The 144,179-nt window shown below is 41.6% G+C and overlaps 1 protein-coding gene across 1 annotated transcript; it reads left to right on the top strand.

The window, feature by feature from the left end:
• The first annotated feature begins 76,409 nt into the window (after nucleotides 1-76,409).
• Nucleotides 76,410-143,888, top strand: ret (ret proto-oncogene receptor tyrosine kinase). Its single transcript, XM_034029764.3, has 20 exons — nucleotides 76,410-76,728; nucleotides 108,708-108,926; nucleotides 109,325-109,600; nucleotides 110,463-110,719; nucleotides 111,118-111,307; nucleotides 112,743-112,942; nucleotides 115,028-115,331; nucleotides 115,834-115,965; nucleotides 118,048-118,158; nucleotides 118,815-118,931; nucleotides 120,037-120,293; nucleotides 120,814-120,961; nucleotides 122,155-122,262; nucleotides 123,369-123,583; nucleotides 124,686-124,808; nucleotides 125,399-125,469; nucleotides 133,886-134,023; nucleotides 134,456-134,555; nucleotides 136,894-137,041; nucleotides 140,610-143,888. Exons 1-20 carry the CDS (start codon nucleotides 76,671-76,673, stop codon nucleotides 140,765-140,767), a joined length of 3,330 nt encoding a protein of 1,109 aa, XP_033885655.1. The 5' UTR covers nucleotides 76,410-76,670; the 3' UTR covers nucleotides 140,768-143,888.
• Nucleotides 143,889-144,179: the final 291 nt, after the last annotated feature.

Here is a 144,179-nt window from a genome sequence, read left to right as displayed (position 1 = left end):
GTGTACTCGAGTAAAATAAACTGAGCGAATGGAAACCCCAAAAAGCATTTTACACAAGACATTTTTCTCGTGTAAATGTCTCTAGTTAAAAAAACTTGCATGGAAACCCTTCTCAGCAGTGTGGTAATAGATGGTATATTTACTGTAAACATGGGTACCAAATGGACTATTGCAAATGTGTTGCTGCTGTTAAGGTAATATACAGGTGTTGGACACAACTCTATAAATTGTTTGAGAGGCAGTGAGATATTTATGGGTTCTGTGACCAAAGCACCTCCATCATACCCTTACAAACTGTGTCATTATTTAATGGTTTCTTAGATGTGCTTAAGATTAGGCAACATAAGTTATAAACGTTAGTATTTATTATAAATACTTAAAAAGGTCTGCTGGGGGATTCAACATTCTCCTGTGGTCTTTCCACCCCACAACCCTACCCCCCCCCCCACCCCCCCCCACACACACACACACACACACACACACACACACACACACACACACACACACACACACACACTCCCTGTCCGCCGCCCTGCATGCATTTTTAAAGAACCTTAAGAAAGGCTGGTATTTTATAAATAAACAGTTTTAATCACTGTTTATCAACTGGTTGACCTTATTCATAATTCAAAAATAGATGTGAGCTGTTATCCAACAATGAGTTGCAATGGAATGTATGTCCAGGAGAGACAGGGTTATCATGGTATATATTCACAGCAATATTGCCGTTTACAATGCTTCTCCCATGGTACTGTGCATTTACTGTCCTTTGTCATAGTTAACCATGCTTTCACCATGCCATCACCATGCTTTGTTACACATGGTGTACAGCAGTGCTTTATATTTGATTTTGAAGTGAAATTTGAAGCATGTTGAATTGGGAGTTTTGCAGTATAATGGTGAGCAGAGTCAGTGCAGCGCATGCAGGGACAAGGCTTATAATAATTGCTAACTGTAACAATGTTTTCATCCCCAATTACCTCCATTAAAGAGAGTGTGGATTGTGTTTGTGGTGCCTGGTCCAGTCTGTCCTGGAGCTAGAATTTCTCCCCTGCTCAGCGAGGTGTGAGCTTGTGAAGCACCACTGGTCTACTCCACGGACCTGTCACTGAGGCTTTGCACTGCTACATCCTGCACAGCTTAGCAAGAGAGACAGAGCAATGACCATGGAGAGGGCTGGGTCTTTGGAGAGCATGATTGTTTGCACAATACAACCCAGTTTGCTATTGAGAAAGCTCTAAGGATTGGCTTTCTGGTTCATTTGGGAGGTAGTTATTGTGCCAGTGAGATATTGCTCAGATGTTGAGAAACTGTTTCACCATGTCCCCTTGTACAGAACCTCACTCAGTAACATTAACCCTTTGCGGATAATCAAAAAGACGTAAAAAACAGGTCTCTAGTCGTTTTTTCTCCCGGGAAAAAGCCGAGAAAACCATTAAATGGCCGAGTGAGACAGATAGGAGCCGAGAGAAGCCGAAAAAAAGGGGGCGGATCTGAGCAATACACTTAGCCCCAGCACCACAGAGATAACACGGACATAAACAAACAAAAAATCTGCTTCTGCATCCAGCGTACAAAGAATATCACAGACATTTGCAGAGCTTTTTGAGATGTTATAGTAATAAAATAATGACTTGGATCGCATTATTGAGGAGTTTGGTTATAAAACAAGTGATCAGGAGATGATTTATCAGTATGCACAACTATGAAGAGGTATGTGAAAAATACAGAGAACAAGGGGTGGGGTGGGGCTGGAGATGCAGTACTGAGTGTCCTGTTGATATGCAGTGCCTTTTAAACCTGTTTTACTGTGAAAAAAAAATACTTTTAAACAGCGCGTCTGAAATAAACTGTGCGTGTGAAAATAAATTGGACCTGACGCACCTGAGACGGGCTGAATAAATGGACCGCAAAGGGTCAATACAGCATAAATACAGAACCACAGATTTTGCAGTATGTTCCTTAAACATACATATGTGTGAGATATGGTTTGCCATTTGCTATAAGATTCTTTGAAATCAATAAAAAAGGAGTTGACAAAGTTACCCTAACCAGGACCAGAGGACACAGATGGAAATACAGACTTAGGACAGAGGGTAGGAGACACTTCTTTATACAGAGTGGCAAGGTTATGGAATGGGTTATCTAGCCATGTTGTTGATGCCGAATCATCAGGATCCTTTAAGACCAGACTTGACAAAGTTTTGAGATCATTCAGCACTAGGAACCGGATGAACACTGATGAGCCGAATAGCCTCTTCTTGTTCATACATTATTTAAATGTTCTTATGTAAAAAGCTTTGCAATTGGTGTTTTCAAAGAAATAACTAAATCAACCGACATATTCCCTAGATTACATATTCAGTGCCAATAATGTTTTGGAGTAACTAGCTTTGAGAATCCAGCGTTAGAGTTTTCATTGCTAGTTTGTGCCATTACTTATCCAAATAAATAATCATGACACGTTAAAATGCATGCACAATGTTTCCTCTTGTTGGTTCAGCAACCAGGGCCTCTTTGATGACTGGTGTTGGTAAAACTGCACTGAACAGGAACTATTGACAAATTACATTTTGTGGGAGCATGGAGCACAGCATCATTCTGTATAGATATACTGTAGGTGGACTCCAATTTAATTTAGGTGAAACAGACTTTAGATATATAGATACCCGACCTCAGCTTTACTTTGCTTGAATGCCTGTTAAATTCACATCATGCTGTGACAGGATGGCCACGATAAGGAGACAACGTACACAGTTGCATTGAGTTCTAAATAACAGAAGGTTTATTATTTTTATACAAAACAAAACAAAGTTTTGAGGGCGAAATCAAAACAAAACAGAAAATCCAGGACTTGCTTCTCCGTGCCTTTTAAAAAGTCATTTTCAATCCAACAAGGTCTCGCTATTCACCTGATCTCTGGATCTCGCCCCTCCTCTCATCTCCCGTTCCAAGCACCAACCCCCGTGTACAACAACCTCATCCCTCTTGAACCTGTGGCCCTGCCCCTGGAGTCATGGAAATACCAATCACTAATTTACAGGTGTTTATAATTCCCCTCTGTCCCGAGTGACCGTGCCCCATGCACATAGATTGTTGCCCTTCATCAGGGTGGTATTGCCCACACTAGAGGCTTCAAGTGATCCTGGTGAAGGGTACTTTAGGCTGGGCTGACATCCTCTGCTGTAGGGAGGTGGAATTGCAAGCCAGAATCCCTTTATCTCATCACATACCCCATCCCTTAGAGTGGAGCCGAAGGAACACTCGGACAAATCTAACCCCTCCCCCCATTTTCCCCACCCCCTGGGAATCTGCATTCTGATGGAACTTACCTGCTCTGAGCCTTACCTGGAAGGCGAAGGGTTGTAACTAGGGGTAAAATTCTGCCGGTACTCATCAGTACTCCGTACCCAGACTTATTTTGATACCGGTACCGGGACACATTTAATCTGCTTTTCATCCAATGCAGATGCATTCCATCCACCACACAGTCCACCAGCGCAACATTTCTCAAATGCACTTTCATTAAGCACAGTTCATGCTGCTTGCCTTCTGCTTCCTCATACTGCTTCTTTTCTGTTAGCTGCTATTGGCCACCATTAACGTCAGTATAATCACTGCATGTTGATTGGACGAGCCTTCATTCTGATCAGATTTTATTTTGGCATGAATCGCAGATCTCCATCCATTTCGCTTTGTGTCAGTGCTCATTTGTTGATCAACGAGAGAAGACTTTAGCAGTGCAACGTGAAAACAGCGGTATGGTGTAATTATTATTATGAAGTAATATTTATTTAGTGTGGTGGAGAAACTATCTGAAATATTTAAAAACAAACATTGCTGCACATGAATTTGAAGGCAAATATCCACGTCAGTGTTTGCCATAAATTACATAGTTGATAAATATTTGAAATAATTATCATAACGCATTTTGCCTTGCACCGATTTACCACATTGCCAGAATTTGCGCAAAATGTTCTAAAATGGCAAGTGATGTGTGGGACAGTAGGGATTAACAGTAACATAAAAAACAGGATCAAAGTGCAGCTTCAGATTTGGTAAGCGAGTCAGAATCGGGAAACAGATGTAGGTGTGCTTCACGCTTTTCAAACACTGGCCCAACTTGCAAGGTACATGTTAACCATAGTGATCAACGTTTTGTTTTGTTGTGATCCTAGTATATTCTGTTATGAGGATTGTAATAAACGAAAACCAAAACGATTAGGTGTTTTTTCTTTGTACAATGCCCACTTTTCTAAAACATTTCAAAGAGTTTATATAACTTAATTGTGAGTATACACTTGCGTGCACATCTAAAAAAGGGCAGAAGTAAACCACAGTAATGATATTACTTTATGAAAATGTGTCTTTTGCCACTTTGTTTCTTGTGTAGAAACTACAATATCAGGGATAAAATATACTGTTTCTGCCTGAAAAAAACTTTTTCTGGAATAGATCATGGTAATCTACACAGAAACACAACAGAGACGCACATAGAACATATTACTGTAAAATAAGTAATATGTACAAAATAAAAGAAACAGGGATATATGTTCTAATCCAAGGCTATTATTGTAGCATGGCCAGGTCCTGTTCTAGGTGAGTATCCTGTGTCTGTAAAGTATGGGGGTGATTTCAGAGAATACTATGGAGATTAAAATGGCCAAGTAAAAACATAACAATATAGAAAGTTTACAAACAAGAGGCGGCCATTTGGCCCATCTTGCTCGTTTGGTTGTTAGTAGCTTATTGTTCCCAGAATCTCACCAAGCAGCTTCTCGAAGGATCCCAGGGTGTCAGCTTCCCACAATTCTCTGTGTAAAAAAGTGCCTCCTATTTTCTGTTCTGAATGCTCCTTTGTCTAATCTCCATTTGTGACCCCTGGTCCTTGTTTCTTTTTTTCAGGTCGAAAAAGTCCCTTGGGTCGACATTGTCAATACATTTTAGAATTCTTTTAGAATTTTTAAACATTACTTTCCTTGATTTAAATTCAACACTTTTCACTATATATCCGAGCATTTTGTTGGCCTTTTTTTATAGCTTCCCCACATTGTCTAGATGAAGACATTTCTGAGTCAACATAAACTCCTAGGTCTTTTTCATAGATTCCTTCTTCAATTTCAGTATCTCCCTGTGGCAAAGTGCCCGCCCCTGTGTGTATTTTGCGTGTTATGTGTTGTATGTATGGTGCGTATGTTAATGTTGGTGTATAGATTGGTACACGGTATATAAACGGGTCTGTGTTTCACGTGTATTTAAAGTGTAGATTTGTATTTAGGCACGAGGAGAGCACAAATCACTTCACGTGCTGGTTAAATGTAATATGTGAGCACGGGGTTGCACAGAATTAATTCACGTGCTGGGATTCAAGTGAATAATTAATTAGTAATTGAATCCCAGCACAACAGTATAAATAGGCACATTTTTAGTCACTCGGGGTTAGGTGTTCGGAAGAGGAGAAAAGGAGAGAGAGAGAGAGAGAGAGAGAAGAGTTAAAGATCGTAAAAGTAAAGATAAGTGTGTGTACTCACCGTGTTTGTTTGTCTCCGTGCACCGTTTGTGTTTAGTGCGTTTTGTTTGTCTTTTTACTTTGGCGTATAGTGCCATGTCCTGTTTTGTGTACCGTTTAAAACCTTTTATTTGTTAATAAACGCTGAGTGCAGCCATTGCACTCAGCTCATCACAACCACTGTCTGTGTTTGAATTCCTTTCTGGTCTGACGCAACCCACTCTGGCCGTCTTTGTGACACTCCCATATGATATTTATAATGCACATTTGTATTAGCTGTGTGCAGTACCTTACATAAGATTTGAACCATGATAGGATAAGGCCAGACAGCCCTACTGTGCTTTCAGGACGATTCAGTAGGATGGAATGGTCTACAGTATCAAAGGCAGCACTTAGATCTAGAAGAATTAAAACTGAGGGAAAGCCTGTGTCAGAGCTTATCAGCAGATCATTCACAACTCATCACACATGCAAACAAAATAAACAGGATTTAGCAAGCCGCAAAACTGTGTAATAAAGTTAAAACTGACAACCAGTCTGCTGCCGAGTAACATTTAATTTTGGCTATCTTCCTGAAATGGTAAAAAGATACTTCCCTAATCTCATGTATGTATATATATTTTACAGGAATTCATATATATATATATATATATATATATATATATATATATATATATATATATATATATATATATATATAGTGATGGAGTGGACTCTCCTATCAAGAATATGGAGGCTTTAGGACCCTGGGGGTTAGGAAAGGACACTCCATCTTAGTAAAACTGAAGTAACCAGGAAGCCATCTTGGTAAAGGCCTCATATCTTGGATAATTTATTGGATAATGAACAACAATTGAGAAAATGCTAATCAGCTGTGACTGATTAAGTTCATTAATAAAAAAGACCACAGTCAGAATGTTCTGGTGGTTGGGGGTTGGAGACAGAGTGTGTGGGTGTGGGTGTGGGTGTGGGTGTGGGTGTGGGTGTGGGTGTGGGTGTGGGTGGACTGGGAACAAAGGAAAAAAGGAAAAAAAGGTATGGTAGCAAAGTTACACTTGTGTATAAGTGTTTGTGACTGGTAAGCGGCTTAGCCGTCCAGTCTGGTAGTGAGGGATTGTGGCTAGTTTAGCACTTCAAACTGGAGTTTTGTTTTTGTTTTGTTTATTTTGTTTGTGTGAAAATAAATATACAGGCACTGCCCTGTTTAAAAACTACCATTGCTTGGGAAGTGCTGTTCTTTTACTAAAAGACAAGTGAGGACGGTCCTGCATGTGGCAAACATACCCAGCGTTGTCACTATATATACACATATAATTTTTACTAGTATTCTGACCATCGCACAGTTCAGACCACACTCCGCCAGCCCCTTTCATAAAATGAGATCTTCCTCTCTTTGGTCAAGCCATGAAGGAATATGTTAGGCATTCACCTGCAGAAATCAGACAAACATATGCTATCAATAGTACGTACTGATCTCCACATTTAGCAAAGTTTAACAAAAACAAAATGTTGGTTGACAACAAGACATAAATGATAACACGGTCCTGTTTACAGTTTTTAAAAAAATATTCCGAAATGAAAATGATTTTGTAAAGACATGAATGCATTTTATACATTTCTTCCTACCAAAAATGACTTATCTGGAATGTCACTTGTGCTGAGTTAGAAAACATACTGCACTGTATCACCAGATTTATATAACACCATTTTAAAATTCAAACACAGAATTAATTATCCCCCATATTGCTTATTAGTTTATTAAAATGATATGCTATTGCACTTCTAGACATTGTGTGCATGTGTTTTTTGTCTATATTATTTATTTGATTTGTATATTATTTGTATATTAATATCTGTATTATATTAGTTATATTACAGCATATTATACATATCACCAGATTTTTATATAGTGCCATTTTAAAATTCAAACACAGAATTAATTATCCCCATATTGTTTATTAGTTTATTAAAATGATATGATATTGCAATTAATACAGCACTTGCCAATATCAAGCATGTCAGAGTTGTAATTGATAGGAAAACATTTTAAACTCTGGCAAGTGTGTTCCACAAAGAAAGCTATGTTGTCACTATGTTGCCTGGGTGCAAAAAGATGAGCAATGGTTTCAATGTAATGATACACAATGCACACAATGCATCAGACTGCCTAAAAACCTGCAGGATTCTTACATGATCTTTCTAGAGAGAGTGGACAACACCATACACCATGAAGAATTACTGCCCACTGTTCAAATTTGTCCCCACCTCTCCAGCCTCAGGGGCAGGGATTAACATTTTTCACATTTGATTTGGCCTCAGTAAATCTGGCTTTTAAAAAAAAAAAAAAAATCACATACTTGGTGCGTGTCTTTCTTCTGACCTATTTAGTGTCTCAAGTTCTGTTTTCATCACTACATTATGTGGCAGATGTGGTTGTTTAATTTTCCAGAATGCCTTCTGCAAAACAATGGCAAAAACTTTGTTAGAGTAACGTTAAGGTTTGGTTGCAAAAGTCCAAAAGGTTTGGAAATTGCAAGTTAAGGTAGCCACGCATCCTTAACTCTGCACCCTTATGTGTATGTTTCCAGTCACACTTGACATCACATTTGACATCATCAATGACATCACTGAGCACATGACAAACTCTCCTGAAGACTGGCCATGCGGACATAACACTGGGAAATCATAGTCCTTGTGATTGGTAACATGTTCAGTAACTGCATTAGCATTCCCACAGTGTTTGCTGTCAAGCTAATTATTTCACCAGTGTTCTAAGTAAATAAACTCAGAATACAGTAGTGCTATAGAATGAATTAGGAAGCTTCCATGTATTACTGGAACTAATGTTAAACAAGTCATATTTCTCCAAACCCTATCAGCAATATTCATACAAACAGTATTTTCTGTCAACTGAAATTGTCTTTCTTGTATTAACTGCACTGCTTCACGTGGCAAAAGGAGTCATTTTCTGCAGTGTGTGTATGTTTGCACTGTGATTAACCATTCTTCTTTCAAACTGCACAGTTGACTATGAATGCTTGCTAACATACTGTTATGCTGGAAGCCAATTATGACATTAAATGGCCAGTCTTCAGGGAGAATTTGTCATTAGGCTTCCAAAAATCAAAAACACTCACCCATACAACCACAAAAGCCAGAAGAACTTCCAAATAATTTTTTTTTATTATTATTATTTCTAACGTAAAACACATAGCTATGCACTTTGATGCTCTAGTGTAAATAACATGGAATGTATAGAATTAAAAAAGAAATATCTCAATTAGACGTCATAAAACAAAAACACAGAAATGCCAAATATACAACACCATTTGAAACACTGTACTGTACAGTCATGCTCGTTTAGTGCAAATACTGCAGTCAGGACCCAGCGTATTGTTATCTGTACTTATTATAATTAAAAAATAAATAAAAAATACTCAGGCTAGACAGAGATGCAGAATCACAGTCAAAGTAGATTTTATAGATTCACTTAAATTTAGTAAATAATATAGCAAACAAGGCTACTCTATGGTTTCATTCACAAGTTGTAAAAATAAAACAAATGGATGCAGACTTTATTTAAGAGATCACCAGCAACAGATCACCTGACAGCATTTTGAATAAACTTCATGAACACAACAAACAGCATGATTACCAAAAACATTAAAAAAAAAAAAAAAAAGAGCGTAACATACTGAAACTTACCTGGCTGCACAAATATGAACTCAAACCCTATTAAAAAAAAAAAAGTTACTGCTAACAAACCCTTCACAAAACAGGGTAAGAACAGCTGCATGTCAGTAGAATATTTAAATTAAATCTGGTGCAGTATGAAGTTGCTATTTACACCACAACTGGAAGTAGACTACAGGGTCCACTTGGATTAAACTGAAAGAACCTGAACAGACCACGGATGCTTTCTGAGGAAACCACGTTACTCATGGAATACTGAGGTAAACGCTTAGCAACACAAACTAGTTCTTCATAAAATTGGAATAAAACGATTTGTTTTCTATTTTTTAACAGATCCATATTCTAATAGCGCTCCTTCGGGTTCAAATGCTTAAATAAGTTTAACATTTGCACTCAATTTTAATATTTATACTATAGGCTACATTTAAGAACATAAGAACATAAGAACATAAGAAAGTTTACAAACGAGAGGAGGCCATTCAGCCCATCTTGCTCGTTTGGTTGTTAGTAGCTTATTGATCCCAGAATCTCATCAAGCAGCTTCTTGAAGGATCCCAGGGTGTCAGCTTCAACAACATTACTGGGGAGTTGGTTCCAGACCCTCACAATTCTCTGTGTAAAAAAAGTGCCTCCTATTTTCTATTCTGAATGCCCCTTTAACTTATCTCCATTTGTGACCCCTGGTTCTTGTTTCTTTTTTCAGGTCATCTGATGTGACACATAGGCATAATAGGGGTGAGTTGAGGTTGCGTCCCATTTCCTGACTTTCCTGACTGCAACCTTAAAATTATTTTAACAAAGTTTTTGTTACTATATATATATATATATATATAGTTGTTATAGTTATGATTTATTTCCCTTTATATATATATATATATATATATATATATATATATATATATATATATATATATATATATATATATATTTGTTTCTGTTATTAGTAGTAGTAGTAGTATTATGACAGACAGACAGACAGAAGCAAGGAAAACAAATGCTACCTAGTTTTCTTTTGTTTTTGTGTTATTTAATTTAATAAATATCGCAGTTTTGCCACGCAATCCAACTTCTTCCTGGTATGACCTCAACGCTACAGCCAACCTGTCTCAATTACCTATGTTTTATTACACTTTGATATGCTCTTACTATGGTACACTTTTTTAAGTAGAACAACAGTGTGAAGATGCCCCTTGATTGCCATTAAAGATCACCTGTTGTAATAGTGAATGGTTGATATGGCAATGTGTGCTGGGCATGGTTTGGCTGTGGTGCCACATACTGTACCAGGCATGGCCTGGCAGTGGTTACCCATAGAAATCAAATGCAGGTATCTGGGTAAGGGGTAATGGATACCCAATTGACTCAAAAGGGCCTGCATTGAGCTCATCACCAGTTATCTTGGACTATCCAATCAATGAAACACTCAAGGCTGATCAGAGACACCCGTCGATTCCTCTTTCCTTTTTCTTTGTTGTTGTTCCTTGTATTCTTCTTTATTGCATCGGATTGACCTCCTCGCTTCTCTGCACTTCTCAACCCGCAGGGAACTGTCTCAGCCATCCTGACCAAGTGCAAGAGAGACAAAGGATTTATACCTGTCAATAAAAACCTCTGGTAAGTGCTCTGTCTTCCTTTAATCCAACTGCTCTTCACATAGGAAACTTTCAAAGGGGCACAAATCACTGGCTGCTAAAACATGCGTTTTACCTCCATGTAAGGGTGGATAATACAGTAAATAATGACTCAGGCTGTCAGGAGGGTGATACAGAGATCCATTATAAATACGGACCTGGTATACAGCTCAGAATTGGCAGCTGTAAAACAATCTGAACTTATAAAGGCTGACTACAATCTATCATGGAAATGCACAGTGCAGCAAAATGAATTGACAGTAAATCAGAGGGCAGTAGCTTCAAAGTGTTGAGGATTGGGCCCTATAAACCATAGTATGCAGAAGCTGTTACATATGTAACGGGCAGCTGGAATTTGAACCAGGAACCAGGAACCTCCTCGTTACAAGCCCTTTTCTTTAACCACTGGACCACACAGCAACCAACATCTTTACAATTTGCAACTTTTTTTGTAGTAAATTAATACAAATTAAATTACTACTCATACAATGTAATTTCCAATAGTTGCTGATGGATTTTCGTCTGGCGTTTATGATGAAAACATGTGTCAGTGATTTGTTTGTTTAGGTTTGTGTGATGGATCATATGTATTAGTGGAGCTGTCTAATAGAATCATGTTGCTGCTGATATAATTAAATAACATTATTGCACTGTGGATGACAGCTGGGCTTCATTCATACTGCTGTTCTGTAATAAATACAGTGTGGAGTAGTGGTTAGGGCTCTGGACTCTTGACCGGAGGGTCGTGGGTTCAATCCCTGATGCGGACACTGCTGCTGTACCCTTGAGCAAGGTACTTTACCTAGATTGCTTCAGTAAAAACCCAACTGTATAAATGTGTAATTGTATGTAAAATTAATGCGATATCTTGTAACAATTGTAAGTCGCCCTGGATAAGGGCGTCAGCTAAGAAATAAATAATAATAAAATACATCTCTGTCCTATGACTGCAGGTCGGAGTAGAGCAGGGTTATGTGTTTTAAGGTATTATTAAGAGTCACTGCTTTTGGGATCATTAAAAATAGATGCCTCGTGTTATTGCAAAAGACGATGTTGATTTAATATATAACACATTCAGGGACCTCGTGCATAGCCACTTGCTGGTCCCCAAAACTCATCTATAAACACTGCTGTTAACAGGCATGCTTTGTGCTTTGGCAGTGATTCCGCAATCTTTCTTTTAGCTTCCCCGTTTCCAGCAGCAGCACTGAGTGGCTCATAAATGTGCTCCTGTAATTCTCAGCCTTTCAAAATAAATGACCCCAAATGAAATGTAAGTAATTAATTTAGGCAGCCATGGACTGGACTGTCGTTATTAATTATGACCCTCTCCAATCAGATGTGATTTCAATTCAAATGCATTTCCATTAAATTAAATTGCATTCACAGTGTTTTATTCTAAATGGTCAACCCAGTAACATTACAGAATTTAAAAATAAACTGCTTGGAAATATACCAGGATTACATGTAGAAATACGCAGGGATTACATTTAGAAATACGCAGGGATTACTTTAGAAATATGCAGGGATTACTTTAGAAATACGCAGGGATTACTTTAGAAATACGCAGGGATTACTTTAGAAATACGCAGGGATTGCATTTAGAAATACGCAGGGATTGCATTTAGAAATACGCAGGGATTGCATTTAGAAATACGCAGGGATAGCATTTAGAAATACGCAGGGATTACTTTAGAAATACGCAGGGATTGCATTTAGAAATACGCAGGGATTACTTTAGAAATACGCAGGGATTACTTTAGAAATACACGGGGATTGCATTTAGAAATACGCAGGGATTACATTTAGAAATACGCAGGAATTACATTTAGAAATACGCAGGGATTACTTTAGAAATACGCAGGGATTGCATTTAGAAATACACAGGGATTACTTTAGAAATAGACAGGGATTACATTTAGAAATACGCAGGAATTACATTTAGAAATACACAGAGATTACTTTAGAAATACGCAGGGATTACTTTAGAAATACACGGGGATTGCATTTAGAAATACGCAGGGATTACTTTAGAAATACACAGGGATTACTTTAGAAATACACAGGGATTGCATTCAGAAATACGCAGGAATTACATTTAGAAATATGCAGGGATTGCATTTAGAAATACGCAAGGATTACTTTAGAAATACGCAGGGATTGCATTTAGAAATACGCAGGGATTACTTTAGAAATACACAGGGATTGCATTTAGAAATACGTAGGGATTACTTTAGAAATACGCAGGGATTGCATTTAGAAATACGTAGGGATTACTTTAGAAATACGCAGGGATTGCATTTAGAAATACGCAGGGATTACTTTAGAAATACGCAGGGATTGCATTTAGAAATACACAGGGATTACTTTAGAAATATGCAGGGATTGCATTTAGAAATACGCAGGAATTACATTTAGAAATACGCAGGGATTACATTTAGAAATACACAGGAATTACATTTAGAAATACGCAGGGATTACATTTAGAAATACGCAGGAATTACATTTAGAAATACGCAGGGATTACTTTAGAAATACGCAGGGATTGCATTTAGAAATACACAGGGATTACTTTAGAAATAGACAGGGATTACATTTAGAAATACGCAGGAATTACATTTAGAAATACACAGAGATTACTTTAGAAATACGCAGGGATTACTTTAGAAATACACAGGGATTGCATTTAGAAATATGCAGGGATTACTATAGAAATACGCAGGGATTACTTTAGAAATACACAGGGATTGCATTTAGAAATACACAGGGATTACTTTAGAAATAGACAGGGATTACATTTAGAAATACGCAGGAATTACATTTAGAAATACACAGGGATTACTATAGAAATACGCAGGGATTGCATTTACAAATATATAGGGATTACATTTATTTTGGAATATACCAGGATTATATCTAGAAATACACAGGGATTGCATTTAGAAATAGCAGGAATTACATTTAGAAATACACACGAATTACATTTAGAAATATGCAGGGATTAATTTAGAAATACGCAGGGATTGCATTTAGAAATACACAGGGATTACTTTAGAAATAGACAGGGATTACATTTAGAAATACGCAGGAATTACATTTAGAAATACACAGGGATTACTTTAGAAATACGCAGGGATTACTTTAGAAATACACAGGGATTGCATTCAGAAATACGCAGGAATTACATTTAGAAATACGCAGGGATTGCATTTAGAAATACGCAGGAATTACATTTAGAAATACGCAGGGATTGCATTTAGAAATACGCAGGAATTACATTTAGAAATACGCAGGGATTACTTTAGAAATACGCAGGGATTGCATTCAGAAATACGCAGGAATTACATTTAGAAATACACAGAGATTACTTTAGAAATACGCAGGGATTACTTTAGAAATACACAGGGATTGCATTTAGAAATACGCAGGGATTACTTTAGAAATACGCAGGGATTACTTTAGAAATACACAGAGATTACATTTAGAAATACACAGGGATTACATTTAGAAATATATAATGATTCTTGGTTGTAAATCTCCCTACCGACCTGTGAGGGTGCTAAGCAGCGAGAACTGAGTTCCCTGGACGGGCTGGTCTTACAGTTCTTTCCCAGGGTTGAAGGGAAGTCGGCCAGCCTGGAAGGGGACAGGACACCATTGCAATAATGCATTTACCCAGAAGGGAAACAACGTGGCAGCCGCAGATTGGAGAGGTGGTTGCACTCGTTTACCAAGTGGTCATGTGTGACAGCATAAAATGGGATGGAGAATTGTAATCTGTTCCTTCGCATTGGTTTGTGTAAATAAACTGAGAAGGACTGACCCTGTTGCACGTAAAAAGTACGGTGAGTGTTTTGTTTGTTTGTCTTGTGATTGTCTTGTCTTGTCTTGTGCATTACTAGATGACTAACACAGATCCAGAGCTGTCGCCAAGGGTCAGCACTAAACCGGACAGCACTTCACCATTGTCACAAATATAAACTATCACCCACCACAAGCACTACTGCACGCACCCAGGACTGGTGACCGTGTCTGTATTATTGTGGGGCGGATATCGTTTATTATTTGGGACTACAATCCCCGTGTTATTTACCTCTTGCAGTACACATTGATGTGTATTGCCGAGTGATTATTGTTTGGTCGCCAGACCTAGAAAATGAAATAAAAACATTTCCAAACCGGATTACAATGATCTCTGTCTGCTTCTTTCACACACTGCATCACTCCTGCACCTGTTTCCACTCAACCACTTTGCCACACATGGCATTACATTTATTTATATCATGTGACGTTTCCCCTCTCCAGCTGTGAGTTCCGTCATACATTTTCAAATGAAAATGAGGGAAACCTCAGGACCAATGAGCATAAACGCATGGAATCACCTACCAGGTGAAGTAGTAGGGTCTAAAACACTGGGAACATTTAAAGAAAGACTAGATTCTGTTTCCCCTAGTAGGGGAGAATGGTGTGCTAACAAAGGACGAGCCTTGATGGGCTGAATAGCATTTTGTTGTTACTAAAGCTTTCTTATGTTCTTATGAATATAAGACTAGGTTTGTATCTCCTACATCCAGGTAATCCAGATATGCTTTCCTAGTTACCTATAGTCTAACTTCTCTGATGACTGGGCAGAGGAACACTGCTATTTTGCTGATTGTTATTTGAATTGGGCCCATAGTGGATTTATATGACACCTGTTTATTTCTAATCCAAACTTCCAGCCATGATGCCAACATACAGTGTGCACTATTTATTAAACTCAACAATTAAAATCATGGTCTAGGTTTGCAGGATTAATGAGCTCCCTGCAGAGAGTGCTGCTTTCGTTCTGTGTTGAGTTATAGACTTCCTGCAGGAACTTTACCAAAACAAGACTCATGAAGATTTATGAAGTAGACAAACTCTTCCTGTAATGCCTTCATCAGTAGATTTAAATTTATGACCAAACCTTAGTTTCATATAAGTTTCCCTTAGTGCTGTTAACGTGTTTCTGAAGTTATGAGTGATTACACTGTGGTTTGCCCAGAGATCTCTCCTCTCCCTTCCCTGTGTTTCAATGCAAATCCAGGAGGAACGAGGGTGGAGCTACTGTAATGAGGTCAAAACTATAAAAAACTGAGTCACGCAGACACATGTTGGGCTAATTCCCTCATCAGTGTTGTGATATTGTATAGTATCTGTTTCTTGTTATTTTGTTGTGTTGAGGGGGGGTGGGGATGGCCTCTGGACTATGTGTGTGCATGTCTGTGTGTGTGTGTGGGGAGCCTGAGCATCCATCGCCCAAGAGGGGAGAGCCCGAGTGTTTATTGCCTAAGAGGGGGGAGCCCGAACAGCCATCACCCAAGAGGGGGGAGCCGAGTGTTTACCACCTAAGAGGAGGGAGCCTGAGCATCCATCACCCAAGAGGGGGAGAGCACTAGCGTCCAGCGACCGAGAGAGAGCCGCACCAGTCTCCAGCGACCAATGGAGAGCCGCACCTGTCTCCAGTGCTGCTGTTGCCTCCTGAGGGACCGCTCCTGCCGTCGCTTCCTGAGGGTCCGCACCTGCCATCACCTCCTGAGGGACCGCTCCTGTCCGATTCCACACTGCGTCTTCGCCCAGGAGTGCCTGTTCACCATCGCCTGGGAATGACTGTTCACCATCGCCTGGGAATGCCTGTTCACCATTGCCCGGGAATGCCTGTTCGTCTTCGCCCAGGAATGCCTGTTCGCCATCGCCCGGGAATGCCTGTTCGCCATCGCCCAGGAATGCCTGTTTGCCATCGCCCGGGAATGCCTGTTCACCATCGCCCGGGAATGCCTGTTCACCATCGCCCGGGAATGCCTGTTCACCATTGCCTGGGAATGCTTGTTCGCTATCGCCTGGGAATGCCTTTTCGCCATCGCCTGGGAATGCCTGTTCGCCATCGCCTGGGAATGCCTGTTCGCCATCGCCTGGGAATGCCTGTTCGCCATCGCCTGGGAATGCCTGTTCGCCATCGCCCGGGAATGCCTGTTTGCCATCGCCCGGGAATGCCTGTTCGCCATCGCCTGGGAATGCCTGTTCGCCATCGCCCGGGAATGCCTGTTTGCCATCGCCTGGGAATGCCTGTTTGCCATCGCCTGGGAATGCCTGTTCGCCATCGCCCGGGAATGCCTGTTTGCCATCGCCCGGGAATGCCTGTTCGCCATCGCCTGGGAATGCCTGTTCGCCATCGCCCGGGAATGCCTGTTTGCCATCGCCCGGGAATGCCTGTTTGCCATCGCCCGGGAATGCCTGTTCGCCATCGCCCGGGAATGCCTGTTCGCCATCGCCCGGGAATGCCTGTTCGCCATCGCCCGGGAATGCCTGTTCGTCTTCGCCCGGGAATGCCTGTTTGCCATCGCCCGGGAATGCCTGTTTGCCATCGCCCGGGAATGCCTGTTTGCCATCGCCCGGGAATGCCTGTTTGCCATCGCCCGGGAATGCCTGTTCGTCTTCGCCCGGGAATGCCTGTTTGCCATCGCCCGGGAATGCCTGTTCGCCATCGCCCGGGAATGCCTGTTCGCCATCGCCCGGGAATGCCTGTTCGTCTTCGCCCGGGAATGCCTGTTCGCCATCGCCCGGGAATGCCTGTTTGCCATCGCCCGGGAATGCCTGTTTGCCATCGCCCGGGAATGCCTGTTTGCCATCGCCCGGGAATGCCTGTTCGCCATCGCCCGGGAATGCCTGTTCACCATCGCCCGGGAATGCCTGTTCGTCTTCGCCCGGGAATGCCTGTTCACCATTGCCCGGGAATGCCTGTTCGCCATCGCCTGGGAATGCCTGTTCGCCATCGCCTGGGAATGCCTGTTCACCATCGCCCGGGAATGCCTGTTCGTCTTCGCCCGGGAATGCCTGTTTGCCATCGCCCGGGAATGCCTGTTTGCCATCGCCCGGGAATGCCTGTTCGCCATCGCCCGGGAATGCCTGTTTGCCATCGCCCGGGAATGCCTGTTCGTCTTCGCCTGGGAATGCCTGTTCGTCATCGCCTGGGGGTCATTTGCTGCTGACCCCCGAGGATTTGTTGTCATGTTTCTATCGATTTTAATTCAGTTTTATTCATTTTTATAGTGCTTTTCTTACCACAGTATCTCAAAGTGCTTCACATGTCAGTTAAAAGGGAAAGAAGTCTGGAGTATTAAGAAATAGTAAAAATTACAAAATAACAATACATAATTATAATAATAACAATATCAATAAATAATAACAATTAAACAATAAATTAAAAACTGTTGAAGAAAACGGGAAATTAATAACAAGATAAAACATACAATTACACAAATAAGCAAGTAAAATAGATGCAAACAATTGTATTTAAGTCTGGTTAAAAAGGCTAAACTATAAAAATCTTGACTTTAAAATACTGACTGAAGTAGCATCTCTAATAGAGGTAATCCGGTGCCAAGCAGCCATTTAGTGCTTTATATGTCAATAACAAGAATTTTAAAATCAATTCTAAAATGCACTGGAAGCTCAAGTCGTTGCTAAGAACCTAACCGCAACACTTCTGTCTTATCTGAGTTCAATTGCAAGACATTTTGAGGCAGCCAACGCATCCTAGATGCTCTAATAATGCTGAAATAGCAGTGGTGTCAGCATAACAGTGAAAATGTACAATGTTTGCATGACTGATCTCACCCAGAGTGGTAGCACATACAAAGACAATAACATGGGATCAGGAATCGAGCCCTGGGGGACATCACAAGTAATATTGGATAACCCTGAATAATTTCATCGGCATCACAACGTATTCAAATCCTTTAGTGTATCAACGATTCCATGACACAGCCAATCAGTCGAGGGGCACATTCATATAAGAACCATCCCAGGAATTGGCTCTCTAATGTTATTCATTTTGTTTTAAAAATTGTTCACACTTAGTGGGAGAGGCTTCAGTATAAGGAAGTGCAAAAGATGATGACTTGTTAATCTATCAATGGATGAAAAAAGCACTAGATTTATTTTCATTAACAGCAATAAGATTCGAGAAATAGCCACATCTGACTGTCATTAGAGGTTCCTTGTACTTTAATAGATGTTGTTTCCAAATATCATAGTGAATATGCAATGTATTTGCCCCGGGGGTCTAGTGTTACATTTCAAAGTGTGGGGTCGCCACAATTTCCCATAAAAAAAGTACATTATTGTTTGGTTATGTTATTTTAATATAATCATTTTATTCATTTTAACTATTGAAACTCAAGTTAGTTCAGCGTGCACAGTAAATCCAAGATGGGCTCCCGGTTCAATAATGAGCAGATTTTTGCACATTAAAAGGCTTTTTTAATGGTTAGAATTTATTTTTTTTAAGTTTTTGTTTCAGATATCTTTATGTTATGTTAAAAATGATAATAATATGTTTTATATGTATCGGTCAATTTGACCGCTCCTGGTCGGAGTAGGTATGACAGAATTTTATCTAATTTTTGCAGCTACGTGATTCTTTTTGTCAGGGTAATTAGTACATATATTTAGGAAAAGTCAGGAAAGCACAGCTCCGTATCTTAAACACACTAACCACAATTTAAATTTAGATTCCAAAAATGGTCAAAATGACTGCCTTGGTCGTTCTAGTTTTAAATAAAAAAATACGTTTGAGCACACTATTATAAGAGATGTAATCTTGCTCAAGCTGAGGAGTCCTGGCTGTGCAAACTGTGTGAGAGAGACACCACTCACACAATGCAGTTAGTTATAATAAATCACATAATAATGTTTCTTCTATACATAAAAAGCTTTTAATCAAAAATGACTTTTTTAAAATGTAGACTCAAGTGGAGTGACTCAATTCCTTCTCTGACGTCTTGAAATGGTTTAAGAAGATATGAACATAATAAGTTTACAAACGAGAGCAGGCCATTCAGCCCATCTTGCTTGTTTGGTTGTTAGTTTATTGATCCCAGAATCTCATCAAGTAGCTTCTTGAAGGATCCCAGGGTGTCAGCTTCAACAACATTACTGGGGAGTTGGTTCCAGACCCTCACAATTCTCTGTGTAAAAAAAGTGCCTCCTATTTTCTATTCTGAATGCCCCTTTAACTTATCTCCATTTGTGACCCCTGGTTCTTTTTTTTTTTTCAGGTCAAAAAAGTCCCCTGGGTCGACATTGTCTATACCTTTTAGGATTTTGAATGCTTGAATCAGATCATCGCGTAGTCTTCTTTGTTCAAGACTGAATAGATTCAATTCTTTTAGCCTGTCTGCATACGACATGCCTTTTAAACCTGGGATAATTCTGGTTGCTCTTCTTTGCACTCTTTCTAGAGCAGCAATATTCTTTTTGTAACGAGGTGACCAGAACTGAACACAGTATTCTAGGTGAGGTCTTACTAATGCATTGTAAAGTTTTAACATTACTTCCCTTGATTTAAATTCAACACTTCTTACAATATATCCGAGCATCTTGTTGACCTTTTTTATAGCTTCCCCACATTGTCTAGATGAAGACATTTCTGAGTCAACATAAACTCCTAGGTCTTTTTCATAGTTCCCTTCTTCAATTTCACTATCTCCCATATGATATTTATAATGCACATTTTTATTGCCTGCATGCAATACTTTACACTTTTCTCTATTAAATGTCATTTGCCATTTGTCTGCCCAGTTCTGAATGCTGTCTAGATCATTTTGAATGACCTTTGCTGCTGCAACAGTGTTTTCCACTCCTCCTATTTTAGTTTGCTTACTATACCAAAATCTAAATCATTAATGTAGATTAGGAATAGCAGAGGACCTAATACTGATCCCTGTGGTACACTACTGGTTACCTCGCTCCATTTTGAGGTTTCTCTTCTAATAAGTACTTTCTGTTTTCTACATGTTAACCACTCCCTAATCCATGTGCATGCATTTGCTTGAATCCCTACTGCATTCAGTTTGAGAATTAATCTTTTATGCAGGACTTTGTCAAAAGCTTTCTGGAAATCTAAATAAACCATGTCATATGCTTTGCAATTATCCATTGTCGAAAAAATCAAGCAGGTTAGTTAGACACGATCTCCCTTTCCTAAAACCATGCTGACTATCTCCCAGGTTACTGTTACCATATAGGCAATTTTTCCATTTTGGATCTCATTATAGTTTCCATAAGTTTACATATAATAGAAGTCAGGCTTATTGGTCTGTAGTTACCTGGTTCGGTTTTGTCTCCCTTTTTGTGGATCGGTATTATGTTTGCTATTTTCCAGTCTGTCGGTACAACCCCTGTGTCAAGAGACTGTTGCATGATCTTGGTTAGCGCTTTGTAAATAACTTCTTTCATTTCTTTGAGTACTATTGGGAGGATCTCATCCGGCCCAGGGGATTTGTTTATTTTAAGAGCTCCTAGTCCCTTTAACACTTCTGCCTCTGTTATGCAAAAGTTATTTAAAACTGGATAGGAACAGGTTGACATGTGGGGCATGTTGTCCGTGTTCTCCTTTGTAAAAACCTGTGAAAAGTAAACATTTAATATATTTGCTATTTTTTTTTCTTCATCTATGATTTTGCCATTTGTGTCTCTTAGACATTTAACCTCCTCTTTGAATGTTCTCTTGCTGTTACAATATTGGAAAAACATTTTGGAATTGGTTTTAGCCCCCTTAGCAATGTTCATTTCTCTCTTGGCCTTTCTAACTTCCTTTTTGACTTGTGTTTGCAGTTCCAAGTACTCTTTCTGTGTACTTTGTTTTTGGTCCCTTTTAAACGCTCTGTAAAGTGCCTTTTTTCGCTGAATATTTTTAATTGATCTATTAAACCATTTTGGCCATTTTGTTTTAGATTTAGATTTGTCTACTTTTCAGATGTTTTGGGAGGCTGTGTGGTCCAGTGGTTAAAGAAATCAGCTTGTAACCAGGAGGTCCCCAGTTCAAATCCCACCTCAGCCACTGACTCATTGTATGACCCTGAGCAAGTCACTTAACCTCCTTGTGCTCCATCTTTCGGGTGAGACATAGTTGTAAGTAACTCTGCAGCTGATGCACTGTTCACACACCCTAGTCTCTGTAAGTCACCTTGGATAAAGGTGTCTGCTAAATAAACAAATAATAATAATAATAATATAATTGTTTTGCGCCTCTAGTACTACGTTTTTGAAAAATCCTTTTTCTGTGGATGTTTTCTCTATTTTACTCCAATCTACTTCTGTTAGTCTCTGTTTCATACCTTCATAGTTATTTTTCTAAAATTGTAAACCTTAGCTTTAGTCATTAGTTTTGGGGTTTTAAAAAACACTTCAAATGAGACCATGTTGTGGTCTGAGTTTGCCAATGGCTCTCTGACCTCTGTTTTAGTTATTCTGTCTTCGTTTGCTCCAGAATCAAACAGCCCCAATTGCGTATGGATGCTGCGTTTCTTGGCTATAGAGATGGTAATGCTACTGAAGCCACTTAAATTAAAGTCGAATGGAAATGACATATACTGTATGTTTTTAAAATGATCAAATGATAACAATGGTAAATACTACACCCCTGATTAGCTCTCCATCTACATTCCGATTTGCAACATTCCCTTTTCATTTTGTATAGGGCACTGTTAACCCATGGTGCAGTTTGCTTAGAAGAGACTGTTTTAACTGGGGCCACAATATAATAATAATAATATCTTTATTTTTAAATAGCGCCTTTCATAGTGGACCACCATCACAAAGCGCTTTACAGAGGTAGGCTGTGAACTGTGCATTATCCTGAACAGAGTGCTAACTAAACTTTTCTTGAACGGTCCTCACTCACATGCTAGACAACTATGCTGTTTACCAGCAACCAAACACATGCACATACAGTACACTAACATAGGCACAAACAACACCTTTCTTTGAGACTCACACAGGTCTCTGGACATGCAGCTTCAAGGCCTGGCACACAGCCCTGACTGCAGGGTTTCCAACCCTTTTATGCAGGGGCCTCATTAATTCAGTTGGAGTCAGGTGTTCCTCTCTGGCTCCTCCCCCTCTTCTGCCACTATATATATATATATATATATATATATATATATATATATATATATATATATATATACTGTATATACTGTATATGTATATAAACAAGTAGCTTTTAGTTAAGGGGAATGAAAGCCATAAATAAAGAACAATGGGTAATTGGGAAATTTCAGCATTACATGAGACAGTCAAATTGTGTGATACTCACCTAAAGGGTTCTACATTCACAGCATTTTAAAAATCAAAGCACAGTATCTGCAGACATGGTTCGTCCTGTTTGGGGCTCATCAGTGCAGCGCAACTGTACTTTGACTTCTGAAAAGCTCAGGAGAGTAAGTAAAAACAAGTAGCTTTCGAGTTAAGGGGAATTAAAATATATTATAGTAGTTGCTCTTTCAAATACGAATACTGGTATAATGCATTTTAAAAATGATAACTGAAATGGTTCTGCATGGGTTTAAAAGTGTGACAAGGTTCTACAGCACAGTGGATCTCCCTTTTTCATTTGCTACTGTCTTTACTAACTTTATTAGAAACGCAATCTGATTAGATTCCAATCACCAACAAGATCAAACCGGAACTCAATGTGAGCAGGAAAGTGCATTGTTGCTGTTCATTGCCTCTTTGTACATCCTGTAGCTCCTAGCAGCATCAGTCGGAGTTCCTTCATATTACACATCGGGACACACAACAGAATCATGAGGGCACAGAGAAGGTTCACCCCGCTGCTGTTACTTTACTTGTGTCCCCATTAGAGCATTTGGTGCTGCGGGACAATTGGAATTGAGTTCTTACGGAGAAAAAAGCTCTAAACTATGGAAACAGCGGGGAGCGATTATGTGCTTTGTTTTTAGACTAGAAAAGGGTTGCTTATTATTATTATTATTATTATTGCATTACAATTCCCACATAGTTCATAAATATGTGTGTCACAAAGACGGCCGGAGTGGGTGGTGTCAGACCAGAAGCAGGAAGTAAATAAACAGAGAGATGTGGTTTGTTTAAGCTGAGCGCGTGATCGCGCTCAGCATTTAATAATTAACAGCACAGAAAATAAAAGGTTGGAACACAACAAAAACACAGGACACGGCACTACACGCCAAAATAAAAAGACAAACAAAACGGACTAGACAGTAAACAGGCAGACAGACAAACGAAACACGGTGAGTGAGACAGTTCTTTCCTTATTATTATTATTATTATTATTATTATTATTATTATTATTATTATTCTTATTACCTCCTTCTCCACACTCGTTCTCCACTCACCGAACACCTAACACTGAGTGACAGAAACGTGCATCTATATATACTGTTGTGCTGGGATTCAATTACTAATTAATTACTCACTTGAATCCCAGCACGTGAATTCATTACGTGAAACCCCGTGTTCACATATTATATTTTAAATGCACGTGCGTGATGTGCAATCCCGTGCCTAAATACAAATATACAATTTAAACACACGTGAAACACAGACCCGTTTATATCCCGTGTACCAATCTATACACCAACATTAACATACGCACGCATATATACAACACAGAACACACAAATGCACACAGGGGCGGGGCACTTTGCCACAATGTGTCATGTTCGAATAAACACTTGCATCTCCCATGTCATTAACTGTATCAGCAAAGATGCTCTCAGTTTGGTTACGTAACTGACGAATATAGAATTGACTCTGTTGACCACTTTAACCTTGTCTGTTCCTGGCAATGTCTGCTACCTTTCAGGTCCGTGTCTTACGTCACCTGTATGGGTTGTTTCTCCTGAATCTGGCCCATGGTGGCCCTGCTCCTTATTGACAGAGTTATGGCAGGTGACTCTGTCCCATGGTGGCCCTGCTCCTTATTGACAGAGTTATGGCAGGTGACTCTGTCCCATGGTCACTGCTCCTTATTGACAGAGTTATAGCAGGTGAATCTGTCCCATGGTTTCTGCACTTACTGACAGTGTTATGGCAGGTGAATCTGTCCCATGGTTTCTGCACTTACTGACAGTGTTATGGCAGGTGAATCTGTTCCATGGTTTCTGCACTTATTGACAGAGTTATGGCAGGTGAATCTGTCCCATGGTCACTGCACTTATTGACAGAGTTATGGCAGGTGACTCTGTCCCATGGTCACTGCTCCTTATTAACAGTGTTATAGCAGGTGAATCTGTCCCATGGTTACTGCACTTATTGACAGTGTTGTAGCAGGTGAATCTGTCCCATGGTTACTGCACTTATTGACAGTGTTATGGCAGGTGAATCTGACCCATGGTTACTGCACTTATTGACAGTGTTATGGCAGGTGAATCTGACCCATGGTTACTGCACTTATTGACAGTGTTATGGCAGGTGAATCTGTCCCATGGTCACTGCTCCTTATTGACAGTGTTATGGCAGGTGAATCTGTCCCATGGTTACTGCACTTATTGACAGTGTTATGGCAGGTGAATCTGACCCATGGTTACTGCACTTATTGACAGTGTTATGGCAGGTGACTCTGTCCCATGGTCACTGCTCCTTATTAACAGTGTTATGGCAGGTGAATCTGTCCCATGGTTACTGCACTTATTGACAGTGTTATGGCAGGTGAATCTGACCCATGGTTACTGCACTTATTGACAGTGTTATGGCAGGTGAATCTGACCCATGGTTACTGCACTTATTGACAGTGTTATGGCAGGTGAATCTGTCCCATGGTCACTGCTCCTTATTGACAGTGTTATGGCTGAACTTCAATAATAAGTGTTGCTCTTGTCTTCCAAATTTTAGCCCCTTGGTGTTAATATTTGAAATGACTCTGGCGTGTGTGCCGGCTGCTTTTAAAACGACGGCAGTCACTCCAGTGCCTAAAAAAGCTAACATGGCTTTGGATCATTTTAATAAGTATCGTCCCATCTCAAATCCATCCTGTCTTGCTAAAATATTAGAGCAAGCTGTCACTTTGCAATTAAATTGCCATCTAACTGCAAATAAACTCTATGAACCTTTGCAATCTGGTTTACGACAACTACACAGTAATGAAACTGCCCTTGTTAAAGTTACAAACGATCTTCTTATGGCAGCTGGCTCAGGTGCGTTATCAGTTTTAATTCTTTTGGATCTTAGTGCTGCATTAGACACTGTAAATCATGCTATCCTACTTGATAGGTGTTTGGCATTTCTGGCATTGCACTAAAATGGTTTTAGTCTTATCTTACTGGGCGTCAACACTTTGTCTGTCTTGGCGGTTTTAGTTCTGAGGTTGGGCTGGTAACATTTGGTGTCCCACAAGGCTCAATTTTGGGCCCTCTACTATTTAGTATTTACATGTTTCCCCTTGGTCACATACTAAGATTACATGGCCTGAATGATCATTTTTATGCAGATGACACCCACATTTATGTGCGTACTAAATCTGATTTTGCTCTTGCTGCCTTTGTGCTTGCTGATTGCATTTAAGAACATAAGAACATAAGAACATAAGAAAGTTTACAAACGAGAGGAGGCCATTCAGCCCATCTTGCTCGTTTGGTTGTTAGTAGCTTATTGATCCCAGAATCTCATCAAGCAGCTTCTTGAAGGATCCCAGGGTGTCAGCTTCAACAACATTACTGGGGAGTTGGTCCCAGACCCTCACAATTCTCTGTGTAAAAAAGTGCCTCCTATTTTCTGTTCTGAATGCCCCTTTATCTAGTCTCCATTTATGACCCCTGGTCCTTTTTTCTTTTTTCAAGTCAAAGAAGTCCCCCGGGTTGACATTGTCTATACCTTTTAGGATTTTGAATGTTTGAATCAGATCGCCGCGTAAAAAGGACGCCCAACGTGGGGTTTCTGATATTAAGAATTGGATGTCACAAAATGCTCTGCATCTTAACTGTGACAAGACGGAGGTTCTGTTGCTAGGTACTGCCCACTAGTTACCTAAAACCAATGCTGTAAACTTGTCAGTTGATGTTACTATGCTTGAGTTTAGATCCAAAATGAGAAATTTGGGAGTTATTTTTGATCCTGTATTAACTTTTTAACCTCATGTGCAGAATACTGTTAAGGCATAATTTTCCCGCCTTAGAAACCTCACTAGTGTGCGACCTATGCTTTCTGCTTCTGTAGCTGAAAAGCTGGTTCATGCATTTGTTTTTTTAAGGATTGATTATTGTAATGCTCTGCTTGCAGGCTTCTCCAAAAGCACACTGTCCAAATTACAACATGTTCAGAACTCAGCAGCTCGTATCCTGACAAGGTCAGGTGCAAGGGATCATATTATGCCTGTTCTAGAGTCCCTACACTGGTTGCCTGTGAGGGTTCATGTTGATTTTAAAATTTTTCCTCTTACTTTTAAAGCTTTACATGGTTTGACTCCACAGTATTCAACTGATCTCTTATCAGTCTACACCCCTTCACGCAACCTTCGTTCAATGTGTTCCCTCTGTTCACTTACGTTCTATGGGCGACAGGGCTCTTAATGCTTTTAAATCTAGCTTAAAGACCTACTTTTATAGAAAGGCATTTTTATGACTGTTTTTATTTTCTGTTTTGTTTGTTTGTAAAGCGCTTTGAGATCCATCGACAATGGATAATTGCAAAGCATATGACATGGTTTATTCAGATTTCCAGAAAGCTTTTGACAAAGTCCCGCTGTGGAAGGGTGGTGGGTAATTCACTGACACACAGGACACAGAGAAGTAATTCGGGAACACCGCACAGGTGCCCAGTTTTATTATGGGAGCGTAGTTTCTTTTCAGCCCGCAGAGGGCGCTGTTGTCTGTGGTCTGCCGTACCAACTATGGTAACGACAGAGCCACAACTATACCAGGGGCGGTACAGAATACAGGTGTTCAACACAACAATAATCAAAAGGCGAAAGGAACAGGGAAAATAAAACACAGTAAACAAAACTACAAATAAAAGGTGCTGCGCTCTGCAGCTTCACCCCAACCGTCGCTACCTGCACGGCCCGGGTCTCCGTCCTACACTAGCGGCTCCCTCAGCCTGCTATACACTGTTTATCGGGGCTGCCCAAGGTTTTTCCCCGCTACAGCTAATTCTTTTCTTTTCTTTTCTTTTCTTGTTGGGATTTCCGTCCCCGCAGCTTTTACTCACGCGCTTCCGCACGCCTTTTACGTCTCAGAGGGCAGACCTGAGGGAACAGCAGAATGTTAACTTATAGGGCCAGCAATTCCCCCAAGACCCGCCTCTCAGCCACTCAGAGAGAAGGAAAGCCCGCACACCCTCTCTCCCACCTCTCCGTGTCACTGCCATGACCGACAGGCGGATATTGATGGGCTGCTGCCCTCTTCCTGCAGCACTATGAACACATCAGAAGAGTCAGCACAGGTTGCCCCCTGTTACACCCGTATAAAAGATTAATTCTCAAACTGAACGCAGTAGGGATTCAAGGAAATGCATGCACATGGATTAGTGAGTGGTTAACATGTAGAAAACAGAAAGTACTGATTAGAGGAGAAACCTCAAAATGGAGCGAGGTAACCAGTGCTGTACCACAGGGATCAGTATTAGGTCCTCTGCTATTCCTAATCTACATTAATGATTTAGATTCTGGTATAGTAAGCAAACTTGTTAAATTTGCAGACAACACAAAAATAGGAGGAGTGGCAAACACTGCTGCAGCAGCAACGGTCATTCAAAATGATCTAGACTGCATTCAGAACTGGGCAGACACATGGCAAATGACATTTAATAGAGAAAAGTGTAAAGTATTGCACGCAGGCAATAAAAATGTGCATTATAAATATCATATGGGAGATACTGAAATTGAAGAAGGAATCTATGAAAAAGACCTAGGAGTTTATGTTGACTCAGAAATGTCTTCATCTAGACAATGTGGGGAAGCTATAAAAAAGGCCAACAAGATGCTCAGATATATTGTGAAAAGTGTTGAATTTAAATCAAGAGAAGTAATGTTAAAACTTTACAATGCATTAGTAAGACCTCATCTAGAATATTGTTTCAGTTCTGGTCACCTCGTTACAAAAAGGATATTGCTGCTCTAGATAGAGTGCAAAGAAGAGCGACTAGAATTATCCTGGGTTTAAAAGGCATGTCGTATGCAGACAGGCTAAAAGAATTGAATCTATTCAGTCTTGAACAAAGAAGACTACATGGTGATCTGATTCAAGCATTCAAAATCCTAAAAGGTATAGACAATGTCGACCCAGGGGACTTTTTCGACCTGAAAAAAGAAACTAGGACCAGGGGTCACAAATGGATATTAGATAAAGGGGCATTCAGAACAAAAAATAGAAGGCACTTTTTTACACAGAGAATTGTGAGGGTCTGGAACCAACTCCCCAGTAATGTTGTTGAAGCTGACACCCTGGGATCCTTCAAGAAGCTGCTTGATGAGATTCTGGGATCAATAAGCTACTAACAACCAAACGAGCAAGATGGGCCGAATGGCCTCCTCTCGTTTGTAAACTTTCTTATGTTAGGTGGTTTAGCTTGTTGGGATCGCTTGTTGTCTAACAGGAATATAAAACTGTTCATGTTTAAGAAATAAACTAGCCAGAATTAGAAGTGAAGGTCTCTTGTACAGTGTGTGCTCCGAAGCTGTTCCGGTGCAGAAGCTCAGACTGCCAGTCAGAGGTGTCAGCTACCTCTGCGCTCTCCCCTTTGTTGTCCCCCAGCAAGCCTGCAACTGCAACGGAGCTCCACCTGTGAGCCTAGCCGCCTCAGCACAGTGGGATAATATTGGAAGGTCAAACAGATCAGTCTTCCAGCTTGTCAAAGACAAAACGACATCCAGATGCAAGCAGCTGGTTTCCCCAGAGGAGCGATTAACTCAAAGTTTTACTGTTTGAAAAATCAATACCTTCTGTAAGCTTGGTGGTCTGTAGCTTCACCAAGAAGGAAGGAAAGAAACGCTCTAGCAGTACACTATATCACAGCTGAAAATCCTATAACATGCATACATCTCTCGGCATTGGCAGGCTGCACTGGGGGTGGTTTTAAATGCAACTTACTCCAGGGTGTATGCCAGTAAAGTATTTATTCCTAACAAAATCATTTACAAATGGTGACCTATGTAAGTGCATTTTCAGAGCTTTTCTAAAAGCTCACCCTTCCCGTCTCACAATTACTACTAACATTTCAAAACCATTTCTACACTACTGTGGGCTTTAAATAGGTTCTAACCAGGGATGAAATTAAATGCTCCTATCTCTTACCTTTTTCTGGTTGTCCTGCACCTTATTGACAGTGTTGTGGCAGGTGAATCTGTACCATGATCACTGCACCTTATTGACAGTGTTATGGCAGGTGAATCTGTCCCATGGTCACTTGTTGCAAAGTTGTTTGTAGTGCACAGGTGCAGTGGTAATGCGGTGCTCAGGAATGATAGACACAAGAGAGTTCACGCTGAAAAAGCAGCTCTTTATTTGCTGACAAATAATAATACCTGGCTCAGGCACAGGGTTTAGTCCTGAAATAATAAGACCCTAAACAAGACACACACAAACACAACATGGTCACAGGTCCAGAGTGAGGGACTTTAGTGAAAGTGGTGATTTACAGGTTTATTCGTGCGCAATGGTGAAGTGTAGTCCGGATTTAATCGCTGGCTGTTTAGCTACAGCTCCCAGAGGTTAGCCTTCTATAATGACAAGCACAGACAGTTAGCAACAAAAAAACACTTAACACTCACGGTAATTAATTACTTCCATTTCCCAAACGAGTCCTTTCAGTAACCACATCAAAGGAACAGATTACATCGTCACATCCCCTATTATACCTTAAGTCACGCCCCCTGCAATAGCTAGTTCAATCACGTCTCCTCCAATCCATGACTGACACATCACGTACCGCATTAGGGCGGTGACTTCAGGCATTGTGACTCTGCCCCCTTCCTGGATGTTGGCTTCCGACTGACCCTGGAATAAACTGCCAAACCATCCAGTACGAGGCACACTGTTCCTCTTATACAGCGCCCTCACTGGCCGGGAGGGAGATTGTTGACTAGGATTAATTTGCTTTGTCACATCATTGCACTTATTGACTGTGTTATGGCAGGTGAATCTGTCCCATGGTCACTGCTCCTTATTGACAGTGTTAATAACACTCAATTGTTAATAAGTTAAGAATTACTACTAAGATTTCAAAACCATTTCTACACTACTGTGGGCTTTAAATAGGTTATAATCAAGGCTGAAATTATCTTTTCTTATCTCTGACCTCTTGGTTATTTGCTTGTATTTTATACTCCAATTTGGATTTGCTACAGATTAAATATTTCCACTGCTTCCTGGTACCCAACCACTTCCTCTGTTGTAGTTCAAACTATGCTGTTTTTGAAAATATCACTGTGCATATCCTGAATAAACTTTATAAAACACTGTAACAGGGGAGGGCTGTAATGGTGAATGGTGGTGTGGATGCATGTTCGCTGCATGACTGACAGGACACAGACACTAGAAGGTTGGGACGGACACACCCGCAGGCGTGCAGGTTTATTTACATACATGAAGGAGTTACTTGGACTGTTTTACGGTTGCTTGTGGGTGGGAGCTAGAGAGCGAGAGAGAATTTTGAATTTTAAAATCCCTTTATTGAAGCACCAAAACAGAAAAAAACATTTGACACCAATACATTCTACACCATAAAACAGCAGCAACAGTGACTAAAACACAGACAGCTGCAACAGGGATAGATTCACATGATCTTTTTAAAAATGTAAAATTAAATTGCCATCTTCATCCACCCCACACACTCCCTCCTCAATGCACTACCTCATCTTAAAATGGTCCATATCTTGAACCCATACTGTAATAAAAGACATCAACTTTTATTCTGGTTGCAACCAGGACTCAAAAACACACAAAGCATCATCTATACAAGTGCAGGACATTCTGTTATTGCGGGATTTCAAATTGGCTAGCTTTGCTTGACCTAGAAGAAAGCTGACCAGGGCACACCGATAGCAGTGTTTGTAAGACTACTTCATACTAAAAATCAACAGCTCCAGTAAAAAGCACCCCGAGGTTCATCAGCAGGCCTTCTAAAAAAATACAAAAGAGTCGTGGGCAGTCTATGAAGAGGTGGAACACTGTTTCCGCTGCGGGGTAGAAGAAGGGGCACTGCTCCCCCACACCTGGGTCAACCTGGGTCAGTCTGGCTTCGCCAGTGGTTCGTGGAAACGATGCCATGCAGGACGCACCACTGCAAGTCGCTTAGGCAGGGGCAGCTTGTACAGCACCCTCCAGGATAGCAACACAGACTCACCCAACTCTAGGTGAGCCCTACACTTTGTGTCAGTCAGGTCTCTTCACATGGAGTAATGACGTGCTTTGGCAACTGAGCTGTACAGCTCTCTACAGAGTGGAATTGCAGGTCTGACTCTGTCCAGTGATAACAGCATCCCGGACTGCTCACCCCCCCCCCCCCCCCTCCTCCTCTGGCACCAAGGGGAAAAATCGTCTCATGCTCTGGGGCCTGTCTCTCCGAAAGGCACCGTGTCACAAACTCCGACACAGCAGGGCTCAGGGAAGCTTTGCTCTCTCCCAGAACCCTCTCCAAGAATCGTACTGAGCGCAGGCCCAGTGCTGTAGTCAGCTCAGCCCTGCTCTTCCATCGCCGCTCAGTCCATCTATCAGGGTAGTGAAAAACACTGTAAAAACATTTAAAAATGTCATTATAAAACAGACTCTTTAAAAACAAAATTAGTGCAAAGGCTTTCTTCTGGCCTTAAAACCTTTACTAGCCATCAGGCGTTTCTGATAAAAACTTTCCAACCTTATGTTATTTACTTTGCTGGGGGTCATTAAAAACAGGTGGCTGTCTAGCACATTCTACAACAAGGACTATCTATATAGGCAGAATGGACTGCACTTAAATAAAAAGGGAACCAATCTACTCGGAGAAACGATCCTCGAGGAGATTCCGAAGCATTTAAACTAGAAAGGAAGGGGAGAGAAATCAACAAAAAAACATAAGGGAAACTACATCAAAACAAGGGTAACAACTCAGGTAAGACAGCCATTAAATGTATTTATCTAAATGCTAGAAGTCTCATAAACTAAATGTTAGAACTTGAAGCTACTGCACTAACAAGTAACTACGATGTGATAGGCGTTACAGAAACTTATCCGATGGAGACAAATATAATACTAGTTGTATAGGAAAGACAGGCAGGACAGAAGAGGCGGAGGGGTAGCGCTATACATTAAAAATAGTCCTGAAGCCCAGGTGTTAAATCTGGAAGAAAAAAAATCAATGCAGAATCAATATGGGTCAGAATAATGTACAAAAATTCAAAGGGCATAATAATAGTAGAAATGACAAATGACTGCTTCCTAACGCAATTTGTCAATGCACTGACGAGAGAGGAGGCATGCCTTGATTTAGTCTTTTCAAATAATTAAGACAGAATAACTAAAACAGAGGTCAGAGAGCCATTGGCATTGGTCTTATTTGAAATATTTTTTAAAACCCCAAAAGTAATGACTAAAGCTAAGGTTTACAATTTTAGAAAAGCAAACTATGAAGGTATGAAACAGAGACTAACAGAAGTAGATTGGAGTAAAATAGAGAAAACATCCACAGAAAAAGGATGGCTGTTTTTTAAAAATGTGGTATTAGAGGCACAAAACAAATACAGACGTGCTCAAATTTGTTGGTAGCCTTACAGCTCATTGAAATAATGCTTAATTCCTCCTGAAAAGTGATGAAATTAAAAGCTATTTTATCATGTATACTTGCATACCTTTGGTATGTCATAGAATAAAGCAAAGAAGCTGTGAAAAGAGATGAATTATTGCTTATTCTACAAAGATATTCTAAAATGGCCTGGACACATTTGTTGGTACCCCTTAGAAAAGATAATAAATAATTGGATTATAGTAATATTTCAAACTAATTAGTTTCTTTAATTAGTAACACACATGTCTCCAATCTTGTAATCAGTCATTCAGCCTATTTAAATGGAGAAAAGTAGTCACTGTGCTGTTTGGTATCATTGTGTGCACCACACTGAACATGGACCAGAGAAAGCAAAGGAGAGAGTTGTCTGAGGAGATCAGAAAGAAAATAATAGACAAGCATGGTAAAGGTAAAGGCTACAAGACCATCTCCAAGCAGCTTGATGTTCCTGTGACAACAGTTGCAAATATTATTAAGAAGTGTAGGCAACCTCCCTGGGCGCGGCCGCAAGAGGAAAATCGACCCCAGATTGAACAGAAGGATAGTGCGAATGGTAGAAAAAGAACCAAGGGTAACTGCCAAAGAGATACAAGCTGAACTCCAAGGTGAAGGTACGTCAGTTTCTGATCGCATCATCCGTCACTTTTTGAGCGAAAGTGGGCTCCATGGAAGAAGACCCAGGAGGACTCCACTTTTGACAGAAAAACATAAAAAAGCCAGACTGGAATTTGCTAAAATGCATATTGACAAGCCACAATCCTTCTGGGAGAATGTCCTTTGGACAGATGAGTCAAAACTGGAGCTTTTTGGCAAGTCACATCAGCTCTATGTTCACAGATGAAAAAATGAAGCTTTCAAAGAAAAGAACACCATACCTACAGTGAAACATGGAGGAGGCTCGGTTATGTTTTGGGGCTGCTTTGCTGCGCCTGGCACAGGGTGCCTTGAATCTGTGCAGGGCACAATGAAATCTCAAGACTATCAAGGCATTCTGGAGCGAAACGTACTGCCCAGTGTCAGAAAGCTCTGTCTCAGTCGCAGGTCATGGGTCCTCCAACAGGATAATGACCCAAAACACACAGCTAAAAGCACCCAAGAATGGATAAGAACAAAACATTGGACTATTCTGAAGTGGCCTTCTATGAGTCCTGATCTGAATCCTATCAAACATCTATGGAAAGAGCTGAAACTTGCAGTCTGGAGAAGGCACCCATCAAACCTGAGACAGCTGGAGCAGTTTGCTCAGGAAGAGTGGGCCAAACTACCTGTTAACAGGTGCAGAAGTCTCATTGAGAGCTACAGAAAACGTTTGATTGCAGTGATTGCCTCTAAAGGTTGTGCAAAAAAATATTAGGTTAGCGGTCCCATCATTTTTGTCCATGCCATTTTCATTTGTTTTATTATTTACAATATTATGTTGAATAAAAAATCAAAAGCAAAGTCTGATATCTATTAAATATGGAATAAACAATGGTGGATGCCAATTACTTTTGTCAGTTTTAAGTTATTTCAGAGAAAATTGTGCATTCTTTGTTTTTTGTGGAGGGGTACCAACAAATTTGAGCATGTCTGTACATCCCAAAAGTAAACAAATCAAAATCTAAAACAAAATGGCCAAAATGGTTTAATAGATCAATTTAAAAAAGGCACTTTACAGAGCATTCAAAAGGGACCAAGAATAAAAGTACAATGAAAGAGTACTTGGAACTGCAAACACAAGTAAAAAAGGAAGTTAGAAAGGTTAGAGAGATAGAAATGAACATTGCCAAGGGGGCTAAAACCAATTCCAAAAAGTTTTTCCCATATAATAACAGCAAAAGAACATTCAAGGAGGAAGTAAAATGCTTAAGAGATACAAATGGCAAAATCATAGATGAAGAGAAATAATAGGAAATATATGAAATAATTACTTTTCATTAGTTTTTACAAAGGAGGATACAGACAACATGCCCCACATGTCGACCTGTTCCTATCCAGTTTTAAATAACTTTAGCATAACACAGGCAGAAGTGTTAAAGGAACTATGAGCTCTTAAAATAAACAAATCCCCTGGAAATGAAGTGAAATAAGTTATTTCCAAACTACTAACTAAGATTATGCAACAGTCTCTTGACACAGGGGTTGTACCGACAGACTGGAAAATTGCAAATGTAATACAAAATGATCCACAAAAAAGGAGACAAAACCGAACCAGGTAACTACAGACCAATAATACTGACTTCTATTATATGTAAACTTATGGAAATTATAATAAGATCCAAAATGGAAAAATTACCTATATGGTAACAGTATCCTGGGAGATAGTCAGCATAGTTTAAAAGGGAGATTGTGTCGAACAAACCTGCTTGATTTTTTTGAGGATGCAACATCGACAATGGATAATTTTGACAAAATCCTGCATGAATTTTAATTCTCAAACTGAACACAATAGGGATTCAAGGAAAGACATGCACATGGATTAGGGAGTGGTTGACATGTAGAAACCAGTGGTGTACCTCGGGTAAAATTACACATTTCTCAGAGTGTAATAGTGTCACAATTATTGGCACCCTTGTTTTCAGTACTTTGTGCACCCGATTGGAAAACACATTGGGAGGGATCTTAGACCATTCCTCCATACAGAATCTTTCCAGATCCTTGATATTATTTGTTTTATTTTAGCAGTCGCCTTTATCCAAGGCGACTTACAGAGACTAGGGTGTGTGAACTATGCATCAGCTGCAGAGTCACTTACAATTACGTCTCACCCGATAGACGGAGCACAAGGAGGTTAAGTGACATGCTCAGGGTTACACAATGAGTCAGTGGCTGAGGTGGGATTTGAACCAGGGACCTCCTAGTTACAAGCCCTTTTCTTTAACCACTGGACCACACAGCCTCCCTCCTTTGGTCTCCACTTATGGACTGCCCTCTTCAATTGAAACCACAGGTTTTCAGTGGGGTTCAAGTCCAGAGACTGAGATGGCCATTGCAAAATGTTGATTTTGTGGTCAATTAACCATTTCTTTGTGGATTTTGATGTGTGCTTGTGGTCATTGTCTTGCTGGAAGATCCACTTGCGGCCAAGTTTCAGCCTCCTGGCAGAGGCAACCAGGTTTTGGCTAAAATGTCCTGGTACTGGGTAGAGTTCATGATGCCGTTGACCATAACAAGGGCCCCAGGACCAGTGGAAGCAAAGCAGTCCCATAAAATCAAAGATCCACCACCATATTTTACAGTAGGTATCAGGTTCTTTACTGCACACGCATCCTTCTTTCGACACCAAACCCAACGCTGGTGTGAGTGGCCAAAGAGCTCTATTTTCGTTTCATCTGATCATAGCAACCGGTTCCAATCAAAGTGCCAATGCCGTTTTGCAAATTCCAGGCGCTTATGTTTGTTGGTTGCTCTCAATAATAGCTTTTTTCTGGCAACCCTTCCAAATAGCCTATTGGCATGGAGGTGGCGTCTAATTGTAGATTTGGAGACTTGGTGACCCCAAGATGCAACCAAGTTCTGTAATTCACCAACTGTAGCCCTTGGATTTCCCTTTGCCTCCTGAACCATCTGCCTCACTGCGCGTGGGGGCAAGATACACTTGCGTCCTCTGCTAGGCAAGTTTACCACTGTTCCAGTGGTTTTGAACTTCTTAATTATTGCCCTAATAGTGGTAAGTGGTATATTTAGTTTTTTAGCTATTGTTTTGTACCCATTGCCTGATTTATGAAGGTCAACAAACATTTGTCTCTTTTCATTTGTGAGTTCTTTGCCTTTCCCCATGGTGATGGATGACAAATGGATTTCATATGCGTGTTACCTCATTTTTATACCCCAGTGAAACAGGAAGCCATGGAAGGCCACAATACAGTTCCTTAAGACTGAGAGCTTAGGAGATAAAGACAGAGATTTAGAAAGAGTGAGAGCAAATGCTACCGGAGATAAATTTAAAAGGTACTCCTTATTTAAATCAGTTTTGTTTGGCCAACCTGCCTTTTTCTTTGTGTTTTGTGTGAAATCTTTTGTTTAAATATTTACTTTTTGCTTATTTAGCGTCAATGTAAAGGGAACTAAAACGACCTTACCAGTCTTCTGAATGTTTAACCAGCTGAATAGTCTTCAGTTCTCCAACACTAAAAATGATATCCAGAATCCCAGAAACTGAGCCATGGTAGCTTTATAATGCACAGCTCTATAGTTGTGCATACAAAACAATAAAACACATCTTATAACTGGGGGCCCAGTAATTCTGTTTAACAATAAACAGTGGTGAAAAATAGTTAGTGCAGGTCAAACTTAACGATAGCATGTTAATTGTATTCCAGATAGGATTGTATAATTTGTAATCCACACGCATGCTTTCTTCTCCAGCTCCCTCCTGTTGATTTTTTTCCTCTTCTGTCGAATCTCTTCTTTTTTTCCCGCAGCCATTTTAAATAAAAGAAGATAAAGACATTTCTCCTCATTGGTTAGAACAGCCCAATGAAATTAAGTCATGCCTTCTGGGTACAGTAGTTCTTTACCAACACTGCTATCAGGATAAAACTACATTTCAACTTAAATGAAAGAAAAACTTACTGGCATAAGTCAGTACTGTATCTGACTGCTACACATGCCCAGCACTTTTAACCAGCTCTGTTCCACTCCAGCACCCAAGGCAGGGAGGGAGGGGCCCTTTCCAGCCAGCTCCCTGCCAGGAACGCCCCACTCTTGGCCCAGTTCACCCGCACTGAGGAAGCTCTTTCAAAGCACTGCATGCAGGACTCCAGCACCATCACATCTCTATCAGAGGTCACAAAAATGTTATGGTCTTTGGCGTATGCTGAGAGACGGATGGGCTGGGTGGAGGGGAGGGCAGGCACGGCCAAGCCAGCAAGACGCTCCCTCAGTTGGTGTAGCAGCGGTTCGATGGATAGAGAGGAGAGCCAAGTCTGATCCCTCTCTGCACTGGAAAAGGCTAGCTTAGACTGCTATTAATGTTAACAAAGCTAAACATATTAATTAAAAAAAAAATGATGTAAGAGATAAAAACAGGATTGAAACCAAGTGCCTCCAGGGTGCGGAATAAAAGGCCATGGTCCACCCTGTCGAAAGCCTTCTCCTGGTCAAGCAACACCAGCCCAAAATCTAGGTTAAAAAAATTAGAAACATTAAAAAGGTCTCTGATTAAAAACAAATTATTAAATATAAAGTGCCCAGGCACACAGTACATCTGGTCTCTGTGCACCACAGCGCTCAAGCATTCTATAAGACAGTGGGCCAGAGCTTTGGAGAGGATTTTATAATCGCAGCACAACAGCGACACAGGGCGCCACTTCTTCAGCTTACAGAGGTCTCCTTTTTTGGGTAACAAAGTCAGTACTGCCCTGTGGCAGCTCAGGGGTAGCTCTCCCTCCGCCACACACTCCTTCACCACCTGGTGCAGATCACTTCCCAGACATTTCCAAAAGTGTTTATAAAACTTGTCTGGCAGTCCGTCCAGCCCAGGTGCTGTGCTGTTGGAGAGCTGTGTGACGGCGGTCGTGAGCTCCCCAAATGAGATAGGCATATCCAGGCTGCAGCGCTCCCACTCACTCAGGCTAGGGAGACCCTCCAATAGTTGCTCTGTCTCCTCCTGGTCGCAGTTCTCAACCCGATACAGCTTGGAGTAAAAGTCACCATGGCCCTACAAAGCTCCGCAGGGCTGGAGACCTCTCTTCCCCCGGGCAGCCTCAGTAACAGGATCTGCTTCTATTCAGATACCTTCTTCTCCAAGCCGAAGAGGAAGGCTGTGGAGATGTCCATGTCTCTTAGTTCAATGAATTTTGCTCTCACCAGCGACCCCTTGACCTTCTCCTACAGCAGGCTGCTCAGGTGCTGCTTCCTCTCTTTCAGTTCCCTCTGTGCTCTGGAGGCCCAGCGCTCTCTCAATCTCTAAAATTTCAAGCTCTAACTGGCTGACCGCTGCATTCATTTGTCTAGTGATGTTCTGGGTGTATTGCTGGCAGAAAATCTTAATTTGAGTTTTCCCCACGTCCCACCACTGCCTCAAACTGGAGAAACATCCCTTCTCTCTTCTCCAGTTGTCCCAGAACAGTATAAAAAAATCTGTGAACTGAGTGTCTTGTAATAGTTTAATATCAAAGTGCCAGTAAGATTTAGTGTGCTGTGCAGTGGGTAAGCAGAATATTGTGGTGATGAAGTGATGATCAGACAGGGATGTGGGGTGAATACTGCTGTTAATGATTCTATTGAGGTGGTGTTTCTGAGTATATACACGGTCCAGCCGTGCTCCATATATTTGACCATTACTTATTTTAATCCAAGTGTACTGTTTAGAAGTGTTGTGTAAGTTCCTCCAGACGTCAACTAGATTGAATTTTGTCAGCACGCCAGCCAGCTCTCTGACGATTGGGGATTGAGTTCATCATGATTTCTGTCTAAATTAAAGTGAAAAGTACAATTAAGGGGGCTCCCGAGTGGCGCATTTAGTAAAGGCGCTCCTCGCAGGATGTGCTCTATAGCCTGGAGATTGCTGGTTCGAATCCAGGCTATGTTACAGCTGACCGTGACCGAGAGTTCCTAGGGGGCGGCACACAATTGGCTGAGCGCTGCCCGGGTAGAGAGGGCTTAGGTCGGCAGGGGAATCCACGGCTCACCGCGCATCAGCGACCCCTGTGGCCGATAGGGCGCCTGTGGCTCTGCAGCGGAGCAGCCAGATCTGTGTTGTCCTCCGGCACTATAGGTCTGGTAGCATTGCTGTGGATCTGCAGTGCGAAAAATGACGGCTTGGAAGGAGCACGTTTCGGAAGACGCGTGTTCCAGCCTCCGTTTCCTGAGTCAGCGGGGGGGTTGCGAGCGGTGAGCCGGGGATACAGATAATAATTGGGCATGCTAAATTGGTAAAAAAAAAAAAAAAAAAAAAAGAAAAGTACAATTAAAATATGTAAGGGGAGTAGTATGCTTCCCCATAGATGGGCTGAAATGATGGTAGGTGGTAACCAGAAGCCAGACATTTTTATAAAAGTGTCTTTTTTAGTCCTGACTGTAAAGGTCCCAGCTTCCCTGACAAACGAAGACAGAGCATTCCATAATTTAGGTGTTGCTTTTGTTGATCTCAGAGTGCAGTTTATGTAACCGGTTCACTTTTGCTCCGGTAATGTGAATGTCTCTGCGTTGTGTTTCATTTATTATTCTCGCTTCTGCTACTCTGTCCCCCTATCCTTATCATACACGGACGACACAATTCAGTTACGGCAGGCAGTTTATTGTGGTTATTGCTGTAAAAATAAAAACAGATTTCAGTTTCAGGCAGCAATGTACGTTTCCTTAAATCCCCTCTTTCCATTCAAGCAGTGACTGGGCACAGTAGACAGTACAATTATAACATGCATTTGCAGAAAAACAAAATTGAACAAAACCCCGCTGTGGCGGAGTGTCCCGCCTCTATGTATTATTATTTGTATTTTTGTTTGCGGCGCGGGTAAAAGCGCCGCGTCTTTTATTATTATATTTAAAAACCCAGTGAGGATGCATGGCTGATCAGCTACTGATTATTTAACTAGCTGACAGTCATGCATCCTTACCAAACACGTGCAGACTCTGGCCGAGGGATAATAAGATAATTAACTACTAGTTAATCCCTCGGCCAGAGTATATAAACCTGCAGCTCTCTGCACTCTGTGCTGAGTGTAGAGGAGAGTACGGGAGAGCAGAGAGAGAAAGCAACATTTAAAAAACAATTGCTAAAACATGCTGGATTACCCAGCACATCACTTACTTGTTTGTTTGTTCATTCGTTTGGCCCTCGTGCCCTTTTGTTTTGTGTTTTGTTAAATCTTTTGTTTTGTTTATTAATAAATACGCTGAGTGCCGCAGCATTCAGCTTCACCCGCCCATCCACTGTTTTGGTGTCAGTTACTTCCTGGTCCGTGACGTCATCCACCTCACCACTGCGAGCCAGACTGCCACACCCGCTTACATGCTATCGCTGTATAGTCTACTAGATCCTACCGTTAAACCCTAATATAAAAACATTCAAAACAATTATGTACAACTGATAAAAGGAGGACAACATACCTGTTAAAATAAAAACAGATTTCAGTTTCAGGCAGCAATGTACGTTTCCTTAAATCCCTAAAACAAAATAAAATAGATTCACCCGATATGCAATTCAGCTTAGGTCAAATCCCCGGGGGACAGCGTACAGTATACATAGCAACCACGTGTAACTACAGTAATCACAAATGCAACAAAAAATATATGTATTAAAAACATATAGCACACTTATATGAGAATAAAACGATACAGGTAGAAGTTATTTTCAGTTTGTTAAAATTACAAAACTATTGGAGTACTTTTATCTCGATAAAACTAAAGATTATGAATGGAGGAAACATCATGATGCTTACCCTCTTTCAATTCAAGCAGTGACTGGGAAGAGGTAACCCGAAACCGGAACTATTTAAAAGGGCATTGTCCACACCCTTTGTCTCACCACAAGGTGTCAGAACAGTTAACCTCATTATCACAAATTACTTTTGGTGAAATTAAACTGGTGGAATTAAACTCTGATTAAACCTGTTACATTTGGAAGATACAAGGTCAGTAATTCCTGCAAATAACTAGGTGATAATACATTCAGGGCCTTGTAAGTTAACTGCAAAATCTTAAAATCAATTCTATACTGCACAGGGAGCCAGTGTAAAGAGGCCAAAACAGGGGTAATATGTTCACTTTTTCTCGGTTTAGTCAGAATTCTAGCGGCAGTATTCTGCGATTTACCAACCACTCCTCAATGGCCCTATTCATCCTCGAAGCAAATTTAGCATTATCAAAACTAACCATTTCCCCTCCCTCTTCCACAGAGACAGAGCTATCAGGAACACACCAGAAGCCATGTCTCCGGGTTAAACCACCCATCCTGCCCGAGCGAGAACCCGTTGGGTTCCACAAGTCTAGTAATCTGTGATATAAACAAACAAATAAATAAATAAATAAATAAATAAATAAATAATGTAGAAAAAAGAACAAAAGCAAAAGTTTGAAAACTCTAAATAATGCAGTGAGCACCGACTGGCAACAACTCACATACACGCTCCCAAACTCACACGAGAGTTCAGTGAAGGCGAATGCCCAGCCTGAACAAAGCAAGCAGGTCAGAGACCCTGTGATAGCAGTGCTTGGGTGTTTGATTTGTTGTGTTTTCTTCAATCCTTTATTTTGGTCTTGTACCTTGTTTATTTGTTCCTGTGTTTTTGTAAATAAACATGCTCATCCAGCACTTTAAATTGCAGCTTCCTGCCACTGAGTCTCCCTCCTGCTGGTAACCAGCCCTGTCTGTGATGCTACCCTTTCACAGATACCTTCCGGAAAGTGAATTGATTGTTTCTCGTACTGCCTAGAAGTACCGCCTTTGGAGTTTAGATGTGTGAGATATAATGAAACGTGCTCAACTCAAATAACGGCACAGATGGGAATCACTGTCCCTCTATAGCAACAAAATACAACAAACTGCACCATGAACCAGGGGGAGAGTGAACACAAAATACAATAAACTTCATCATGAACCAAGGAAAGAGAGTGAACACAAAATACAATAAACTGCACCATGAACCAGGGAGAGAGAGTGAACACTTCTCTTGACAATGGCTCCTCTCACAGCTCAATGGCTTCTGACATTTCTTTAAAAATAAAATACTAGACATCAGAAATGATATTCCAGACACCTTCTATTAAGGAGGACTCCAATTTTACCAACTACACCTATTAAGCCTACTATGGGGGCTTTTTCTTTGATTACCTTGCAGGAACTGACAGAGCTAGTTCAACATATGAGAGTTACTACATGCTCCGTTGATCCTATTCCTACAAAACTATTAAAAGATTTTCTTGGTGTTATTAATACCCACATTAAAAAAAATATTAATGGTTCACTTTCGGTATAGTTCCCTCAGCAATTAAGGTAGCTGTGGTAAAGCCTATGCTTAAGAAACACAATTTGGACCCTAAAGTCATCAATAACTATAGGCTAAGTCTTAGATAAGGTTCAAAAGAGTTGTTGCAATTCAATTACAAACATTTCTAACTCTTAATGGTATATTCAAGAAGTTTCAGTCTGGTTTTCATGCTGTGCATAGCACCTAGAAGACCCTTGTCAGAGTTGTGAATGATCTGCTGATAAGCTCTGACTTTCCATCAGTTTTAATTCTTCCAGATCTAAGTGCTGCCTTTGATACTGTAGACCATTCCATCCTACTGAATCGTTCTGAAAGCATAGTAGGACTGGCTGGCCTTGTCCTATCCTGGTTCAAATCTTATCTTTCTGATAGGTTTCAGGTTGTCTCTATTGTTGTTTTCAATTATATATGCTACCTTTGGGTGACATTATCTGCAGACACGGAGTGAACTTCCATTGCTATGCTGATGATACCCAGCTATATTTGTCCCTAAAGCCAGGAATTTCTTCTGCCTGGGTGTTATTAGCTACTTGCTTTACAGACATCAAGCATTGGATGTCAAATAATTTTCTAATGAATTGAATTCAGATAAAACAGAGGTTATGCTAGCGGGCTCACAGAACCAACTAAAAGGAAATGTGGGATTACATGAGCTCGACCCTTGCAGTCTCTTATCAAAACTTAAACTAGAAATTAAGAGTTTGGGGTCATCTTTGATCCTGATCTATCATTTGAGACTCATATTAGGGAAGTTATTAAAGTATCTTTTTACCATTTGAGAAATATAGCCAAACTTAGATCAATTATTTCCATAGCTGATGCTGAATGACTAATGCATGCCTTTGTTTAATCTAGAATTGATTATTGTAATGCACTTTTTTCTTTTGTCCCAAAATGTGTGGTATCCCACTTTTAGCTTGTTCAGAATACCACTGCTAGAATTCTGACTAAAACCAGGAAAAGTGAACACATTACCCCTGTTTTGGCCTCTTTACACTGGCTCCCTGCGCAGTATAGAATTGATTTTAAAATGTTGCTGTTCACTTACAAGCCCCTGAATGGATTAGCACCTAGTTATTTGCAGGAGTTACTGACCCTGTATCTTCCAAACCGCACTCTGAGATCACAAGATGTGTAGGATCTCGTTATTTCGACTTACTCTCTTGTTATTTTGACTTACTATAATAAGTCAAAATAACGAGATAGTAAGTCGAAATAAGGAGATACTAAGTCAAAATAATGAGACAGTATGTAATAATGTGATATCTGTATAATGTGATATCTTGTAACAATTGTAAGTCGCCCTGGATAAGGGCGTCTGCTAAGAAATAAAAAATAATAATAAAATAAATAAATAATAATAACATAGGAAATAACGTTCTGTCAAATAATGCAGTAAATAAACAACTTTACTTTTTAGACAAAGTCCCCCTACCAAAAGCAACAAGGCTTATGAAGTATTACAAAAATAAGTTACCGATTCCCTTAAATTATACAAATAAAACATAATAAATGCGGTTCATCTATTACCATAAACACGCGTTGCTGCTATACGTTGTTCAGCTTTATATTTCTGCTTACACTAGGATAAACAATTGATAAGTCTATTATTTTTTTATTACAGGTTTGTAGTTTGCTATTATTTTGATTTTTAATGCAGCCCCTGCTTTGTAAACGACAGGTACTGTGTAGCTGGTCTCCGGCCTGCAGTTACACTCTGGATCTCTCCTTAGCTCGGCTCAGACACAAGTTAACGAGAGAATCAATGGGTGACCGAACGTTCTAACACTTGACCAAAGTGCGTAAGCATATTTTCATAGTTATGAAAAAATTAACCACGCAAGCGCGAAGAAAAGTCCAAATATGTTGGTAATTATGTGATCGATTTTGTTGATTCCACAAAAAGACAGTCCTTGTTAACGAATTCTACCAGCCTACCAAAGGAGGTATTTAAACTTGCAGCCATCTTTTTTAGTTATTTGAGTGCAAACAATTGTCTGAATAATTTGTAAAAACTAATTTTTACGCCATTCTTTAACTTTAAAACTACCAAACAGATTTTCACAATCTATACCAAAAAATTCTCTGTTATTCTCTGTTACACGGACACCAAGCGTGCCAAATGGTGTCCCGATCAGTTTTGAAACTCCACCATGGAGCAAGACAGAACACAAAATACAATAAACTGCTGCATGAACCAGGGAGAGAGAGAGTGAACAAAAATACAATAAACTGCTCCATGAACCAGGGAGAGAGAGAGTGAACAAAAATACAATAAACTGCTCCATGAACCAGGGAGAGAGAGAGAGTGAACAAAAATACAATAAACTGCTCCATGAACCAGGGAGAGAGAGAGTGAACAAAAATACAATAAACTGCTCCATGAACCAGGGAGAGAGAGAGTGAACAAAAATACAATAAACTGCTCCATGAACCAGGGAGAGAGAGAGTGAACAAAAATACAATAAACTGCTCCATTAACCAGGGAGAGAGAGAGTGAACAAAAATACAATAAACTGCTCCATGAACCAGGGAGAGAGAGAGTGAACAAAAATACAATAAACTGCTCCATGAACCAGGGAGAGAGAGAGTGAACAAAAATACAATAAACTGCTCCATGAACCAGGGAGAGAGAGAGAGTGAACAAAAATACAATAAACTGCTCCATGAACCAGGGCGAGAGAGTGAACAAAAATACAATAAACTGCTCCATGAACCAGGGAGAGAGAGAGTGAACAAAAATACAATAAACTGCTCCATGAACCAGGGAGAGAGAGTGAACAAAAATACAATAAACTGCTCCATGAACCAGGGAGAGAGAGAGAGTGAACAAAAATACAATAAACTGCTCCATGAACCAGGGAGAGAGAGAGAGTGAACAAAAATACAATAAACTGCTCCATGAACCAGGGAGAGAGAGAGAGTGAACAAAAATACAATAAACTGCTCCATGAACCAGGGAGAGAGAGAGAGTGAACAAAAATACAATAAACTGCTCCATGAACCAGGGAGAGAGAGAGTGAACATAAATACAATAAACTGCTCCATGAACCAGGGAGAGAGAGAGAGTGAACAAAAATACAATAAACTGCTCCATGAACCAGGGAGATAGAGAGAGTGAACAAAAATACAATAAACTGCTCCATGAACCAGGGAGAGAGAGAGAGTGAACAAAAATACAATAAACTGCCCCATGAACCAGGGAGAGAGAGAGTGAACAAAAATACAATAAACTGCTCCGTGAACCAGGGAGAGAGAGTGAACAAAAATACAATAAACTGCTCCGTGAACCAGGGAGAGAGAGTGAACAAAAATACAATAAACTGCTCCGTGAACCAGGGAGAGAGAGTGAACAAAAATACAATAAACTGCTCCGTGAACCAGGGAGAGAGAGAGTGAACAAAAATACAATAAACTGCTCCGTGAACCAGGGAGAGAGAGAGAGTGAACAAAAATACAATAAACTGCCCCATGAACCAGGGAGAGAGAGAGTGAACAAAAATACAATAAACTGCTCCGTGAACCAGGGAGAGAGAGTGAACAAAAATACAATAAACTGCTCCGTGAACCAGGGAGAGAGAGTGAACAAAAATACAATAAACTGCTCCGTGAACCAGGGAGAGAGAGTGAACAAAAATACAATAAACTGCTCCATGAACCAGGGAGAGAGAGAGAGTGAACAAAAATACAATAAACTGCCCCATGAACCAGGGAGAGAGAGAGTGAACAAAAATACAATAAACTGCTCCGTGAACCAGGGAGAGAGAGTGAACAAAAATACAATAAACTGCTCCGTGAACCAGGGAGAGAGAGTGAACAAAAATACAATAAACTGCTCCGTGAACCAGGGAGAGAGAGTGAACAAAAATACAATAAACTGCTCCGTGAACCAGGGAGAGAGAGAGTGAACAAAAATACAATAAACTGCTCCGTGAACCAGGGAGAGAGAGTGAACAAAAATACAATAAACTGCTCCATGAACCAGGGAGAGAGAGAGTGAACAAAAATACAATAAACTGCTCCATGAACCAGGGAGAGAGAGAGTGAACAAAAATACAATAAACTGCTCCATGAACCAGGGAGAGAGAGAGAGTGAACAAAAATACAATAAACTGCTCCATGAACCAGGGAGAGAGAGAGTGAACAAAAATACAATAAACTGCTCCATGAACCAGGGAGATAGAGAGAGTGAACAAAAATACAATAAACTGCTCCATGAACCAGGGAGAGAGAGAGAGTGAACAAAAATACAATAAACTGCCCCATGAACCAGGGAGAGAGAGAGTGAACAAAAATACAATAAACTGCTCCGTGAACCAGGGAGAGAGAGTGAACAAAAATACAATAAACTGCTCCGTGAACCAGGGAGAGAGAGTGAACAAAAATACAATAAACTGCTCCGTGAACCAGGGAGAGAGAGTGAACAAAAATACAATAAACTGCTCCGTGAACCAGGGAGAGAGAGAGTGAACAAAAATACAATAAACTGCTCCATGAACCAGGGAGAGAGAGTGAACAAAAATACAATAAACTGCTCCATGAACCAGGGAGAGAGAGAGAGTGAACAAAAATACAATAAACTGCTCCATGAACCAGGGAGAGAGAGAGTGAACAAAAATACAATAAACTGCTCCATGAACCAGGGAGAGAGAGTGAACAAAAATACAATAAACTGCTCCATGAACCAGGGAGAGAGAGAGTGAACAAAAATACAATAAACTGCTCCATGAACCAGGGAGAGAGAGAGAGTGAACAAAAATACAATAAACTGCTCCATGAACCAGGGAGAGAGAGAGTGAACAAAAATACAATAAACTGCTCCATGAACCAGGGAGAGAGAGAGTGAACAAAAATACAATAAACTGCTCCATGAACCAGGGAGAGAGAGAGTGAACAAAAATACAATAAACTGCTCCATGAACCAGGGAGAGAGAGTGAACAAAAATACAGTAAACTGCTCCATGAACCAGGGAGAGAGAGTGAACAAAAATACAATAAACTGCTCCATGAACCAGGGAGAGAGAGAGTGAACAAAAATACAATAAACTGCTCCATGAACCAGGGAGAGAGAGAGTGAACAAAAATACAATAAACTGCTCCATGAACCAGGGAGAGAGAGAGAGTGAACAAAAATACAATAAACTGCTCCATGAACCAGGGAGAGAGAGTGAACAAAAATACAATAACTGCTCCATGAACCAGGGAGAGAGAGAGTGAACAAAAATACAATAAACTGCTCCATGAACCAGGGAGAGAGAGAGAGTGAACAAAAATACAATAAACTGCTCCATGAACCAGGGAGAGAGAGAGTGAACACAAAATTAGCAGTAAGTGTTATTTCTGTGTTCATAAGATAAACTTCAGCTAAATGAATTAGTGGCACAATGCATTTGATTCTTAAAGCTCTTTTTCCAGTAAAGAAAAAAAATGCACAAAGTTACTATACCAGAAACGAGCAACACAGACATTTGATTATAAGTGCTGTTTCCTATTCATTTTCCATTTGTAATTGGTGCTTCAGAAATAAGCTGTAAATTGCTTTGGGGGTTCAGCCCAGTGTGTCTGTACTGGAAGCACAGGCTCCTCTATATCTAGTGTGTCTGTACAGAAAGCACAGGCTCCTCTGTATCTAGTGTGTCTGTACTGAAAGCACAGGCACCTCTGTATGTAGTGTGTCTGTACTGAAAGCACAGGCTCCTCTGTATCTAGTGTGTCTGTACTGAAAGCACAGGCTCCTCTGTATCTAGTGTGTCTGTACTGAAAGCACAGGCTCCTCTGTATCTAGTGTGTCTGTACTGAAAGCACAGGCTCCTCTGTATCTAGTGTGTCTGTACTGAAAGCACAGGCACCTCTGTATCTAGTGTGTCTGTACTGAAAGCACAGGCTCCTCTGTATCTAGTGTGTCTGTACTGAAAGCACAGGCTCCCCTGTATCTAGTGTGTCTGTACTGAAAGCACAGGCTCCTCTGAATCGAGTGTGTCTGTACTGAAAGCACAGGCTCCTCTGTATCTAGTGTGTCTGTACTGAAAGCACAGGCTCCCCTGTATCTCCTTCAAACAGAAACATGGATTCAAAAGCAAGTGCAATAACGGCGCTCAAACTGCTGGCCCTTTTATTGTAGAATGACCTCTTTGCATTGTTATATCAAATGGCCTGAATTCATCTTTGGTAACAGGCTGTGCAGCAGAGCAACATGACCTGAAGATATTGTGTTGCAGCTAAAAAGCACTTCCTCCCTCAAAGCTGCGCCACTGAGAGGTAAGCTGCTGGGTGATGGTGAAGTGATATTGTGCTGTGATGCAGTAAGTGCTCTTACTAGCAATGTGGAGAGACTTAATCAGTTAAATGATTCTGAAAGGACTGTGTGTGAATAAGTTGCAGAGAAAGGTCACTGATTCAGCATTAGCTGCAATTCAAGGTTTACAGATACATTGCATATCCTCAAGAGTTGAAGTTTTAGACAAAAAAGCTTCAATCAAACTATGTATTATTTTACATTACATACAGGATTTCTCATGAATTGAATTCCGCTGCCAGCACACCTGAATCAGCCTGCACTGATGGGAACACAGCCATTGCAAAACTGCTGTGTCCACTTTGTAATGTTAAGCAGCCTATGTAATAAAGCTTAGAGATGGCAGCAGTGTGTTTATGACCAGTTGTGTCTTCCATCATTGTGTGTCACCTGATCATGCTTCCATGCTTCTGTAGTGCTTGCTTTTAACACAGCAGCATTGCCAAGTCTTTATAACCTCCACACCCTGTATAACAAACATGACAGACTGAAAACAAGAAAAACATCCCAGGAATTAAACTAAGAATACTGTGGATTTCCCCCTGATTACATATTCACCCAGCTAGCTGGCTGCACTCAGTCTATATGTATCTGTGCTAATCCCATGCATTCATACTACACTGCTCCCTTTTAACAGCTCCCTGGAAGCAGTGAAGTAACACTCCGAGAAGACGGTGAAAGCACCCCAGAGCCATTGCCAGGGCCCGTCACAACCAGACAACACGTCCATGAGAGAGAGCAGGCGGGTCTTTGACGTCTCAAAACACACACTCACACATACTGGAGGACACCACTGAGCCTCTTGGTGTTTAAAAATGTAAGAACAAATCAACGATCAAATATTTGCAAAGTAAAACTTTTTTTTTTTAACAATCTGAAACATATTTTACATCTAACAGCAAGGTAATATTTTTTCAATATATACAGTGCTTCCCCTTTATAGGCGGCCTTTATACTGTGGAACACTTTATAAGGCGGTATGGTCATGGCTTCCATTTGCCCCATAATGCCATTACACTAACACTAGTATTCTCATTATAAGACGGAACACAAACAGCACGGTCTCTTAACTATGGCTCCCGACTACAGCGTTATAAAGTGGAGCACTGTGTTTTATCCCTTGTGGGGGACATATACCGGCAATACAGATCTAGTGAAGGCACCTGCACAGACTGTATGAATGCAACACTTACATTATTACATAGCAGTCGATATAGTATGGAGACCCGCTAACCCTGTAGTTTCAATGTGGTGTATGATGCTTTTATTTGAAATGGTAAACATGTGCTGCAAATATATTTACTTCCCAAATAAGGGGGAAAGTATATTTGTGCTTAATTTAAAATGTATTATTAATGTGATTGTAACAGGGGAGATCTGTGCTGACTATCTGGCGCATGCGGGGTACTGCAGGAAGGGGACAGCAGCCTCGTAGATCCATCTGTCAGTCATGGCAGTGACACAGAGAGGTGGGGAAGAGGGTGTGTTGGCTTTCCCTCTCTCTAAGTGGCTGAGAGGCGGGCCTTGGGGGATTGCTGACTCTATAAGATAACGCTCTGGTGTTCCCTCAGCCTGCCCCTCTAAGACGAAACGAGCCAGCTGGCGGAAGCTCTGCTGCCGGACCGAGCACGGCCGGAGAGGAACGAGCACAACAACCAATTAATTAAAAAGAAAAGGAATTTGTAGTAGCGGGGAAAAACTAGGGCAGAACCCAGAACAGTACGAGCAGGTTGAGGGAACGGGTGAGCGTAGGACGGAGAACCGGGCCGTGCGGATAGCGACGGTCAGAGTAACGCTGCCGAGTGCAGCACCTTTATTTTGTAGTTTTATTACTGTGTTTTATTTTCCTTTTTTCTTTGCCTTTTGTTTTCATTATTCTTTTGAGCACCTGTGAGTGCAAAACATTGGACTACCTGTATTGGTATTACTGTGGACCTGACTACCGTCGGTATTCAGGCCACAGACAACAGTGCGCTCTGCGGACTAAAGGGAAAATAAAGCCAAATAAAAGAAAATAAATAAAACTGGTCACCAGTGCGGTGTTGCAGATAAACCTTCTGTCTCCCGTGTGTATCAGTGAAATGCCCACCACCCTTCCACAGTGATATATTTGTAATTATTTTTTGAAGCCCAAAAGGCTTGACCTTATGTGGGACTGTGGCAAAGCGGTTGCTGATTATGTACAGGTGCAGAGGTGATGCAGTGCAGGAATAAACAGACAGAGATTTGTAATCCGGTATGGAAAATAGACATTTTATTTTCATTATAATTTAGGTCTGGTGACCAAATAATAAACTCCCGTTATACACTGCAATTTGTAAAACATGGAGAATAGTAACAGGGATTGCAGCCCTAAACAATAAACACAGTATCTCTCCCACAATATACAACCACGGTCACCAGTCCTGGGTGCGTGCTGTAGTGCTCATGGTGGGTGATACAGTTTAAAGAGTGACAAATAGTGCAGTGCTGTTCTGGGTTCAGTGCTGGCCTTAGCGACAGCTCCAGAACGTGTTAGCCGTCTATAAACACACAAGTAACAATTATAGACAAGACAGACAAAACAAACACTCACGATACTTTTAAAACACAGTGCACGGGCCCTTCCGGATCTATTTCGAAACTAAAAGTGAAGGAAAAGATTTACAATTCTCCGGCCCCTTTTATGCGATTAGGCATCCAGGCTGACTGACCTCCTGACCCAGGGAATGAACTGTCAGGCCAACCTGTCCAAAGCCATTCCCTTTCGCTACTTAGTGCCCTCACAGGTTGAGAGGGAGATTTACAACCAGAACTATATTTCCGTCACAGGGACCTATTTTATTATGTTAAATTATTATTATTATTATTATTATTATTATTATTATTATTATTATTATTATTATTATTTTGGGGAACAGGAACGAGCGATCAAGAAAGAGAAAGAAGGAGGTAAAGGAGTTAAAAACATTTGCTACACGTGCTGGGTTAAGACCATTTTTACAAAAATGTGGTAAAAAGCAAAATAACTAAATTAAAAAATGAGGAGTAGAGAATACAGTGAGAATGCCATTCTTTAATGAATATAACCAGACTACTGACATCCATGTTCCTCACAGAGGATCCAGATACACATTATATTATAACACAAGGGACCACGAGTGTTCAATAACTTGTGGAACAAAGGGCCTATTAACTCATATTAGGGAAGTTACTAAAGTATATTTTTACCTTTTGAGAAATATAGCCAAACTTAGACCAATTACTTCCGTATCTGCTGCCAAGAGACTAATGCATTCTTTTGTTTCATCTAGAATTGATTATTGTAATGCACTTTTTTCTGGTGTCCCAAAACATGTTGCAGCTTGTTCAGAATACCACTGCTAGAATTCTGACTAAAACCAGGAAAAGTGAACATATTACCCCTGTTTTGCCTCTTTACACTGACTCCCTGCGCAGTATAGAATCGATTTTAAGATTTTGCTGTTAACTTACAAGCCCCTGAATGGATTAGCACCTAGTTATTTGCAGGAGTTACTGACCCTGTATCTTCCAAACCACACTCTGAGATCACAGGATGCGGGGCTGCTGGTTATTCCTAGGGTCAACAAAAGCAACACGGGAGGTAGGGCTTTTTCTTGTAGAGCTCCTAAATTATGGAATGCTCTGTCTTCGTTTATCTAGGAAGCTGGGACCGTTACAGTTTTCAAGTCAAGACTAAAAACGGACTTATAAAGCAGTCTGAATATCAAACCTTGAGTCTAGAGGTCACAGATTCAAACCTGACTAGTGCTGGACTGCATTAACCAGAATGAGCTTCACTTCAGATTCAAACCCAACTGTGCTGGACTGTATTAACCAGAATGAGCTTCACTTCCATCTTCTCCAGCAGACTGTGTAAAGGAGGCCTGTGCAGGTAAAGGCAGGTCCCATCTGCTCTAGGGACATGCAGACCATGCAAAAGGAGGCAGGGAGGTGGGAAAGCGTGGGAGAGCAGTGAGGCCAATTGAGCTGCTTTTCATTCTGTTTTGTGGGAGAGAATGATGGTAGGCGGGTTGTTTATTTTTGTGCAGGTTTTATTTTTTTATTTATTATTTGTCAAATAATAGAGGATCTCTGCCATGATTGACACAACAGCACATCGAATCCGAATCCGAATCCGAGTAAGACGCACACAGACACAGCCCCCTCACGCCCATGGGCGGGGACTCATTTGCATGTTAGCTTCAGATTTATTTGGTAAAAAACAAATTTATTTTTCAAGATAATTTTTTTCAGATTTAACTTACTTTAAAATGCTGTATTTCGGATTTATCTGTTGATGCCGAGTGTAAAATAAAGATTTAAGTTCCATGTATTTTTTCACTGATTTATTTGTTAGATTCCCAGATTTAACATGTCAGCTAAATGTTAACTCGCCAAGTGTAAAAGAAAAAAGATTTAAAGACTGAAGCATTTTTTTTCAATTTAATTGTCATATTGACTTCAAATGTTGAATTTGTGATACATGTTTTCAGTATTTATAAATGATACCTGAAAGTACACATTTCAAAACTTTTAAGTATGTTTTTGTTAACATTTATGTATGAAGCTAAATCTGGGGGGAAAGAATGCCATTTTTTGGTTACATTTAGGAAGAATTGAGTGATTCTTCCACTCTGGGAGCTTGGTCACCTGCCTGGAGTGGTGAATGTGTTTTTGTTAACATTTATGTATGAAGTTAAATATGGAATAAAACACATGGTAAAATATTTGTGCTTTTTTTACACTTGATGTCCCATAATAAACCCATGTTGAAAGCTCGATTCATTTTCCTGCACAGTACAAAATCAAAAAGAACTGTTTTCATGAATGACCTCCTATTGCTGCAAGCAGGATCCACAGCATGCCTGATTAACATGCAGTGCAGTGGCAAGAAGGTTCCTGGCAGGAGGGTGGAAGAGTGTGTACCTGCATCTGGAACCATCTTTAGGCCAACACTGGTTTCTGAAGATGTTGATTGCACAGAAGATGGAGAAAACAGTCACCAACATTTCAGTAATATTTTAAATAGCAGGGTTACTGAATGGAATTGCAGGTTTCCCTTGGGCTATAGAAACAAAATACCTAGCATGTAATCCTTTAAGTGGGTGTAAAAAACATGTCATAAAGTAGAAGTATTTAACTGATTGTCCATTAGAAGATAGATTTCTGCTGATTAGCATTCTGAAGTGGGGTGGCAGAAGGGTTTGTTTTGACAAAGGGGCCAGGATCAATAAAGGAAAGCAGTGAGAGGGGGGCTTTAAAATTGAGCTCTACTGGTTTTCAATAAAAACAAAGAGGTTTTTCTTCCTGTATTTATTTTTCTATGACTACACGGCACAGTAGACGCATTGTATAACTACAGTAAACTGCTACAAAGGGTGAATCTGATGAAGGCATTAGTTGAAATGTTGCTCTCTTGACTGCTCTGTAGTTTTACTGTACCTCAATGTTTATGACTGCGTGTTTGAGGTGAGCTCAGTATACTAGTCAGTTCTCAATGTACATTGTGTGTGCTCCGATGGTTAAAGAAAAGGGCTTGTAACCAGGAGGTCACCGGTTCAAATCCCCTGTCACTTAACCTCCTTGTGCTCCAGATTTCGGGAGACATTGTTGTAAGTAACTGTGCAGCTGATGCATAGTTCACACACCCTAGTCTTTGTAAGTCACCTTGGATAAAGCCATCTGCTAAATAAATAAATAATAATAATCATCAGCATTATCATTCATGTGTCATGAATGGGTGCCCCTCAAAATGTATGTCTACTCATGACCATTATGGCCGCAGTGCCCTTTCAGCTACAGGAACTAGCGAGACGTCTGCATTAGGAAGTGTTTGGGTTCAAACAATAACACGATTATGTGACTTGCGTGGTTAAGTCGCATCAATTCCATACACAACACTTGTGTCAATATGTATGAATGCACTATGACTTCAGTCTGTAAAGGAAAAAAAAGCACGAGAGGGACGATTACATCTGATCGAATACAAATGCCTGGAAGTCAGAGGTTCTGTATTAACACCAGCAGAATACAGAACGTTAGATTACTTACCGTAACCCTGGAAGACGACTACCAACAACATTAAGTATGGGATATGCCTGCCTATTGGTAGGTTAGTTTCTGATCTCTCTATACCAGAGTTGCCAATAGGACCCTTCCTGGGATGACGGCCTCGGTCCCACCTACCGAGGGATTAAAATCATTATACTGAGGAAGCCATTTCTCTTTTTGCATCAAACCCGTGAGGGCGACCGATGTGACTTCACAGTTGGTGGTCGTCTACCTAACGTTCCCTTTAAATTCGAAGACGACCACCAACAACATTAAGTATGGGAAGTGTATGCCAGAGCCGTCGCAAAGAAGGAATGGCAGCATACAAGGGACGCATCAGAACCGTAGAACCCAAGGTTAGCGGTGCAAGTGTGCAACCTCAAGGACCCTCATGCCTATTGAAGGCAAAGAAGGATCTACCACATTCAAGCAGTAGAAAATGGAGAATGTATGTGGCGTTGCCCAGCTAGCCGCCGTACATGTATCAGACAGTGAGGCCCTTCTGAAGAGGGCCCAAGATGTAGCCAACCCTCTAGTAGAGTGCGCAGCTACTCTCCCAGGTGAGGGTAAGCCAGCACTGCCATACGCCGTAGAGACTGTGTCTGGAATCCAATGCAACAGTCGCTGCTTTGAGAGGGGCTGTCCTATGGTCCATGTACCGTGACAGACAAACAACTGGTCTCTATGACGCAGAGCTCTTGTCCTATCCATGTAACACCTCAATGCCCGCACGGGCAAAGGAAATTCAATCTCCTATCCTCCTCCGAAGCAAACGGAGGTGGATGGAAAGACTCCAATTCCACAGACTGATTCATGTGGAAGGCTGTTTTCACCTTGGGGAGGAAAACAGGGTTTGTACGCAGTGACACCCTGCTGCCATTGTCCACATACAGGACAGCACCTGCAGCTCACTGACCCGCTTTGCAGAGGTGATAGCCAAGAGGAAGGCTGTCTTCATAGACAGGTGCTTCAACTCTATGGAGTGTATGGGCTCAAATGGAGCCTTCGTGAGAGCCTCCCTTCAAAAAATGGGTCGCTAGTATATAAGCGCCCGGGACAGTGGGGACATGGCATGCAGATATGGCTGCTAGGTACACTTTCAAAGTAGAGGTGGATCGACCCCCCTTACAGAAACTGCAAAATAGTGGCTATAGGGCATTAATTGGTATCATGACCTCTGGCTATGCACCAATTTTGAAAATACTTCTACATATGGCGTGTAATGCCCTTCATGGAGGAGGCATTCTGCATTGTACTGACAACTGCGCCTGAGAGCCCTAAGGCGGCCAAACTTTCCCGTTCAGGGGCCAGACCCACAGTTGGAGTGTGCCCGGTCCTGGGTGCCAGAGGGTGCCTTGCGCCTGACTGAGGAGATCCATACGCAGCGGGATCCCCCAGGGCTGGCCTTGCAGCAGATGGCAGAGGTTTAAAAATCTGAATCTCCTAGGCCATCTAGGGGACACCAGGAGAACTGTCGCCTTGTCTCTTCTGACCTTCTCGAAGAAGGCATGGAGCAGCGGTATCGACGGGAAAGCGTACAAAACGCTTTGGGACTCTTGTGGGCTGCTCTCAGCTCCCACGCATTTATGTGAAGGGATGTCCAGGGATCCGACCAGGGTCCACAAACTCCTCTGCCTGCCCAGACCGCCCCCCAACCAGAGTTGGATGCATCTGTCATCACCAATTGACAGTTGTGTATCACTCCCATCCTTACGCCTTCGCTCAGGTGAGAGGCTTGCCTCCACCAGTGTAGAGCTTCCCAGCATAGACAAGACACGGTGAGCCGATGGTGTCTGTCGCGCTTGAGGTGTAGCCGAAAGGCATTGAGCCACACCTGGATTGGGCGCATGTGGAGTAACCCTAGTTGGGTGGCTGATGAAGCTGCGGCCATCTGACCCAATAGTTTAACACAACACAAATTACACTGTGAACCCTTGTCAAACACGGCCAGACAGTTGCGAATGGCAGCTACATTGACATCCGACAGGTAGACTCGCATCGTAAGGGAATCCAGCCAGAGACCCAAGTAGACCGTACTTTACATCGGTATTAACTGGCTCTGGCATCGTTGAGGGTGAGACCCAGCCTCGACAGAAGCTCCGTCATAATCGCTGTGTGGGCCAGTGCTCCTTCCTGGAACTGGGAACAAATCAACCCGTCATCCAGGTAATTCATCACCCTGATCCCTTGCAGCTGCAAGGGAGCTAGGATGGCATCCATGCACTTTGAAAATGCGCGGGGGGCTAAGGAGAGGCCGAATCATAGCACGGAAAACTCAAAGACGCTCCCCTGAAAGGCGGAGATACTGCCTGTGCGCTGGACAAATAGGGATGTTGAATACGCATCCTTTTGGTGGACTTTAGCCATGCTTGATGTTTACACAGCCCCAAGGGTGTTGTTTATTGAAGCACTCAGGCACCAAGGGTGCAGAAGCACCGAGGACACTGAGTGAGGTAGAATACAGTACTGGTGCACCGAAGAATCGGGGCACCAAGTGAGGGCGCAGAAGCACCGAGAGGTGGCTAGCCTTAACCGCGTGTAGTCAACACAACCCGGGGTAGCGCATAGCATACACCGGGGTGGATACACAGACTCGAGTGGTTGCGGCAGGCAATCAGGAGAGCAGTACAGGGGCACGCACAGTGCTGCACCATGGTGCAGAGCGGCGATAACCTGGTTTTGGAACGCGTGCAGTCACACAACGGGGCAGCGTGTAATGTTGGATCAAGGAGCTGTGGCGTGTTAGACAGGAAGAAATGTGTACTGCTTTTTTTTAATCTTTTATTTTAACTGCAAAGGCAGTAATAGGAAAAAAATAGAGGCTTACACACAAAGCAATTCAGCTATGGGAGAAACACATTCATCACTCCAGGCAGGTCTAAACTTTATGTCTAAACTGCAAGGCAAAGAAACTAATACACACACACACTACAGCAAGCTGTAAGGGTAAAAATAACAGTCACCATGGCAATGCGGGTAACTGATTACCATGGCAACACTGCGGGATGAAACAAGCCGCAGTGTTGCCAGATTGGGCGGATTCATGCCGAATTGGGCTTATAATTTTTGTATTGTGCGTGAAAAAATGGCTTTGGGTGGGTGCCTATTTTTTGGGTTAGTTTTGGCATTTGTGCGGATATTACATTTGGATATATTTTGAATAGTTTTAACATATAAACGATATTTTTAAGCAAAATACTAAGCTATATGATACACAACCCTTAGTGTTTACATCACTGTTCCTAAATATTGTAACAATAACACGCATCAATATCTGTAATATGATGTGTATTTCATTATTACTTTGGGCTACAAACATAACGCTTTCTAAAAGACACAGTCTGGTAACAGGCATTATTGCAACTGAGAATTTGTTCTCCAGGGTATTACTTGATTAAAGAAAAGGAATGATTGATTGATTCGTATTAGCATTATTCCACTACATTATAAGATATGCAAACCGTACTATTGAATAACAGTTAGTTTTTACAGGAAGCATTAATTGGTACACTTTCAAATTCTAAGGAAGTTCCACAAACTCACCAGAGTGCCATCAATCAATAATAATCAAATGTAGGCCTACCATTTTACTTTACACATTACAAATACGTCTGTGTACTAATAATAAAAACCAAAAAATAGTATTTATATTAGTTTATCTCGAGTTAGTCTTTGTCACCTGGATAGATATTGTCAAACTCATTGACCCAATATTTATGTGTGATTTCTATAGTTTTCAGCATCTTTAAACAGCTTGTGGAGTAGTAAAAACGCACTGGATACTGAAGTAAACTGCAGCTACGTTTCAGCATGAATGTGACACTGACAGTGTGCCTCGTTCAACAGATGCAGTTTTATTGAACAAGTATGTTTTCAAAATTTAAAGCAAAATTGCCTGTGTTGATGATTATATATGATAAGTATATTGATTTGGTTACCAAACAACCAAAAAAAAGTCTAAAAATTGAAAATTCTCTGACAGCATAGAAAATCTGTGTTTCGGGCTCCCAAGTGGCGCACCCAGTAAAGGCGCTCCGCGTGGAGTGCAGGATGTGTCCTATAGTCTGGACGTCGCGAGTTCGAGTCCAGGCTATTCCTTTGCCGACCGAGGACGGGAGCTCCCAGGGGGCGTCGCACAATTGGCCGAGCGATGTAGGCTGTTGAAAAGAAAAAGAGTAAACACAGCGCAGTTGTGCAGTGCTTATAGCTGAGTTCATAGAAGCAGGGTTTCTGATTCCAGGGAAGTGGCAAGCCGGCTTCCGGCAATGAAATTGCAGGGGAACTCGAGAGACAGCTGTTTCACAGTCTCGATCACAGCAACTGGACAAGGGTGTCTAGTCTGGATTACGTGCAGTCACACGACCGGGGCAGCGCGTAGCCTACAGCGGAGTGGAGCACCGTCTACAGGCAGAGGGTATCGCGGCACTGCGTGCAGCAAGCACTCAGAGGTGCTATGCACACCGAGGTACTAGATACCTGCGTACCGAGCACCATGCGCACTAAGCATCGCATACACTGTGTGCACCGAGTCACCGAAGTACCAAGAGCTGAGCGTGCACCGAGGTACCGAAGCACTGGGGGCAGCTGAAGCAGCGGTGCCTACCCTATCCGCATGTACTCAGCCACCTGGTCAGCACGTAGTGTATACCAGGGGACACACAGTCGGAAGCCGCGGTGGGCGAATCTGTGGATGGAGTACAACACAATAATACAATACAAACAATATTACTGGGGAGCACACTGCTGTTGTTGTTGATTTTTCAAAGGCCCGACGCACCGAGGTGGGCAGGCCGAGGGAGCCGGCGAGGTCTACTCTACAGCGGGTCTAGTAAAAATTCAGCCAATGGAGAACAAGGCCTGCTTTTGTTTTTTTTGTTTTTTTCTTTAATATTGACTGCCACTTGGCAGCCAGTTGAGTTGCTCGACAGCGGGGGTAAGGCAGAGCCTAGCCTCGGTGGAGGATGTGCTCCCACACGAGTGAAGGCTGGAAAAGACGACAACACTCACTCCTTTAACTATTAAATATTGCACAGGCAGTCGACTCATGTACCACAGATAGCAAAGCAGCAGTCTGCAACGTGAGCACGCGCAGTTTGCTGAGAAAGGAAGAAGAAAAAGGTTGAGTCAGGAGTCACTGATTCCATGAAGCTTTCAGTCTGAAAGGCAAGGGAACTGCAGTTGACTCAAAGCTCTTTTTCACAATACATTCAGATACCAATACAGAGGGTCTTACCTTACCATCTTGAGAGGCAAAAAGAGAGATGGCTTTCTCAGTATGACAGTTTTAATCTCTCAGTAGGAGGGACCGAGGGCGTCATCCCAGGAAGGGGCCTATCGGCAGCTCTGGTATAGATAGCTAAAAAATACAGGCATATCCCATACGTAATGTTGTTGGTGGTCGTCTTCGAATTGAAAGGGAACCTCAGTTTCATGCATCAGTTGTGTTGGTGATCAAACGTGTGTGAGCACTGTTGTGTAAAGATTTTGAACAAGATTTTCAACGAAAAACTAAAATAAAAATACAGTTAAGGTTTGTGTGTTGCACACGTGCCATTAACAAAATTCCCTGAAAAAATATATATGAGCTGAAACACAGCAAAAGGTCAATAATTAAGTGAAAAGGTTACTGTATCAAGTTGAAAAAATGTTTCTTTGTGAACTCCCTATAAACCAGTGTTGTCTTTTGCCACTTAAATTGTAGTGTTCCTACAGGGCCGGATTAACAATGGCTCCAATGGCACCGTGGAGCCGGGCTCACTCGGAAGGGGGCCATAACAACCTAAATAGATTTTTTTGGTGTACACATTGCGATACATTTCAATAGAGAATATGTATATTTGAAGTACCACATGGGGCCCACAAATCTGTTTGGTGCCAGGCCCACAAAAGGTTAATCCACCACTGTGTGCTTAAAGTTTTGAGTTAACACAAACAGATTTATATATTGTTTGTTGCATCTTCTTTAGCAGTCGTATCTATCCCAGATATATTCAGTTACATTGTTTACCTTAAGGAGTCTGAGGATGATTTAATTGTGCAGTAGCTTACCTAGTTAGATGACGAGTTGATAATATCTCTGGACTTGTCTTCAGCCAAAGAAGCAGGCACAGAGATGTTACCATAATGAAAAACTGTAAATGTAACGTGGGTTTTGTACGAAAGCAGGATCAATTGCTGCAGCGAAAACAGTTTAAGACCGGTGACAGGAGAATGCATATAAATATTTGGGACTGTAATTAGGAAGTACTCAGAAAAAAAAAAAAAAACATAAACAGAATTCAAAATGTTATGTACTGCAGCTTACTTAATTTCAGTAGAAAAACTGCCATTCACTAAGTTTAGCTTTCAGATCATGGTAATGATAAAGAATGGGTTGGAAATACCTCAAATGTATGATACTGTGTTTCTGTGTTTAATATTGTAAATAACAGAACAAACTCACTGAAAGTTAAACTTGTTTTACTGAAACAATAACTGGTTACATGTACAGTAACAAACACAGTGCTGGCTGCGTTGCATGCTCTCAGACCAGGGCTCCACTAACACTGAGCATGCGAGCTGCAGCACGCTATTCCCCATATTACTGTACACAATTAGCGGTGCGTCACCAATTCCATACACAATACTTGCAAAATATTGCAAATATAAAATGCTTCATTGCAGTCATCAGCTGCATAGATTACCTCTTCAACAGAATGAGGTAAGAGACACATGAGTACTAAAATAAGTTAATGTTTTAGTATCATTTCAGTGTCTTAACAAGTTGTTGTATTTTAAGCAGTTGAATATGGTAGCAACCAACTTGCTCCTAAAGTGGCACCAGCAATTGGTTTTTGGCCACCAATTGTTTTGGCCTAGGAGCCATTGGCCAGTTTAAAAGATTTTTTCAACCAGTCCTACAGTACAGGAAGTGGTTAGATAACAGGAATTTTATGAAACTATAGGCAGTAATTGTGTCTGATCCTCATACGAGGGACAGGTTGAATAAGAAGCCCCTGATCTCCCAACCATTGTTATTACACCTTTAAAGAAAAAACAACATGCTTTCAACAGGACGGCTGGGCAGGCTTTCAATCAGAGGCTTGCTCAGGTTGCTTCAATATCAAGCAGTATTGTCTGTATTTCCATTGATTCAACAGCCAGAGCAGCTGTTCATGATTTACTTTAGTGACATATTCAGTGCAAAGGGCTAGTTTACACAAGAGATATTGAGGCTGTAACCCAACGGATTTGATGTTGACACAACATTGATTCACCTGCTTCCACGTCACCTGTGAGCATGCCTCTGCCTCCTGGGTCCTAGAGCCCCGTATCCTGGGTCTGCAGTGTAAACTCCAGCACAGAAGCCAGGGCTGCTCACTCACCTCATGAATACAGACCAAATATAACATTGTTTAATAGAGCTTATAAAACTACAGTAGCATGTTAGAAAGGTACACTGCAAATAAAATTACCATGCAACAGCTTTTTATTCTTGCTGTGTTGACATTTCTCATGGTTTCCTTATGTTAAGTTATGTATGAAAACCTAGTGCTGCACAGTATATTGCTGTACTGCGCACCAGTTTTTTTGGAGGATCTTTCCAATGTAATAAGGGCAGCAGATATTCTCCCACAAACAACCCTTACTCACAGTATAGAAATTACAGAGAGCAGCAACTAGGCTTTCTTATTTTTCACATAACCCATTTAAACAGAATCTTTGAAACATTGAGAAACGCATTGTTGGCCTGACTTGTACAGTACAGTGCAGTTGTGCTACACGTGATAGCACGTCATTTCATAGTATACCATCATATTATACTGCTACATATACATATATATATATAAAAAGAGAGCATCTTTTCTTTAACAGTTTGCCCTATTGTGGTTTGCAATGTTGTTACATTTCAACATGCTCGTGTCCCTGGAGCCATGCTGAATGTGTGAAGCAGTTTGTAATCGGATTGATAGATGTCAGACATACACTGCCCTGTGAATAGCTATTTTTGTTTTGCTCTGGTACAAACTCAGAGAGCCTCACTACCCCTCCAGGAGCCTCAAATGCTGCAAAGCTGATTATAACCCTGTCTTTACCAAATCATCTTTAATGGCATTGTCAACATGCCAATGGATCTGCACTACAAAGCAACAGCAGATCCAGGGATGGGCAGGGAAATATTGTACTATTTATAAAATAGAAATTGTATTTTCGGTTTCAAATCCTTTTTTAGAATGAAAAACTATTTTGTAAAAAATTAAAAAAAATATTGGGGGTCTTGGAACAGGAAACAGGCCTAATCAGAATAAAGCAAACTAAGAGAAATACTGGTGCTACTTTGATGGGTCAAGTACAGTAGTAGCAATAATTCTGTGAATATGGGTATAGATAGCAGACAAGACATACTGTAAATAATCTAAGAGGATTACAGTTTACTTTGATGATTCAGTCATAAAAACATAACAACATAACAACATAACAATGTTCTGCTACAAATTCAACAATTCTGGGGGGAAAGGGTTAACGCATGTTAAACAGTGAGTAACCCTTAATGAAAATATGCAGTACAGAAAGGGTTAAGCCGTCCATATTACATTATCACAGCTCTGAGGGTGACAAGAGGGATTGTAGGTTGATACAATCATTTATATACAGCAGTACATTAAGCAGTTCGCCATTATGTATACCCTCTCAGCCAACCAGATTGCAGAAATGATCCTTATGGTGTTCTGCTGTACCTGGGTAATGATCCCTATGGTGCTCTGCTGTACCTGGGTAATGATCCCTATGGTCTTCTGCTGTACCTGGGTAATGATCTCTATGGTGTTCTGCTGTATCTGGGTAATAAGAACATAAGAACATAAGAAAGTTTACAAACGAGAGGAGGCCATTCAGCCCATCTTGCTTGTTTGGTTGTTAGTAGCTTATTGATCCCAGAATCTCATCAAGCAGCTTCTTGAAGGATCCCAGGGTGTCAGCTTCAACAACATTACTGGGGAGTTGGTTCCAGACCCTCACAATTCTCTGTGTAAAAAAGTGCCTCCTATTTTCTGTTCTGAATGCCCCTTTATCTAATCTCATTGTCAATACCTTTTAGAATTTTGAATGCTTGAATCAGATCAACGCGTAGTCTGCTTTGTTCAAGACTGAATAGATTCAATTATTTTAGCCTGTCTGCATACGACATGCCTTTTAAACCCGGGATAATTCTGGTCGCTCCTCTTTGCACTCTTTCTAGAGCAGCAATATCCTTTTTGTAACGAGGTGACCAGAACTGAACACAATATCCTAGATGAGGTCTTACTAATGCATTATAGTTTTAACATTCCTTCCTTTGATTTAAATTCAACACTTTTCACAATATACCTGAGCATCCTGTTGGCCTTTTTTATAGCTTCCCCATATTATCTAGATGAAGACATTGCTGAGTCAACATAAACTCCTAGGTCTTTTTCATAGATTCCTTCTTCAATTTCAGAATCTCCCTGTGGCAGGGCTTTTGTAAATAATGTATTGTATTGTATTGTTGTGTATATGTAAAGTTTAAAAATATATATATTGAATTTAAGTGTGCACTAGATATGGCAGGCTTTTGCAGTTGTACATAAAGTTGTAAAGTTTTGAATTTAAGTTTGGCAGGGATGGGGTTAAATCCAACTCTGCCAAATCCATGTGCGGAATGTGGCTGGGGCTTAATTGACTAATTGATTATCAATTAAGCCCAGCCACATGGTATAAAAAAGGAGCTGGAAAGCTAGTTCTTTTGTTCTAGTTCCAGCAATTGTGCTGCCTCACTACTGTGTGTTAAGCCAGTGTGAGTGGATTGTGTATGGATTAATTTAGGGGATTTTGATCCCACAACAGTTTATTTTAGTGTGTCACAGAGCAGGTTCTGGAGCGGGACCTCCCTTTTAGTGGGAGCAGCGCTAAGCCAGTGTTTGGCAAACTTTTGTTTTTAGCTGTTTTCTCACTGTATTTTGTTTAGCATTTTTAGAGCTCTTATTTTGATTACACTCTGTCTATGTATGTCCTTGTGCACTAGGGCTATCATTGCTGGTACCCTAGTGGCAGCCACCTGTCACTACAACATAGTTTATTTGAATAAAACCTGGACGCCTGAGTGGCGTTGTCAACTGCATCACTCTGTATCTCTCTCATCATTCAGCGGACACCCACAACTAAAGTAGCAGGTACTAAGACCCCCTGTTACACTCCCATATGATATTTATAATGCACATTTTTATTTCGTCATCTGCAAATTTAACAAGTTTGCTTACTATACCTGAATCTAAATCATTAATGTAGATTAGGAATAGCAGAGGACCTAATACTGATCCCTGTTGTACACCACTGGTTACCTCGCTCCATTTTGAGGTTTAGCCTCCAATCAGTACTTTCTGTTTTCTACATGTTAACCACTCCCTAATCCATGTGCATGCATTTCCTTGAATCCCTACTGCGTTCAGTTTGAGAATTACTCTTTTATGCGGGACTTTGTCAAAAGCTTTCTGGAAATCTAAATAAACCATGTCATATGCTTTTGTCGTATACAATTATCCATTGTCGATGTTGCATCCTCCAAAAAGTCAAGCAGGTTAGACATGATCTCCCTTTCCTAAAACCATGCTGACTGTCTCCCAGGATACTGTTACCATATAGGTAATTTTCCATTTTGGATCTTATTATAGTTTCCATAAGTTTACATATAACAGAAGTCAGGCTTATTGGTCTGTAGTTACCTGGTTCGGTTTTGTCTCCTTTTTTGTGGATCGGTATTACGTTTGCAATTCTCCAGTCTGTTGGTACAACCCCTGTATCAAGAGACTGTTGCATGATCTTGCTTAGCAGTTTGAAAATAAATTATTTCCTTTCTTTGAGTACTATTGGGAGGATCTCATCCGGCCCAGGGGATTTGTTTATTTTAAGAGCTCCTAGTCCATTTAACACTTCTGCCTCTGTTATGCTAAAGTTATTTAAAACTGGATAGGAACAGGTCGACATGTGGGGCATGTTGTCCGTATCGTCCTTTGTAAAAACTTGTGAAAAGTAATCATTTAATATATTTGCTATTTTTTTTTCTTCGTCTATGATTTTGCCATTTGTGTCTCTTAGACATTTAACCTCCTTTTTGAATGTTCTCTTGCTGTTATAATATTGGAAAAACATTTTGGAATTGGTTTTAGCCCCCTTAGCAATGTTCATTTCTATCTCTCTCTTGGCCTTTCTAACTTCCTTTTTGACTTGTGTTTGCAGTTCCAAGTACTCTCTCTGTGTTCTTTGTTTTTGGTCCCTTTTAAATGCTCTGTAGAGTGCCTTTTTCGCTGAATATTTTTTTAATTGATCTATTAAACCATTTTGGCCATTTTGTTTTAGATTTAGATTTGTCTACTTTTGGGATGTAATTGTTTTGCGCCTCTAGTACTTTAATTTTTAAAAGAACAGCCATCCTTTTTCTGTGGATGTTTTATCTATTTTATTCCAATCTACTTCTGTTAGTCTCTTTTTCATACCTTCATAGTTTGCTTTTCTAAAATTTTAAACCTTAGCTTTAGTCATTACTTTTGGGGTTTAAAAATCACTTCAAATGAGTCCATGTTGTGGTCTGAGTTTGCCCATGGTTCTCTGACCTCTGTTTTAGTTATTCTGTCTTCGTTATTTGAAAAGACTAAATCAAGGCATGCCTCCCCTCTAGTCGGTGTCTTGACAAATTGCGTTAGGAAGCAGTCATTTGTCATTTCCACCATTTCAATTTTGTCCGTCGTGCTCCCCACCGGGTTTTACCATTTTCTATGGGGTAAGTTGAAATCCCCCATTAGTATGGCTTTTCCTTTGCTACATGCATTTCTAATGTCATTGTATAACAGATTATTTTGCTTGGCGTCTGAATTTGGTGGTCTACAGCATGCTCCTATTATTATGCCCTTTGAATTTGTGTCCATTATTCTAACCCATATTGATTCGGCTTTGTTTTCTTCGTCCAGATTTAACACCTGGGCTTCAAGACAATTTCTTATATATAGCACTACCCCTCTGCCTCTTCTGCCCTGTCTGTCTTTCCTATACAGTGTATACCCACTAATATTATATTCGTCTCCATCACTCTCAGACAACTATCCCTATGGTCTTGTGCTGTACCTGGGTAATGATCCCTATGGTGTTCTGCTGTACCTTGGTAATGAAATCCTGCAGACATCTGTCCATCTGTATGTCATGTGACAGCATAAAAGGGAATGGGGAATCACAATCTGTTCCTTCGCTTTGGTTTGTATTTTGAACCTGAAAAGACCTGTGGGAGACCAGTGATTATACTTATTGTGAGTGTTTTGTTTGTTTGTCTATAATTGTCTTGTTTGTTATTATTAGACAGCTAACATGTTCCGGAGCTGTCGACAAGGGCCAGCACCAAAACCCGGAACAGCACTGCACTATTGTCACTGTTATAGACCTGTATCACCCACCACGAGCACTACTGCATGCACCCAGGACTGGTGACCGTGTTAGTATATTGTGGGACGGAGTGTTTGTCTGTCACAGTAACATTTCTGAACATATCTGGAGAATAGCTGATCAAATTGTGATTAAACATACTTGTTGATTGAGGCAGTACTGTCATTTGCAGTTCATTATTATGGACAAATTGGGGTATGGTAGATAGTGTCTATTGCAAAATAGCATTTACTATTTTCTATTTAAAATACATTACTGGCAATCTATTTTCTGTTTGTATTGTAAATATATTTGTGGACCACTATTTTCTATTTCAATAGTTTCCTTGACTATGTTGCCCACCCCTGGGGATCCCAAGGGAGAGGAGGCTGAAGTTGGTGCAATGGAACCACACAAGCATTTGCATCTTTTGATATATGAATGGAATCCCAATGGAATGAACCAGTACAGCACAACACACTGCAGGATCAGTGATAGGATGAACCAGTACAGCAGAACACACTGCAGAATCAGTGATAGGATGAACCAGTACAACAGAACACACTGCAGGATCAGTGATAGGATGAACCAGTACAGCAGAACACACTGCAGGATCAGTGATAGGATGAACCAGTACAGCAGAACACACTGCAAGATCAGTAATGGGATGAACCAGTACAGCAGAACACACTGCAGGATCAGTAATAGGATGAACCAGTACAGCAGAACACACTGCAGGATCAGTGATAGGATGAACCAGTACAGCAGAACACACTGCAGGATCAGTAATAGGATGAACCAGTACAGCAGAACACACTGCAGGATCAGTAATAGGATGAACCAGTACAGCAGAACACACTGCAGGATCAGTGATAGGATGAACCAGTACAGCAGAACACACTGCAGGATCAGTAATAGGATGAACCAGTACAGCAGAACACACTGCAGGATCAGTAATAGGATGAACCAGTACAGCAGAACACACTGCAGGATCAGTGATATGATGAACCAGTACAGCAGAACGCACTGCAGGATCAGTAATAGGATGAACCAGTACAGTAGAACACACTGCAGGATCAGTAATAGGATGAACCAGTACAGCAGAACACACTGCAGGATCAGTGATAGGATGAACCAGTACAGCAGAACACACTGCAGGATCAGTAATAGGATGAACCAGTACAGCAGAACACACTGCAGGATCAGTAATAGGATGAACCAGTACAGCAGAACACACTGCAGGATCAGTGATATGATGAACCAGTACAGCAGAACACACTGCAGGATCAGTAATAGGATGAACCAGTACAGTAGAACACACTGCAGGATCAGTAATAGGATGAACCAGTACAGCAGAACACACTGCAGGATCAGTGATAGGATGAACCAGTACAGCAGAACACACTGCAGGATCAGTAATAGGATGAACCCGTACAGCAGAACACACTACAGAATCAGTGATAGGATGAACCAGTACAGCAGAACACACTGCAGGATCAGTGACAACATGCTCAACTATCACTGACTGTGCACCTTGTTCCAGGTTTACCATGTAAATGCACTGTGCACTTAACCTTGCTTGTGTGTCTGTAGTTTAACATAGTTTGTGGTGCTTGGACCATGCTTGCCTATGCCATGCTGTCAGTAATTTTTACTGCACTTTGCTGCCATGACATAATACCACCAAGACAACTGCAGCTTCATGCTGTTGTTTGTACACAAGCATTGGTTTGCAGAAGTGTGCCAGTTTTGAAAAGCACCCCTAGGTCCTGTAGTGGAAGACAAGAAACACAAATGAATGCTTTGGGGATTTAATTGAGGAACAAAACATGTTTATTATGGTTCCTTCAATTGTGCTTTATTTAGTTTTGGAAAAAAAACATTTGAGATCAGACCAGCTCGGATGTTACACTAGATAACTGGTAACAGCTACTTTGTGACAGATAAACGTGTGCAATCTTGTCATATAATGCTGATAAGTGACACAGCATTTATCATTGCAAGTAAAGACATGTTTTCAAAAGCAGACCTTTGTTGTGTGTCCTTTCCTCTTGTTGGATGACCTTATTCAATACAGATAATTTCGTCTCATGAGCTGCCGGTTTGTCCTAGTTTGTAATAAATTTGATTGTGTTTGATTCTAACTGAGGGGCCAAATCTGATTTCCTTTGCTCTCCAGTTTCTGGTGCCAGCTTTAGAACCTGCTTCGGGGCAGAGCGGAGGGGGCAGTGTGCTCTCAAGGTCGCAGAGGAGTTTCACTATTGACTGTTTGATGCACAGAGGGTGGACAAAAAGTCTGAGCACCTGTGAAATGTAGTGCTTTGTTTAAATGGACTGCCCCTCGCGTGAATGTTTACTGTGTTATATAAATAGCAGTCCTGATTCTCTAGTACATTAAAGCTGCATCTCCCTGTTTTAAGTCAACCATCACATATTGTAGATTATATATAAAGTATAGTAACACCTGTCTAATCCGCCCTTCTACAAACCGGAATTCTGTATACAGTGGATCTCAAAAGTATTCACCCCCCTTGGACTTTTCCACATTTTATTGTGTTACAACATGAAATAAAAATGGATTTAATTAGGAGTTTTTGCCACTGATCAACACAAAAAAGTCCATAATGTCAAAGTGAAAAATAAAATCTACAAATTGTTCTAAATTAATTACAAATATAAAACAGAAAATAATTGATTGCATAAGTATTCACCCCCTTTGCTATGACACACCTAAATAAGCTCTGGTGCAACCAATTGTCTTTAGAAGTCACATAATTAGTTGAACGGAGTCCACCTGTGTGAGGGCACTAAGCAGCGAGAACAGAGTTCCCTGGACGGGCTGGCCTGACAGTTCTTTCCCAGGGTTAAGGGAAGTTCCTTCGCTTGGTTTATGCATTGAACCTAGAAGGACTGCGAGAGACCCCAGTTGGGAAACCATAAACGTACCGTGAGTGTTTTGTTTGTTTGTCTGTAATTGTCTTGTCTTGTGAATTAATAGACTGCATCACTTCTGCAACTGTATCCACTCAGCCACCTGTTCACACATGTCCAGCCGGCACCATTCTGAATTGTGCAGTGAACAGAAAATAAATGTCTAAACGTCCACACAGCAAGCTATCTCTTGAAAGAAAATGTGCACCTATCAAAAAAGGTGAATGTTTACCAAAACTAGCACAAAAAGTGGCAAGTGAAAAATTGAAACTCTCAAGGCAAACCATTCCAGACACTGTGAAAAGATGCCTTCTCAAAAGCAACGCACAGAAAACCTGAATGGCAGCAGAAAGCACTGCAATCCCACATGAACTCGAGTCATTGCCATCAAATGACTCAACTTGACTCGAGTCCCTGCAAGAAAAGACTCGACTCGACTCCCTGCTCAAAGATGTGAGTCGACTCGAATCACGCAAACAAATCTGACTCGAGTCATTGTCTTATGATGAAATCAATAACTTATTTCATTTTCAATACATGCAGCCCCTCTCTAACACATGCAGTCATCTTGTCATTTTGCAGATATCAGCTTCCTGCCATGGTTGTAAGACCGTTGCTAAGGAAATAGAAAACACCTTTCTAGCCTATAGCACCATTCTGTGATCATAACGTCACAAGCAGCAGGGAGCCCCGGGAATCAAAATGTGTTGGCGGGAAGCAAAGATCATGATTTTCTGATCACAGAAAATCCTGAGGAAAATAGTGATTTCTGAGTTTTGTCACAGACAAGAAAAACAAAAAACAAAACAACAACAACATGGAGAGTACACTAAAAGTACCTGTGGTGGTGGAGTTCACTTTTAATAATTATACAGTCGACCGGGAGAGAAACAAGCAGGCTGCATCCTGCCAGCACTGTACAGCGACAATATGAATAAACTGCATTCAGAACATAGCACCGGTAACTGCCACTAATTTATACTGGTAGGTTTTTAGTTTTTTTCAATGGCTAAAATGAGAATCTAATGAAAACAGCAAGGGACCTAGAATGGAGCCCTGTGGAACACCACAGACAACTTCCGATAATGCCGATTTTACCTCCCCAATAAAGACAAACTGAAACCTATCAGAAAGATAAGATGTGTACCAGGATAGGACAAGGCCAGCCAGTCCTACTGTGCTTTCAGGATGATTCAGTAGGATGGAATGGTCTACAGTATCAAAGGCAGCACTTAGATCTGGAAGAAATAATACTGATGGAAAGCCCGAGTCAGAGCTTATCAGCAGATCATTCACAACTCTGACAAGGGCAGTCTCGGTGCTATGTGCAGCACGAAAACCAGACTGAAACTTCTCGAATATACCATTAAGAGTTAGATTTTTTTGTAATTGAATTGCAACAACTCTCTTGAACCTTATCTAAGAATGGTAGGTTGGAGATTGCCCTATAGTTATTGAGGACTTTAGGGTCCAAATTGTGTTTCTTAAGCACAGGCTTTACCACAGCTTAAATGCTGTAATATGAACAGGTAATGGACTTATAATATGAACAGGTTTTGACAGCACCCAACGTGTGTCAGGGTGGTGTGCACCAGGTTGCACACTGGCATGCTCCCCAGAGCCCAGAAATAACCTCTTCAAAGAGACTGAAGCATGGCTGGAACATCTGTCATAACAGTTTCATTAAGAAAACAGAAAACGGATCCCCAAAGACAAGGCATACGGTGACGTGCACAGCAATATACAAGCACATTACACAGAGTATCAGTCAGCATCCTGAAGCAAACCCAGAAACGGAGTCAAGCCCTATTTAATGTTCAACCGGGATCATATTCCTTGGTCCATATTGATTCTCATTGGGCAGCATATTGATTCTCATTGGGCAGCATATGGCCCTAGATTTAAATTAGATTAAAAAAAAGATGGATCAATCCGAGTGTCCCCTGGGAAGAGGAAAGATGAAACCTCGCACATGTGTACACATAGCTGGGCCCATTCCTGCAGTGTTGTTTATAGAAGAGCCTGCCTATCAGACAGTGTTACCGGATCAGGACCACTGCACTGAGCCATGTCTGTTCCAAATCTACTGTGTTTTCATTGCTGGTCATGCTGTGCTCTGCTAAGGGTTTTGCAGGGTAATATGATGGAGTTTGCAGTGGGAGTTTTTTTTTTTTTACTTTTCGATGGTCTGCCAGCCTGTTTTGTTTTTCATCGGATCTTTACTCCCCCTGCTTCATTTCTGTATTAGCATCTTCAGCCCATGTGTTTCAGTTATGGTAAACTTTAAGAGCTTTTACAGGGATATGTATGAGTTATGACAGCAGAATAAAGTAAAGAGCTAGGACATTTTGACAGGGGTAGGGCTTTCTGATAGTCCCAGTGCTCCAATCAGTGTGCCCTGTTACCAGGTAAAAGAGATGGGCATGCTACAGCGTTCATTAGTGCAGTGACTGGAATGATGATTGCTATTGGTAACAAAACATGACAGAGAAGAATCTTTAAAATATATATATTTCAATTTAGTTTACAAAACAAAGTCTGTTTGGGCTTACACTCACTTCTCAAATCGATCCACCAACCTTGATTTATAGATTGAAGTCCAAAAGACCAGTTGGTCGCACACTCAAAATCTGGACAAGATTTACTGTAGCCTTTTAAAAAAGATTGTCTTCATTTTATTAGTTAAAACATGTTTTACTAAACCGAGCAAACAAAAAGGTAGAACTGCGGGTTTCGACACAACAGGTCTTCATCAGGCTCACAATATATGATAGGCGGTGAGTTATATGAGCCTGTAGTTCCCGTGCTCCACCAATATTCAGGAACGTGGGCTCCGCTCCACCAATGTTTGAGCTTATATTCTACAAACATTTTGATGTGAACAATATTTCTATTCACAGATATCTGCTAAGTGTCAGCGTGGGGGGGGCATGTTTAGCTTTTGGGAGCTGTTGCTTGTGACCTCATTTTTAAGGAGACGCAACCGCGGCGTGAAAAAAAACCTCAAAAAATCACTCGGCGCCGTTGCATCATTTGAAAGGAATCCATATGAGTGCCCGAGGAAAAGAACATCACACAACCTCAATTCAGCGAGTAGTTTGAGGTGTGATTGTGTATAATACTTCAGACTACACCTGAATATGTTCTAGTCTTTAAAAAGAAATTGTTTAATATAAAATATGTACAATATGGAAGTGTTTTAAAACATTCTTTATCGTTTTATAATAAACGTTACCCATAGCCTAAGGTTTATATGCAGTCAAACATTATTATATATTCGTTATTTGATGGTTTTATTCTTATGCTTCATTTATGGGACTATAATTGAAATTCATTATTGTAGGGCTGCTACGATTAAATCAAAAATCGATTTTTCGACCGATTCCATTCCTCATTATCGATAAAAATACTGGATAATCGATTAAATAATTACATTTTTGTAACGCGCATAGGTAATAACATTATTTAAGCGTACCAACGAAAATGCACCGAACACGCTGAGAGCCGCCGTGAATCCGGAGCAGGGCGACAGGCTTGTATTCCTGGCAAACAGCTTGTAAATAAATTGTGCACACTGAAGAAAACTAACTGTATATAGTTTGCGCTTCTTTGGAGTTTCGTAATGCTGTTATATAAAGAATATTTAACAATATTCATTAACGTTAAAAAAAATCATTAAATAACTAGGGCAGCAGTGTGGAGTAGTGGTTAGGGCTCTGGACTCTTGACTGGAGGGTCGTGGGTTTAACTGACAGCCGCCCTATTGTAGTACTATTATTTATTTCGTTTTCTGTCTGTGTTGTTGCTTTAAATCGACTTGACTGAAGTATTGTTTACACTCCTTGCTCTTTTGAAATTAAATGCTGGTTTAATCATTTAAAGTTTAAACGCAGTGTTTGGGCGGCCAGAGCAGCAACACAGATAACTTTGTCAAGTTACCTGGAAACAATTAGACCATCGCAAAAGTAGGGGGTAATGTTTTTATGTAATTTTAGGAGGTATTTGCTTTTGTGGGTTGTGGATCCATCAGCACTTGGTTGTTACTGTATTCAGCTGAGCTTTGTCGTTTATCCTCTAATATACCATTTTATAGGACAAAACTCAGTATGTCATACGTAAGCAATAATATAGACTATATCAAATACAATAGATAGTTAAGGACAACCACAATACGTTTTTTCTTACGGTGGTTTTATGCAACATAGATAAACTGTTAAACGTTTTACTGTTTTATTTATGTATTTATTTATTTTATCGGACTGCAAGTATAGGGGGCGGGACTCTGACCCTTGCTGGGCACCACCAAAAATTATACAAACCCGGGCATATATAGCCAGACAGACAGACAGACGCACGCACACACACACACAATGGAAGATTTAATAGCTACCAATTAATTTTATTTAAAAAATCCAGTAAGATTTTGGGACAATGCAATTTTGAATTACGAAAATGTGGTCCAGGGAAGATGCTGAACAAACTTAATTTCTACAGTAAACCCGACGCGTCACTATATTTACAACAATCTAGTCCTGGAAATGTTTGCCTTCCTTTAAAAAGTCAAGAATCCTGAACTGGGGTCATTTCCGAGGGACGGAAATGGTTTGAAAGGCTAGATTGGGTGGTCAGTTGAACTGCTCTGAAGTGCACTGCAATAAAGTACAAAGAAAGTGCACGCGGAAGAACAGACCCCTCCCCGGGAGCCGGATAATTAATTACAAGTGAATCCTCTAGACTACAATGAGAGTTAAGCATTGTGGACACGACCAAACACGTGACATTGGGGAAGCATGATGCTTGATTGAAGACAATGCTGTGCAAATCTAACGGTGCAAGTGTCATTATTGACAACATGAATTAATAGAAGCCATTTCATCTAAGCCGACTTGTTTAAAAGTTACGATAGGCACCAGTTTCACCGCAACAGCTGTCCTAGAAACTTTTTTTTCTTACTGCAAAACAGACACATTAAATTAAAAAAGCCCGTCCCTCAAGGTTGTTTTAAACGATTCATGAGGCAGTCCGCGTATTTTCCACCTTATTGTAAGTCCTTTATTCGTTGGTTCCGAGTTATCGCAAACACAGCACATTACATCTGCACAGTTACGCGCTGTATTTACCCCATAGGCTACGTTTGGACGTATAGTTTCAAGAAATCCTTCAGCACTCGGACCCTTATGTTATTATGTTCTTATATCTACATTACGAACTAAAATGTAAATCAATATACAACGAATTCAAGCTTTCCTCCAATACCCCAGAACATATTCCATCTCAATGAAGTAGAAAACGACAAGCGCTCTGTAAATATTCGACGTCTCTCTATCTATCTATCTCTCTCTCTCGGACTTACTAGTTCAATCACAGCTCCACCAGCAGGACCAAAGGAAAACACATCTCCACATCTGCACGACGCAAACCTCCCTCTGCTTCACCCCCTCTGTCTTTCTCCCTCCCTCCCTCCGTCCCTGCCAGCCTGCCTGCCTCACTCTCTCAGCATCAGCAGACCAGCTCAGATTGTACTGAGAGCACCACAGCAGCGGGCAGGTTATCGGGCGACCGGACTGAGGATACTATCCACCGGACTCAGAGAATCCCCACCAGCAAACTGGACAACTGTTGAAATCATTTTCAACTAAATCACTTATACGAAGAGCTCTTCATACTTTCTTAAACTCTGGAATTTAATACAATAAACAATGGGAGGAGCGGTGCGTTTAAAACTGAAGACTTTATTGTTTCTACTTGTTTGTAAAGGTAAGAGTTATTGTGTGTTGTCTTATATACCTTTCATCAGAGCATCTAATGTAAAGTTTTGGTTGTCAACTAAATAAAACCTTTGGGATTCTCAGTTACCTGTAGAAAGGCAACTGTATTGACTGAATAATGTGAGAAAAAATAACCCAAGACATAATAACCTAACCGAAAAGACGTTTTCTAAAGATACACCTGCTTTGTTTAGAAACTGAAATTCAGTATCCTCAATGCAAGTATTGGTTAGATGTTTAGAAGCCAGTTTGTATAATTAATGATTAGTTTTCCGTTGTTAAGAAGAATAAAAAATAATTCGAACCATTGATTTGCTACCTTAAATGTACAAACGGGCGTTTTTAAGCCTGAAGTAGTCATTTTAAAACTACACGGACTGCAGCAGGAATAGTAGAGGTTCATGAGTCCTGTGTTTATTGCTAATTTTCAAAATGCTTGGACTTGGACACAGCTTGTTCTCTTACAAGTTACAGAGACAGACCCTTTAATTGTGTGTGGCATGCAGCATGATCTTTAAAGCGTAAAAAAGACAATATTGTTCCCTACTGTGTGAAGAGGTTATTTCTGTAGCTCTGTGTATTGGCTATGCTGCCCTGGAGTAGCATATCGTGTCTCCTGCGCTACTTCATCATGCGCTACTTCATCAATGTGCACTATTCGTTGTATTCTAAGACTAAGGAAGGTATATCGTTCCTTCTACTCTAAGCCATATAATGATGACCTTAGAAGCAAAATATAGCCACCTCTAATACTGTGCATGAAAAACAGATTTTAATTGTCCAATGTCAAATTAAAGAGGACATAATTGTTACGACTCGGTAATACTCCACCACTCCCAAGATATCAAAGACATGAAAAAGGCCACTGTACTTAATGTTAAATAATGTTTCACTAAATAAAAAATGACCCGATAAGCTAAATCTGGAAGTACAAGTTGCTGTGTTTTGTAGCAAAATCGCATAATTGACAGCACCTTCCCAAAGATAATGTACAGTACTGTATAACTGGTATTTATTTATTTATGTATGCTTTTATTTAGTCTTTTGTATATACTTGTATGGTACAATTGAGCTATAGTACCCCGCACAGAGCATGTTCTGTAGTATACTGGTATAGTTTTAGAAAGTGGTACGCTGTCAGATCAATTGCGATCTGACGGGTGTTTTGCTATTGTCAAAAACAGTAATGTTTACCGTTAATTATACATTATGTTTTTGCAAATTTAAACTGAAAACAAAACCAATTTCTCTTAAGAAAAATCAATTCACACCAAGCAAGACAAAATGAGAAGTCGCCACAATGTTGCACAAGTAAAAACATTTACAAGATCAATGTATTGCATATGATAAATATGCACATACTATTTTCTTAATGGTGGAAAAATATGATAAATTACATTAAAAACGATGTAAAAGACAAAAGCAGCATAATGTACCAGATTTGAATGGGCGGATCCCTGCTTTCTTAGCGGAAGTTGTTTAGACATGCGTGAGCAAGCACAGTGTGCTGTGTACCACTTTTTAATGCCTACCTGAAAATAACGTTACACCTGTAATTCAGAAGACCAAATGAAACAACTCAAATATTCATACATTTACTTTCCTCGGAATCCACAATAAATCTATTTTGTTCTGAATCAGAATACAAATGACTGAATATAAGCACACTAAATCTAATTGCAAACAAACAAAAAAAAGCCATGTTTTTCCAAACACAAGCGCCTCAGTATGTTTACAGTATTAAACATCATTCATGGGGTTTCCATGCGGGTCAGTTTACACGTGAAACGGCGATGCGCGTGCACGTTTGGGAGAATTACTCGGGTAAATCAGGTTTGTGGCCGAAAAAAACGGCCAAAGAGAGGGAGGGGGTAAATCTCATTTACTCGTGTAAATGACAAAACACACGGGAAAATCCACGTCCAGTTTCGCATGGAAACCCGCATTTCACGTGTAAATGTTAATGAGCGTGTTTATCCTTAACTAGAAATATTGCAAGGGATCAGGTCAGTTATTACTGTGGATTCCAAGACGGCAGAAAGTAGTGGCTGATGGGTGGTTTTATGGTTAGCAGTGGAGTAGTTCACCTTAATGCTAATGCGGGCGGCCTTTTTATTATTGTTTTATGCTGTGTCTGGTTTGTCATTTTGTATATCTCTTGTGGGTTTACAGTTCTGTATAAAACCACTTACCATCAACTGTGTTATGCCCTTGTTATAGTATTGAAGCAGCTGTTTGAGAATACCCTTCCTGTAAAAACTACGCTAAAGTTAAATATGAAGAGCAAGTGAGCTGCTTAAATGTAACTGAATTAATTCCCGTCTTTTTTTTTATCCCAGCTATGTCCAAAGACAACACGCGTCTGCCCTCCACGTTAATAAATATACATTAGTCGGTGAACTGGATGTTATGAGCTAGCTCAATCACCTAAAACAGCACAACAAACATCCAACACGTTGTTGATGCCCTTTCAGAATTGACCAAATGAAATTAGAAATGAACGCATTGACTGTGTTTTATTTGTTTGCATCATTAATATTTAACACAGCAGTAAATCCAACACAACTTAAAAGAAAGGAGAGCATCTCTGACAGCACGAGCCTCCTCAGGTCGCTGCTGTCCAATTGAAACTGGCGGCTGAGGTAATGTTCACACTTGCCAAGTCCGCTTATTTATCTCGTGAGACTGTAACCTTCCCCGTCTGTCTCACAGGCAGCCACTGATTCCTGAACACCTCATGTTGTTGTTGTTGTCAATAGTTTGTGCAGGACACATTATTATTATTATTATTATTATTATTTATTTATTTATTTATTTATTTATTTATTTATTTATTTATTTCTTAGCAGACACCCTTATCCAGGGTGACTTACAATCGTAAGCAAATACATTTCAAGTATCACAGTACAAGTAATATTACAATTAAGAGCAAGATAAATACAATGACTTCAAGCAAGTACAAGTGTGACAAAATACAATTCAGTAATACAGCAGATAACAGTGTCAGTGATAGTTACATCAGGATATGATTAAATACAAAATACTACAGATTAAACACTTGGCAGATTACAGTACTCTGAAGTACAGGATTAAATGCAGTAAAATAGGTGGCAGATAAGAGAAAATGAAGCGCATTTAAGGAAGGGTGATAAGTGTCCCAGGGGAAAAACAAAGGAGTTCTACAGGTGCTGTCTGAAGAGGTGATTCTTAAGGAGGCGCCGGAAGGTGGTCAGGAACTGGGCAGTCTTGACATCTGTAGGAAGGTCATTCCACCACTGCGGAGCGAGGGTGGAGAAGGAGCGGGCTCTGGAGGCAGGGGAGCGTAGAGGAAGTAGAGCCAGTCTTCTAGTGCAGGCGGAGCAGAGAGGTCGAGTGGGGGTGTAGGGAGAGATGAGGGTCTGGAGGTAGCTGGGTGCAGTCTGGTCAAGGCATCTGTAGGTTAGTACAAGAGTCTTGAACTGGATTCGAGCGGTGATCGGGAGCTAGTGGAGTGAGCGGAGTAGTGGAGTTGCGTGGGAGAAGCGAGACAGAGAGAACACCAGGCTGGCAGCGGAGTTCTCGATATGCTGGAGCGGACGGGTGGCGGACGCAGGGAGGCCAGCCAGGAGGGAGTTGCAGTAGTCTAGGCGGGAGAGTACCAAGACCAGGACCAGGAGCTGGGTGGCGTAGTTGGTGAGGAAGGGTCGGATTCTTCGGATGTTGCTCAGGAAGAATCGGCAAGTGCGTGCCAGAGTGGAGATGTGCTGGGAATAAGAGAGGCAGGGGTCCAGGGTGACTCTGAGGTTCTTAGTGGAGGAAGAGGGAGAGATTGTGGTAGATTCCAGAGGAATGGAGATAGAGAGATCAGAGGAGGCTGAGGAGGAGGTGGAGGGAAAGAAAAGGAAGTCAGATTTAGAGATGGTTGAGTTTGAGGTGATGCGAGTGCATCCAGGAGGAGATTTCAGACAGACAGGTAGAGATACGGGAGGGGATGGTGGAGTCAGAGGTGGGGAAGGAGAGGAAAATCTGAGCATCATCAGCATAGAAATGGTATGAGAAACCATAGGATGCGATGAGGGGGCCCAGGGAGAGGGTGTAGAGAGAGAACAGGAGAGGACCCAAGACTGACCCTTGGGGGACTCCTGTTAAGAGAGGGCAAGATGTGGAGGTTGCTCCACGCCAGGTTACCTGGTAAGTGCGGTTGGAGAGGTAGGAGGAGAACCAGGCCAGAGCAGTGCCAGAGATCCCCAGGTCAGCGAGAGATGATAGTAGAATAGAGTGATCAACAGTGTCGAAGGCAGCAGAGAGGTCGAGGAGAATTAGGACAGAGGAGAGAGAGGCAGCTCGGGCAGACTTTAGTGAGTTGGTGACAGACAGCAGGCAGTGGCAATTTTTGGGAACTAATTAATGCAGTCCGTTTCTGCCACCTCCCTTTCAAGTGCCCACTATCCATATTTGCCCAAGCATGGTGTTGAATGCTTCCTCAGCAGCTGTCAGCCGTCCGGACGTGTAGGGTTTCTAAGCCAGGGTAGTATACGCAGCATCACCTGATCCCCTATATACTGTATTGCCTGAATGAAACGGATATATATATATATATATATATATATATATATATATATATATATATATATATATATATATATATATATATATATATTTCAGCCCCCGAGTTTATTTTTAATGAATGAGTCGCAAGATAAATTATTTGAGACAGTAGTCATTACTAACGACATGACACCCCACTAATGACGTTCGAAAAACAATTTGGGCAAGAGCAGTAAAACACATTATTAACCAACCAGACATGAGGTATTTTGCTTTATTACAGCAGCTTAGATTCACTCGTGTACCAGTTGTCTGCGCATGGAAACCACATTTTCACAACATTTCACTAGTAGTCTTCAAAAACAGCACAAGTACTTTACGCACAGCTAATTTACATATCAACCCCAACCTTTCCCATTCATTTGCCGGATGAAAAGCCCGGTTTACTCGAGTAAAATAAACTGAGTGAATGGAAACCCCAAAACGCATTTTACACAAGACATATTTTTTTGTGTAAATGTCTCGAGTTAAAAAAATCTCCCTAGATTGTGAAGAAATCCAGAAGCGTTCTATAGTAAAACACGACAAACATCAAATGTATGTATAATCCTGATTGTTGCATTTTTATAGAAATTCAGTTTAGGTCTGAAATTGCCAAATACAGTGGATTGCCTGCAAGCTATTGTTTGAGCTCCTCAGTGGTATATTGGACTTGTTCCCCTTATCAGGTGCAGTATTTGTTGAAAATCTGGTAGAAATGGGACTAATGTAACCTTTTAAGGTGTTGTTCAGGGAACAGGAGCAGATGCTTCCCCCTAGTTAATCACCACAATCTATCAATTAACCATTCTGTTTAAGCCCTGGGTGGAACACTCATTCTCTGTCTGGTTTGCGTTTTCATATAGTCATTGTTCTTACTGAGCATAAGCATCCGCCATGACAGCAGTGTCTGTCACTCCCACTGTGCCCTGCAGTCCAGCGAAAAGAAAAGCTTCTTGCCAAGTGTAAACAGAAATGTCTCATTCAAAAGCTGTTTGCTGAGGATAATCAGAAATTCTTTGGTTTGATAGTGAGAACATTGCTATTGGTTGTGAGATATTTTTCTTTACAGGAAAGGGCTGTTTCTGCTGTTTGTCTGATGCTTGTTTGCCTCCACCTCTGGGTGGGCTCCAATGATGGGGTCTGGGGTGGTGCACACGTTGGGTCATGGGATGGCACGATTGAATCACAGTATTGTTTGTCCTATCCTGCTTGCTTTGTGTTTTTGGGTGTACTTGTTTCAATCCTGAGCCTACCGGCTCGGCCTCGCTGACTCGTTCAGGCTCCAGAATTAGTAGCAATGCATTCAGTCATACGAAAATATTTCATTACAGCCGTGTCCCTTAAGCTCATAACTGTCTACATTCATTATGGAGCGGCAATGCTTGTTAAGCACACCTCCTGAGTGTGCTCCAATAATGGAAACTGTAGGGATTGAATCATGGGATTGCACGATTAAACCATGGGATTGATGGTCTTATCCTTGCTTTCGCCGCACTCGCATGGCATGGCAGCTGCCAATTGTTTCACATTTATGTCATCTCGTTCTGTCTTATAATGCTCCCCATGCAATCTGCTGCAGCTCGACCAGGCAAGTCATTCAGGAACATTCTTTCCTCCAGCAGCAGCCATAAACTTACAAATGAAGCCATAAGCTACAAGCTCGCTTTCACAAATCAAGCTCACTATCCCAAGTCGAGCAGTTGCCAGATTCGGCCACTAAAGGTCTCCATTCTCCCAAGAGTAAAATTCTCCAATCATGTCAGATTTTGATGGTCAGTTATTTTAAATATATTTAATTTTATTTTCTATATTGATGTGGTATCTTTTTCTTTCTTACTTGTTCGGGCATAACCTACCAATTCAGCGATCTGATATTCATCTAAATTCATCAGTTTGTAATCTCATTACATCTGCTCAACCTCATCACGTCCGCACAACCTCATCACGTCCACTCAACCTCATCACGTCCGTTCAATGTCATCACGTCCGCTCAACCTCATCACATCCGCTCAGCCTCATCATGTCCGCTCAGCCTCATCACGTCCACTCAATCTCATCACGTCCGTTCAATATCATCAAGTCCGCTCAGCCTCATCACGTCCGCTCAGCCTCATCATGTCCACTCAATCTCATCACGTCCGTTCAATGTCATCACGTCCGCTCAACCTCATCACATCCGCTCAACCTCATCACGTCCACTCGACCTCATCACGTCCACTCAATCTCATCACATCCGTTCAATATCATCACGTCCGCTCAGCCTCATCACGTCCGCTCAGCCTCATCACGTCCGCTCAGCCTCATCATGTCCACTCAATCTCATCACGTCCATTCAATGTCATCACGTCCGCTCAGCCTCATCATGTCCGCTCAGCCTCATCATGTCCGCTCAGCCTCATCACGTCCACTCAATCTCATCACGTCCGTTCAATATCATCACGTCCGCTCAGCCTCATCACGTCCACTCAGCCTCATCATGTCCACTCAATCTCATCACGTCCGTTCAATGTCATCACGTCCGCTCAACCTCATCACATCCGCTCAAACTCATCACGTCCACTCAACCTCATCACGTCCACTCAATCTCATCACACCCGTTCAATGTCATCACATCCGCTCAACCTCATCACGTCCGCGCAGCCTCATCACGTCCATTCAATCTCATCACGTCTGCTCAATCTCATCACGTCCACTCAACCTCATCACCTCCGTTCAATGTCATCACGTCTGCTCAATCTCATCACGTCCACTCAACCTCATCTCGTCCGCTCGGCCTCATCACGTCCGTTCAATGTCATCACGTCTGCTCAATCTCATCACCTCCGTTCAATATCATCACGTCCACTCAGCCTCATCACATCTGCTCAACCTTATCACGTCCGCTCAGCCTCATCACGTCTGCTCAATCTCATCACGTCCGTTCAATATCATCACGTCCGCTCAACCTCATCGCGTCCGCTCAGCCTCATCACGTCCGCTCAGCCTCATCACATCCGCTCAGCCTCATCACATCCGCTCAGCCTCATCACGTCCTCTCAATCTCATCACGTCCGCTCAATGTCATCACGTCCGTTCAATATCATCACGTCCGCTCAACCTCATCACGTCCGCTCAGCCTCATCACATCCGCTCAGCCTCATCACGTCCGCTCAATCTCATCACGTCCGCTCAATCTCATCACGTCCGCTCAATGTCATCACATCCGCTCAATCTCATCACGTCTGCTCAGCTTCATCACGTCCGTTCAATATCATCACGTCCGCTCAGCCTCATCATGTCTGCTCAATCTCATCACGTCCACTCAATGTCATCACATCCGCTCAATGTCATCACATCCGCTCAACCTCATCACATCTGCTCAGCCTCATCATGTCCTCTCAGTCTCATCACGTCCAAATCTCCGTTTTCTAACACTCCTTCACCTTGGGGCCAGCATACATGCTCTCCAGCCAGAACCTGATTGTTCAGTATCACCTCTGAGAGGCGTCTCTCCTCAATCATGAGCAATACATCTCTCGAAGGAATGCCTAAGAATCAATTAGAACTGGGACTTACACAATCATGAACAAGACATATTTTGTGGGAGTTTGGAACCAACTCCCCAGTAATGTTGTTGAAGCTGACACCCTGGGATCCTTCAAGAAGCTGCTTGATGAGATTCTGGGATCAATAAGCCATTAACGACCAAACAAGCAAGGTGGGCCTCCTCTTGTTTGTAACCTTTTTATGTTCTTATGTTCTTATCTCTCGAAGGAATGCCTAAGAATTCATTAGAACTGGGACTTACACAATCATGAACAATACATCTCTCGGTAACTCACAAGAGCTCAAAAAATAGTTTGCAAGAACATCACTTGATTTAGCAATTCCAGGACTAAATTGAATTCATTGTTAATACCTTAGTTTTGAAAGATAACATTGCAAAAACAAGGATGATTTGTAGTGTGTTACAATCAGAAACGTTTGGAATGTTTGTAGTGTGTTACAATCAGAAACGTTTGGAATGTTTGTAGTGTGTTACAATCAGAAACTTTTGGATTTCTTTGCAACCTAGGTAGTTAAAGGACTTATTGGTGATAGGCTTAGATTTATGAATGCTACTCTATATAAAGTTCTCATAACACTTCAAAATGACTGGATAGAAATGGGGCAATAAAAGTAGTGGACTTCATTATGAGTTTACCAGTAATTAAGCTGCTGTACTTTCAAAGTTACCAACAGCTGGATGTGTTATCTGTAACATGTTTCTAAATGAGACAACTGAACTGAAATAAATACATAATTTGCTTAATAACTTAATTTAATGAACAAACAATTCTTCAGTACTCTATGTATATAAATATTGAAATATTGAAATTCATTGTTTTCGATGGACAAATATTTGTAGAATTACTGTCAAACCGGTTGAAACTCATTTTAATATCACTAATGAGGTGATGATAAAAGTGATGAGCATTTGTGAAACCATTATTAACATAGCCCATCCGGGATGTTCCTTGTATCTATAACTGTAATGCTCGCCATTATATTTGAGTGTATAACTGTGCTCGATACTGTACATGCACAGTACATTGTGAATATGAAACATCTGCAAGCAAGTTTGTCATACAAGTCCTTCTTTGATTTGGATATATTTATTCAGTGGTCAAGTAGACAGGATTTTCTGCTTTTTTATATCACTGTTTGTAGAATTGCAGGTGAATTTTAATGCTCTACAGTGGTGGATTTTAATACTGTCGCCTTATGAACCGATCATAAGGAGGTGACTTCACTCCCCCCAGCCCCAGTGGATTTATATAGTTAGAGGGGGGCTTTATGATGCACCATCATTTAAATCATTAAAATAGACTGGTTTCATCTCTGCTTCGTCTGCTGGTCCTGGAAACAAAGAAACAAACTTGTGAAGCATGTAAAACTAAACAGCCTTTGTTAGCTGAAACTCAGCTGTGGTTAACCACCAGGCACTGTACACTGAAGAAGGCACTTGTAAAAATGCCTGTCTCCTTGACTTGGATCCAAATTCAGAAACAACAATTTAGCAAAACAGTGGTTCAGGCAGGGAACTCATTTTTAAAATAGATTAAAATCATAAACATCAAGCATATTAGGCACCCCCATTTCCAGAATATTCATCAATCCAATGGCTCGTATCTCGCCATATCATTTCTTGTTACATCTTACCTCAATCCATTCGTCCCTGCTGTGCGTCAGAGTTTGCTTCCTCGCCAGCATCCTCTTGTTTTTTGGCCTTGTTTAAGGGGGAGGGCAGCTATCCTTCCCCCCTACCCATGGCTTCCCTACGGTCAGCCTCACCACTATCAGCAAACTAAATTATGGGCAGGGGTACCTCGAAGGATGAGACCAAAAGTGTAATGAAAATATGTCTAACGCTGTGTTTGTTGTCAAAGCTTTAACAAATATTGTTCTTTGTCACATGGGTTTTCCTGACTGTACTGGAGTGTTAGTTATCAAAGTGAAAAACCATTATTGTGGCGCAGGTAATGTTGCTGCTATGGCTCTGTCTGAGCAAACAGAGAGGGCAGGTGGACTGCATAGTGCAGGGGAGCTTCTGAGTGGAGTAAACAGATGCCTGCAGAGACTGGCTGCTCCGGAGTGCAGTGCACAGGTACCTGTGCAGAGACTGGCTGCTCCGGAGTGCAGTGCACGGGTCCCTGTGCAGAGACTGGCTGCTCCAGTGTGCAGTGCACAGGTACCTGTGCAGAGACTGGCTGCTCCAGTGTGCAGTGCACAGGTACCTGTGCAGAGACTGGCTGCTCCAGTGTGCAGTGCACAGGTACCTGTGCAGAGACTGGCTGCTCCAGTGTGCAGTGCACAGGTACCTGTGCAGAGACTGGCTGCTCCAGTGTGCAGTGCACAGGTACCTGTGCAGAGACTAGCTTTTGGACAGATGGCCAGTAACTGGTTGTGAAAACACCAGCCTCACAGTCCCACACGCCTCGTGGTTTTTGCATCACTTTGCTTTCGTGTTATCTGTCAGTGTGTAGAACGATACCATAAATAATGATAAAGCCGAGCATCAAAACCCTGTTTAAGTGGCATTCTGTGTGACTGTAGTGTGCCATATGTGTTTCCTTATTGCGTATTATCTGTTTTCTTTATATCAATTGCTGACAGGTACAAGAGCACTGCATAGAAAAGATAAATAGTTTGTCTTTAACTATTTGTATTTTTGTGTTTCCATTGTGTTGATAAAATGCATCTACTGTACTGTACTTTGCAGCCATGTATGCTTAATTAACTGGAGTCACTGTGAAATGTTTGTACTGGATCCATTTCCACTTTCTTAGAAACTACCATTGGTAAGAATAGTATACTAATTTCAAGGCTGATCTTCAAAAAGACCATTTCAAGTTACATTTTAACTAAATTCTCAGACGCTCGTTAAGCTCTTTAAGTAGTGGTATTTTTTTGAATGAGTTATTTACACCTGATTTGGTATACTCATTAACTTGTTTTAGAGATTTGTAAATGAAGTTAAGCTGCAAAAAGGTCACAATGTATGTTGCAGTTTAGCCCCAATATGTTCTGCAAAATCTGCATTGCATGCTTTGTACTGCACAACTTTACAACCTGTCAAACACATGGGGGGCCTCAGACTACTAATGCTAAGGTATAGGGAGCAGGTATTCCGTACTGTGTGTGTGCACATATATTTATATATAAGAAAATGGTCAAACACACACACTCTTCCTTGCCTACATTTTAGTCTGATAAATGCTCACAAATTACTAAACACTCCCTCCATTTCAGTAAATAGCTTGTTATAATTAAAGTAACATTCCGCAATAAATAAACAGATTGGTTTCATCAGCGCTTACTGAGAAGGTTTTTCTACCTGGACTAAACCAGTGCTGCATGCTGGAGCATACGTTACTTTACCAAACAGCTTGTTTTTATCCCTTTTAAAAATAAGCGAAACATTTTAATCAGCAAGATATCCCTCAAGTACGTGGTTTCCTAAATGTTACCCATTTGCTTCAGTTATATACAGAAAAGGGTCAGCCCTGTATAGATATAATGTAAAAGTGTATAAGTTAAACAAGACACAATTGGGGTAAACTTGGACCCTAGCTTGTTTTATTCATGTTGCTACTTGTTCCTAATGCAATAAAACGGGCTGGTGCAGTCTGATCCAATCTCCTGTTTTTAATAATATTAGATTATGACTTACAGCAAAATAAACAATAGCAGGCTTGTACTTGATGTAGTTCAGACACTGAAATAGGTGAGGTGTTGAGGGATGGGTGGACACCTTTTATATTATCAAGCCTTCTTTTAACACTGCTATGGGATCCTGTGAAAGGGTAGCATTGCCCTCACACTGGGCCTGTGTGAATCACTTTTTACTGAACCGCCTCCCGGAATGGTCCAGGCTGGAGGCAGGAGGGGAGGTAGGTGAGCTCTGTGCCTTGGAGAAATGAAGGGGGGGCGCAGCCTCGATACCAGATCACCAGGTAAGCAGCCGTATGAAAGTGGCAGGCTCCACATCCCAATCTCTTACAGGGGGGAAAAGAAACTGACTGACTGGAAACCCCAGTTAGATGAAAAAATAAATACATGACAATAATGATTCTAAATGGCCTTATATATTAAAATCTAAATGTTAATGACTCAATGTAACTACATTAAGTCATTACAAAACACCCAAACACTTCACTCATTAGTAATAGATTCAAAACTAATGATTGAGATAATGTGGGTGTTTTTTTAATGAATCCCACAATAGCTTGTTAACCTAGTATAGTGTCTAGAAATAAACTAAAGAAACTTGTGGTGCACATTTTACACACTCCCCAAAAGAACTCCTTAGCTTCTGTTTGTCACAGTTAATAATTTGAAACCTCAACTCAGCTGCAGGGTCAGAATCCATCAAACTGGCATATCATACTGCATGTGGCTGTTAGTTTGGTCTTTTCCGCTGTCAAAGACTCAGCACGTAAAATATGGATTGAGTTGATCAGATGTTGTGTACATTGTGCTGTCTTTCATCCCCATGTTGGAAGCTTCAATAACAATGGGTAAGGCAGACAGCATATCTGACATTACTAGCATGCTGCAGCTAGTGCTGGATTGGCAGGTGAATTTGTTTCTAAGTCTTTTACTACTATTCAACCTGAGGTGTTTCAGTTCAACATGAGTGCAGTCTTTCTGAGAACAAGACAGCGAAGACTGAGAGCAGAGCAGAGCAGAGCAGGCTGCCGCAGCGAGGAATCCACACTGACTCCTTCCCTCCAGGGAAACACGTCAGACAGGCTGCAATAAGAATACTGGGACTAGGTCCCATGTGTAAAATAGAACAGTGCAGATTGATGCACTTCTGGAAGTTTAAACTGCCTGTCTGTGTCCTAACCTTGGCCTTCTGGTTATAATCTAATCTGTGCTGTTTTAAAAGGCATGTTTAATTGTCAACACTAACCAACACTTTTAAATCTATTTTGTTACTTCTTATTAGCAATAGAAATGCTGTCACTGCTTGTGCTGAAGAACTCCTGTGTATTTGTTTGTTTTTAATGCTTTAATTTGATACACGTTGGTATTTCAAATACAACACTAGATTCAAATGAGATTCAAATATGAATAAACAGTTACTGCTGCTTCATGATACTGCTTCCTGTGCCATAGATTACTTTTACTTCAATGTTCTAGCTATAATCAATTCAAGTGATTGTATATGTATACAGTAAATATGGTCCACAAATATGATCAGCAACATGGTGTTGAAAGCTATTACATTTGGTTATGGACTTGTGATCTGGCAACCTTGTTCCCGTGGTCAGTGAAGCGCGGCGTGTTTGATCGATTGCTTTGATAAGTGGTCGATGGGGGCTGTGTGTGAAGTCTCTTTCTTCAGGGCAGACGCTGGCCTCCACTTCCAGCCGATACCTGTTATCATGTTGCTGATGAGGAGCTTGAGTAGCCAGGGAAGCTTCCCCTCAGATCTGCACACACACACTGGAGCCTCCTTAATAAAGCTGCTACTGCCTGGACCCCCTGTTCATTTCAAGGCATTTCTATTAGGTACTGCCACTCTGCAGACCCTAGTAATTAGGTACTATCCTGTAGACCTTGTTTTGAAAGTCTGCTAATCATGCCTTCAATAAAGCATCCTCAGTCCCTGATTATTCTTACTTCGAGGTCCTTGCTGGTATTCTGATTCCTAGCTGGTTCTCCATCTTTGTGCAGCACAGAAGAAGCGATGTGAAGTCTGGGTGGGGTCCTGTACCTGCGCACTGGAGAGAAGTGAATCGATAGCACCGTGGCAGGATTCATTTGTTTCACCGGATTTTAGTTCAAAATAGTCCAAGCCAAGTGACATTGCAAAATGAAAACGTTCACGTATTTATTATTATTTGTTTAATTAGCAGAAGCGTTTATCCAAGGCGACTTACAGAGACTAGGGTATGTGCAGTCACTTACAATTACGTCTCACCCGAAAGACGGAGCACAAGGAGGTTAAGTGACTTGCTCAGGGTCACATAATGAGTCAGTGGCTGAGGTGGGATTTGAACCGGGGACCTCCTGATTACAAGCCCATTTCTTTAATCACTGGACCATTGTCAATTGTAACAGCAGTGTTGAACTTGCTCAGTAATGCCTTCCTAATCCAGTATATGTGAGATCTTAAGCAGGTGTGGCTTTATCACTCACTGTGTAGAGGTTCAGTGTTCAGGTCAGGACTGGTGCTCTCTATCTTCTCCCATCCCAGCTTGAAGTGCAATCTCTGTCCATCTCCTTTTATAATAGTAATAATAATAATAATCTTTATTTTTAATATAGCGCCTTTCACAATAAAAATTGCCGCAAAGCACTTCACATGAATAAAAAACATTGACAAATATTAATAAGAGAAAACAAGAAAAGCAATAAAACAAAATGTTTTTCTTCCAAGACTGAACTCCTGTAAAGCATGCTGCTGTTCTGTTCTGCAGCTCTGTGCTGTACGGTAGGTTTAGCATCAGTACACCAGTCTTAGTAAATCTGTCAAATTCACATCAGATATCTAAAGGAAGTGAGAATCCTGATATGAGTAAACATTTTAAATGCTTTGTGCATCTGGAATAAGTGTTTCTGGGAATTTTAAAAAGGGTAGTGAAAAAGTCTATTCATATTATATATTATAATATTATATTAAACAGTATACACAAGGCTTCTGTTTTCTGTGTTTATTAATTTCATTTTTCTTTTATTTTTTAGCTTTATGTAGATACACTGAAATCATTTTATATACTGGCACAATATGTATAGTAACTCAACAGTACTTGCACACATGTATCTTATTTCCTTTGCTGTCTTACACAATTAAATCCTTATAATCACGGGGATATTCTTCCGGGGTGTTCTAGTTGTAATCTGGTTTTAAATCTCGCATGCGTGTACAATCCTCCCTGTGTGTGGAGTCTCCAATAGAAATGTAGGGATTTGCTGCCACTCACTAGTTGGGGTGGGTTTAAAGTATTCAGAACAAATCATTGCTAGTGTAGATACATGCCAAGAAGGAGGGAGATTGCCTAAGTGCACTGGGAAAGCTTTATGGGTTGTTTTTTTTTGCGGGGGTGGGGGGGGGTGGGGTTCATTGAGAAAGATGGTGAAGTCTACGTGAATTGAGTTTCCAGTGTTTTTCCAGTGTTTATTGGATATACACCAATTTCATTTTTTTTTCGGTGTTTATTGGTTAAAACCGAAAATCAGATGCCCAAAGTATATTATTTGTAAATAGTGCTGTAGTTCAGTAGTGTGAAGATGTATCAGTTCGTAGAACGTTTCCAGTTATTTCTGTCTCCCTGCCTCCTGGAGCCTGCGTCTGGCCGATCGTTTGAAATCATTTGAAACATTGATCAGCGGGAATTAGCCCTCGATCGCTGGGTGACACAGTGACACACACATAACTCATGGATTCAATTTCTGTCCTGAGGGTTTGAAAAAGCAATCATGGGAGAGAGCGCTGGCCTGAGACCAGCCATCCTGCCTCCCTTTGCCAGTTAGCAAAACCAGCAGGGACCAAAAAAACCAAAGCAGAAACCAGGAGGGGAGTGGAAACTTAAGCAGAAACCACGAGCAGAGTGGAAATTTAAGCAGAAACCAGGAGCAGAGTGGAAACCTAAGCAGGGACCCAAGTCTCTGTAGATCCTTTTCCTACTTCCTGTGAGGTGGGTCAGTGTGTTTTAAAGGGTTTACCTACATCTTCCTTCTATTCAAAACCAGGTTCACACAAGTCACTGTAGCTCTGAGGGCATATAATTCAATGAGTGCCGCTGTGTACAAGGTGCTCCCACTGGAATAGAGTGCCGCTGTGTACAAGGTGCTCCCACTGGAATAGAGTGCCGCTGTGTACAAGGTGCTCCCACTGGAGTAGAGTGCCGCTGTGTACAAGGTGCTCCCACTGGAATAGAGTGCCGCTGTGTACAAGGTGCTCCCACTGGAGTAGAGTGCCGCTGTGTACAGTAGTTGTTTACACTATATTATACCTTGGTGTTTCTGCTTGGCCTGAAGAGGCTGAGAGATTTTTCGGATGAGATGTAAAACCGAAGCCCTATTGTAAGTGACTCTGCAGCAGTTGCTGTTGTAGACTAATTAATTAATATTAATTGTACCTTCAATTAGTTGTATTCCTCTCAATGCACTGAAAATATTTATTTATAGTGTAACATGATTTTGAAGCTCTTTTTCTTCATTAAAATATATATATATATATATATATATATATATATATATATATACAAATAGTTTTTGAAACCTGATTATTTTGACATCATTCTACTAATATTTGTGAACAATGTGAAAAACAATCTTTTAGAGCCCTAAATGCTCAAGCACCATAGACCTGAATGGCTATGGGGGATGCTGTTTCAAGCTGCCACTGCCCTGCTGAAACTAAACTGACATGCAGAGTTGATTTTTATCAGAGGATACCTGGAGGTCATGTCTAGCAAATGTCCGTTTGAATCAGGTCTTGAGATTTTACAGTTTCTGATTTACCCCCAATTAATACAACACCAAACCTTCAGAATATCTTCAGGGCTATTAGTCTTCACTTAATTTCCAAAGCCTTTCCTTTGATACTAAGCATTTTTAAACATGTTGACTTTAACGCAGAGAGAATGTTTAGAACCAATCAGAAAAGTCATCAGAAGAAGCCCTTAGCTGGTTTTTATACATTTCTGAACATGTATTTCTGTAAAACTGCATGGGTACCGCACTTACTATATTAGAAAGACAGTGAACACATATTCAATATGAAATCAATTGGCTTACTCTGTATGCTTCAAACGATGTGATCACTAAGGCTAACACCTATAGCTAGCAAATTGTTTTATTTGTATTTATGTATTTATTTATTTTTGACAATGGTAAATTTAAACTTTAACACTTGGTGAATGTTTAACTATTAAATAATATCCTCTGGGCTTCTAATAGTTAATGCAGTCATGTGCATTGGGCCTGGCACGGACCTGGCCTGTAACTGAGCTCAGTATAGGAGTGCAACTGGTTTTCTTTTTCATTTAAGAAAAGCCAGGCTTATTCCCCCCCCCCCCCCATGAGCAGATTTAATTCCTGTGAGGATGAAATCAATATGGTCGAATTGAAGTGCTTGCAATACGTAATCTGTGCAAGAGAAGGAAAAGGTCAAACAGAAGAATAGAAGTCATTGGATCTGTTTGCTTTTTGTTACTGGAATTAAAATTAGTGGAGAAACACACGCTCCTTCTCAGACTTTACAATGACAAAGTGCTGAAATGTAGCTATGATTCAGAATGATTGCACCCCTTTCTATTCCAGTAATCCATTTGCTTGATAATGTCGATTACTTTTATGATGCTTTTCGATGCAGTAATACTTACTCAATCATCTATATAAAACTGTAAGTTGGCCTGCTTCCAGACTATACATTGGGTTTGGAAGGATGCTTGTGTGGTGTGTGGGTTACTGTTTCCAGCCTCACAGCCCTTACTGAGTTACTGCGTGACCCTGGTGGAGGTCACTTCTCCCCTGGACCAGCTGTGGGACTGACAGGGGATTTTCCCACAGAATGTGTACTGTACTGAAGATAAGCTTTTTGTCCATATAGTACACTGCCTAGTGTACCAGTGCTGGGACAAATACTCAAATATTTGAACAAGCACAACTTGAAATGTCTTGTTATATAAAATACTGTATCAAAAACTTATCATACAAAGGAAAACAATGCATACATGGCATCTGAAATAAACACATTCTGTTTAAAATCTCTTTATGAATAGGGCATTTGATGAGGAGCCTCATATTTTACTCCTGAGAGATTTTTTTTTACTGTAATATGGCACAGGTTATACTTTTGTTTTCCAGCTAATTCAAAATGAAAGAATATTCAAAACTTGAAAACCCTCTATCCCGCTTTATATTACCAACCAAATACAATTCTTTGAAAAGTGAAACTTTCGTGGGTTAAAATAGTTGTTGATGATAATATTAAGCACTGAAATTGTGGATTCTCAAGTCTTTCCAGGACACCCCCCAATTAAACAAAATAAAAGCAGACTGTGACTGGAATATACATTGAACAAAGGTAGCCCTTGGTTCCCACACACTTCTGGTCTTAGTAGTTTATCTTTATAGTGGTATCATTCACCAGTACATTTGGGTGTTAACAGGTGGTTCTTAGCTTATAGACGGAAGATCTAATTCAAGTAGTGAGCTGGAGGGGGAACTGTAGTGTGTGGATTCAACTGGCCCACAGGCTAAACAAAGCTTTCAATTTGATTTTGAAACAGTATTTATCATTGGTCATCTTTTTTTTTTTTTGTGAAATTGTCATTTCCTGTGCTCCAGGTCAGATTCACTCTAATGGTCTCCCTGTAATCAGATCATGCAGTTTACTGAAACAGAACGAAGGGGAGTTTAATGAAACTCTGTTCTGAAGGTAGAGGTGGACAATGAGAAAGGGCAGCTCGTAAAGACACTTTGGTATAGCACCCCTGACACAGCAGGAAAGGGGTCCTCCCTGAGACATGGTAGGCTGAAATAGAAACCGGTTTACAAAATTTAAATCGGTTCTTTGTTGATATTATACATTTCTAAACATATAGACTATATTGAGATAAAGCATGGTGAAAAGTTTGATAAAGCACAGTGTAATGGTGGTAAACTGCAACCTTACTGTGCAATTTCACTTCAATAGGGAAGCTGCATGTCTGCTTATTGTTTTTCTGTTTGTTTTGTTTGTTTGTTAATCTTTTATTGAGTTCTTAGTGTGAGGCAACTGGGCACAAAACAAAGGAAATGTCTCCCTCCAAAGGAAGCAGCTGGTACTGTCATGCCTTTGGTTTAGCAGGCTCAGGACTTCACTGTTATTATTATTATTATTATTTATTTATTAGCAGACGCCCTTATCCAGGGAGACTTACAATCGTAAGCAAATACATTTCAAGTGTTACAATACAAGTAATACAATAAGAGCAAGAAATACAATAACTTTTGTTCAAGCAAAGTACAAGTGTGACAAACCACAATTCAATAATACAGCAGATAATAGTGATAGTTACATCAGGATATGATTAAATAGTGATAGTTACATCAGGATGTGATTAAATACAAAGTACCACAGGTTAAACACTTGGCAGATTACAGTATTCTGAAGTACAGGATTAAATGCAGTAAAATAGGGCAGATAAGAGCAAAATAAAGCACATTTACATGAAGGGTGATAGTGTCCCAGGATACAAACAGAGGAGTTCTACAGGTGCTCTTTGAAGAGGTGAGTCTTAAGGAGGCGCCGGAATGTGGTCAGGGACTGGGCAGTCCTGACATCTGTAGGAAGGTCATTCCACCACTGCGGAGCAAGGGTGGAGAAGGAGCGGGCTTTGGAGGCAGGGGAGCGTAGCGGAGGTAGAGCTAGTCTTCTAGTGCAGGCGGAGTGGAGAGGTCGAGTGGGGGTGTAGGGAGAGATGAGGGTCTGGAGGTAGCTGGGTGCAGTCTGGTCAAGGCATCTGTAGGCTAGTACAAGAGTCTTGAACTGGATGCGAGCGGTGATCGGGAGCCAGTGGAGCGAGCGGAGTAGTGGAGTAGCGTGGGCGAAGCGAGGCAGAGAGAACACCAGGCGGGCAGCAGAGTTCTGAACTGTTGCAGCAGTGTGGAGTAGTGGTTAGGGCTCTGGACTCTTGACCGGAGGGTTGTGGGTTCAATCCCCAGTGGGGGACACTGCTGTTGTACCCTTGAGCAAGGTACTTTACCTAGATTGCTCCAATAAAAACCCAACTGTATAAATGGGTAATTGTATGTAAAAATAATGTGAAATAATCTGTATAATGTGAAATAATGTATAATGTGATATCTTGTAACAATTGTAAGTCGCCCTGGATAAGGGTGTCTGCTAAGAAATAAATAATAATAATAAATAATAACTGAAGAGTAGCTTAAACCGAACTGTGGGATAGAAGTGCAGTTTGAAACATGGGCAGAGATAAGCACTGAGAGGAACACCCAGACACATTATTGCCATTCAGATTTACACAAGGAATTACACCAGAGCATACTCGGACCGTACAGTAGCCATGCTAAATGTGCACAGTCATTTCCTGTGCTTTTCCCATGTTGATGTATGGTTACTGTGGTCTGTTTACCATCCTGGCCTGTGCACTGCCATGCTTTCATTGATGTTTCTTACAACACTGTTGTTTTTACCTCAGTAAATGAATAATCAGAGAGGGATATCCTTCACAAAATCAATATGTGGTTCTTGTTGCAGAGCGTATGAGTATACAGTACTACAGAATGGCTCTCTTACCTGCTGAAAGGAGAGGAGTGGAAATCCACAGCTTGCAGTTCTAGTCCTGGCTGTCTCACAGAAACAGGCTGAGGATGTGTTGGTTGAACTTGGTGATTGCCCACAGCTTCGATGCATGCACGATTCTTACACGCCACTCTGAAACCAGAAACAAAGCCAGAATCGATACTGGAAACCAGAGCCAAACCCACAAGTGCTGGAATATTAATAGAAATGTCCATCTTGTTGTCTGGTAATGACATTAACACCCTTCCCTAATGGCCATGCTCTGTCTGCGGGAAGGGAAACAGCAGGGATATGATTCCAATTAGAACATGCAGCTCTTAATGTTCCAGTAAAACCCAGCACCCCGTGAATGAAGGATATGTTTTCTTACTGGAGGTAATGATTAATTCCTGCAGTGTAATGATACCCCCTTAAATACAAACTCTTCAAGGAGCTTCAAGGGCAGACTGGAAGGAAACAAGCACAATGCAATCACACATTTGTTACAAACTAGAAAACCAGGAGAACTGTGATTCTTAACCCTGGTACATGGATTTGTTCTTCTTTAATGCCGTGGTTCTTAACCCCTATACACGGATTTGTTCTTCTTTAATGCCGTGGTTCTTAACCCTGGTACATAGATTTGTTCTTCTTTAATGCTGTGGTTCTTAACCCCGGTACACGGATTTGTTCTTCTTTAATGCCGTGGTTCTTAACCCCGGTACACGGATTTGTTCTTCTTTAATGCCGTGGTTCTTAACCCCGGTACATGGGTTTGTTCTTCTTTAATGCCGTGGTTCTTAACCCTGGTACATGGATTTGTTTTTCTTTAATGCTGTGGTTCTTAACCCCGGTACATAGATTTGTTCTTCTTTAATGCCGTGGTTCTTAACCCTGGTACACGGATTTGTTCTTCTTTAATGCCGTGGTTCTTAACCCTGGTACACGGATTTGTTCTTCATTAATGCCGTGGTTCTTAACCCCGGTACACAGATTTGTTCTTCTTTAATGCTGTGGTTCTTAACCCCGGTACATAGATTTGTTCTTCTTTAATGCCGTGGTTCTTAACCCTGGTACACAGATTTGTTCTTCTTTAATGCCGTGGTTCTTAACCCTGGTACACGGATTTGTTCTTCATTAATGCCGTGGTTCTTAACCCCGGTACACAGATTTGTTCTTCTTTAATGCCGTGGTTCTTAACCCTGGTACACGGATTTGTTCTTCTTTAATGCCGTGGTTCTTAACCCTGGTACACGGATTTGTTCTTCATTAATGCTGTGGTTCTTAATCCCGGTACACGGATTTGTTCTTCTTTAATGCCGTGGTTCTAACCCCTATACACGGATTTGTTCTTCTTTAATGCCATGGTTCTTAACCCTGGTACACGGATTTGTTCTTCTTTAATGCCGTGGTTCTTAACCCCGGTACACGGATTTGTTCTTCTTTAATGCTGTGGTTCTTAATCCCGGTACACGGATTTGTTCTTCTTTAATGCCGTGGTTCTTAACCCTGGTACACGGATTTAATGCCGTGGTTCTTAACCCCGGTACATGGATTTGTTCTTCTTTAATGCAGTGGTTCTTAACCCCGGTACACAGATTTGTTCTTCTTTAATGCCGTGGTTCTTAACCCCGGTACATGGATTTGTTCTTCTTTAATGCCGTGGTTCTTAACCCCGGTACATGGGTTTGTTCTTCTTTAATGCTGTGGTTCTTAACCCTGGTACACAGATTTGTTCTTCTTTAATGCTGTGGTTCTTAACCCCGGTACATGGATTTGTTCTTCTTTAATGCCGTGGTTCTTAACCCCGGTACATGGGTTTGTTCTTCTTTAATGCTGTGGTTCTTAACCCTGGTACACGGATTTGTTCTTCTTTAATGCTGTGGTTCTTAATCCCGGTACACGGATTTGTTCTTCTTTAATGCCGTGGTTCTTAACCCTGGTACACAGATTTGTTCTTCTTTAATGCCGTGGTTCTTAACCCTGGTACATGGATTTGTTCTTCTTTAATGCCGTGGTTCTTAACCCCGGTACATGGGTTTGTTCTTCTTTAATGCTGTGGTTCTTAACCCTGGTACATGGATTTGTTCTTCTTTAATGCCGTGGTTCTTAACCCCGGTACATGGGTTTGTTCTTCTTTAATGCTGTGGTTCTTAACCCTGGTACACGGATTTGTTCTTCTTTAATGCTGTGGTTCTTAATCCCGGTACACGGATTTGTTCTTCTTTAATGCCGTGGTTCTTAACCCTGGTACACAGATTTGTTCTTCTTTAATGCCGTGGTTCTTAACCCCGGTACATGGGTTTGTTCTTCTTTAATGCTGTGGTTCTTAACCCTGGTACACGGATTTGTTCTTCTTTAATGCCGTGGTTCTTAACCCCGGTACATGGGTTTGTTCTTCTTTAATGCTGTGGTTCTTAACCCTGGTACACGGATTTGTTCTTCTTTAATGCTGTGGTTCTTAATCCCGGTACACGGATTTGTTCTTCTTTAATGCAGTGGTTCTTAACCCTGGTACACAGATTTGTTCTTCTTTAATGCCGTGGTTCTTAACCCTGGTACATGGATTTGTTCTTCTTTAATGCCGTGGTTCTTAACCCTGGTACACGGATTTGTTCTTCTTTAATGCCGTGGTTCTTAACCCTGTGTGATGGGGTGCAGCCTATTGTGTGGTGGTTTTGTGTTTTTTGTATTGTTTAGAGTGGATATGAGTGAGTTTGGGGTGTGGTTCAGTGAGTGAGGAATGTGTGGAATGTGCCTGGGCTAATGAGGTACGAATTGCCCAATTAACCCAGGCACCTGTATAAAAGGGAGTGGTTGGGTATGTTAGTTGGTGAGTGTTTGTGACTGTGAGAAGACATGTGTGAGAGAGTGAGAGAGTGAGACAGAGAGAGTGAGAGAGTGAGAGAGTGGTTCTTTTTGTATAGTTCAGGTTTAAAGCCTGTTTTTGTGTTTGTCTTTTTGGTTGGCCATCGTGCCTTTTGTTTTGTGTATTTTGTTTAATTAAAAGTCTTTTATTTTCCCTGCACATCCTCTGAGTCTCCTTACCCCGGTAAGCCTGTCACAGTTGGTGTCAGAAGAGGGAGAGCGCCACTGGAGACTTGGAGCAGGAGTGCAGGATTTTTTTTTTGTTTTGGTTTTAAAAAAAAAAAAAAAAAGAGAAATGGAGCTGGCCCAGGAGGAGGCAGATGACAACTGGGAGCTATTTTTAAAAGGGCTCGCGGCAGAGTTGTGCCCCGGCTGTGGGGCATATGGGCACACAGTGGCCATCTGCCCCACCCAGTATGAGGAGGAGGAGCTGCCGCTGCAAGAGCCGGAAGGGGAGGAGCCAGTGTGTCCTGTGTCTGCAGGGGAGGAGCCAGTGTGACCTGTGTCCGGAGGGGAGGAGCCAATGCATCCTGTGTCCGGAGGGGAGGAGCCAGTGTGTCCTGTGTCTGGAGGGGAGGAGCCAGTGTGTCCTGTGTCCAGAGGGGAGGAGCCAGTGCGTCCTGTGTCCGGAGGGGAGAAGCTGAAAGCCCAAACCCCTATTTTTTGGGGGGGGGGGACGAGGGTGTGAAGCTCAGGCTCCACAGCAGCCGCTGAGACGCCCGCCACCAGCCCTACCGCCGCTGTCGGAGGAGTCAGCAGCGCCACCAGCCCTAACCCTGCTGTCGGAGGAGCCGGCAGCGCCACCAGCCCTAACCCCGCTGTCGGAGGAGCCGGTAGCGCCACCAGCTCTAACCCCGCTGTCAGAGGAGCCAACAGCGCCACCAGAGGGAGACGAGCTGCTGTTCCCGCCTCCGCCACTAGAGGGAGACGAGCTGCTGTTCCCGCCTCCACCACCAGGGGGAGACGAGCTGCTGTTCCCGCCTCCGCCACCAGGGGGAGACGAGCTGCTGTTCCCGCCTCCGCCACCAGAGGGAGACGAGCTGCTGTTCCCACCTCCGCCACCAGAGGGAGACGAGCTGCTGTTCCCGCTTCCGCCATCAGAGGAGCTGGAGCGGACTCTACCTCCTGTTGCCAACAGGGAAGAGGAACTCTGGCCGTTGCCACCCTGGCCGGAGGTTCCTGCACTGTTGGCCACTCCCAAGGATGTCTGCCTCGCACCGCCCAAGGATGCCTGCCTCGCACCACCCAAGGATGCCTGCCTCACACTGCCCAAGGATGCCTGCCTCGCACCACCCAAGGATGCCACAGCCACTCCGCTCAGGGATACCACTTCCGCATCGCCTGGGGTTGCCTGCTGCTCTGCATCGCCTGGGGTTGCCTGCTGCTCCGCATCGCCTGGGGTTGCCTGCTGCTCCGCATCGCCTGGGGTTGCCTGCTGCTCCGCTTTTGTTTCTCCTAGGGTCGCCGAGGGTCATGCTTCGCCTGGGGTCGTCAAGGGTCCTGCTTCGCCTGGGGTTGCCTGCTGCTCTGCATCGCCTTGGGAGCCACCGGTTGCAGAGTACGAGGGAGAAGTAGAGCTCCCGCTGCCACCTTCATGGCCAGGGGCTCCCCTCCCGAGTTCACCTCCTGAGGGTCCGCTGCCGCCGTCGCCTCCCGAGGGTCCGCTGCCGCCGTCGCCTCCCGAGGGTCCACTGCTGCCGCCGTCGCCTCCCGAGGGACCTGCTTCTCCTGGGGTCGCTGCCAGTCCTGAATGGCAGCAGGAAGTACTGTGGCCGGAGCCTCACAAAGGGGAGCTGCCGGCCATGAAGGAGGGGGGGGAGGTGAGGAGACCACCACCACCACAGCCCTGACCACCACCCCTGTGCCACAGCCCGGCGCCTGGGGGTTGGATCCCTCGGCCTGGGCTCCCAGACACCCAGGCTCCATGTCTGGACCTTTGGTCGCTGGGCCTGACTCCCAGGTCGCAGCACCACCAGGCACAGGAGGTCGCCTGGTCTCCTGCTCCGCTCCCCCTGGTTGCCCAGACGTCACTGCACTGTCGCCTGGGCTCTCACCTCTGCCTGGGGCTGCAGCCGACTGGTCGCCTGCCTGCACTCCCGACGCCCCATCCAATGCACCTGGGTCCCCTTTCGCCAGGTCTCGGTCCTGCCAAGAGGGCGCCGGGCTATGGACTGACCCTCCCTCAGCATTGGGAGAAGGAGGACCTCCCACCATGGCCGCCCCCTTGGGTCACTTGCTTCCCCTCGTCCGGGACTTTGGGACTAAGTGGGGAGGTGGCCATTTAGGCCATGTTGTGCTGCGCACAAGGAAGGGAGGTGTGTGATGGGGTGCAGCCTATTTTGTGGTGGTTTTGTGTTTTTTGTATTGTTTAGAGTGGATATGAGTGAGTTTGGGGTGTGGTTCAGTGAGTGAGTTTGTGTGAGGAATGTGTGGAATGTGCCTGGGCTAATGAGGTACAAATTGCCCAATTAGCCCAGGCACCTGTATAAAAGGGAGTGGTTGGGTATGTTAGTTGGTGAGTGTTTGTGACTGTGAGAAGACGAGAGTGAGAGAGTGAGAGAGTGAGAGAGTGAGAGAGTGGTTCTTTTTGTATAGTTCAGGTTTAAAGCCTGTTTTTGTGTTGATCTTTTTGGTTGGCCATCATGCCTTTTGTTTTGTGTATTTTGTTTAATTAAACGTCTTTTATTTCCCTGCACATCCTGACACTGAGTCTCCTTACCCCGGTCAGCCTGTCACACCCTGGTACATGGGTTTGTTCTTCTTTAATGCCGTGGTTCTTAACCCCGGTACATAGATTTGTTCTTCTTTAATGCCGTGGTTCTTAACCCCGGTACATGGATTTGTTTTTCTTTAATGCCGTGGTTCTTAACCCTGGTTCATGCGTTCGGTCTTCTTTAATGGTTCATGACTGCTAGGACATTTAAAGTCACTGTTGCAGAAATCAACATGAATTCAAATTTGATTAAAGTGATTGGAGCTGACAAAATAATTCCATACATGGTCTCCTCCATTCACATACATTCACTATACATGGTCCCCTCCATTCATATACATTCACTATACATGGTCCCCTCCACACATACATTCACTATACATGGTCCATTTCATACCCAGTCAGTTTATAAAGATAGCATTAAGAATTCACTTCAAAACTAACTAAAATATTGCCATTTTCCTTTGATTGGTTTCACACTGAACATTTTAATGAACTGCAGTTCGCCTACAAGTGAATTCAAGTTTGCTTTACTGAGTCCTTTACCACTGTAATCACACCAGCGTTCTTTTGCTTTGCAATTGAACCTGATTGTCTGGATATGTGCACGTGACCAAAATGCTGTCAAATGGCTGTTCAATACAGCTAAGGTATGCACTGTATATAATATGCGCTGTATATAATATGCACTGTATATAATACACATGGAAGGTCGTGTCCGTGTCAGACAGCTGTTCAATACAGTGAAGGTATGTACTGTCTGTATATAATATGCACTGTATATATAGGGGTCTACTTAAATCGCGGTAAATTTACGTATTTTTCACGGCTATGTTGCAGAATAAAATTAGGATTTCGCGGACATTTCGCTGACCTGTTTAAACATTAAATGAACCTAAGTAGACAGTATTTCAGAGCACTATAAAAGCCTAAAAATAGCGGTATTTGCTTCCTTACTAAAACAGAGTGCTGTCATTTGTTAAAGGCGAGTATGCAGCATCCCCCTGCAGTTGACTTGCCCATACATTGAGACTGCACTTCTGCATCCATTGATTTGGTTGGAAGTTAAGGCAAAGCTTTGCCAAGTTATACAGATGTGGAAATCGATTAGAAACAGCCCAAAAACTCGGTTACACAAGGGCATCTGGCATACTTTAATAAAGGCAATGTATGCAGTACATTCGTTGTCATGTTATTTGTCCCATCCAATAATTTATTTTATTAGTACCGAGTCAAAACAAAGAAGACGTGGCTATTCGGGTCTAAAATTACAACTAAGCAGCAGGTTGAAGCGAGGTGGCTGTGCTGGATCGTTTTAGTACTGATTTAACTTGCAGACAGGAATACTTCTTGTCTGGGCTGACTTTCCAGTTTGGTTTCTGAAAGCTGTTTATTTTACATTCTGTTCAGCAGCCTCTGTAGTAGCCTTTTGTTTAATGTGTCATTCTGAAGCTAAATAGTGATCGATCGTATTTTCTCCAAATACACATTAAGATATGGAAAACAATTACCTCAGTCTGCATGTACAGTTTCTCTGGGAAATATCTTGAAACGATCATCATCCGAAATATACTTTGCTTTTTTGTCGTCCATTTCTACTATTTTCCCTCCAATGGCAATGCTGAAAACTAGATTTAAACAACAAAATCAAAACAATGCAGCACCACCTTTGTCCCACCCCCTACTGCACAGTACTACAGATCACATAAAAGCAGTAAAGACGCACTGATAGGCTGATTAAAACTTTGTCATTTGAATAGTAAACAAGAACGCTAACTGCTTTGGGGATTTTTTTTGTGTAAATGTTATTTGTGGAAGTTTTTTGTTTGTTTGTTTTTTGCTTAAGTGCAATGCACACAGGACGGCGAAGGAATAAAAACGGGCTATCTAAACAAGGAAGATATGTAGTTTGCGTCGCTTGCGTGTGCAGTAGTTCATTTAAATGCGGTTTCTTTTTTTCCCCCTCTCCGTACTTGTTTGTATGCATTGTCCCCTAAGAGGCGGATTTCGCGGTGACTCCTTTATTCTTTGGTTTATTTGCCATCTGCTATTGGTAGAATGGCAGCACACGCTTCGATATTGTATGGAGGAACACCAACCTTTTCATGCTAGATTATGTGCAAGGAGGAGACATTTTCAATGGCATCCTATGAGGAGAAATACTTTATTTATGGGTATTAACTGAACACTAGTGTGAATTAACCTCTCCAAACTAACTAGGTATGAAAGGTCCCTATGTCTCAAATGTGTAGTTTTGAAAGAAACACATGTTTAGCAAACTTTTTTCATTATTATTATTTATTATTATTTGTTTATTTAGCAGAGACCTTTATCCAAGGCGACTTACAGAGACTAGGATGTGTGAACTATGCATCAGCTGCAGAGTCACTTACAACTACGTCTCACCCAAAAGACGGAGCACAAGGAGGTTAAATGACTTGCTCAAGGTCACACAGTGAGTGAGCCGGGATTTGAACCAGGGATCTTCTGGTTACAAGCCCTTTTCTTTAACCACCGGACCACACAGCCTCCTTTTTCATTTTAAAACGTGATATGTGGTACTACACTAGGTTAAAGTAATTGCTGTCTGCAGACCTGGTTTTTGGGTAGTCTTGTACTTGCTGTGAAGTTTCATTTACCTAGTGCAGTACCTGAGGTATTGTTTTAAAATGAAAATACAAATACAAGTGTGCAGTAGAAATTTATTGTTTATTTTGAAACTGTACATTTGAGACCTATATAGTAAATGGCAGTGTGACAGGGTGGACTAGTGGTGATGTCAGGCCAGGAGCAGGAACCAAAAACACGGCGAGGCAAGTACTGCAGTTCAAAAAGAGTCGCGGTGCGCCATTTATTTAAATACAAAAATAAAATGAAAAGGTTTGAACAAAAAGACTTGCTCACAGAGCGAAAATAAATATTTAAACAAAATAATCACAAACACAAAATACTAAACAATACAGGTCAGGCTGGGCAGTAGCCTTCACTGATCCTATACATTTTTTTAAGTTTCATTTTCTCTCTCGCTCCTCGCTCGCTCTCATTCCTCCTCTAATCACCCACCTGGAGTGCAGCGAGTTGCAGGTTTTAATACAGGTGACCATCTCCCGATTAGCAACAACTACACAACTAATTAAACTCGGGAGACAGTCACCTTCTGCACAAGGTTTTTAAATTACTGTGGATGGGGCTTCCCATCCACACTACTAAACAATACAATAATAAAACAAACCCTCGGCTACGCCGTCATATTTAAATACAATAATGAATTATAAAAATAATAATAATAATAATAATAATAATAATACAAAACAAATATAAAATAAATAAACAAACTGCTCAAGGATAGGAAAGACAGGCAGGACAGAAGAGGCAGAGGGGTAGCACTATACATAAGAAATAGTCTTGAAGCTCAGGTTAAATCTGGACAAAGAAAACAACGCCGAATCAATATGGGTCAGAATAATGGACACAAATTCAAAAGGCATAATAATAGGAGCATGCTGTAGACCACCAAATTCAGACGCCGAGCAAAATAATCTGTTATACAGTGACATTCGAAATGCGTGTAGAAAAGAAGAAGCCATACTAATGGGGGATTTCAACTTCCCCCGTATAAAATAGGAGAACCCGGTGGGGAGCACGACGGACGAAATTGAAATGGTGGAAATGACAAATGACTGCTTCCTATCGCAATTTGTCAAAGACCGACTAGAGTGGAGGCATCCTTGATTTAGTCTTTTCAAATAACGAAGACAGAATAACTAAAACAGAGGTCAGAGAACCATGGGCAAACTCAGACCACAACATGGTCTCATTCAATGATTTTTAAAACCCCAAAAGTAATGACTTAAGCTAAGGTTTACAATTTTAGAAAAGCAAACTATGAAGGTATGAAACAGAGACTAACAGAAGTAGATTGGAGTGAAATAGAGAAAACATCCACAGTTTTTTTTTTTTAAATCTAATACTAGAGGCGCAAAACAATTACATCCCAAAAGTAGACAAATCTAAATCTAAAATAAAATGGCCAAAATGGTTTAATAGATCAATTAAAAAAAATATTCAGCGAAAAAAGGCACTTTACAGAGCATTTAAAAGGGACCAAAAACAAAGTACACAGAAAGAGTACTTGGAACTGCAAACACAAGTCAAAAAGGAAGTTAGAAAGGCCAAGAGAGAAATGAACATTGCTAAGGGGGCTAAAGCCAATTCCAAAATGTGTTTCCAATATTATAACAGCAAGAGAACATTCAAAGAGGAGGTTAAATGTCTAAGAGACACAAATGGCAAAATCATAAATGAAGAAAAAAAATAGCAAATATATTAAATGATTACTTTTTACAGGTTTTTACAAAGGAGGACACGGACAACATGCCCCACATGTCGACCTGTTCCTATCCAGTTTTAAATAACTCTAGCATAACAGAGGCAGAAGTGTTAAAGGGACTAGGAGCCCTTAAAATAAACAAATCCCCTGGGCCGGATGAGATCCTCCCAATAGTACTCAAAGAAATGAAAGAAGTTATTTACAAACCGCTAACCAAGATCAAGCAACAGTCTCTTGACACAGGGGTTGTACTGACAGACTGGAAAATTGCAAATGTAATACCGATCCACAAAAAGGGAGACAAAACCGAACCAGGTAACTACAGACCAATAAGCCTGACTTCTATTATATGTAAACTTATGGAAACTATAATAAGATCCAAAATGGAAAATTACCTATATGGTAACAATATCCCGGGAGACAGTCAGCATGGTTTTAGGAAAGGGAGATCGTGTCTAACTAACCTGCTTCATTTCTTTGAGGATGCAACATCGACAATGGATAATTGCAAAGCATACGACATGGTTTATTTAGATTTCCAGAAAGCTTTTGACAAAGTCCCGCATAAAAGATTAATTCTCAAACTGAACGCAGTAGGGATTCAAGGAAATGCATGCACATGGATTAGGGAGTGGTTAACATGTAGAAAATAGAAAGTACTGATTAGAGGAGAAACCTCAAAATGGAGCAAGGTAACCAGTCATGTACCACAGGGATCAGTATTAGGTCCTCTGCTATTCCTAATCTACATTAATGATTTAGATTCTGGTATAGTAAGCAAACTTGTTAAATTTGCAGACAACACAAAAATAGGAGGAGTGGCAAACACTGCTGCAGCAGTAAAGGTCATTCAAAATGATCTAGACAGCATTCAGAACTGGGCAGCCACATGGCAAATGAAATTTAATAGAGAAAAGTGTAAAGTACTGCACACAGGCAATAAAAATGTGCATTATAAATATCATATGGGAGATACTGAAATTGAAGAAGGGATCTATGAAAAAGACCTAGGAGTTTATGTTGACTCAGAAATGTCTTCATCTAGACAATGTGGGGAAGCTATGAAAAGGCCAACAAGGTGAGAAGTGTTGAATTTAAATCAAGCGAAGTAATGTTAAAACTTTATTAGTAAGACCTCAGGCTAAAAGAATTGAATCTATTCATTCTTGAACAAAGAAGACTATGAGGCGATCTGATTCAAGCATTCAAAATCCTAAAATGTATAGACAATGTCGACCCAGGGGACTTTTTTGATCTGAAAAAAGAAACAAGGACCAGGGGTCACAAATGGAGATTAGATAAAGGGGCATTCAGAACACAAAATAGGAGGCACTTTTTTACACAGAGAATTGTGAGGGTCTGGAACCAGCTCCCCAGTAATGTCTGAAGCTGACACCCTGGGATCCTTCAAGAAGCTGCTTGATGAGATTCTGGGATCAATAAGCTACTAACAACCAAACGAGCAAGATGGGATGAATGGCCTCCTCTCGTTTGTAAACTTTCTTATGTTCTTATGTTCTTAAAACACTGTACAGGGCTCCTCGCCCTGTTACAGGCAGTCTGTCACATTTGAGACCTATATAGTAATGAAAGTCCATGACTGAAAAGATTGATGGAAGTATTTTGTCAGCTGCAGCCACTTTAAGGAGGTTCCCCCCTTGGTGAGAGGGGAGCTCTGATGCAAACATTGACCATTTGTTCTCTGTGATTTTTGTCTTTCAGCCTCTCTTGCGCTCTACTTCCCCCAGATGGAGTACTCGGAGAGCGTGTTTGTGGAGCAGCCGGCAGGCCCCCTGCTGCAGATTCACGCTCTGAAAGAGGAGGAGAATGAGACGGCTCGATTCTCCCTTTTCAAGAGCTACCCCTGGTTCCAGATCGATGAGAGCACCGGAATGCTGTCCCTCAACAGGAGCCTGGACAGGAAGGACTTTGCTCTGCTGAGTGAGTACATTGTGAGAGATAGGCCCAGGAAGTTGTGCTTCTGGTGCTGGCAAAAACTGATTACTTGGTCAAAGACCTTTTTTTAGGATGTTCTGAGCCATTTCCACTCTTTCTTTTATTTTGTTCTTTTGTTCTTTCTTGTTTTTTCTTTTTACTTTTTTGGCAATACACTACGAAATGGGAAAGTAATGGAAAGCTGTTGAGATCAGATATGTTGTTTGCATAATCATCATAGATATCACATCATCAGTATACTGGGGGAAATGAAGTAACCACATTCCAAACTGCACTCAGTCCTTTTCAATCAGATTGCAAACACACAGTGGATGTATAGGATTCACATGACATGACAATCATACTTGTCTGATTTAATGTGAATGTTGCTATTCCTCTTGTAGCGAACGGGGAACCCCTGAAGCTGAAGAAGCTCTTCCTACAAGTTGCCGCCCTCTCCAGTGAAGACCACAAGCACTATGTGAGGGTGTCCCTGACTCTGATCAACGCCACAGCGCCCCCTTGCAGTGAGGTGAAGCCCAGGCAATTGTGTTTCCGTGAGGAGGACTATGCACCCCACATCAAAGAGAACAAGCAACCTGGACTGTTCCGCAACCTCCGCCCCCTGCCCCTGCAGCAACGCTGCCCCCACATCAACATCACCTACAGAGTCGAACAAGGTACTCGAGGGGCTAGAGCAGAGCTATCCTTCTCAACACAACTAGAGCAGAGCTATCCTTCTCAACACAACTAGAGCAGAGCTATCCTTCTCAACACAACTAGAGCAGAGCTATGCTTCTCAACACAGCATAGCAGAGCTATCTTTCTCAACACAACTGGAGCAGAGCTATCCTTCTCAACACAACTAGAGCAGAGCTATCCTTCTCAACACAACTAGAGCAGAGCTATCCTTCTCAACACAGCAGAGCAGAACTATCCCACTCACCAGAGCTAGAGCAGAGCTATCTTTCTCAACACAACTAGAGCAGAGCTATCCTTCTCAACACATCTAGAGCAGAGCTATCCTTCTCAACACATCTAGAGCAGAGCTATCCTTCTCAACACATCTAGAGCAGAGCTATCCTTCTCAACACAACTAGAGCAGAGATTTCCCACTCACCAGATCTAGAGCAGAGCTATCTTTCTCAACACAACTAGAGCAGAGCTATCCTTCTCAACACATCTAGAGCAGAGCTATCCTTCTCAACACAACTAGAGCAGAGCTATCCTTCTCAAGACAGCTACAGCTATTGCAATATTCAAGAACAGGCGCTAATATATATATATATATATATATATATATATATATATATATATATATATATATATATATATATATATATATTTTTTTTTGTATAATAAATATATTTCAGAAACATGTTGACACATATTTAAATATGTTAGTTATGCTTTTGCAGAGCTGTGAGGGGAAACGCTCAAGTTGCCTGCCTGCTTTGAGCACTAAACTAGCAAAGAAATCAGTCAGTTTGTTCCAACCCCCAACAGGATATCATGTAAACCATAAACTCTGTATTCTTCCAGATCTCAGCCCTTTAGGCGACGTGTACCCGTTTGAATTGGACCAGGACACGTCAGAGCTGGCGGTGTCTGTGCCCCTGGACCGCGAGCAGAGGGAGGAATACAGTCTTCTGGTACGATGCACCGTCACCACCGAGTCCATGGTAACCCAAGTGGACCAGCCCCTACTAATCAGCGTTCACGATGAGGACGACAGCGCCCCCTGCCTGCGGAATGGCTCCGACACCACAGAGGCAGTGGTGGAGTTCGACAGGAAAGAGGTAGCTCACTGCGGTCTTTCTGTTTCATTTGAAACTAGACCACAAGGTGAAAGTCTAGTGCTAAACCACCACACCAATGAGCCCTGGCTTTATATATTTCTCAGTTTACTGAGCATCACTTGTTTTTAGTTATCCCAGATTTTAGGAACTAAACCAAACTCCAGCTCTGTTGTGCTCATTGTTAATTAAAGGAATGTTTCAATGATCCAAAAAACATGCAGGTATCAGGTGTGACAACCATGCATTTAAACAGAGCTTTTGCAGCGGAATGTGTGTCCATCCTGTATGTTTGTCAGTACGTCAGCTTTTAGGTGAAAGTCAATACCGCATGTAAACCTCAGCATGATTTAGGGGAGTTTTATTTGCAGTTCAGTACTGAGTGAGTGTTGTTCCTTCAGGGTGCAGTCCTGGGCAGGTTGCTTGTTTATGACGCTGACTCCACGCCGATATACCCCAGAGACCAGAGTCGCAATAAGTACGCCGGCATCCTGTTGACAAAAGACACGTGGATCAAAGAAACATTCAAAATCGAACACACGTTCAAAGAGACCAACTTCAACCACGTGCGAGGCACCGTCCACGAGTACAGTGAGTCACACAGCTTGAGCTGCACTGCCTTGTGTACTTTATATCATCAAATCCATTTACAATGCTTTAATGTAGGCTTTGCCAATGTTACTATTACAATTGAACATGCTGGTATAGGTAGGATTTATGAACATTTTAGCTCATATGTTTTGCATTTGAACTTATCTCAGCTTCGAGGGTGCATATACTCAGAGACAGGCACATGGGCATGTGTATGAAACCAAAGGAAATGACACCACTTACTCAGAAAACACCCAAGTAAAAGCCCATGCCTCTATCTGCAGAATTATACAGTAAAAAGTACCAGTACTCAGAACCAGCATGTATCTGAGAAGCGCTTTAATGTAGATACATATCCCCACTAGATAAATAAACATTAATATAATTATTTTTTATTTCAAGTTTACATTGCTCTAGCAAATTCAATGTGCATACTATATATGTATATGAGAAAACTTTTTGTTAGTGAAATACATTGAATATTGTGTGCATGCACTGAAAGTGTACAGCATTTTAGCATTCTGTGTGCCTGCTCCCCTGTGTGTCTCTCCCTTGTGTCCCTGCCCCCCTGTTCTCTCCCTTGTTTGCCTGCTTTCCTTTGTGTCTGCTTCCCTGTGTGTGTGTCTGCTCCCCTCTGTGTATTCTGCTCCACTGTGTGTGTCTGCTGCCCTGTGTGTGTGTGTCTGCTTCCCTGTGTGTGTCTGCTCCCATGTTTGTCTGCTCCCTGGTGTGTCTACTCCCCTGTGTGTGTCTGCTCCTGTGTGTGTCTGCTCCCCTGTGTGTCTAATCCTGTGTGTGTCTGCTCTCGTGTGTGTCTGCTCTCCGGTGTGTCTACTCCCCTATGTGTGTCTGCTCCTGTGTGTGTCTGCTCCCGTGTGTGTCTGCTCCCCTGTGTGTCTGCTCCCATGTGTGTCTGCTCCTGTGTGTCTGCTCCTGTGTGTGTGTTTGCTCCCCTGTGTGTGTATCTGCTCCGCTATGTGTGTGTCTGCTCCCCTGTGTGTGTATCTGCTCCGCTGGGTGTGTCTGCTCCCCTCTTTCTATTCTGCTCCACTCTGTGTGTCTTCTCTCTGTGTGTGTCTGCTCCCATGTGTGTCTGCTCCTGTGTGTGTGTGTCTGCTCCCCTATGTGTCTGCTCCCTTGTGTGTGTCTGCTGCCCTGTGTGTGTCTGCTCCCGTGATTGCTCCCCTGTGTGTGCTCCCCTGTGTGCGTGTGTCTGCTCCCCTGTGTGCCTGCTCCTGTGTGCCTGCTCCCCTGTGTGTGTCTGCTCCCCTGTGTGTGTGTGTCTGCTCTCGTGTGCCTGCTCCTGTGTGCCTGCTCCCCTGTGTGTGTGCCTGCTCCTGTGTGCCTGTTCCCCTCTGTGTGTGTGTCTGCTCCCCTGTGTGTCTGCCCCCCTTGTGTCTCTCCCCTGCGTTGACGCGACGCCTGTGTTTTTCAGAACTGGTTCTGAACAGAAGCCTGCCCACCACAGAGAGCCGCTCACTTCAGCTGCACGTTCTTGTGAACGACACAGAGTTCCAGGGGCCAGGGGGGTCCCTGGTGCTCCATTTCAACGTGACCATCCTGCCTGTCTCCATCGTCTTTGCCAACACTAGCTTCATGTTTAGAATCCAGAACAATGCTGCCCAGTTTGCACAGGTACCAGTGCTGTTACTTTCCTACCATCTTCTGTTGCTTCAGTGCTTATAAACATTTACTGCATTGTGCCATGTGGAAGGGTGTGGGCATTCACTGACATGGGAGACAGAAAAGTGTATTTGACAACATCGCACAGGTGCCCAGTTTTATTTATTACTTTTCTTTTTCTTTTTCAAGTGCATTAGTTTAGCCTGCAGAGGGCACTGTTGTCCGTGGCCTGAATACCAGTGATGGTAGACAGGACCACGGAAATACCCACAGGTAAACAGACCCGCTGACGCACTCACCGGTGCTCTCAAATAATAATAACAAAAGGCAAAATCAAAAAGAGAAAATAAAACACAGTAATCAAAAACTACAAAGAAAAGGTGCTGCACTTGGCAGCGTTACCCCGACTGTCGCTACCCGCACGGCTCGGGTCCATGTCCTACACTTTACCACTCCCTCAGCCTGCTTCCTATACATGTATGGGGTCTGCCCAAGGTTTTCCCACTATCAATATTTTTAATTTTCTTCTCTTTGAATTTCTTTTGGTTTAATTTTCCGTCCATTCTCGGTCCTGGAGCAGAGCTTCCGCTAGCTTGTTTTGTCGTACCTGGGCAGAGCTGAGGGAACAACAGAACGTTATTTTATAGGGCCAGAAATCCCCCCAATGCCCGCCTCTCAGAGAGAGGGAGAGCCCACACACCCTCTCTCCCACCTCGCCGTGTCACTGCCATGACTGACCGGCAGATATTGCAAGGCTGCTGCCCTCTGCTGCAGCACTATGAACGCACCAGAAGAGTCAGCACAGATCTCCCCCCCGCTACATGCCATATAAACATCAGTGTTCTAAGACAGATATAATCACAAAAATTACCAAATAAGTACATTTTCTTAAATAACCCCTTCAGTCATGATATTACATTTTTTGAAATTTTAAAACAGTTTGTGTGAACTCTATTGAGTATGAGAAGTTGCCCTGCCAAAACATTGAACAAAAACATTGTGCATTATAAAATAGGTACATAGCATGGAAACTTAGCATGATACAATTATACATGCAGTGACTGAAGGGCATATTTTAAACAGCGATGCAAATAAAACAAATGCATGTTTTTAGATGTGTTAACTGCCATCCTACAGTAAATAAATTAAACAGGTTCTACTACATTGAAGAGTGTTTGTATATTACTAGTTTATTAAGGTTATTTGATTTCTCCAGTGATATTTGTTTACTCTAATATTGGGCAATATTATTAACAAAACAGTAGTTAATAATGAGAGAATATTAAATTGCTGCTATGTGTTTGTATTTTGAAATAATATTTGAACTTGCACAGGAAGTAATTAGCTACCCAGAATCAAGTGCAACTGGTAGTGTATCCTGTTGTTATTATTATTATTATTATTATTATTATTATTATTATCATCATCATCATCTACATATTAAAGTTTTTTTTTCTTCTTAATTTAGTCATCGCCAATAGTTTTTACCCTGGTTTTCCCCCCAATTTGGAATGCCCAATTATTATTTTTATCCTGGTTCATCGCTGTAACCCCCCGGTGACTCGGGGAATGGAGGCTGAAACATGCGTCCTCCGAAACGTGTTCCTGCCAATCCATAATCTTTTGCATTGCGGATCCACAGCGAAGCCACTAGATCGATAGTGCCGGAAGACAACAGAGATCTGAATGGCTCCACTGCAGACCCGCAGGCACCCTATCAGCCACAGGGGGTCGCTGGTGCACAGTGAACCGTGGATTGCCCTGCCGACCTAAGCCCTCCCTACCCGGGCGGCGCTCGGCCAATTGTGCGCTGCCACCTGGGAACTCCCAGTCACGGTCGGCAATGACATAGCCTGGATTCGAACCTGCGATCTCCAGGCTATAGGGCGCATCCTGCACTCTACTGGATGCGCCACTCAGGAGCCCCTGTTATCATTGTAATGAGATGTACTAAAAGAAACTAGCAAAACGTTTTTTTTTTCCTTTGGTCTTCAATCATATGGTATATTTATGCCTGTAAATCTTCCTATTGAGTGTTTTTTTATAGGATCTTTTACAAAGTGTTGCATGTGGATTGGATGTGCGGTGTGTTTTCAGATCGGCAGAGTCTGCGTTGAGAACTGTCTGAAATTCCACGGGGTCAGCATCACGTACAAGCTGGAGCCGGCCGACAAGAACCTGACAGCTGTGGCCAAGGCCTGTCACAGCGCGGTGGGCATCGCTCCGGGCCAGGAGGGCATCGTCGGGATCCTCTACGTCAACGACCCCAAAACCCTGAGGAGACACAAGTGCCTGGAGCTGCAGTACACCGTCACAGCTGTGAACAAACTGAACACCAAGCGTGCCCGGACTCTGCTGACCATCACACCGGAGAGCACAGGCAGCGCTCCACCGCTGACCTGTAAGATTCACTGGGCAGGAGAAGGGCTTCCACTTGATCAGCAATGGGGTGCTGTGCTTGCCACACAGCTGGCTATATTGTAATACTCCAAATCAGAAAGGAAAAACACACCCAATGGAGTTACCAAACTAGAAGTAAACAACCCAGGCTTTATTTATGACTTGGAAGAAGTCTTAATTGTTTTTTTATTCCTTTTATGATTTGGATTAAATAGCTTTGAGAATCTTGCCCATTGACTGGTTTGTGGGAAAATATTCTGTCAAAGATAGATTTTCAAAAATAACTTTACTGGCTCTTGAGGTGAGGTTTCTCTGCATGCTGTGTACACAGGTGGTGTGCGTACACCATGAATGTGTTATTTTCAACCTTTGCTGGGGATATGTATTCCAGTTGCATTCCTTGTTAGTTGTACTGTATTGTATTGTATTACATTGGATTGCAGTGGATTGCATTGGAGTGCATTGTCTTCAGTCTGGTCTGTGTTTTAATCTCTTGCTCCCAGCTGGTGGCCGTGCTCTGGAGGAGGACTGCCCCCTGTCCTGTGCTGAGAATCGGCTGCGTTCAGACTGTGAGGTCTGCGGGGGTATGGGGGCGACGGACGGGAGGTGCCAGTGGAGACAAGGCAGCGGGAACGGTAAAGCCATAGAAACACTCACAGAGAAGCACTCACTCACAGAGAAGCACACACTCACAGAGAAGCACTCACTCACAGAGAAGCACTCACACAGAAACAAACACACAGGAGAAACACTCACAGAGAAACACACACTCCCAGAGAAACAAACACTCACACAGAACTACTCCCAGAGAAACAAACACTCACACAGAACTGCTCCCAGAGAAACAAACACTCACACAGAACTGCTCCCAGAGAAACAAACACTCACACAGAACTACTCAGAGAAACTCACAGAAACACTCACAGAGAAACAAACACTCACAGAGAAACAATCAGAGGAACAAAAACTCACAGAGAAACACACACACACATAAACACTCACAGAGAAACAAACACTCACAGAGAAACAATCAGAGGAACAAAAACTCACAGAGAAACACACACACACATAAACACTCACAGAGAAACAAACACTCACAGAGAAACAATCAGAGGAACAAAAACTCACAGAGAAACACACACACATAAACACTCACAGAGAAACAAACACTCACTGAGAAACAAACACTCACAGAGAAACAATCAGAGGAACAAAAACTCACAGAGAAACACACACACATAAACACTCACAGAGAAACAAACACTCACTGAGAAACAAACACTCAGAGAAAAACTCACAGAAACAAACACACAGAAACAAACACTCACAGAGAAGCACTCACACAGAGAAACACTCAGAGAAACACTCATACAGAAACAAACACCCACAGAGAAACAAACACTCACACAGAGAAACACTCACAGAATAACACACAGAAACACTCACAGAGAAACAAACACTGTCACAGAGAAACAAACACTGTCACAGAGAAGCACTTACACAGAAACGCTCACAGAGAAACAAACAGTCACACAGAGAAACAAACACTCACAGAGAAGCACTTACACAGAGAAACACACACTCACAGAGAAGCACTTACACAGAAACACTCACAGAGAAGCACTCACACAGAGAAACACACACTCACAGAGAAGCACTTACACAGAAACACTCACAGAGAAACAAACACTCACAGAGAAGCACTTACACAGAAACACTCACAGAGAAACAAACACTCACACAGAGAAACACTCACAGAGAAACAAACACTCACAGAGAAGCACTCACACAGAGAAACACACACTCACACAGAGAAACAAACACAGAGAAACAAACACTCACACAGAGAAACAAACACTCACAGAGAAACAAACACTCACAGAGAAACAAACACTCACAGAGAAGCACTCACACAGAGAAACAAACACTCACACAGAGAAACAAACACTCACAGAGAAAGAAGCACTCACACAGAGAAACAAACACTCACAGAGAAGCACTCACACAGAGAAACACACACTCACAGAGAAGCACTCACACAGAAACACTCACAGAGAAGCACTCACACAGAGAAACACACACTCACAGAGAAGCACTCACACAGAAACACTCACAGAGAAACAAGCACTTACACAGAAACAAACACTCACACAGTATCTCCTCTGTCGATTGGCTGAAAATGTTATTGGCAAACAAAGGAAATAGAAATAATGCTCTTTACTCACGTAAAGTAATTGTAGCTGACAAAATAGTTCCATAGATGTTCTCTGCCACGCACGTCCGTTCATTATATAGGTATCAAATGTCAGATTTGCAAGAAACATGTTTTTTTAAAACATGATATCTCTTGTAGCTTGCTTTTTGATTGCCACACTTCCTGGGTCATTTCACCTGACAGGTGAAATTGTTTCCTGCCAATACCCAATCAGCTGCTTCCCTATTGACTGACATGCTTTCAGCCAATAACATGCTTTGTTCCAGAAGACACTGCTGAGGTGAAATGAAAAAAGGAAATAAAGCAGTACCAGATATCCTGGAAGTCAAGCAAGCTGAGAGCTGTCTTTAACCCAGTTTCTTTACTTTGATTTTCTTCTGGTGGAGCAGTCACCATATTATTTGTCTCCAGTGATGTATTGTAAATGACATTTTTAAAACATTGAAGACCTCTGGCCTGTGAAAGAATGTTTTATGTTGTTTTTTCTTGATTTTCCTGCAAGCACTGACCACAAACTACTCGACCTGCTCGCCCACTCTCCAGACCTGCCCAGATGGTCAATGCGATGTGGTTGAGAACATGAACCCAGCCATCTGTCCACAGGACTGCACGAGTAAGCAGCTAAACTTCTAGAGCACTGACAGAGCAGCCTCTCAGCACTGACACTAAGAGGGAGGGGGGCACAGTAACAGGACTACACGAGGAAGCAGCTAACCTTCTAGAGCACTGACAGAGCAGCCAGGAGCAGAGCAGCCTCTCAGCACTGACACTAAGAGGGGAGGGGGGGCACAGTAACAGGACTGCACGAGGAAGCAGCTAACCTTCTAGAGTACTGACAGAGCAGCCAGGAGCAGAGCAGCCTCTCAGCACTGACGCTAAGAGGGGAGGGGGGGCACAGTAACAGGACTGCACGAGGAAGCAGCTAACCTTCTAGAGTACTGACAGAACAGCCAGGAGCAGAGCAGCCTCTCAGCACTGACACTAAGAGGGGAGGGGGGGCTGTTGAGGGGCAAAGTATTTGTGAATAGGCTTACAGGACATTAAAACACTGCCATAAAACTGCCAATATGAAGGGCAGCCTGTTAATAAATATAACAATGATTGAAGCAGAAACAACAAAAGTGAATCACACAGATAACACTTAATAGGATATTACACAGGTAGAAATTCAATACAACAACATGCAGATGGTGAGTTGCTGCTGTAAAGTCTTGGCAAGGTGAACCTGTGTGTTTCTAAGCTCCTCTCTGTGGTTTTCCTTGTGGTTAGAGTTGGATGTTATTGGAGGGCACGAGCGAGGCTTTTTGTCTGGGATCAAGGCTGGCTACGGGACCTGCTACTGCTTCCCGGGAATCAAGTGCTACTGTGAGAAAGATGACATCAGCGGTGAGTGAAATCACTCAGAATCCAGGCTGGAGACTCCCACTGGCCCTGCACACACCCTGATAAAAGTGTACCACAGTAAAAGCAAAGTGAAAGCATGGCAAAGCATGGGAGATGGATGATAAAATATACAGTACTTAAAAACATGCCAAACCATGGCAAACTGTGGTAAACTATGTTAAACCATGGTAAACTATGGTAAACCATGGTAAACTGGTAAACTATGGTAAACTATGGTAAACCATGGTAAACTATGGTAAACCACGGTAAGCCATGGCCATGGTACGCTATGGTAAACTATGGTAAGCTATGGTACTCTATGGTAAACTATGGGACACTATGGTACTCTATGGTAAACTATGGTAAACTGTGGTAAACCACAGTAAACTATGGTAAACCATGGTAAACCGAGGTAAGCTGTGGTACTCTATGGTACTCTATGGTACTCTGTGGTAAACTATGGTAAACGTAAAACAAAAACATATTCCAGTTTTAGTACATTTTTGTTTTATTTGTTCAATTTTTACAAACTAGTTTTTTATCTCAGTTTTTCAAATTTTACAATTAAAGCTACATTTTGTATCTCTCTTTTAATTTCTGTTTTATTACATTTTGTATTAGACTGTTTTTAATTTAATGGTTCAGTTGTTCATTTTTTGTATGCAAAGCGCTTTCGGATCCTTGTGATGAAAGGAGCTATTGAAATGTGAAATGTTGTGCTTGTTGTTGTATAACCATGGGAAAACTGCAGAATTATTGTGCACATTTACTGTGCAAATTTACCAAGAGAAATTGTAATAATCGCAGCCCTGGGCTTTGCAATTACTCTGTCAGTGTATATTAACTGATTTCACAGACCCAGATTATCACTCTGCAATTAGTGCTAATCAGGGTCTGTGAAACCAGAGTATATTGGGTTAAATATTTAAAAGTAGCAACAGAACTAACTTCTCAGCTATTTTCTCATTGTCTGCAAACACTCAAACACCAAATTGTGTTTAATCTATCAAATCAAACTGAAAAACTCTCCTTAATTCCTAGGGGTATTGAGAGTATAAAGCCCTGGTTAACACAAATTTAATACAGCATGTGTGATGCCCTGTTTCAGAGCCCATGTGTGACGATGTGTGTAAGACTGTGATCGCAGCGGCAGTGCTGCTCTCCTTCATCATCTCAGTGCTGCTCTCCTCCTACTTCATCCATCGCTACCACAAGAGTTCCCCCAAGCCCCCCATCGCCTCGGCTGAGATGACCTTCCGCCGGCCCGCCCAGGCCTACCCCATCAGCTACTCTGCCAACAACGTGCGCCGGCCCTCCCTCGACTCCATGGACAACCAAGTGGCTGTGGACAACCTCAAGATCCCTGTATGTGTCCCTACTGCTTTGCTGATATACAGGGCCAGGGAGCCGCTTGGCTTGGGGTGAATTCACACGAGCCAGGGCTGATCTAGAGAACTGAGCTAACTGGCCAAATGTGTTCATTTACTAGTGTGATGTTATTGTATAAACATGTCTTTGAGGCCTCAACTCATTCATTCAGCATCACAATGAACCACTAGAGGGCCTCATATAACACAATGTAATATCTGGGTTGAAACCAATTCCAGCATGTAGAGATTGAAAAAGACATTTTGTTCCCTTGACTGAAACTAAAATACTTGTAAGCTAATGTTTTTTTTTTTTTTTAGTAATGTCTTTTATTACTTTTAGTTATTGAGAGTAAGAGTAGCGCAGTGGATAAAAATATGCAGACCTGTTTTCTGGACATGTTCTGAAAGTGTCTGAGCTAAAACCACTTACTGTTGCACCACATACTGTAGAGCTGTCTTTTAAAATGAAGCCATTGCATCATTCTGACAAGAGCTGTGCGTATCCCTTGAAACAGGAGGATCCCAAGTGGGAGTTCCCCCGGAAGAACCTGGTGCTCGGCAAAACTCTGGGAGAAGGGGAGTTTGGGAAGGTTGTCAAAGCAACGGCATTCCGGCTGAAGGGAAAGGCAGGATACACGACTGTAGCTGTGAAGATGTTGAAGGGTGAGACTGTCCTGACTGTTTACTGGCATTGAGCACACCTTCAGTTACAGTGCCTCAATAGAGCAATGCATGCAGAGTGCTTAGTGTTATACTGTGCATGGATTTAATATTGATCATGCAAAGTATAACTTTAGCATCCTTTTTGAGTGTAAGGATGCTCTGCTCCCTTGCTGAGGACTGTCAGACACAGTAACCTCTGAAGAACACATTTATAAACACAGGCCATGCTCCTGAGCTACCATTAATCAAATTGTATTAAATAAAAACCAGAAAAGCCTTTCTTTATAAGTGAAGATGTGGTGTGTATTCTTATAAAAGCATAGCAAAGTTTAGGTAATTGCATATATGAACTTGGAAAAATCATTGGAAACTGCAAACTTACCGTACAAATGTAATGTAGTAAACTTTTAGAAGGGTAGATTGTCCCTTATTATGAGAGAAGGTTCTGGCTGCTAAATCTGTGTGAAATGACTGCTGTTATAATACAAATTCACAAGAATGAAGATCATGCTGAGGAGCTACTATTCACCATGTTCTAGATTGTTCAATGCATGGGAGGACACCACGTGCACAAGATCATGTTTTTTTTGTTGTTTTTTTTTTTTTTTTTTAATTTAGTCGTTGCCAATCAGTTTTTTTGTTTTTATTTTCTCCCCAATTTGAAATGCCCAATTATTTTTAGGCTCAGCTCACCGCTACCACCCCTGCGCTGACTCGGGAGGGGCAAAGATGAACACATGCTGTCCTCCGAAGCGTGTGCCGTCAGCCGCCCGCTTCTTTACACTCTGCAGACTCACCGTGCAGCCGCCTCAGAGCTACAGCGTCGGAGGACAACGCAGCTCTGGGCAGCTTACAGGCATGCCCGCAGGCACCCGGCCAGACTACAGGGGTCGCTGGTGCGCGGTGAGCCGAGGACACCCTGGCCGACCTAACCATCCCTCCCCCCGGGCGACGCTCGGCCAATTGAGCGCCGCCCCCTGGAAGCTCCCGTCCACGGTCGGCTGTGGAATAGCCTAGATTCGAACTCGCGACGTCCAGGCTATAGAGCGCATCCTGCACTCTAGCGAGTGCTTTTACTGGATGCGCCACTCGGGAGCCCTACAAGATCATGTTTTGACAAATCCTTGTTGTTTGGTTTCTCATAAGAGATTGATTCAGATTTATTCATCACACTTTTTCTCTTTTTTTTGCAGAGAACGCCTCCCAAAGTGAGCTGCGAGACCTCCTGTCTGAGTTTAACCTTCTGAAGCAAGTCAACCACCCTCATGTCATCAAAATGTATGGAGCCTGCAGCCAGGATGGTAAGCAGTGCACACTGCTGCCCATTGCTTCAGCACAGTGTTCTTGACAGGGGCAGAGGATACAACACTGTTTAAAATATTAACTTAAGAAAAGGAAAATGATCTGGGAGTAGTACACTATTTAATTTGAATAATTTATAAGAAAAATACTTGATCCTTCACAAATAAGTTGAGATAGTTCAACTGTTTAGAAACAGATGATGATACTGGCACTATGACCTGTAAACCAAAGTGTTAATGATGATACATAACTAGTAAATAAGCAATTGAACTGTTTACAGTTCAAGAGAAATAAACAGAAGCAAATGTTAACCAAGATACGTATCTTACCCAATGTGTAGATACAGTTTTGTAATTTGTGTTACAATATATATATATATATATATATATATATATATATATATATATATATATATATATATATATATACTGTGTGTGTTTCTCTACAGTGATACCCTGAAAATAACAGAAGAACCCAATAAAAGTTAAGATCGAGAGGAGACCGTATGTCCCATCAATGCTCATCTGGCTAGTAGCAGCTGATTCATTCCAGAACTGTTTCTAGACAGTTCTTAAAGGATCCTGATGATTTAGCAGCAGTGTAGCACAGAAATCTATTCTATTGTAAAACAGTATTGCCTGTCCTCTGTCCTAAGTCTGTTTCCACTACAGGACATTACCAACACACTCATGCACTCACTGGGAATTCCTCATTCATGGGAAATATACCACTATGACACATGGGTTGAGACGCTGGTCTATTCAGTGGCTGGACAGCATTGTCCTGTATGAAGCCAGTGCTATGACACATGGGTTGAGACGCTAGTCTATTCAGTGGCTGGACAGCATTGTCCTGTATGAAGCCAGTGCTATGACACATGGGTTGAGACGCTAGTCTATTCAGTGGCTGGACAGCATTGTCCTGTATGAAGCCAGTGCTATGACACATGGGTTGAGACGCTAGTCTATTCAGTGGCTGGACAGCATTGTCCTGTATGAAGCCAGTGCTATGACACATGGGTTGAGACGCTAGTCTATTCAGTGGCTGGACAGCATTGTCCTGTATGAAGTCAGTGGGGGTCATGTTGCTGTGTTTGCTTGCCCAGGCCCTCTACACCTGATAGTGGAGTATGCGAAGTACGGGTCCCTGCGCAATTTCCTACGTGAGAGCCGGAAGGTGGGGCCCAGCTACCTGGGAAGCGATGCCAACCGCAACTCCAGCTACCTGGAGAACCCGGACGAGCGAGCCCTGACCATGGGGGACCTTATCTCCTTCTCCTGGCAGATATCCCGGGGCATGCAGTACCTGGCAGACATGAAGGTAAGCCTCTGGATCGTATTGATCTGTAAGAGAAGGGGGTGAGCATAGCAAGGAAACTGGCCCCCAAATGAGCCCCAATCAGGGGTGGCTGTAGGCTGGCAAAGTCTTTGTTTGATGTGCTGGAAATATGTACAATATCTATAGTAAGCACAGTCTTTGTGTATGATATCTACTATGTAGCTGACACAGTCTTTGTGTATGATATATACTGTGTGGCTGACACAGTCTTTGTGTATGATATCTACTATGTAGCTGACACAGTCTTTGTGTATGATATATACTGTGTAGCTGACACAGTCTTTGTGTATGATATATACTGTGTAGCTGACACAGTCTTTGTGTATGATATCTACTATGTAGCTGACACAGTCTTTGTGTATGATATATACTGTGTAGCTGACACAGTCTTTGTGTATGATATATACTGTGTAGCTGACACAGTCTTTGTGTATGATATCTACTATGTAGCTGACACAGTCTTTGTGTATGATATATACTGTGTAGCTGACACAGTCTTTGTGTATGATATATACTGTGTAGCTGACACAGTCTTTGTGTATGATATATACTGTGTAGCTGACACAGTCTTTGTGAATGATATCTATGTAGCTGACACAGTCTTTGTGTATGATATCTACTATGTAGCTGACACAGTCTTTGTGTATGATATATACTGTGTAGCTGACACAGTCTTTGTGTATGATATATACTGTGTAGCTGACACAGTCTTTGTGTATGATATCTACTATGTAGCTGACACAGTCTTTGTGTATGATATATACTGTGTAGCTGACACAGTCTTTGTGTATGATATCTACTATGTAGCTGACACAGTATTTGTGTATGATATATACTGTGTAGCTGACACAGTATTTGTGTATGATATATACTGTGTAGCTGACACAGTCTTTGTGTATGATATATACTATGTAGCTGACACAGTCTTTGTGTATGATATCTACTATGTAGCTGACACAGTCTTTGTGTATGATATATACTGTGTAGCTGACACAGTCTTTGTGTATGATATATACTGTGTAGCTGACACAGTGTTTGTGTATGATATATACTGTGTAGCTGACACAGTGTTTGTTTCTCACAGGTGGTTCATCGGGACCTGGCTGCTCGCAATGTCCTGGTGGCTGAGGGAAGGAAGATGAAGATTTCGGATTTTGGGCTCTCGAGGGACGTCTATGAGGAAGACTCGTATGTGAAGAGGAGCAAGGTGAGACGAGGTTTCATGGGGAAAAGGCTGCCTTTACAAAGCTGTCTGCGACAGTAGCTTAACAGTGTTTGATAAAGCTTGTAGGCTCAATGGTGTCTTTCAGTACAGCTGTCAGACAGACAGACAGACAGACAGACGACCAGAGAGGCAGGCACACAGGCAGACAAACAGACAGACAGTACATTATTGGTCTGAACCTTGAGACTGAGGTTCAATCCTCAGTCACTATGGCTACATAATGGTAAACAGCACTACAGCCCTTAAATTGCTGCAACGTGTTAGACTACTCCAGATAATAGACTACTCCAGATAAGCAGGGACTGCTGGTAATGGCCGCTCAGGGCAGACAGACTTGTGCAATTGTTTATACAATATGAAAGAAAGCTACATTTCAGTTCAATTCCAGCACTGGTCTTCCATCTCTATTTATCAATAATGAGCTTTATCAGGATCACATCTTCTGATGACTTTGCAAAGTGTGCTACAAACAAGCCCAGTGCAAATTGATAACTGTACTGTAAGGGAAAGGATTGCATGTGGTTTTGTTGAGTCTCACAAACAGCTGCTAACTCGTCTTTAACTCTCCTTAGGGTCGAATACCTGTGAAGTGGATGGCGATTGAGTCTTTGTTTGATCATATCTACACCACGCAGAGTGATGTGTAAGTAATCCTACAGTGTGCCTCATGAGGGTTAGTGAATTGGTTTACTGCAGTTACAATACAGTTTATGAAACCCATGCCAATGTCTAGTTTCTGATCCCTTATTGCAGTCGTGAATTAGTTCCACAGCACTCAGTGTAGGGGAAATAAAGCTCCAGGAATGGAAAGTATGTTCAGATGCAATTTAAAAAGCAATGAGTTCGGTAGTAATATCTCTTATAGACATTTCCTGCTTTTGTACTGGCAGGTTTGGATTCTGCTCCCAAGGTAAAGGGTTGCTAGTTCCATCCAAATTCACAAAAGAACTAGCACATAGGTTTTAAACATGTCTTTGATCACTGCAGTAAGAACAGCAACATCAGATATTTGAGAAACACAACTTAAAATGACATTTGACGGATGGGTGAATTAGACACAGTTTGGGTGTTTGGTGACAATGCGGGTTTGGGTCCACCTCACTGGGGGGAAGGGGAGGTTTGTGGGACCAGGTGCCTGTAAATTACATGACATAGGGTGATTGAGATTCACATGATTGAATAATTGAGGGTCTGTACCTTTTCCATCCCAAATATCAGCATAAACAGAGGTTGTAAAAGGTTTACAATATATTCTTTGCAAAAACTTTGTAAATGCATCAGTTAGGGTTGATATTAAAACAACAAAAGTAGAGAAATGCGCTGTTAGGGTTTTTAACCCTAACTCTGCATCTCCTCCCACCACCTTACAAGCAGTGGAAGAGGCAAGGCAACACAAGCAACCACAGACAGCCATCATCAGTTAAGACGAACAACATACAACTCTGCAGATAACACAAGACACATCCATCTGCACTGCATAAGGATGGTATTTAAAGAATGCATGCGTGTGCTATCTGCCAACTTAGTCCTAAAACACTGGAGAATACAGAACATACTGGTATTACAGCACAACGTATAAAGCCCACTGTGACAGTGAGGCCATCCCTCCCATTAAACTGTATTCTTTTGCTTGGTTGATCCGTGTTATTGGTGCTGCGCTCTCAAACTGACATGACACAGCACATTCCACTCGCCCATGTAAACATGGTGACATTATCATTGTGTCATACATCTGTTGCATGGATGTCCTGTTCTCAAAGTGCTCCCATTCCATGTTACTATGAATGGTAATGACAACCCATCACCCCTTCCTCCCTTGAAAAAGACTGTATTATGCCATTGAACATCTGCAGTTCCATACAACAGAATGTTATGCACTATTAGTAGTCCTTCTGTCATGCACGTGTCTCACGATTTACCATACATATACACTTCCCCTCATGTTGTCCTGTATGCAGTCCCCCCCCCCCCCCCCAACTGATGCACATCTAACATATGATCATGGCAGTGGAATTCATAGAGGTACAGTGTGATGCTGTATCTTACTAGACCTGCATAAGCACTGTCCAGGTATACACGACCCCCCACCCCCCCAACACACTGTCATCATACATCTAGTGAACCATGATGATGGATGTCTCTTGTGTTATCTGCAGAGAGTTGTTGTTGTTGTTTGTCTTAACTGATGATGGCTGTCTGTGGTTGTTTGTCTTAACTGATGATGGCTGTCTGTGGTTGCTTGAGTTGCCTTGCCCCTTCCACTGCTTGTAGGGGGGTGGGAGGGATTAAAAGGGGTTAAAAACTCTAACATCGTATTTTCCAAAATTTTGTCATTTTAATATCAACCCTAACTGATGCATTAACAAAGTTTTTTGCAAAGAATTTCCTTCCTTTTTGAGAATATATTTATAGATACAAAGCCTGTATATTATATTACAGAGCACAAAAATAAAAGTAACTATATTTGTAAGCTTGATTACTATATAATAGGTTTATATATATATAATACACATGATTAGTTTTTCTTCACCTATTCATACAAAGTGTTTAGTGGTCTTAGCCCCACCCCCGCTGGTGCCACAATTTACCGGGCCCTGGTGCAAGACTGTGCAGTTAATTAATGTTATCAAGTACAAAAGTTAGTATGAAAACGTTTCTATAACAAAAAAATAAAAACACATGTGCATGTCAAAACCTCGCCCACAGTACAAATGCATTCTTTACAACTCAAAAATATAATTCTATGAACAAGTTACTTAACAAATTAATATTCCAAAAGCATGTATTTTTAGTAATATACATCAGTTAATAATATTCAAAGTTGATGGAATTTTGTGAGGCAGGAAGACTCTGACACGTTCAGCTTGTTCGATGTGGAACATAAGCCGATTTTAGCCTTTTGAATGACAGCAATTTGGGGATGCTGTTTGTGCATTGTGGACATTTTGTTTAGACAAAAAGTTCCAAGCAGTAGTTACATTATATGTAATGTATCTAAACACATCTCGCTATACAGACCATCGTAAATTGACCATCGTTTATTGTATTTTGCCAGTATTGCATGTACAGTTGTAATTTATCTATTAGAATACAGCGAATTAGCAGTACAGCTGTGGCCAAACGTTTTGCATCTTCCTATATAATTAAATCATTTTGTTTCACAGAGTCGAATGAAGCCTGTGGAATAATGCTGTGTTAACATACTGAATTACATACCGCTTTGTAGTTTTCCAACTTAACGAATAACTGTGACATTTAAAAAAGTGACATTTCGAAATCCAACATGCCTTAAATACTACTTGTAACGGGGGGGAGGGGAGGATCTGTGCTGACTGTCTGGCGCATGCGTGGTTCTGCAGGAAGAGGGCAGCAGCCTCATAAGATCCGCCTGTCAGTCATGGCGATGACACAGAGAGGTGGGGAAGAGGGTGTGTTGGCTTTCCCTCTCTCTGAGCGGCTGAGAGGCAAGCCTTGGGGGATTGCTCGGCCCATAAGAACTGCGGTTGTGCACTCGGGTGGCTGTGATTGGGAATACACAGAGACGCTGGCTGTGAAGGCCAGTGTAAACATAGAACAGGCAAGAACGCCAGTGGTTGGAGCGAGTGACCAAAACAGGCAAGCATGGCTGAGAAAGACAGCCAGTCTTATACAAACCATTTATTTAAAACATATGGTTACGTACCCGAATGGACGTGTGTAGTGAGAGAGAAACCTTGGCCACCCCAGTGTATAGTGCACACCGAAGCGTAGGACGGAGACCCGAGCTGACCGGCATAGCGGCAGTGTGGGGCACTGTGTAATCAGCACTTTTGTTTTGTAGTTTTATTAATGTGTTTTATTTTCTATTTTCTTTGTACCTTCTGTTGTGAATTATTATTTTTAGGCACCTGCGAGTGCTTGGACCTTAACCCTCTTTACCATCATTGGTATAGGAGAACAGCAGAACCACAGTGCCACCTGCTGGTAAAAATAAATATGTGGAGATCTCTTGGGGGATCCCTACCCTCGACATAATCTGCACTAGTTCCTTAGCTATCGCAGCTGCACTAGTGGACCTCAATGGAACTGCTTCCGGGTATCGAGTTGCATAATCTACCACCACTAATATATGCATATACCCAGAATCAGAAGGGAGCAAAGGGCTCATTATGTCCATTGCAATGCGTTCAAAGGGAGTGGAAATAATTGGCAGAGGGACCAAAGGGGTGAGGCATGTGGCTACATATTTTGACACTTCCTTATGAAGCCCTACCCAATAAAATCGACCCAATATCCGTTCCCTTGTTTTGTCAGCTCCGAGGTGCCCCGCAAAAGGGATATCATGCGCCAGCCTCATGACCTCGAGCAGACAAGATGGGGGAACCATGAATTGTGTTACAGGCTGTCCTGTGTCCATGGCAAGGTTCACACTGAATAATAATTGCCCCTTGATAATGAAGTTTGGAAATACTAGCGCCCAAGCGCCTTCAACATCCTTACCTTCAATAGAATGGGCCTGTTCCCAAGTGTGCACCAGTGTGGGGTTGTTGCTTTGGCCCCACGCTAGGTCCGCACTTGAGGCCCACACGTCCAGTATATTGAGAAGGGCTGGAGTAACCTCTGCCCTGGATGGCCCAGTAACCTCACCCTCTCGGTCACACTGTGTACCAACTCCCTTTGATTGGCGTTTGTTACCATCCGGGCATTCTCCCACCAGATGCTCCCTCCCATTTTTCACTCTGTCTCTCTTTTTTTGTTTTTCTAGGACGTAGGGGAAAACATTTCGGCTTGTAAGGGAAAAATAATACCAATCATCTCCCTTTTCCCTTTTTCTGCAACCTTTACATGTGCGGTCAAGACTGCCATTAATTTCACCAATTCTATAGTTCGGCCAGTCTCAACCTAGAATTACTGGGTGTGGTAGCCTTTCCGCCACCCCAACTACTAGGTGACGTTTTATCGGTCCCACCGATAAATATACTTTTAATGTGGGGTATGCCGCTGTCTCTCCATGGATACAGGAGATGGCCACGTGACCTCCACGACACACCGCCCAAGAGAGCTGTCCAAATTAAGGTCTGCTCACACTCTATGTCTACTAATGCGTGGGTTTTCACATTCCCTAAAATCACATCAACCATACAAGGCCCCTCCCGACCATATTCCCCGAACTTACCCGCTTCTGATGCCCAATTGCAAGCTGCCACGTCACACTCCATCACAGATGGGCATGACCTGGCCTGGTGTCCCAGTTGGTGGCATCTTAAACAGGTAGGGGGGTCAGAGGGAACAGTGGTTAAATATCTGTCCCCATTGCTGTTGTGGCAACGGGGCAGGGGGAGTAAATCTACCCTAGCTGGGGGCCAACCTTGGCCTCCATGAAGAGGAGATAAGGTTGCCCATTGGGGTCGGCGGTCTGGAAGGTCTTGGTGCAGATCCCGGGGCTGGTGGAGCAGCTGCTCCATTGAACTGGAGCGGTGAGTAGGACGGTTTTGGTGGAGACCAGGGAGTCTTCGAAATCCTCTGCCAGTTTCACAGCTTCTTCCAGGGTGTCGGGGTTGTGGCGCTGTATCCACGCTTGTGTTTTGGCGCCGACCACATAGCAAAACTGATCCATGATTATAGCCTTGCCCATCTGTAAGCTTGTCTACTGTGCAGGGTTTAGCCAGTGCACCATGTGGTCACACAACTTCTGCGCGACAATCCTGGGGCGTGTATCCGGGGATCTCTGGTACTCCTGGAACCGTACCCGGTGTGTTTCCCCCATGATGTTCAGGCGGCGCAGAATGGCTTGCTTTACCAGGTCGTACTGGGCAGCTTCAGCTTCCATCATGGCCTGGTAGGCTGCCTGAGCCTCCCCGATCAGGCAGGGTCCCAGCTGGCTATCACAGAACTCCTTTGGCCATGGTAGCCAGCCGCTCAAAGGTGACCAGGTAAGCTTCCGGGTCATCCTCCGCCATCATTTTCTGTGCCCTTGCCTTTGGGGCCATCATCACGGGTCCAGTTGGTACATTGGGCGGGTATCGCCAGACCGACCCTCTCGATCAGCGCCATGTACCTTTCCTTTCTCCGTCACTCCTCAATCTCCCGTCTGCTATCCAGCGCCTCCAGTTCACGGTCCAAACAGGTTTTATTTCCCTTTATACTCCTGGTCTGGTGACCACAAAGAATAACCCAGGCAATACACACATATGTGTATTGCGCTGGCAAAACAACGGGGAGCAGTCCCGAAACACAGGTTGCAGTGATGAAGACACACACAATCAAAGTGAGTGCTATAGTGTTCGTGGTGAAATACAATTTATCATGAACAAAGGTGCAGTGTTGTCCAGGTTTAGTGTTGGCCTCCGGATCATGTCTAATAAGAACAAACAATTCGATTTTAGACACGACAAAACAAACAAAACACTCACGATAACAATACGTTTCTCCTTCCGGTTCAGTGTTAACCATACAAAGGAACAGATCACCTTGCAACGTCCCCTTATGTACCGTCAATCACGCCCCCCCCCTTGGTTAACAAGTGCAACCACTCCTCCAATCCGTGTCTGCCACATCGCTTCCCTTCCGGGTCAATGATTGGTGTACTGTAGCACTGCCCCCTTTCTAGATGCCCGCCTGGTGTTCTCTCTGCCTCGCTTCACCCACGCTACTCCACTACTCCGCTCGCTCCACTGGCTCCCGATCACCGCTCGCATCCAGTTCAAGACTCTTGTACTAGCCTAAAGATGCCTTGACCAGACTGCACCCAGCTACCTCCAGACCTTCATCTCTCCCTACACCCCCACTCGACCTCTCCGCTCCGCCTGCACTAGAAGACTGGTTCTACCTCCGCTACGCTCCCCTGCCTCCAGAGCCCGCTCCTTCTCCACCCTTGTTACGCAGTGGTGGAATGACCTTCCTACAGATGTCAGGACGGCCCAGTCCCTGACCACATTCCGGCGCCTCCTTAAGACTCACCTCTTCAAACAGCACCTGTAGAACTCCTCTGTTTGTATCCTGAGACACTATCACCCTTCATGTAAATGTGCTTTATTTTGCTCTTATCTGCCCCCTATTTTACTGCATTAATCCTGTACTTCAGAATACCGTAATCTGCCAAGTGTTTAACCTGTAGTACTTTGTATTTAATCACATCCTGATGTAACTATCACTATTTAATCATATCCTGATGTAACTATCACGATTATCTGCTGTATTATTGAATTTTGGTTTGTCACACTTGTACTTTACTTGAACAAAAGTTATTGTATTTCTTGCTCTTATTGTATTACTTGTATTGTAACACTTGAAATGTATTTGCTTACGATTGTAAGTCACCCTGGATAAGGGCGTCTGCTAAGAAATAAATAATAATAATATTAATAGATGGCTGATTTCCAGCTAACCCTGGGACTGAATTGTCTGGCCATCCAGTCCAGGGCACTCTATTCCCTTTACACAGCGCCCTCACAGGTCGGGAGGGAGATTTATCACCAAGAATCATTCTGTCTCTGTCACACAGTCTCACAAACAAATATTTTTTTTCTGACAAAAGAAGATTAGATCCTCACGAAAAAGGATATTTTGTCATGAGCTCAATTCTTTTTTTGAGATCAAACATCTAACTGCAAGAGCTGTACTGAGCATGTTCAGAACCAACATTTCAAATTCCCTATAACCCAGGAGCAGATTAATATTTTTTCACCAAACCAGAAAAAACCCCAAATTGTCAAACAAAAATTCCAAGTCATTTTGGAGCTGGAGACTGACAAAAATAAACTGCAAAAAAAGAGCAAATAACACAGATTCTTATTTTTTTTCACTATCTGGATCTCGGGATCTGCATATCCAAGCAGAACAAAATGGCCCACATCAAGAGATCTAACCAAAGGGACCACATATCCAAATCCCTTGAACAAGGTCAAAGTTATTAAAGTACAGAAATTGGGGTTTAAGATTAAACTGCCTACTCAACCCTAACTATAGTGATGCTACCGCACCACTATAATATATAGTCTGCACCATACTGTACCATTTCATTTAAGAAGAAATGCATTATAGAATTATAATAAATTATAATGTAAACTCTAATTTTACAACCAATGCTTTTTATGTTTCTGGAAATCAAAGGGAAAGTTTATTTTACTAGCCTCAGCCTGTTTATTAATCATATAAAATGATTTGTACAGTTATGGATTATTTTGTTGTTTCTGGACTCATTCCATCATGTTTTGGAATCTAAAGAATTCTGAAGACTGGGAAAGCAGGTTCTTTTAGGAAGCTGTTGATTCTGTTTCGACTTGTGAAATGCATTTATTAGGTTTCGTCTTTGTTTTTAATTCAATCCATGAATAGAAGCCACAGTTGTTTCTTTGCTCCAAGGCTGTTATTGCTTCAGCTGTCTTCTCTCCCTGTGTTCTGACGCAGACAGGCTTCAGCACATTCTCTTTACATGGCTCTCTGTAGAACTAAAGCGATCACACTGAGATACATCATCCTTCTAAAACACCTTGAGAATAACAATGAGAATCAGAAGAATGACAAATAGAAAAAAACATTTCTATAAAATACTTTTCTGTGAAATATAATGACAGTTGTAATGTTGTTGAAGCCAACAGTAATGTTGTTGAAGCCGACACCCTGGGATCCTTCAAGAAGCTGCTTGATGAGATTCTGGGATCGATAAGCTACTAACAACCAAACAAGCAAGATGGGCCCAATGGCCTTTTCTCGTTTGTAAACTTTCTTATGTTTTCATGTTCTTATGTTCTTATGTTCTATCCTAATATAATCAGAGCTTACAATAAATAAGCTCTGCCACATGTTGAAGGACGGCCTTTTCATTTAATTGCCCTTGCAATTCTAAGCTAAAGAGAAAAAAACAAAATAAAACAAGAACAATACATTCAGTTCACTGTGTAGTTTTGAGGTTTTTAAATGACAGGTTTACCCACAGACTGGCGAGTGGTGTTAATCGTAATTTCTCTTGGTCAGAGGTAGACCTGGCAGTGCTTCCCTACCTGTTGGTTTTTGAGAAGGTAAGAGGTCCGGAGTACTGGGAAGCCCTTCATCTCCTGCTTCTCTTCCCTCTTGTGCAGGTGGTCTTTTGGGGTCCTCCTTTGGGAGACTGTGACGCTGGGTGGAAACCCATACCCTGGCATCGCCCCAGAGCGACTCTTCAACCTGCTGAAGACGGGGTACAGGATGGAGAAACCGGAGAACTGCAGCGAGGAGATGTGCGTGTCCAATCCTAGTGCTGTTTATTATGGGAACGTTTTCCTATGGGGGGGAGTTAGGGTAGCTCTAAGACATGTGATCAGGATAGCCCAATTAAAAAGCCATAACTTGTTTCCAATATGAACTGGTTCACCTTATCTGTCGAGGGAGGTATTTGATGGATTTGTTGTGGATTAGACTACTGCCCACTTAGGGTGAAATTGAACCTGACTTCAGGGGGTTTGACCTAAAACAGATTTAAACCCAGTGTTTGAAATAAAGTTATTTTAGTTTGAAGAGATCATTGAAAGAAACATTTACTTTGCTTGTTTCTGATGGTTTTAAGACTTGGAGTGTTACACCGCTGGGTAAATCGGTCAAAATCAGGTGGAGATGTTTGTGCAGTGCCCTGACCACTGACCCCTGACCTCTGTCCTGGCTTTGTTCTTCAGGTACAATCTGATGCTGCGCTGCTGGAAGCAGGAGCCAGACAAGCGGCCGCCCTTCTCTGACGTCAGCAAAGAGCTGGAGAAGATGATGGTGAAGAGCAGAGTAAGAGCCTAGATCATCTGCTGGAGTGAAGAGCAATCTGAGCAGCTCCTCAGCTCTGTTATACTGTAGGACTCACAAGCCATTCTTCTAACTCCTAATAGCTTTACTCTTATAACAGTTTACCACAGTAAAAGCATGTCACAGTGTAATAAAGCACATAATGTTTTCGCCCCCAACTCAGAGTCTCTTTAAAAAGACATGCAAGAGGCATATCTGTATTATATTAGATCATGGATTTCCTTTAACCTATTTGGTCAATATGAGGTCCCTAATCTCTGGTAAACCTTGAATGTTATCTTTCAAACAATGTTTAATCTCTGTTCCAAATCAATCTGCTGAAAAATACATAAATACAGTATTCATTTATGTATTTTACCTTTTGTTCTGCTTGATGAAAGAAAATCTCTGCTTGTGCAGTCTCTCTGAATGTTGTCTGTTAATGTAGACTAAGTCTGCTTCCTCACTGTCTTATACATCCAATCTATCTATTTAAATTTAGTATATCAAATACATTTGAGATTATATACTGTATAGATATAATTATATTATATGGAGAATAGTGTTTGCTGTCAGCAGCAATACAGTGACCACAACAGGAAAAGCAACTAGTCTCCGGTTTGAATGACAAGCTGTAGAAATCAAACAACTGAATGCAGATTGATTACTTTCAACAACTTTATTTCAGCATAGTATATCATAATAACAGCAAAGCCCGGAGGCTTTGAATAAACTTTATGAATACTATCAAGTTATTGAACAAACAGCACGATCAGCATTAACACATAGGCTACTAGATATCTTCTTAGATATCCACTTTATAATCTGAAATTGGAAACTAAAACCTGCCATTGTTAAAGAAAATACACAAGAATATATGTAAACAATATTATGTTTAGGGCTATAACAGTATGCACAGTCCGCTGATTTGTATCCGCTTAACAGAGTCTGCTACATTCTGTCAGATCTCACGATGCTTTAGTGTTGCTAGGGAATGCTAATATGATTACATGTGGGCCTGTACAGTACAGCAGAATTCAAGCAAAAAGCATGTTTGTCAGTGCTAGACCATGCTAGGCAGTGTCTGAAAGATTGTGCATCATGTTTGTCAGTGCTAGACCATGCTAGGCAGTGTCTGAAAGATTTTGCACACGCATTTTTTTTAGAACTGTAATGTAAGCCAAGGCTGTCTTCTCCAGCCGGGGCAATTCTAGCAGTGACAATGCTGCCCTGGGCAACGTTGGCAGCTTTTGTCGACCAGTGGGCTCTAAATTGCGAGCTCTGCACCATCACCCCTTTTGGTCTCAATATTTAATTTACAATCCGTTTTACCGTTTTTTTAGTTAAATTAGTTCAGGCTCGTCCTTGTTAGCACTCTAGGGTGCTAAATATTTACGTGCATTAAATAGGACTACTACGACTACTACTACTACTACTAATAATAATAATAATAATAATAATAATAATAATAATAATAATAATAATAATAATAATAATAATAATGAGTTTGTTATCTGAATGTTGGGCAGTGAGTATTCTATCAAAATTTATAAGGAAAATGTAAATGTTTTTTACATTTGGAATTAGCTGGAAAACAAGCACCATATTACAGTAAAATAAAACTTTTGGGAGTAAAAAAAATCGGTAACACTTTATATTGTGTGGCATAAATTAATATTAAATAGATATGCAATTGCATATTAAAGTAATGTTAAATTAATATTTAATAACTATGCAATAGCTGGTTTGAAAATGTAATTGCATATCACGTCCATTTATATTAGGTTTTGTTACCCTTGAAAATATGTAATAATTTCGCATTGTTTACATGTTTTTAATTGAAAATACAGTTAATCTGACTTAAATGTTAATGGAAAGTAACAAGGAATAATTGAACGTAAATTTAATATCAATTGCATATCTGTTAAATATTCATTTAACATTAATTTAATATGCAATTGCATATCTATTAAATATTAAAGAAAGGTAAACACTGTTATGTACAGCAGAATGTGTGTTATTTATTTCAGACTCATTAATTTGTTTCCTTTGTATGATATCTTTTTGGTAAATTTTTATTTATAGATTCTAGAAGCATGGTCATATTTGCCACTAAATACGTTTCAAACAGTGTTTGATTCAATATTCAAGTATTTGTGCCAGCATTAACAATACAGCATTGTCAATTTTTTGGCAACAGTAACATAATGTGGGTGATACAATATGTTCCTGTTGCCAAAAAATGCCAGAATTTGATAAAACATTTGTCCTCAGGAAGATTGGCTTGAATGCAATAGAACCCTCAAATGAATGAGTCTGCGTTGTCTCTCTGCTGTTGCAGGACTATCTGGACCTCGCTGCCTCCACCCCTGCAGACTCCCTGCTCTACGACGACGCCCTGTCTGAAGAGGACACGCCCCTGGTGGACTGTAATAACACCCCCCTTGCCCGCACCCTTCCCTCCACCTGGATTGAGAACAAGCTCTATGGTAGAATTTCACATGCATTTACTAGATTCTAAGAAAACAAACAGACCAATCTCTGAGTGAATGAATGACATGATTTCCTTCTCACTGACTCTTTCACTGTCTCTGTAGCCAGACACTGTCTCTGTGCTCATGCAATCTGGATAGCTCTGAAAATGTCAAACTTCTATCTCTTTAATTATCATTGGTTGATTTCCAATGTGAAAGAACGGTTAGATTTCTCATGGTTTTGTTTTCAAAGACTTGATGTCAGAAGTCCAGTAGAAAACATGGTGGTGAGATTAGATTGAGCTTCTGCAGATCCAAGCTTCATCAAGTTTGAACCTCCCAAAGCCTTAAGCAGGGGTTGCCTCTAGTGGTTAAATCGCTCTACGCTCACAAGTAATCACCATACAATTGCCAGCTTGCCAGTCAGCACCAAACAGTTGTACTGAGAATGTGAAGCTCAGATAATGGTTTTGATTATGAATGTAAAACCTGGAGGCTGAGGCCTAGTTTTTTATGGTATGACGATAGCATTCCAATATACTATAGAGAAACAGAGCCTAATACTGCAGTTATAGTAAAGTCAACCTCAGTTAACTCGACTAGTGGATAACTCGACACGTTCTCTTAAATCGACACACAGTCTTGGTCCCGAATTTTCTCCATGTAAAATATATGTGTCCTGCCTAAGGTGACCATATGGCTCTGTGTTCAGCGGGACAGTTTGGGACAGTTCAGGCTTTTCAGCTCGCAACCCAATGCATTCTGGTACGTTTGACCTGTCTCAGGTACCATTCTTTCCTTTGAGAAGCAGGACTACGCTTACCAGAATGCATTGGGTTGTGAGTTGAAAAGCCTGAACTATCCCAATCTGTCCCGCTGAACATGGAGCCATATGGTCACCTTACGCCCCCCTTTTTTTTTTTATTTGACACCGCGCTTTATTCGTAACTCGACACTAATTACCGGCACCAAAGGGATTAAAACTATTAAAAAGACTAGTAGATAAATTGACAGTGTCGTTTCAGGTGACTGAACTCTGAATGGAAACAGATAGTTAATTCATTCCTTCGCAACTACCAAGTGCAACTGGTTACAGTATCAGTGCACTCTGCACAATGAGTCAGAAGCAAAAAATGGGTTCTCATTCAAATGCCTTTAAAGCAGGTTATTCAGGATAACAAGCTTGTCAGCAGAACTTTCAAAGCGCGTGTCTTTGCATGCAAAACAATCGACAAGGCTTGATTTCTCTGTGAAACTGTAAGTTGTTTCTTATTGATTTGGTTCACAGTTAATTCTGTATAATGTACATTTGTTAACTTTTGCTATTTAAGTCGTCAAATTAGACAGTACAAGCCAATACCTAAAAGTATAGCCAACAGTTTTGCACAGTGTGTGGCTGTTTTCATAAAAATAACGCTGTAGTTATTTTATTCATTCTTATTTAAAATCGAACTACATGAGTTGTACTGAGTGTAGTGTCCAGAAATGTACTGCTGTCGCGTTAAGTAATACAACATAACACAAAGGAAGTAAGGTCAAGAGCCGGAAGGATTAGACAGCGTGTGGATAGACACAGCGAGAGTAGCAGTAGCAGAGTGGTAGATTAGTGCAGGACAATAGTAATAAACATCATTAATGTTAACTAATAAACCATGGAATAAATTTCATGTGAATTGAGACCCACCTGTGCATCCAAATCTTCATTACATGTTTACTAAAGATTTTACAGTACTGTACTGCAATTGATTCATCCACTGCAGTTCTTTCAACCGTCTTCATAGGGACATTTAACTAAAAATAAACTTGTAAATACTGTAAACGTGTGAGTTCTGTTACTTATATGCATGTTAATGCCATGGCTCATTGCACCCGTGGTTAACCCGACACCTTTGATAAGTCGACAGTAAATGGCATCCCCGTGGGCTGTCGAGTTAACTGAGGTTGACTGTACTTTGTAACATGACATTTGAGACATTTATGGAAAATGGCATCCATATAAATTGCACATTGACGCTTCTGGCAGACATAAGCTAGCTCGAGTACATTTTTGTTTTGTATATTTAAATATTTGTCCCAGCACTTATTCCTATTAATTCCACAGAGATAAATACAAAGCACACGTCTCCAGGTGAGCACACTGACATCGTAACTACATACAAAAATAAAACAAGAAACATCTGCAGGCCCATTTTCTGTTCTAATATTAACAATGATGGAATCAGTTCCCAATTACAAAGTCCTTGCTTTTGTCCAGATTTGAGTTCATGACCATTATGGTGCGAAACTCATTCGGTATTCTGCAGGTCTCTTAGATTCCCAGAAGGGCCATGTGCACAATCCATGAGGAGAAATCTGAGCTCTCTTTCACAGGTGCTGTGTTTTGTGACAGGCAATCGAGAGTAAACACAGATCAAGGTGGAAATTCTGATTTACTTTTGGAATGGGTTGCACGGATTACTGTAGTACTGAAGGGAAATGATCAGGCTTGGAAGAAACTCCAGTTTCGGTAACATTTCAAACAGGTCAAAAGATATCAGACAGTCTTGTCTGTCCTGGAGGTGCAAACTGAAGCCACCCCCATACAGCAGCTCCAGGTCCTGTAGCTACCTGCTTTGACAAAGTGTACTATTAAAGGAGAGCTAACCAAGGCCTGAAATCCATTGTCTTACCTCTTATTAGCAGCAGGTTCACTATCTTTGCTCCTGAACATACTGTATTGTTGTTATTTGCCTGTCTTTGTCATGAATAACCACAATACTGTATTTTACTCATATTTTAAAACATTCTTTAAGTATCCCCTGAATTAAAGCTTAATATTAAGAAAATGCATTTAAAGCCTTGGTTATCATGGTTGAATATGTCCAATTTCCCAGTTCCCTTGCGAGTGGCCACGTCAGTTTTCTGTTTTGCCAGCGATTTCAACTCTCATATCATGAGCTTTTATTCATAGGAGTGCAGTACGAGGCTCATTTCCCTCTCATTGCAAGTGCATCCCTTATTCAAGTTCAGCGCTGTAAACTTGCATGCTTTACTGTGTCCATTTCCTGCACTTTCCCACACTTTACCACTCATTCAGTACTTCTGTGTTATTTTTCCTGCTTTGTCTGTGAAGGCTCTGCTTTTCAAGCCTGATTTTTTCATGGTCTTCCTGTAAACTTTTCAATATTATTGGGACAGATGTATCAAGCTCTTACTACATAGGAAAATCCAGCTGATAACAAAATGTAGTCACTCTTTTTCTAGTCCATAAATTTATAATTCAAGCTTGCTAATTACTAGTTTTGCAAAATATGCAGTTTGATGAATATAAAAATGATGCAAAGTGTGCTTTGCAGTAATGCTTGATAGACCTGGCCGCTGTGCTGTGAAACCAGCAGGCACGCTGTGCAAATGTCTTCACTGTTGATGCCTGATGTTGTGAAACTGGAGGCAATCGGTAAGAATATAGAGGCTTGTTTTAGAAACTGTTTGTTAAATTCTTGTTGATGAGGTTCACAAAGCCAGGGTTTCACTGAGAGCCATACTGTCTGCACCCTACCTTCTGGTTCCTCAGTGCAGAAAAATTATCTGTTTTCGTTTTTAGGCATGTCTTACCCGAACTGGCCAGAGAAGAGCCCCGTGCTGCTCACAAGACTCGATGGCACTAACCCTGTCTTTACAAGATATGCAAATGATAGTGTATATGCAAACTGGATGGTTTCACCCTCAACGGCAAAGTTTATGGACAAGTTTGATAGTTAAAAAACGTAATGACAGTATAAACATAAATATATACTGTATAAAGTTTAGTCCAGTAAAAGCCTCCTATGTGACCAGTACATAGCCCCCCCCTCTCTATCTCTCTCTCGCTCCCTCCTTCTTTGTCTCTCTCTCCCCTCCCCTCTCTCACTCCCCCTCTTGCTCTCCTTTCCTCCCTCTTTCTCTCTCTCGCCTCTCCTCCCTCTCTCACTCCCTCTCTCTCCCCCACCCTCTCTCTTCCTCCCTCCCTCCCTCCCATATATACATGCAGTATATAGATATGTACTTCAGTTTAATGAATGAAAAGGATGTAAGGGTCCAGTTAATGGGATCTGGATCCACTATTTGTGTGTACTGCGCAAGTGTCTCACCCAACGTGCATTCTAGACAGCAAAATCTATGCACTGGCAAAAGCTCTACTTTAAAAAGGGTGCTATTAAACAGACTGTTATCAAGTTGAAGAGGAGGATGTGCTTAATTAGCACCATTGATTTCATCAAGACAATCTGAGCATATGCTCTTCTGCAAAATACATGCCAGCTAAGTTATTTTGTGTAGAATAGACCTCTTATTTATAAGTACAGTTTATGTATATTTGAAACTAGTATTAATTATTTTTTTATCTAAGGCATCTATTAGTTGCTATTCATTATCCATACCAATCTGAAGCTGAATGGATAGCTCTCATATTAATGTGCATGCTCTACATTTGCTTCTGCCATGCTTTACATCCTGTGGCTGAGATTTATCCTGCTGTTTGCTTGTGCTACCCGTTTCCATACTTTACTGTGGCAGCAATTAATTTTTAAAGGGATGCACAGACAGTATTCAGCAATGATTTTTTTGTTTGTTTTTGTGGATTTTATATATGTATATGGCTTTACTTGTCAATCGCTAACACGTCCTCCTATATGAATATGAAAATAAAATTACGATGATATTAACAGGCTGCCTGATCAGTTTTAGCTGCTCAGAGCACTGAACCCAATTATACAGGCACGCACAGTACAAAGCATCCCACTTCTCCCTTCACACTGAAAGAAGGATTTTGCTGTCTAGAAAAAGGTTGGTTCAAGCTGAAGTTCAAGTGGGGTCTGTTTTAACCATACTGTATCTCAACCCTTCACTGTATTTGTATTATATTTCGTGAAGTTAAAAAGGGGCTTTAAACCAGTAGGATTGATATAGAGTGATGTGGTGGCAGTATTTTCCACCCTTGTTTAGATCATTAAGATTAATACAAATGTACAACTTCTACTTTCTGTAAAAAAAAAAAAAAAAAAATGAAATGTACTTAAACATAATGTGTTGTTTCTCGTGACATGATGGGGGATTCTGCACCTGTAGCAGTGACAATGATTTTGCAGAGCTGCTTCTCATTTCTTTAAGAGCAACGAGGCCAAGATAGTCTCTCCCTCTGGTGACGACACACAGTGCTAGGCACTATTAATCATCATAGGAATGCAATAACCATGTGTCCAGCTCTTAATGAAAGATGCATTTAGTTCATAAATAGCACCTCTTGCAAATTGCAGCAAACTAGTGCATATAAATGCACGACTGCAGAGCATGATTCTACACAGGCACTACACACACGACTGCGGAGCATGATTCTACACAGGCGCTACACACACACGACTGCGGAGCATGATTCTACACAGGCGCTACACATGACCACAGGCATGATTCTACACAGGCATGACACGCAACTGCAGAGCATGATTCTACACAGGCATGACACGCGAGCATGATTCTACACAGGCGTTACACACAACTGCAGAGCATGATTCTGCACAGGCGTTACACATGAGCATGAGTCTACACAAGTGCTACACACGACTGCAGAGCATGATTCTACCACAGGCGTTACAGACCCTTGGCATTTCACTTTTTGCTCATTGAGGCCATTTTAGCTGCTGGACACACAGCTCATTGCATTCCAGAAACTCGTTCTATAAAGAAATGCAGAGATGGAACCTCAGGAAGTAATTTACAGGAAGTCTCATCATCTGTTGGTATGATAATGTCCTGCAGTGACACTAAGTACTTAGTACTGGTTTATTAGCATTATACCACACAGTGAGGGTTTTCATAAACACGTTTCTGTTCAATTAGAAACTTCTGCTAGCATTCCCATCCCTAATCATTCTGCACCTTTCTTTACTCCTGCTGGCAGAGCTGTAACTTTAGATATTTCTCAAAACATTGCATGATAGACACTTAGGCTTGGGCAGTAACATGTCTACTGTATAATTCAATAATAAAACACAGCACCCTGAAGCAATAGGTTCTCTGCTGTACAATAACCCAAGTCTAAGTGAATATTGATCCTTAGTTCACAATATAAGAAACAAACTAAACTTTTGGAGAATTATCCAGACATTTGTATAGTTTTATTTCAGAAGTTTTTCTAAAGTGCTGATAGGAAGAGGTGCTTGAATACAGCACCTTTAATGCACATCATCCTGTTGTATGTTTCACATTTTAAAATACATTATTTTATTATTCTTATTTTGATTTCAAAAGAAAGAATGTTTTGGGAGTTACCGGTGAATTTGATAAGGTTTGGTGATTTGGTTCTGAAATACTGTGTAGGCAACATAGGGTTAAATGTGAAGTACCTATTAAACTGGACACATGAACAGATACTTGCAGTACTGCTCAGCCATCACTTAAACAGGAAATACAGTACTACTAATGGGTGTGTTTATGAGCATGCTGATACATATTTTAATAGAACTGCAATTATGTAGAGTTTCTAAAGATTTACACCCCATGCAGTAAACTGGTACATAATAACCATGCCAAAAATAATTCCTCAAAACTTTATTTAACAAATAGCACCATTCAATATAATGACAGCATATGAATTCTCCCTCATTTAATTGCTATGCCTAAGGCCTCACAAACACTATGTAACCCTGCTTCTGATTATGCTTCACTGACAATAGAACATTATGAACGAGAAGCAAACACATCCATACAAGCAGATAGCATACAGCAAACAGCAAACACATCCATACAAGCAGATAGCATACAGCAAACAGCAAACACATCCATACAAGCAGATAATATACAGCAAACAGCAAACACATCCATGCAAGCAGATAACATACAGCAAACACATCCATACAAGCAGATAATATACAGCAAACAGCAAACACATCCATACAAGCAGATAGCATACAGCAAACAGCAAACACATCCATACAAGCAGATAGCATACAGCAAACAGCAAACACATCCATACAAGCAGATAACATACAGCAAACAGCAAACACATCCATACAAGCAGATAGCAAACAGCATACAGCAAACACATCCATACAAGCAGATAGCATACAGCAAACAGCAAACACATCCATACAAGCAGATAGCATACAGCAAACAGCAAACACATCCATACAAGCAGATA

This window comes from Acipenser ruthenus, chromosome 13, assembly GCF_902713425.1.
Source record: "Acipenser ruthenus chromosome 13, fAciRut3.2 maternal haplotype, whole genome shotgun sequence".
In the NCBI taxonomy this organism is placed as follows: Eukaryota; Metazoa; Chordata; class Actinopteri; order Acipenseriformes; family Acipenseridae; genus Acipenser; species Acipenser ruthenus.
Note: the sequence above shows the minus strand (reverse complement) of the source record. Positions and strands in the feature narration are given on the sequence as shown.

Coding starts and splice junctions, on each gene's coding strand:
- ret (XM_034029764.3), top strand. CDS start 76,671: ATGGGAGGAGCGGTGCGTTTAAAACTGAAGACTTTATTGTTTCTACTT. Junction 115,332..115,833: donor CAGCGCTCCACCGCTGACCT/GTAAGATTCACT, acceptor TCTTGCTCCCAG/CTGGTGGCCGTGCTCTGGAG. Junction 124,809..125,398: donor CGTATGTGAAGAGGAGCAAG/GTGAGACGAGGT, acceptor AACTCTCCTTAG/GGTCGAATACCTGTGAAGTG.